The sequence below is a fragment of the Pomacea canaliculata genome, linkage group LG13 (genome assembly GCF_003073045.1).
Source record: "Pomacea canaliculata isolate SZHN2017 linkage group LG13, ASM307304v1, whole genome shotgun sequence".
NCBI lineage: Eukaryota > Metazoa > Mollusca > Gastropoda > Architaenioglossa > Ampullariidae > Pomacea > Pomacea canaliculata.
This window is the reverse complement of record NC_037602.1, coordinates 3,801,280-3,945,458: the sequence shown is the minus strand read 5'-3', so window position 1 is coordinate 3,945,458 and position 144,179 is coordinate 3,801,280. Positions and strand designations below refer to the sequence as shown.

The 144,179-nt window shown below is 40.8% G+C and overlaps 4 protein-coding genes and 1 long non-coding RNA gene across 11 annotated transcripts; 2 read left to right on the top strand and 3 right to left on the bottom strand.

Annotated features, from left to right (window-relative positions):
• Positions 1-29,828: 29,828 nt before the first annotated feature.
• On the top strand, positions 29,829-59,990 carry LOC112554624 (lachesin-like). Of its 2 annotated transcripts, XM_025222531.1 has the most exons (7): positions 29,829-31,929; positions 53,781-53,910; positions 54,859-55,072; positions 56,112-56,135; positions 56,636-56,941; positions 57,457-57,477; positions 58,040-59,990. In XM_025222531.1, the coding sequence occupies exons 2-7, from the start codon at positions 53,833-53,835 to the stop codon at positions 58,159-58,161; spliced, it is 765 nt and encodes a 254-aa protein (XP_025078316.1). In that variant the 5' UTR covers positions 29,829-31,929; positions 53,781-53,832; the 3' UTR covers positions 58,162-59,990. The 2 variants fall into 2 exon arrangements, with proteins under 2 accessions (XP_025078316.1, XP_025078317.1); XM_025222532.1 differs by lacking the exons at positions 29,829-31,929; positions 53,781-53,910 and having other exon boundaries at positions 54,882-55,020.
• Positions 59,991-63,372: 3,382 nt separating this feature from the next.
• LOC112554365 (beta-lactamase-like protein 3) lies at positions 63,373-71,379 on the bottom strand. Its single transcript, XM_025222121.1, has 7 exons — positions 71,155-71,379; positions 66,235-66,562; positions 65,815-65,985; positions 65,213-65,455; positions 64,823-65,076; positions 64,144-64,447; positions 63,373-63,826 (listed from the first exon to the last, which is right to left on the bottom strand). The coding sequence occupies exons 2-7, from the start codon at positions 66,537-66,539 to the stop codon at positions 63,412-63,414; spliced, it is 1,692 nt and encodes a 563-aa protein (XP_025077906.1). The 5' UTR covers positions 66,540-66,562; positions 71,155-71,379; the 3' UTR covers positions 63,373-63,411.
• Positions 71,380-83,884: 12,505 nt separating this feature from the next.
• Positions 83,885-94,668, top strand: LOC112554600 (penicillin-binding protein 4-like). 2 transcript variants are annotated; one of them, XM_025222472.1, is made up of 6 exons: positions 83,885-84,231; positions 87,243-87,565; positions 90,415-90,585; positions 90,816-91,076; positions 91,748-91,995; positions 92,169-94,668. In XM_025222472.1, the coding sequence occupies exons 2-6, from the start codon at positions 87,249-87,251 to the stop codon at positions 92,915-92,917; spliced, it is 1,746 nt and encodes a 581-aa protein (XP_025078257.1). In that variant the 5' UTR covers positions 83,885-84,231; positions 87,243-87,248; the 3' UTR covers positions 92,918-94,668. The 2 variants fall into 2 exon arrangements, with proteins under 2 accessions (XP_025078257.1, XP_025078255.1); XM_025222470.1 differs by having other exon boundaries at positions 83,888-84,227.
• Positions 94,669-95,926: 1,258 nt separating this feature from the next.
• Positions 95,927-97,734, bottom strand: LOC112554520. Its single transcript, XR_003097242.1, has 3 exons — positions 97,619-97,734; positions 96,833-96,895; positions 95,927-96,145 (listed from the first exon to the last, which is right to left on the bottom strand). It is a non-coding gene; the product is annotated as an uncharacterized LOC112554520 (long non-coding RNA).
• Positions 97,735-102,510: 4,776 nt separating this feature from the next.
• Positions 102,511-125,314, bottom strand: LOC112554424. Of its 5 annotated transcripts, none has more exons than XM_025222196.1 (10): positions 125,061-125,314; positions 119,647-119,881; positions 116,558-116,735; positions 115,728-115,855; positions 114,848-114,921; positions 112,226-112,256; positions 110,743-110,912; positions 105,200-105,298; positions 104,993-105,103; positions 102,511-104,047 (listed from the first exon to the last, which is right to left on the bottom strand). In XM_025222196.1, the coding sequence occupies exons 2-10, from the start codon at positions 119,834-119,836 to the stop codon at positions 104,033-104,035; spliced, it is 996 nt and encodes a 331-aa protein (XP_025077981.1). In that variant the 5' UTR covers positions 119,837-119,881; positions 125,061-125,314; the 3' UTR covers positions 102,511-104,032. The 5 variants fall into 5 exon arrangements, with proteins under 5 accessions (XP_025077981.1, XP_025077984.1, XP_025077982.1 ...); XM_025222199.1 differs by lacking the exon at positions 125,061-125,314 and adding an exon at positions 123,783-124,230; XM_025222197.1 differs by lacking the exon at positions 125,061-125,314 and adding an exon at positions 120,717-120,882.
• Positions 125,315-144,179: the final 18,865 nt, after the last annotated feature.

Genomic DNA, 144,179 nt, shown 5'->3' with positions numbered 1-144,179 from the left:
AGAAAGTAAAAAAATACTGCCAAGCCTTACTTGATTTGTCATTCGTCACTCTTGTCACCTTCATCTTCAGACGAAATCGCATTACGACGACCTGGCCACAAACAGCACTTTGGTCTCCAGGAGGAGCTGGCATAAAAAAGCTTGGCTGGGGAGAGAAAGCTTTTCTTGACAAAAATGTGTCTAAAACAAGAACGTGATGTTGCTTAAGATTGGCTTCTTAAGCTCCAGTCTTCTTTTCTTTATTTAAGAAATCCATTACTTAATTAGATGCATTAAAGATGGTTGGGCTCTTGATCACAAGCTGTAAAGAATGGAGGAAGAAAGAACTAAAAAAAACAAATTAAGCATGAAAAGCTGACCTCCTTATCAGGTTGTGATAAATGAGGGACTGGAGATGAAGGAGTGCACTATATTTGCCTGTCATAAAGAGATGAATGTAAATGCGGATAGCTCATTGATACAGTTAAGTGTGGAAAAGGAATAAACAAATTTCAACGTAAAATTCTTTCATGACTATACTGTCTAATATTTTATGGAAAATCTTATCTTTATAGCCATAGCTTCGAGAACAAACAATCACATCATTGCAGACATTATAGAGACTCAGACATTGGTCTCTGGCTTCACTTCAGCTATTGTTGAGAACAACCAGGTCCTTGATGCATTTTTTTCTGTTTGCAATATGGTTTTGCCACTGAAGTTAGAAACTTCCCATTAACATGTTATTGTTTTACATTTCCCAGGTTTGTCATCGGGATGTGTTTCTAGTTTTGTTTTGTTGTTATTGTTTTTGTTGTGCTTTTTACCGATCTGGCTTGCTTTCCTCTCATTTTTATACCAAATGACTGCAGCAGCACTCAACATGTTTACACCTGAGAGCTTCATCCACCTGAAACGATCTGCTCGTAGCTCCTCTCACGCAATGTTGACCTTTCACCTTTTATGTCTGACAATAACAGATCAGGTTACACGGAAGCTTGGCTGTCTCTCTTCACTCCAAGGAGAGGGTCAGGGATGTAGGAGATGTGGTGATGCTGTTTCTGGCATGTCTCTGATTAATTCCGATCAACTTCTTTGACATCCAAGGAAGAAATGAGCAACCATGGGGGCACGAGAGTGATGTCTCATTAAGTTAATTAACTACATGGCCATCTATCCGGTGCCATTTAATTACGGTTATTAAGTTAATTGAAATACGTAATTTAATTACTTTCTTAGAAAAACATTATCCTAATTTAACTTTTACAGATGTTGGGAATGCGACCTTCCCTCAAAATGAAAGAATGAGTAAAAAATGTCATTTTGTTAATATCAAGTTTTTAAAAAAAACAACATTAATTACAGTTGTAAACAAAGTAAAACAACAACAAAGCTACACACACAACGAACGAACCAATGAAAGCACATCAGAAACACACATGCATGCTCTCCCCACAAACACACACGCACACCTGTATACACATACTTTTGCCTTCTCTGTTTCTTCTCTCTTTCCCCATCCCACCTTGTTTACTCATATATCTCTCTTTTCCGTTTATCATGACCTTCTGCTACGCTTTGCGTCCAGATGTGAAACAATGATTAAGGATACCAAGGCTTGGTAATTGCAGACCTAATATTTCCGCTCAGGTAGCTGCTTCCTTCCCTTCCCCACCTCCTGTCTATTAGAACTCCACGTGTGTCAGAGTATCAAAGTAAAACTAGGTTCCCGCGTAATGAACATCCACCTTTACCTGTGCCTGGAATTACCTGCATGCTACAGACCTCAGCTCTCGTCGTGCGCGTGCCAAAGGTGTGCAGATTCTCATTAACATCTGTGACGATGCCTCATAAGAAAGCCACACAGAAGCATGTCAACTGAAACAACTTGAAAGTAACCGTCACATTACAACAAAACACTGTTTTGGCGTTTGGACCAAACAACTTACCTGTAAAATGTTCACCTGCTGATTGCAGCAAGTCTCGTCTACCTGCAGCGTATCTCGGACTGAGGTGAGCTGATGGGACTTGATCCCCGGTGTTCTGAGGTCTTCAAAGAACTTTCATTGCAAGTCTTCCCAAAACAGCTCCGACATGTTTCAGGTCTCAACATTTGCTGCCAATACCTGCACATTAACTGGCAATGTAAATGCCATTGTTTGTGGTTGGTCTTCTTCACATCCTTTGTCATTTGCATGTTGTTTTTATGTGTACCTGTTTGTGGCAGTCTATCTGTAAGCAACTGTGTGTTTGTTCGTGCTTACGAGTGTGTTTATCGGCGATTTGATTCATCCTCGTAGTGTTTGTAAATTGCAAGAAATTCTGTTGGCATGAACTCAGCATAGCGGCAAATCTTATCCTTGCAGGCTCCGTCATTAACCGAGTTAATTATCCGTTTTATGGAAGTTCGCAAAACAATCACGATTTGTGCATTCCAGAATTTTCTTTTAGTATTTCTTGCTTCAGGCCTATCTTCAAACGACAGACTAGAATACTAGGCAGATTCCTCACAAAAGGACATAAACTAATGAAGATATAAAACAAAAAGAATTTTATAAGAGACAAAAGTAATACAAAGCAAACATCAAACAATTGTTTCTTTGCGTTGTCATCCTGATGGCGCAGTAATGAGATCGACCTGGATGTGAGATTAATAAACAGTTGCCGACACAGAAAGAATAAACATTGTCTAACTGCGAGACTTTTAATCTTCAAACGCGCACTGAATGACCCCCAACGGTCACTGAACTCTGAAAGACAAGCCTTTAAAAGTGCATTCTTCTCAAATTTATTCGAGGTGAAGGGGAATGGTAACACATGTGCTTTGATCATTGACAGCGGTTCAAGTCCTGATCCTTGCTAGAACTGTATTTTGTATTCCACAGGAACTTTTTCTCTTTGTGCAGTCATTGCAATTCTTTTGCTTTCTTTCCTTTTCCCAAGATTTATTATCTCTCTCTCTCTCGTTCTTCTATTAATGTCCCTAGACCCAGGCCATTACAGTCACATACTAGGTAGTTCCACGAACATCGTGTGGTCCTCAACTGAAAGTAGCTCTGGCTGCGGTAATATATTGGAGGTAACTCTGGGGTCAACATATCTCTTCGTCTACTGCTATGGAAACGAGCTCATCTGTTATCGTAAGTATGAAAAACAAAAACATGAACGGTCATGGTGTCAGCTGTATGTCTATCATAGCGCAATAATATTTTAGTGCAAGTGAGCTAACACACACACACACATTTTTATGATTAATTTTTTTCAGTCTCTCTTCTTCCTAGTGTATGTGTTTGTTTAGCTGTCAGAATTATCTGAGCCCCCATGCTGTATGTCTGTATGTATATCTAATTAAAAGGAAGACAGAATAAGTTAGTCTCTATTGATAACTGTGTAATATTATGCTCAATCTTTCTATTTATAAACACTAGACCTGCATAACTACCCATTTCCTGTCTCTGCATCACATCGCGTTTCGAGAAAGAGAGAAAGAAAAAGAAAGAAGGAACAGAACAATGTAGGACAAAAATAAAGAAAAGACAGCAGAGGATTATTCTCGCCAAGTATCGCATAGGGTGCATGCCAAAATTCCTTTCCAGCATTCCCCACTTCTTGACATGGACACCATCGCGGTGGAAGGGAATTAACTCAAGCTGATGACTTCCACCGACCTGAGACGTGAAAGTGATGACAGATGCATGCATGCATAACCGACAAATAAACCGTTGACACAGATTCAGTTCAACTGCACCTGCAGTTGGTCTTAGTGATATTATCTCATTGGAAAACTTAGAATATATTTTATTGTAATATTATTAACGTCTCATAGTATTTTTATTATTTCTCTGACATTCGCCCAACATTTGGAGTCGACTGCGTGTCCACACAATAATGTCCATATAAACCCCGGAAGAAAGGTCCAGAAAGGTCGAACGCGTGTACTTAATTATTTAATTGAAGTGAAAACTAGTGATTGGAAAGTGCACGCGCACTCAGTCATACATTCTCAATCACGCGCCAGCACGCTGACATGCCGCGCCCACATGCAAGCACTTACATGAAGAAAAAAGTCCAACTACAGCAGCCAAAATACATCCGCCACGTCTAATATTTCTGTTTGTCTGTCGAAATTTTTTTTTTTCATGTTGGTGCATGCAAGCGCGCGTGTTTTCTCACTCCCAGTGAGGCACGTGATCATCGTTCAAGGGAGAGAATGTTGTTACAACGCGTGCCACTGGCTTCTCAGGAGTTATCTAACCTGCACCGTGTACATGCCAACCCACAGACCTCTGCCGACATAATAGATGTTCCCGAAGCAACCTTGCTCATTAATTGCTCTTTAACAACCGTGTATGGATTAATTAACACTCTTATGTCTTATCTATACATTAAATGCCCATAAATGTCATAGGTTCTCTGAGGGAAGTTATGGGAAAGCAGATTCGAGAATATTCACACACACACACACACTAACTATGCAACCTGTAACATTTTTTTCTGAACATAGTTATTATATCAATTCTCATTGTTGTTTTCATTGCGCCAAACTGAACATAACACTTGGTTCAATAGACATTCGAGGTTGCTGTGGATTAAAGGTATCTTGTAAGTAATTATGAGGTAATTATCATCTGACATTAAGGTTTCTTAAAGCTTGCTCACACCTTTAATCTGATATGATCCTTGGTTTGTTTGTTTTGGTTTTTTTTTTTTTTTTTTGTCTGTTCTTATTATGCCCAGAAGCACTGTCTTGCATTTGCCTTTAAAATTTAAGTAGCTTCTAAAGTTAGTATAATTTGCTTTCTTTTTTAAATTGTCGCTTCTGTGTAATTACCCGCTCAATGAGATAAGCTCTAATTCCATTACTATTTCCACCGGGGTTTAGAGAAACAAAACAGAAGAAAGACAAAATCCATGACCCTAGGTTTGATATTCCTCAGAACTTGTAAAAGCCCTCGACATGACATCAGCTTAATCTACTTGCGAGGTTTGATGGCACCGAGGCAGGTGCTGGGAGCTGGCGACCGCACGCTACACGCAGTTAATTAGCATCACACATGCGACGATGAGCAGAGAGGCTGGCAGCCCGGGGTCAAGCCGATTACGGAGTCTGGCCGGGGTCAGTCGGGCTTGCGTGCAAAGTTTGGTGCCAACAGGCCGAGCAATTTGTGGGAGATTGCTGTCAGGCTAGCAACAGAAAAATAAAAGTGTTGTCGAGCATTTGACCGACTTACCGCCAGCTGTGTAATCACAAAGACGGTAATGCGGCAACACGCACGCGCACGCATGCGCACTCGTATAAACAGTCAGCAGGTAGACAAGGAAAGAAAAGATAACTCTTCACCTGTGATTTTTTTTTAAATCAAGGAAACCAAGCAGACGTGCCATTGTTTTCTTCTTCGTAAAAGAAAACAGGAGTGATAGAAGAGCGAGAGAGAAAAAAAAAAAAAGAAAAAAAGAATAAGGTATAGAAAAATATGCGAAAAGAAAGAAAATTTGCACGAAGCTCGTTTCTGCAACAGTGTATAGTTAAAAGGTTGTTTACCTGCATGTCATAGAGAGTTTGTTTTTTTTATTCCAACACAGCAGGTGACTATGTGGGTGTTCTTCATTAGCAAATCCGTGCATGTTCCTTGGGCATTAACTGCTTTTTCTTTGTTTGTTTAATCTTTCGTTCTTGTGCTTTCTACTTCTGACTCTAAGGATTTTATTCACAAAATCTTTATATATACATAGTTTACGTTTGTGTGTGTGCGCTCGCGCGTCTGTAGCAGCAGTTTCAGAAACTATGAACGTGCTAGCTTTTGAGGACGAACACTTTTTAACGAAAGATTTTAAGATTTTTGAGGAAAGATTTATGTATAAGTAGGTAGGACGAACTCTCATGTCTCAATAATTTTAAGAGAGTTCATTCTTCCTACTTATATACTTACATTACTCATCTTCAAATCGCAAACACGTTGCTAGTTCAGCAGGCTAAAGTTATGAAAGTAGTTTAAAAGACTTGTTATAAAAAACAAGTTTCTTCCTTATAAAATTCATTCAAGCTTATTGGTGATTTCAAACAAAACATTTGTTGATGTTTTTCCACCCACCCCACCAATCCCCACACATATCCCAGACCTGATTTCACAGACGCTGTTTAATTAAAAATAATTCGACAGCCGCCTGTACTTGCAGTCCTTGTGTACTACCGCCGCACGAATGTCATCTATTATTGACATCACCATTGAATCTACAACGACCCTCTCCTCCACTTTTTCTTGTGCATGTCTAGAGTGCCATGCCACTCACTGCCATGGTCTCGCCAGTTCTTTTCAATTAATTAAACATTTTGGCTAATTTTCTCCTCTGTTGTAACCAGCTGACAATAGTACACTGTAGGGACAGCGCCCTCCACTCTCTCATTGGTTCAATTAGAAGGGTGATGGAATTTTTTTTAACAACTTTTTACCATCGTGAAAGTTTCTGGAATGTTAAATTATACGCAGCTGAGGCACCTGTTAGTAAATGTTGCTGTTTGATGAGCTTGCATTAAGGTGAAACTTATTTTATGAAAATAATATCAGTTTTTGACACTAGCATTAGAACGAACTAAGTTCGAAAACTTTCTGTTTTTTTTTTTTTTTTTTTTCGCAGGCAGAGAACAGTTAACTACATGTTTTGGTATTCATAGGTTGAGAAAAGGATTTTAGTTTACAGATGTTGTGTGCACCACGTTTTGCCTGTAATAAGTTGAGGAAGGAGACTTTATCTACTTCTCTGATGCTGTTGAGATCAGCAAAGCTATTCATTTTTGTTTACCCTAAAAGTCTTTCAGTTCAAAGTTCTTATTCATGAAGGATAATTTACTATGTCATTCCCAGTCTCAAGTTTGAAGAGTGTTTTGCACTCCTACAAAAATTGGAATCGTATTTTTTAAGTTGGTTTAGCCTGCCAAGTTATTTCTAAAGCAAACAATGAAGCGATAAGATTTTCTGAAACAAAAAAGAAACTTAATGAATAAATAGTGTTTGTATTTTACGAGACAGGGAGGGCTTGGTTCATCAATCCCTCATTCTTGACTAATTTCAAGAGGAAAACGTGCCCACCATACTTCACCGGAAATTACGTAGAGAAAGACACGTGATCAATCAGAGACTCTGTAGATACCCGAATCCTCAGACCCACACATCATTTGAACAGGTCACACATCTTACATCAGCTGCACTCGTGTCAATGGGTTGTAAACAGCGATTGCACAAGTCCAGAAAGAACTTTGACATTTCATTTTCCTTCAGAGTACGCCATGGCAGCGACGGGGATCGATCCCAGTTCCTTTGGTACATTCCCTAATAATGTTATTGCTGGGAACAATTTTGTTACTATAGGAATGCTGGCGTGGACACATCTTACACCAAAAAACATCTTTATAATACTATTGCACACACACACACACACTTTCTCCTCTTTTCTTCAATCACAAAAAAAAAAAGAAATCAGAGAAATTTCATTTCTGCTCAATCATAGTTTGACTACAGAAAATTCAGCATCTGAAGTCCCAGAAGACCGTAGTCATACGGCCGGGATTCGGAGAAATTCTTGGAGATAGAAAAAGCAATTTGAAGCCAAAGACGAGTTTGACAGAGTTAATAATGTGCTATCAGACACAGGCGACAGGAAGGGAACTGTTGTTGAAGAGTTCCTGGTAATTCTTAAACAAAGTGTCTTTCTCTCTCATACTTTCTCATCATGAGCATTGTCAAGTGTCAAAAGGAAGAAGAATAGTGTATTATTCATTCAGGCTTTTGTTTCTTTTGAGGTATTGTTGTCGGTACTTTTACCCTCATCCTAAATTGACCAACACTGGCATACGTCAATACGTGGGTAATTATTAATTTTCATTCACTCTCTCTTTCTCTCATCTCTATTTCTGTCTGCCTGTCTCAGAATTCTTTATTAATGTGAATAGGATGAACATAACCGTATGCTTCTTTACTTTTCCTAATGTAAGTTCTTGTACCCTATGGTAGATAAGGCATCGTAGTTCCAAGTTTGTTTTCATTGCTGGAGAAAAAAACCTAAGACAGATAATGCTTCATGAGCTTGAGTTTGTTATAATAGTCTGAAACAAAGAGAAAGAAAGCGAAAAATTGGGAAAATGAGGACATGGGGAGAGGTCTTCTATCGCAGCAACCGCCTCACGTTTGCGAACAAATGCTTGTTTGTGAGAAATTCTAATGACTTCAACAGAAATCGGTTGTGAATACCACCCTGACAATAAAAAGCAAACCTTGCAGTCTGGAAACCATTGATTCTTATCGGAAATGGGATCTTTCCTGACTTCCGCTTCCAAAAGAGACGAGAGCAATTTCTTCGGAAGGTGCCAATCAGAAGACAATTTCCAAACAACATGACCTTAAGAGCAGGATGATTTCTGGAAAACACGGAAAAATGTCTCAGCTAATTTTATGCTTATACCCACCACTGTCGTAAGAACACAAAAATAGTAGATTTATCTGCACAGCTGATAGATGGATGGGGAAGACAGTAATGAAGCAAGAAGGAATGATGCGATCTAGACTTTAAAGCAATATGACTTGGTGAAAGTCGGAGTAACTGAGTGACTAGAAACCATTCGAGAATGGCTTTTAGAAAGTTCTGAGATTTTAAAAAAGTGTATCTAAATGAAAATGTCGTTTGAAGTTAGTGTGGATCCACACGTTTGTTCATCTATAAATATTTTTAAAAGATGACAAAGATTAAAATGTCACGGCTTTTCTTAGATGTATCGCCAAAAAATAGCCCTGCTACGAAGTCCTTTCAACTTCGGATATTTGTATAGTTAATGAAGGCTCAGCCCTTGTGGCATAACAAATAAGTTGGCTTAAAGAAATGAACTCCAAACAAACTCCTTTTTCTCAAACTCTTGGTTGCCAGTTTAACTGCCTCTCCACACGTGGCACTCAGACCATCAATAGGTTAACTGGAGAGGACTTTACTCAAGTTTGAAGGCAGGACGTAGCCCAGATGGCAATTTAGAAGCGCGTGTACAGAAATAGGCAATAACTCTAGTTGACTATCCCGCCTCTAATATCAGGGACGTCTCAGACGCCCTCTAGAGACAACACAGACTATTGCTAAGGCAACGGGAGACAAATCGAAATGGTGCTAAGGGAGGCCACCGCTTTGTTCCTAATCTAACCTTGGACCAGAGGAGAGATCGTCTTGGCCAGAGGTAAGGTGGCGCGTGCACCATGGAGTCAGGAGCCAGTTACACAAATAGGAGATTATTTTCTGAGTCTCTGCGTTGGACAATTTACGATTCCAGAAGTACGTATATCAGATTAACAAAGCATTAACAAAGGTTAAGGGTAACAACCTGTCCACCAGCCAAAGACGCCTAAAAGATAGGGGTTCAAAGAAAACCAATTACCTCCCACCACCACCACCACCAAAACACACACACTGAGTTGCATTCCACAAACTCAGAAAAAAACTCTACGCATAAAAAAAGAAAAGTAGCCTATAATCATGATAAATAAATTCGGCAAACATTTATATGAAATATGGGTTTTTAATAATTACAATTATAAATTTAAAAAAAGAGATGATTCTCCGTCTCTCATTTTTTTTTCTATTTTATACTTTTGCACACTGATGAGCTATGAGAATCATGGCTTCAATTCAAGCAATATCCACTCCAGGTTTTCTTTTTTTGAAACTGTATAGATTTTCTGATTTACATGATCCAAGTTATCCTCTTTGCTAATAATTTAAGTTATAGGTCTGCTGAGACCAACTTGAGCATCGTCAGACTTCTAAAATCACATTCCCTGATGATTAAACTGTCACGGCTGAAACAAAATCCAAAAAAAATGCAAATATTAGTATCATTCTATTACATGAACACTGCGAAAGTATTAAACAGGAATAAAGGGCAATCTCGTGTATCAATGCCCCAAAAGCCTAGTTAATAAAACAGTGAATGTAAATGATGTCTAGGTATTCATTCCTGCTAATTTTTTCTATCACAAACCTACACAAGCCTGTAACCTACGGTATTATATAAAACAGTCAGACTTATTACTTCTAGCCTATCAAAGATAAAGATTTGAAGGTACAAACTAAGAAACTAAGAATTAACAACAACCTTTAATATGAGTTCTGTATTTTAGTATGTGCGTGTGATGGACGCAATATTTGAACTGGTTCTCTATCTCTCTTACACATCTTACACATTCACGCATGGTTGAACACATAATCCTTCAAATGCTCGCGCGTGCAGGCGCATGCACAAAAAATTCTCCTCGTCCAGCTCCTTTAAACCCCCAGATATGGTCTCCCACCTCGCCTCTCCCCCTAGTAATCCAGTTTCTCTTTTCCAGACACACGGTCTCCTGTGTGATGCGATGTCATTCGTTCAATCGTTCGTTAGTTCACTTACCTAAGCTAACAGCTTTTTTTCTTTTTTTCTTAAAAAAGTGTAATCTAGCCCTTCACAAATGAAATCAAAACAAGCAATAAACCCACGGAACCTTGCAAGATGCTATTCGAATTATTTTCACAAAATAATATTATAATAATAATCGATAATAATGATACTAGAAGATATTTCATTTATTAAAGCGCCCTACCCGCCAATAAAGTCCAGCTCCAGGCGCTTTAGTTGTGCGACAACTGGTGAAAAGAACTTGTAAATATAAAAGATGAAACTATAAAGCCGAATAAATAACTCAAAACTCTTAATAAATACTATGGTCTATGTATTTGAAAGCTCCTTTGTAATAGACTGTATAAAAAGGAACATTATGGGATACATATGTCTGAAAACTCCTTTGTGAATATATTTTACCCGTATCTCTAAAATTTCGGTCAGTAGCTAACAGTTTATTTAAAAAAACACTAGAAAACCGAGTTATTTTGAGAATGTAGGTTCCTGCAAACATCTATCATGTACGTCAGTCAAGACAACCAGGTGCGCTGCATAAGAAAAGTAAAAATCTTTTCCACCTCGGTATGAGACAACTAACAAAAACATTCCACAAGGAAAGCTTTAACTGAAACAGTAATTAAGTTATTTCAACAAAAGTAAAAGTTTCATTGTGAGGACAGAACCAGGAAATATTTTGATAACCTTTACACTCTAAACACTTTTGGACCGCGCAGACTATCAGAAACAGAAGATTGGCGACTGGTTCTTTTACAAAACATTGCATCTGTATGTGACATTTAAACAAAGGAAGAAAAAAAGAAGAAAGTCTTTATGCAGTGTCAGCTAAAAAAACAGATGACAAAGAGAAAAAAATAAAGAACTGGTGTTCAATACATGTTGGAACTCAAGGTATTGATTGCAGTGGGTGTCGAACACGGGTACAGAGCCAGGCACTTTCTGTAGTCAAAGATGCTCACAAAGGAGCGGTCCCTTACTGTCATGTTGATTTACTGGGCGCCAGGCTCATTAGGCAGCAAGGCACCTATCTGACCTCCCCAAATAAACATTCATGCCCACGCAGTCGAGTAAGCAATACACAAAAACCACGACTGACTTATGATTTTCTGCGCTTTTTTGCGCTTCCTTACATCCCTTGACAGAGCTTGTTGTCATCCCTGAGATTTGCTTCTCCGTGCACGGAGTAGTTACTCGGACATCAAAGAAAGAACATCCCCTCCCACAAGCAAATAAGGGGATCAGGAAATGAAACTTATTTTTCTTGCGTCTCCGGGTTTTTTTTCCCAGCGGCCCTTGCATGAAAACGATCTCTTTGCTTCTTGCTCAACGTTCATACTTCTTTTTTGTCTTCGATTTTCTTTACTGTTTCTGTCTTTGTCTTTGTGCCTGCCTGTCTGTGACTCTCAATCTTTTCTCATTTTCTATGTTACCCTTTCATCACACTGTTGGAATCAACAGTAAACACATTTCATGATTTATTCATATGCAAAGATCAAAAGATACTTGTATCGGTCGACCATCGTAACCATGACTGCAAAGGTCAGAGGACACAAATTAAGCCCAGCATACCACTTTAAAACAGTATAAACAGTTTTATCCTAGGAACAGTGCTTTTAATCATACAAATTTTATATTGTCTTAATTGCGAACTCATTGACCTCTGTACGGCAAAGGAAGCGTGGAAGTGTATTGACTTCTGTCGGCTCTGCTCCAGGCAGACGAGCACGCAGACCGGCGATCGTACTTGCGCATGCGCAGTGCTTGTAGAGTGACAGGAAGTCGCCATCTACAGATAAGTAAAAACGCACAGAAGCCCTTTAAGAGGTGGGATGCACAATGTGCTATGTTTTTATGTGAACACAAAAGAATTACTTTTGCTCGTCATTTAAAAATTTAAAGGCGTAGTGGAGTAAAATTTGTTTGACTGTGCGATGCAGACTGACTAGTTCTCCCGATATCCGTCTACATGAGTGATTATGAACAGAAAGAGAACAACATCACAGTTTAACTTTTCCTTATTTCCGGCAGTCCTGTTTAGTTCTGAAACCTATTCTTACAAGAATATCAACAAATCACATAGACTCCACTGTAGATATGTGAGTCGTTACTGCCCTTTAAAAGCAAAAAAAAAAAAAAAAACGAAACAAAACAAAAATATATAAAAAAACAAAATAAAGAATAAAATAAAAACAAAAACAACAACAACAAAAAGAGTAAAATCTCAAAACCCCATTGACAAAACATTAACAAGAGAACGCCGCTGTTTGATTGTCTTGAGACCTCTCTTTTCAAATACTTTTGCAGACCATTCTCATCTTGTCTTTTAGAGAAAAAATATGTTAACTGAATTGTACTTTGGATGATGAGTGTCAGTGTACAAACCAACTGTTATTTACATTTAGTGTTTGATTTGAACTCCCTACAGGCCGGAAAAAAGATTTGCTTGTCAGCCTTGGAACCGCCGAAAGTATTTGATTAGGATTGCATGTCAAGGGTTTATTTATTTTTAAGCACGTATTTGATTTTTCAGTTTAATGTCGTCAACTAATGTTCCAGTAGGCAATAAAATATATTTAGCTAAGATCAAGTTTTTATTTCTATTTCACCGGAAGTTAACAGAAATGATTCTTGTTTGTGCCCTCCCCATCACACAAACACAGTTTGTCTTCTCCATGGTACAAAACAATATCTTATTGTCGATTGTTGTGCAACTTTATTTAAGTTTACAGCCTGGTCTGTGGGGTCTTCTAATGGATCATCAGAATGGAGCTACACAAGGCGTGAGGTCCCCGGGGTGCCTGGGTTTGAGGTGAAGTACCTCAGACTGCACTTCTGGCGAGAAATGGACCTTTCTGTACTCACTGACTGACTTCTTTAGACGTATGTTGGGGTGGGTGGGGTATGTATGTGCGGACGTGTGTGTCTGTTCGTGTGAGTGCATTCATATATGCTTGTATGTGTGTATACATATGTAGTTGTCTTTTCATACATCCATTTGTTTCTTTCATGCTTGTGCGCGTGGATTCGGTCACACCTACACCAATCCCCACCAACCCTCGACACACGTTGATGTCAGTGTGTATGTGCATATATGTGACTATGATAATAAAGGCCACCAAACAATTTCTGTGTCTCTTCAGAGTCTGTGACAGTCTTTAGTTCGCCGGTGGTCGTCGCAGTTGGTGGCTATGCTATCTACCACTGTTGCTGGTGAGGAAGTTAAACTGCTCAGCATTAATCTCGTGTGATAGAAGGCTGACCTGACCTCATCCTTCACGCGCTGTCCCCAGACTCCCTACACGCCCACTCTCTTACTCTCGCCGATTCATTAGTCTGTCGACACCAGTGGAGGGCTGGGCAAATTTTATCATTGTGCCAAGTTGTCAGTGTTACCATCTATAAACAGTCATTGACTGCCATCCTTAACTTTCATTTCATCATCATCTCTCCTCTCTCTCTCCTCTCTCTCACACACAAACACTCCGGAACATACGACACCATAAAATGAATCTTAACTTGCACAGAACAGTTGGATACCACATGTCCAGAAAGGTGATAAGGTTAAAGGGTGAACTTTGTAAAATTTCTCTTTTCTGTGAAATATGATACCTTGGTCATTAAGCTAAAAGCCAAATTGTGTTAAAACTGAAAAATGATCTCGAAATGCATTTTAATCGAGGTAACCCGCGGCGATCGTTCCAGATTGCTGCATAAAAATGATGGACATGGTCAGAGTTCGAATTTTGTTTTGGTAAGGCGGTCGGTATACAGCCCTCTCATATTTTACCATGCAAGAGAGCTAAGACTCTGTACCTTGAACCCCTGTCATAACTGATTTGACCAATCAGAATTAGAAACGTTTATTAAGGTTAGAGGAAATTTTGTTGATTCAGATGCTGTCCAGCTCAAAAGTAAAGCAGAAAGTGAAAGAATCTTGGTATCAGAGAAAGATACAATGCACAACATTACTTTTTTAATGTATGGCTGATATAAAACAAATGTACCATCCTCTGATAATTGTTGTTAGGAGGGAAATGAATTTTCAATATAGTAATAGTATGAGTGTGTGGGATGCAGCTGTAAATTAATTTAGTTTTTACAAGCTTCACACAAAGACGAATTTCTGTATCTCTTGCAAACAGACATCGACAATAAATATGGATGGTATTGTAAAGTTTTCTTGTCACACGCATCTGGTCAAACGCCTTGGCAAAATCCTAAATTTTCTCCTTGTTATGAATCATGCACTCTAAATTTGTAACTGTACTCGACTCTTGCCTGGCATTTGCGTTTCACAGGTGATCGAATTTATTCTGTGTTGGACTTTTTTAAAATTCAAGAGACATTGCTCAAGGACCGGTTTTTTTTTCCCCTTTCTTATTTTTGCACCTTGAGGTCATTGTAACCAATATCTCGTTTTCAAAAGTAAAATTACATATCACACACATTATATATCCGCAGTTCACGCCTTCCGATGAATAAATTATGTTTATGAGATTGCTCAGATATTTCTCAAGAATCAATTTCAGAACGCTGTACGATAACATGTTCTCAATATCTGAAAGCGCAGTCCAGAACACGCAAGGAAACTAGAGCAGACTAGTAAATTAAAGCCACTCTCTCGGCGATAACAGTTTCCCAAGCCTCAAAAAGAGCAAACATTTCTAGTCTTGCCCACCAGTCACCTAGCGAATGTCTCCGACACAAAACGAAGATGAGGATGGCTCTGGACGCTAGAGAGTTCCTCGGTAAATATCAAAGAATGAACGATCGAAAAGTATTTGCCAGAAGTAAAGTTTTCCTGCCGCCTGAATGATCCAGCACAAGTCAATAAAAGTTTGAAACTGCGGTGTCAGGCCGGAAACATGGTGTGGTTCTTGCTACCCAAGCATTCGATGTCTGACATCCTGATTTATTCATTATTGACGCCCAGCTTCGCAGTGTCTTGGGGTAGTCAGGGGAGGTAACTCTCCTATCCAAAAATTGCCTTGGCGTTCTGGTTTACACCACATGGAAGTTGATGGGAGGTCGGGGGAGAAGACGAAAGCATGCAATTTACTTAAAAAATCAAGACTTCAGGATGAAGAAACTGTCATCTTAAGATTTTCGTTGTTTATTGTGTAATTGTTTCGATTTTATTAAAGGGAGGTAAACTTTTGTGTTCGGATTTTTAATGGCTTATCAAAAAATATAACACACTTTTCAAAAATAGTTTACGTGTGAAGTTGTTTATTTATTCTTTTCCTCTTGATCGATACACATTGTATTCTCTTATACATTGTATTATTATAATAATAGTATATCGTGAAAGGGAGGTAAGCTCAAAGCTTTTTGCAAGATGCGAAGGGCAGGAGGTAGTAATACTATTTGAAAACGAAAACCCTCACAATCATGTAGTCATATAAAAACATGCACAATGAAGTTCTATTTGTGTTTCAGTCCGATTTCTAATTGTACTGCTTAAGACAGTATTATGATAAACAATATGGAATCTTTTCTCGGATGATGATTTTTCCTTGTTTGCTTTTTTCACCTGTAGCCTACAGCAAAATATACTTGGATGTCCGACCTGATGCCTTCAGTGTGTCACATTCCAAATAATCTAAAATGAAAATATTGCCATTCAAACTGCCCCTCGCTCACTCAAATAAAGAAAACATTGTTAACATGTTTGCTAGTGTCCACAAGGCAAACAGGTTGGATTAAAATAAGAACTTAAAGCCTCGGCATCTCCCAATGGTATATTTGCTAATGAATATGCGTTTTGGCTGTGTCAACGGTGTTTTGCTGCTAGTAATTAACACAGGTTCCAAACATATCAGGTCCCGGCCATTAGGGAGAGGCAAGGCAAGTAGGAGGATGGACGTGCAAACAAAACTCATGCGACGGCAGCTTCCTACTTACATCGACTATCGGGTAGAAAGCACACACCCCGTCGATATCAGCCCTACCCGTCCATACTCCTCGCCCCATCACCTCTCAATGGTCGTCGTCATGCACCGCGAGGCGGTGTTTACACTCCAAGCCTTTCAGGCGCAGAGGATGCTGGGTAGCACAGCAAGTGGTAGATTGTGGGGCGAGTTGCACTTCCACTCGCCACTACGGCCACTGGTCAAACAGTTCACAACAAGCGGCTCAAAGGGGTGTCTCGACAAACTGCCACAAAAAATGTTTAGAGTCGGGTATGTGTAGGTGCGCTAGTGTGTTGGTTCTCTCGTACGAGTAGTTTATGTAATTCGGTTTATGTATGTTGCTAATCGAAAAACGGCTATTTTTTTAATCTTATAAAACATAGGTTTATTCAACAACAGTATAATTATGTTAATCATGATTAATTGTTTCTCTCAGCCTGCTTTGGGAGACAATATCTCGTGCATTTTTGCAGTTAAGAGAGTGAACTTTTCGATTGTGCAATCCTAATAAAAAGAACGGTATCGGGGACAGCTATAAATTCCCCGGGTGGCAGGTATGTCAATTATGCAATTGCATTGACAAAATTCCCCCTTTAAATGTAAACCTTACCCTTTAAGTTATTGATAAATCTTAATAAATGATATTGAATTCAAGAGACATTTGTAGCTCGTTATAAGAATGATAACGACAAAGCTCTTCAGCTATTTTGAGAATTTCTTTCTTTCCTGGGAAAAAAGAACAGCTGAATGGGATGGTGTTGCAATTTGTTTGTCGTGCAAGCTGTGTCTAATCACACTGTCTTTATGAGACGCAGTCACGTGATTTCTAAGGGAAAATGAAGGTAGGAGGACAGGTACAGAACCAGGGTGCACGAACAAGAAACGATAGCAAGTGTCTAAACCACACACAGGTGTGCCCAGCAGGTGCAAAGACAGAGCAACTGTAGCACAGGTAGGCAAAGGAACACACAACCAATCGCCTTTCACCGCTACTCCTGTGCCGGGGTCCTTTTCATTCAGGTAACCACGGGTTTCAATTTCCCGGCAAGCAATGCAAATGATCAAAGCCTATTGATTTCTCGTGATTTTCGCGTGATACGGAAAATTAACCGAGCGCTGATCTGCAGGTCCGAAAAAGATCATTCCGATTAGTGGGAAGGGGGAATGGGGAATGGGGAATGGCACGGCACGGGGAGGGATTGTGAGAAAAAAAGTCTATAAAGCTAAAGCTTGCTGCATGGGAGAGGTTATTTGTGTTTAGTAGCTTCTGTTCTTCTAAGTTGGTTTTTTTTTCTTCTCCTATCGAATCATCATGGTGGCGACGATGATGGAAGAGCAAACTTTTTTTCTTTCTTTTTTTTTTTTCGATCATCAACTGTGCAGGTTGGCTGATTGCAAAACATTCCGTGCTACCATGAGCTAACATCATTCTTTCGTTCATCAACTTTCTGTAGGTCTTAAAACTCACCTTAGGCTTTTATTATTGTTGCAAACACACACGCAATATTCTTTTTATATTATTTTTTACCGACCGTCAGAGATTTTCTCTCATCATCTCCTTACAGACGGGTTTTGGTTGATTAACGAGATCGTTTGTTTACTGGTTTGATTTTAGTTTTGAGGAAAAATATTGTTTCAGGAATAATAAAGATATCCAAAAAGATGACAAAATTTGTCGTTTTGTTTCAGTGAACTCAATATTGTCAGGTAAACAACTTCTGTTTCGCCATGCAAACTGCTACGTGTCGACCACAGTGGCCGGGTCTACAAAATAGAAACTAAATGTAATTCTTGTTTGTGATGGATTGTGATGGTGTTCCATTAACTGTTTGGATCCATAAAGCAAGAGAACGATAGCCGTGCGATAATATCTTGGCGACCTTTATTGAGTGTGAGGACAAAATACCCCACTCTACTCTCTGGTAAGGACCGGTTTGTAGCTTGGGGGGACAATGGATCGTGTGATGTTTGGCGGTGCGGAGGTGAATGACAATGTCGTATTATTTGATGCTGTGGGGGAGATGAAGGACAAACTAATGACATTTAGTGTAATAAAGTCCAATGCAATTTCATTTAGAGTAATATTGGCGAAAAACATGAAATGCTATTCACCCTAATGGGTGAAACGGACAATCGGCTCCGGATTTGATGACAATGCCTTTCGTAACCCTGATGGAGAACGATGACCCTGTTAGTCTTTTTGCCTGATCGGGAAATATATATTTGATATTTTTTTCTCTAATCAATGTCAAGACAGTTTTTTTATTGTTTTATTGAATCCTGTCAAAGGGCCTCGTAGGTCGTGCCTCTGTAACGTGTCAGGCACAGCCTCCTGGGATGCATGCATCTCCTCCAGAGTGTGAGTCCTATTGCGTTTGTTCCCATCGACCCGTTGTTTTCATGGGTCCCTCTTGTGGTGATGCTGGGTTTATCGTTACAGACATCACCTGGAATCGTCAGAGTACATTTGGAAGAAAATGAACTACCAGCAGCTGCAACATCCACCTAGCAATACGTCTCCTGTCTATTAGCACATAGCCAGCCGTAACAACAAGTTATTCTGATGGAAAATGTCGCAGCTGGGTGTTTGGTGGCGCGGTTTAGCTGTCGACTTGATAAGTGTCTGGGAGCATCAGACTATTCTTCTGGGATTTGTCTGTGGACTAGAAGACCTGACTACCTTCGAGATTCCATTATTTTTGTGGTCTGGACCAATGGCGGGAGGGCTTACTCATCTCTTTCTTTCTCCATCCTCTGTCTAACTCATATACAAGTATATTCACGCACAAACACTTATGTTCCATGGACTGGCTAAGCCAAATAGACGGTACCGCTTAGGGGTGGACAGATACCCTAAAAATCCATGTTTTGCAGGCCCCTCTTCTCTCATCGATACTAGCACCTCGTGGCAAAGAATTGCGGCAAATTACAGGAAATGAACATCGCATCCGCGGAGATTCAGGACATTAAAGAAGAGCAGTTCTAATCCCTGCGTCCGCATCGAATCCTGGACGGGATCACTGGAGCGGACCGGTTAATATTTTATAACCACTGCCCCGGCCTTCTGTCGTTGTAATGTAAGACGAGTTGGGCTCCACGTTGAAGAATTCAGGTCATCGACCTTGGTTCCGGTAAATGCCGGGTCTGCTCTTGGCTGCTAGCAGAACTGATTTTCTCTTCACTGTTATCTACTCTCCCCACGCCCACTACGTTAATGCACGTTCTTGTAAAGGCGTTGGTCTCTTTCCTTGGTTGTTTTCGATATGTCCGAATTGGTCTACTGACCATTAGGACTCTTTAAGATGGCTTCATGTCCCGACAGTCGCAGAGACGATCATCTTGGATTGACCGTCGTCAAAATCCATTGGGGTGCATTTTTTTTTCTAATGACTGGGTATCGGTTAGCAAAATATACTTTTCCGAATCTGTTGAATAAACTCAATCCGTTCTCGATATACAAACATCACCACTGGTTTCAGAAGCTCAAATCAAATATTTTGACAATTTTTCAAAGTCTTGATTGATGAAGAAGCCACATCCCGCTGAAGAATCTGACACTTAGCATGGTACAACATGGTCCTAATGGTTATAAAATACTCATCGCCTGGGCGGTGTGATACAAACAATTATTTACCATTTGTGTTCTTGTATTGACCAACCTCGAGACAAATAATCTTAAGTAAACATCGCACCATTTTCGTTTATGTATATTGGTGCTGCAGTTTTTTCTTCCTATTGTAAATTATCTGTGATATCTTAATTTGATTACAAAGGTTTAATCTAAACGTTCTTGGGTTACACTGTACCCAACTAAAATGGAACAAAATCCATGTATTTAGACTTTAAGATAATAAACACAAGAGCTCCAATTAATATTATCGAGTTCAGAGTTTTGAATAGTCTTCCTTAAAATTATAAAAGTAGGATTAAAAGTACAGCGAGGTAAGTGATTACGTGACTAATACGTGATTATTACGCCACCATCACGTTGTGGACCAGCGTGACCTCCTTATTGATATATACGCTATTGACGTTATTGACCTGCCATCGCAGGTCGTTGAGGAGTCAGATATAATGTCATCATTTCTATGGCAATATTGGGGATTAATTCAATATCCACATTACATCACAATCGACTAATACGCTTCGCAAGTTACGCCACCGCTTCACCGGACATACATAACGGCCAGGCGTTCATATACATGCATGCACCACACTTGGCAGAGGTTCCCAATTTTCTTTTATATGCATGTAATCACCATATTTTCTGAGCTAAGGAACCACTGGTCACATTATTCTTCGTACCCATGACAGTACCTTTTCCAACGCAGCAGAAAAGAAAACATTTTTTTGGCAAAAAAACATGCTTCAGAGGAAAGTACAAACTTAATCTCACTCAGTAATAATTTCAATCGTAAATATCTTCCCAACAAGGGCCTGACTTTAATCAGTCAAAGTAAACTCGAATAATGTTTAAAGAAGTCTTAACACGAGGATGTGCAGACTCCTGGATGTTGAGAGCTACAAGTGAACGGTTGAAGTTTATTGTTCGTCAACGCCCCCTGTGCAGCCAGGGGCAACTGTAATTTCTCGTAAATATTGGAGAAAAACGATACACTCAGAAAAATAAAACATCAAGGAAGAGGCGTTTGTCGGAGAGAGCCGGACAATGACCTGTCACTGATAACAAGATTGAAAAGTTTGGTAAACAGGTTTGTTGCCTGCCGCTGATGGAGTCTGCAAAACAATAATAAACAAAAACAAAAATGTCAGTCTTATGTGGGGTGTATGTGTGTAGATTGGTGTGTGTGTGAGAGAGAGAGAGACAGGGGAGATATGGAGCAAACAAACAAACAAAAAAAACAGTCGATAGAAGAATTAATAAGAGTTATTGACTGCCTTTCTCTAATATCTGACTCAGTTGATACTCAGTCAATCTGTAGTCAATATTTTGTTAGACCAGGCTCCATGTGAAAATTTAATTATATTTATATCTTGCAGTTTTGCAACGAACAATTAAATCATTAGCATTCTGAACGAATATAACACGAAGAAAATAAGTAAAATATATACAGACAAGATACAAAAGTGTCAGTGAACGAATGACAAAGAATACGAAGACGGTAAAGAATGATACAAAAATTAGGTAAGCTGAAACTAAAATATGTGGAAGGTAAGATGGGATGGATATATAAAAAGATCAGGAACCAAAAAAATATACAAATATAAAAAGACAGAAGGAGGAAAAAATAAGTACTAACGGTGAAAAAAGAGAGGTGGCGTTACTAAAATTAATAAATTAGTGAATAGACAATGGAGTCGAGTTCTACCTTGTATACCTCCCTGCACAAAGTCTGTGGAACATAACACAATACCTCCACATTTCTTGGCATGGTGTGGGCAATGAGGGGTGCAGTCAAGAGGGCCTTGCAGATGATTGAGCGGCTCTACAGCCATGTAACTACTCTCCTCAGGCCGGGAACCGATTGGGTTAATTAAGGGGAGGAACCTCGGTGCTGCCACAACATGACTGTTGAGTTAGGGCTGGAGAGGTAGAACGGATAAATTGTTCCCCACCTCAGTCACCTCTCTTAGGAAAGGCGCTGAGAAGTGGTTAGAGACAAATTGGTGCGGACAGCCTGACTGACAGACAGAAGTGCATGCAGAGGACAGGTAGACAGACATATTGACAGATATTCAAGGTGGGTAGTCAAGACCCACAACGTAGATAAATAACGTTGATAGACAACACGAACATAAATAAACAATACAAATAGACAACACTGACCACTTACATGTATGCAAAATGGCGGGCAGGCACACAAGCGAACAAAACAGAGAATACAAACACTGCAACTGTAATAACACCTTTATATGAACTCAATCCAAACGACTATTACCAATGTGGATAGTCCTTCAACATACTGAACAGACAAGAACATAACTAACAGTCTGAAGTGCACAGGAATGTTTGTCAACCTGCTGAAACGGTAGGAAAAATAAAAACAAAGCTAAGCCAACAAGCTGACCTCATCAAGTGAAAAATCAGATTGGAAGGAAGTGACCCGCTTGGCTTTAAACCACTCCAGGGACGAAAATGGAGTTTTGCTTTCGCTGCAGGACGTGGGACACAATCGTCTTCTGCATCCATTGATGGTGATTAGTTCACAGGGCGGTGTGACTCGTGTGAACGATCTTCACATGATGTTTGGAAGGATGTGTGATTTCCTTCCACACCTCATCGTTAATGTTAAAACACCGTTAAGTCAAATCATATGCAAATCATGTATGAACAATTATAATTATTTTAAAATTCAATAGTTTAAGGTGTTAGACGATTTTCAGTTTTAATTAATTTGTGATCGATAAACACATGCACGTGAAAGGTAGGCCATGGCCATGGATGAAAGAACTTGTCATTTGTCGGCCAATTACCTCTCGATCCAACCACTTCCTACTTCCAGCCAAGCGTCGAAATGAGAAATGGAAACTGAAGAGTTCAAAAGGTCAGTTGACAGTATCAACAAGTGGAAGTAAAAGAAGGGTCACAAGTGACCTGTTCCACAGAGTTGTTCGTTGCAGTAACCGATGATGGAAATATTTTGACCTACGACCTGCAAGCTCGAGAATTATCGATGGCTGGAGATAACCGCTGTCTGGTGTAGGATCTGAATTCTCGTCACACGAGGTCTTCGTGCTGCCCCAGGTCGGTGGACAGGGACTGTAAATCTTGCGGGGCACAGCCTGCCCCCTGTCAGACAAGAGCTTGCTCGTGCTGGAACTAGTGGCTGGCTTATCGTCGAGGCTTTCTGTATTTCAACACAGTGATCAACGATGGCTATGACCCGCACGTGGCCGGTATAAATATTACTTCTCCAGCCACGAGCCCCAGGAATCCGGTCAACAAACAAACAAGGAAAAGGAGATAAAGGGTGGGATAGAGAGAGGGAAAACAAAACAGTCACTCCTGCTGACACACACACAAACACCCGCTCGCAAACACACTGATTGCCCTCATATATTTTATTTAACATATTAATTCCCGCGGTCAACATTAGTCGACTACTGTGTTATTATTATTTTTATGAATGCTTATTTGGTCTAAGATGCATTGACCAACACTGCTTCAAATTTCAATAAGAACACTAAAATAAATATTTTTCACTCTGGATCATCTTTGAAGCTTCCTTTAATGGTTCACACAGGAAAAATTAAAATCTTGGGTGTTAATGGGTTAATCTCACATTCGATAAACTAGCTTTTGCTGATAGTTACTTGAACCCCAAAAAATCACATCTAGTCTGGAAGCTCAAAATAACTGGATGGTGAAGAAAAAAAATACCATCAACGTCAAAAGCAAACCCAAGATTCTATCCATCGATAAGCCGAGAGGCATTCCGAACGACCAGAAAATCCGACAGAAAATACTCCAACCCTTCCCCTACCAACCTTCAATGTTGATCGATGCTCTTTCCTAAGAAATAAAAAAGAATTTCCACATACAATCGTTTACAGCTGTCTGCTAGGTGAAAAGAATCATTACAGGTCCTTATAGTAATGTGATTGGTTGTGAGGAAGACCTGTGAAGATGAACAGTCAGCCAGATGCCATAAAGGAGGCGAATGTGCTTTTCTGTTAGAAATAAAAACATGAATATGCTGAGTCGGTTCAGCTAGCAAACTGCTTTCAATGTTAGCCTTCATTATCTCCTCTTTTATGTTTGATAACAACCTTGGAGAAATATTTTCCAGGATAACAAATGGTTGCTTTTCTGTAAAAAGATAAACTATCGAACAATGGAGCAGAAAGGACACAAGTCCGGTTGTTATTTTGGCATCTATGATATACACTGAATGAAGTTTAGTTGATTCCTAATTTATAGGTTAAACATGTGTCTTTTCAAGTCAAGGTTTTCAATTATAAAGTAAGTTCTGCTCTCTGAAAGTTTACACAGATAATAGTATTGAAAAAAAATTAAAGCTTATCTAAGAGTACCTTTCGTTCTTAGTTTCTGGAACAGAAATAGGGTAACGCCTCTAGACAGGAAGTTGCAAAATACAAAAAAACTCTCACAGGATGCCATGAAAAGAGCAAAATACCGAACGGGATATAATTCTGAAATGTCAGATGTAAAGTTATGGAGTCTAACATTTGACAAACCCAGAGGCAGTCGCGACGACCAGGAAAATCCAGCAAAAAAATATCCCCCGATTTTCATGGTGTGCAAAGGGAAGAGCTTAACAGTTAAAAAACAAATAAGGTTAATGAAGTCAAAGCAAAAAAATAAAAAGTTGCTGAACAGTTGGCAATGTCGTAGTCTCATTGTCCTCTTCTTCCTCTGAGTTCGTACTTAAAGGGTAAGACAAGTGGAACAATAATCTTTATGATCGGGTTGAGTTCATTTGAAGACAATAGTTCTCCAAATACGACTAAATAATTATGCTTTATTTTCATGATATAAATCTTGAAACATCGGCATTCTCACCTGCCAATAGAAAAGCAGAAGAAAGCCGCTCTCCTATACTGTAAAGTTCCTTAGTGTACAACTAGTATTTGTAACAGGGTCCAACAAGTCTGTGCATGTCTTCTAGTCAGATAAAGCACTTTTTTATTTTGGAATGTTGCCGGACAGATTTAAAATTTATGTAAAAGCTTTAACTGAAATTTAACAATTTTAAAGGTCTAAGCGGAGCTCCCTCTACACACTGGTAAGTAAATCTCCTAATCAACATTTAATGGGCAACAATCAGAGACATTGCAGTCTACATCGTATTATTATTATTATTGTCTGTTACTAAGTAGGCGCATGTTACTTATTGTTTCCATGTTTATATTGTTAATAAAATTTAACACATTTCAAATTTGCGTTTTTCTAAGATAAACTTTTCTAATATTTTCGTGAGATGGTTAATTTCCATTATTTTAGTTTATTTTATAGTTACGACTACTACTGTTAATGATTTTTCAACATTTACAGATACAATAACATCATACAAAATTTCGTTTTCATGTAGTTGCATTTAAAAATTTACTGTTTACATATTGGTATGTGTTTCCTTTTCAGTTCCTCATACATTTGTCTCCATCATTTCTGTTTTAGCTGTTCGTAGCACGCACAACAATGGTGCCTCACACTGTCACTTCTTTATATCATTCTGAAGGATAAGCATGCCACTGATTATGTTGCTTTTGTGATTGTATCATGATGTTACTTGTGGACCAGAGCTGTGTAAAAAGTGTCAATGTTGCATATCTGTTGCTTGGTCTTTCTTCAAGCTTATTACCAGCAGTCGTAGTTGGCACAATTATACAATTCCTTGGACAAGATGAATGCACTGACGTTTGCAGCCATTATCTCTAGGAGCTGTCCAAGAGAGGATTCAGCATTAAAACATTGTATCCTGGTCTGTTTCCTTATACCGAGGATTACTTCTTTCCTATTCGAAATCAATGCAGACGGCACTGTTTTCATCAGTACTTTCCTTTTGTCCTTTGCAGTTTTGTCGACAAACCTAGGTGCGATAACAAAAAATCATTGGTACAATAGTTCTCTTGCCTTTTCGTCATGAAATACCACCAGAATATGTTTTGTGTGATCTTCATTGCCAGCGATTTTCCCTGAGCGCTCGTAATGCTATTTACAAAATCATTCTAAAGGTTCTTCTTCAACAAATGTCACCAAACGCTCGCTTGACAAAGGTTGCCCAAGTTGTAAATGAAAGAAGGAAAAACTATTGTTTTAGGGAAAAAAGTTAGAACATTAAAACCCAAGTCAGTAAAGTTTAACTACAACAGGACTTTGACATAGTTTGATGGTTGAATGCCCGGCATTTTGCTGACATAGAAACGGTCTTTAAATGGACAAACGTAGACAAAGGTTTGATCAACTTTGACAAAGTTTTTATATGACGATTACACAAAACTTTACCAGACTTGATCGAACGTTCGTCCACATTTTTACGGTCTTTAGCTTTGACAATATTGTGAATTGATATGAATTAACAAAACATGATGTGAGTGAATTGTGATTGCAGGGATTTAGGTTGTTGTGTGAGTACGAGTTGTGGGAGTGAAAAGCTTTGAAGGAAAGAGAGTGAGTGGTCAGATGGGATAGAATCACCTCGCGTGTCAGCTACTGATCTGTAATTATCGATTTTCGAAGGTAGCTGTGAACAGTGGGCAGGTCATCAATAAAACACAGAGCAGCACAAGGTCATAGTGTTTATTACCACCGTGAGCTTGCTGAGGCTACAGATTCAGAACCCGGGATTACCTGGCAAGGTAGCCGCTATGAAAAAGTGTAAACAACGTAGCAAAGCTTGCATTAATTTGAAAAAAAAACCACACACACAGAGGATGAAAAAGAATGATAAATATTACAATGAAGGGTCAGTAGTGCCGTCAAGGGCTGAAAAACAACAACACTTTACAATTGGCACAAACAGATTGAGGGCAAATGTATTAATCTTTGATGATTAGATAATGCGATAATCAGCACACAAGAAAGTAGATAAAATTGTTTCTTGTTGACAGACGCAATCGTCCATGTAGTTCCATTCCTTGCACTCTTTTCTCTTTGTTTCTTTTTTTTTAAATTATTTTTATATTTTTATTTGTTTGTTCTATTTTTGCTTCTTTTTTTCTTTTTCTTTTTATTCTTGGCGTTCCATTTCTCTTCCCTTTTTCAGAAACGTGATATACCTTTGCAATAAAAACTCCATCTCGCTGACATTTGTCATCCATTACGTGTAAATCCCGTTGCCTTTCGTTGAAATCACGGTCAGCTCATGGCACTGATAGTGTCTACTTGCAGGCAGGCCTGGAATCAATATCTAAAATTTGACAGACGTGTGAAGCAAGGAGATTTCCTTGCGTGAGTAAACACCAGCACATCATGACACTGACCTCCCTGACCCGCAGACATTGACCTTTAGACTCCGCAAGCTCCTGGGCTACGGTGCCCCAGCGTTCACATCTCTTTTGGTCGTGAACATGTTCACAAACTCTCGCACGGAAACGGATCCTACGGGGCACAAATGAGACGAGAAATAGTTGTACAATATCAGTCTGAATTTGCTTTAGGAAATCCAGAACGTTTTGCGCGATCTTGAAGAATGTCTTGCCTGTAGGCATGGAATAGGGCTACAACAGCTTTGGTTAGAGGTGAACAAAGATGATTAAACAAGATATACATATATGTCGTTTTATCTAGAACACGTTCGGGGATAGAATATAGCTGAAGGCATCAGTATAATTTTATTTTTTTTATTGTCAAGATGCAGAGAGAGTTTAAGACCTACTCAACTATTTCCATGGGAAAGTTATTTCTTCTCGGTAAACATATGGAAAAAATAACTGAAATGAAGAAGGCAAAACATTTCTATTTTTTCTTTTTTTTTTCTCTTCCAAATGGAGGAAATAAGCCAAGCACCCTGCAAGAAAATTGTGACAAAATAGTTAATGTACATAACCAGCAGGATTGTCTGTATCTGAAAACAACAATTTCAGAGAAAAAAAAGTATTAAACCCTGCATAATTGCACACTACAAATTTTGCATAATAAAGAGTCCCGATGAGATACAATAGAATATATTATACTGTTCTATTATTTTCTATTGTTCACTACGTATTTAAAAGCCACTAAAAAATACTGGTATAAAAGGTAAAATAGCTCCTGTACACTGTAACAAAAAAACAAAAAAAACCCAAATTGCGAACACAATAAAATTAGAATCATTTTGTAAGCTGTAATATCCTAGTCTCTGTTCGGATCAAGTAACATCCTACATCGTTCAGTCGTAAAACACGCAAGAGGCGGGCACCTGGGAGACTGCGGAGGGCTCCAGGCCGTCTCACTGCCGCCAACGGATTTTCAGCCAAACGATTGAGAGCTGGAAACGCTCGGCGTAACTCTTCTGAGGCTCCACTGAAGTCCTGTCGCCTTTCACGCCAGTCTTACATCCACTCCATGGCCAGCTGAGCTTTAATCAACCGCTGACTCGATAGGAAATCTCTCAGGGCTGAAGCCTAGGGATAAATGTGGCTATGATGATCTCCACCGTCTCTTTGGAAGCTGACTGCAATTTTTTTTTTCTAGGGACTTCACAGAACATAGAGGTTATCACCCTCGACTCTTTGCTTGCGACTCAGTTATTCTGTAATCTGTAGACACTTGAGAGCTGAAATCGTCTACCCTTTGTGTAGAAAAGGACCCGAATATTCTCGTCGCTAGATCTTGAGCGAAAATTTTTAATAAAATGTTATCAAAGATGTGAAGAAAGACAATCTTTTTAAAACCCAAGACAAATAAATATCCAAAAGGTTTTATAACTAATTCTTGACCAAACCGTATTTGAATATTATTTTAATATGAAGCTATAGTCACGTGGTTAAAAATGTATTTCTAATATTTAGAGAGATGAACGAAAATTTTTTTTTAATTTTCACAAACGATAGAAGTATTTTTCTTTCTCTGATGAGCCCTTTAAAAACCCTTTAAAACAGACAATAATTTAATTATACTTTACAGAATAAGAACAACATGACTCATACAGCAACACCAGTAAATATTAAAAGTAGCACTTCAATGGATACCCTCACACTGAGGTGTAGTAGGCAATGAGCAGGCTGACAGAATAGCATGTTGAGGCTGAAGAGCTGAAAACAAGATCCGTTCAAGAGAGACAAAAGCTTTTGTTATAGTTCTGCTCAGACCATCCCAGATATTTGATAGCTACCATCATTTACCCCGATTAGTCTAGCTAATTTTTTGCCTCAGCACAAAGCACTATCGTACAAAACCTACAGAAGTGAAGATTCCTCCAAGAACTGAGGGCGATAATGCAGGACTTCTGCTTACTCAAAAAATTGCGTACAGTACGCATTAAAAGTTCGGAGGACCCCTTCAATTTTCATCAATGGGGTCCCATTCAAATTTAGGCGAAGAACAGGGACCCCTTAAAAATCTGAAGAAGGGGTCCCTGGGACCCCAAAGAATTTAGCCTTAGCAGAAGCCCTGAATGTGTTCGTCACCAATGCCCCTCAAAATCAGGCTGAAAGGACCTTGAGGAGGCTTTGCAGATGACTCTCAGTTTCATCTTGATACCAGGCCTCCAGCTGTAATCAAGAAGAACTACAATAACAACATTAGTCAAAACCCGAAAAATAGAAAGAAAAAAAACTGAACGCGCACAGCAGCATATTAGAACAATTAATAGTGAGAAAAAAACACTAAGAATTTAATCTCAGTTATTCTATCAGCAGCCTAGAGTGTTCAGCATGCAACTTTTATTCTGGAAATACACAAAACAAGACGCAAAAACGCTACCTAAAAATGTTTACCTCCTCACGTGCTAAAGTAGTCATTAAAAAAAGTCGAATGCGTCATGGTAGCAGAGAGGCTACTCCCCTCGTTTCATGCGCACCGTGTGCAGCAGCAAACTAGACAGCACGCGTGCACTCAGCCATGCAGCCTCCCCCTCCCTGTTTATCACTAGGTGCAAAAAAAAAAAAAAAAAATACTAAAAATAAAAACACCCCCCCCCCTTTCAAAAAAACCACCTTCTTGCATCTCTTGCTAGAGGCGGCGGCGGCAGTGAGTTTTTCGATGACAGCGAGGATTCCCATCGCTATAACAGCGTCCGTGGCGGTCGATGCAGCCCCGAGTGCGCCTTCCGAGCAGCCATCGAACATTTATTTCCCAGAGTTCAGTGCCACTCGCTTTTCCGCTCGTTGAAGGTGGCGCAACCCTCGGCGCACTTTCCTTGCTTGGGGTCTGTGTGTCTGTGAATCTGGAAGTAGCAGAACGGAACGTGCGTACGTGTGTATGCGTGTCCGTTCGTGCCGGCGTTCACTTCTTGGTCAGGAACTCTTCGCCTGAAAACAGGACGGTGTTGTATACATCATCTGATCGAACTTGTAGTTTCTTACAAACACTTTGGGTGAAGTACACTCTTTTCTACGATATGCAGCAAGAGTTTGAAATAATGTTTCTGTTCATGCCAATGGCTACTGACATGCGAGATAACTTGGGGAAAATATAGGATATACATGGGAGCAGAATGTTTTGCTCGGACTTACCAAACACTATTTCCTCTCCAGTTCCTCTCACAGCTCCTACCTTGCGCAGGTCGATGGCTCATGAGTGAATATTATGTTTCAAGGTGAGTTGGAGTTCGTCGTTCATTAATACACAGATTCATTGGATTCTTTGCGGATTTCAGCTTTTACTATGCAAAGTAACCATTCGGGAAGTCGGTGCGCAGACAATGGACCTGAAAAAAACGATATAAAAATGGAGAGATACATATCATTGTTTACTGTAAGAGATCAGCAGGTGTGATAACATTATGGAGTCTTATTCTTATAAAAGAATAAGCTTTTTCCTAGCATTCTCTCTTGTGGAAATCCTTCAAAGTGGTGCAAGGACTTTATTTTCACCTCTTTCTTGGACATGAGAATGCTTGCTCGAAGTGCATGTCATTTAGGACTGGTTCACACCGACTTGTTGGATGCTGGACCATGTGATATGAGGACCTTAAGCTGGACTGTCTCTGATCTGGAAATACAATAAGCATTCTGGACCTTTTCTTTGGAATCACGTCTGCTTCTTTGTTGTTCTTCATGTTGTGAAGTGCTCAGCAAATGGATTTAACAAGCCAATGCGTTATTAGAGTGTCAGTTAAACAGATTCAGGAAGTCGAGAAGTAGCTAGCCAGAAAGTGTTTTAGTCATCAAACTGAGTTGGGTCATTGCCGAACAGATTATCTTCTCTCTCTCTCTCTCACACAGGGGCACGTGACTGGCGCAATAAACAAGTTCTTCTTTCTGAACTGACAACTATAACCACCCTCACCGTGAGTAATTTCCATGGCAGGAGTCCAGAACCAGGCAATGGCTAAAAGAACTCTTTCTGTTTCATCCAGGACCGACGAAAGTTTCAAAGAATTAATGCTGTAGTTACTTAAGTGTCTGTTTTTGAGGCGATACTCACCCGTCTGCGCTATCACTGATGAATTTACGATGACTGAACACGTGCCAGGGAGGAGTAACTGCGCCGGCAACTTTCACACGAAGATGGAGTTGCTATGATGCTGGCTCGCCGATGTGAAGGGCATACTGGCTTCGTTGAAGTATGAGTTTGATATGTGTTCATATATTCGTGACTAGAGACTGTCCTCCGAAGGGACCAATCTTCTAAATAAAAATGTACCCGTGCGTTATATCATCGAAAGAATTCTTGGAAAGAATATTTTCAGAGCTGTAATTTCAGCTTCTGCATCACATTTTTTTATCTGCACAGGACTTCTCGTCGACTCTGTTTTGAAATTCTAAACATGCAGATGTGAATTGTATCAGTTTGTCTGAGAGGCTATCGAGGGAGTTGCATGAGAGAAAACCAAGATTTAATTGCTGACAGAGAACTTAAGAAAAAACGTTTCTTTTATTTCTTCGACGAATGGGACAAACCTTTACCCCATTGGAAAGTTCACTACAAGCTTGATATTGTCATCAAACTGTTCAACAACAAAAAGGAATGTAGGGACTGCCCTGCAAAAACAAAGCCACAGATAATGTGGCGGATCTCTCTTCTACACATCTTGTGGCTAGGTAAGTTCTCCACTTACTTTCTCACCATATTAAATCTGACTTGTAAATACAAAATAATGCTTTTTTGGTTCCGTTCCCCAATTATTTTTGTCTACAGCAAAAATGTTTCATTCATTCTACAATTTACAAAATATCTATGTGAGTGATTGTTACCTATTTATCCGTCCTTTACATGATATCTGCTTAACAATTCTTCACCTCACCTCTCCTTCTTTTTTTTTGATCCCTCTTGTGTTATTGTCTGTTTTCCTGTAGTCTCTTTTGTGGTCATTTTTGTCTTACGGTTTTTTCTTTCTTAATTTAGTTAAGTGTCTTCTTAACGTGTTTCTGCTTGTACCAACAGCCCTTAATTAGCTACGGAATCCCAATTGTGTTTTTTCTTTTCTTCTTAATGATTATTGGCGAATGAATTCTTTTGTCAAGCTTCTTTGTAATCTGATGCGTGCTTTTAACTCTTTGTCTCACCTTTCTGTCGTCGCTGTCTCATTCTCCATCTTAATCTTTCTCTTTTTCTTCTGCAGTCTTACTACTTACTAATGCCACTCTATTATATATATATCTTTCTTCCGTCTCTTCCTTAAGATGTGTCCATGACCACAGTTTCAATGGCTTCTAAAGCTGTCAACATTTCGGTTAGACCTGATGGTCTGATAGGGAGGTAGAAGAGATGGGCATCGCCCTCCTGTAAAGATGACCCCGAGAAAAGGGAGGTCTTAAACACCTCACCCCTTCCCCAAATACATTAAAATGTCAATTCATGCGCAGTGGGGGTGAGAGAGAGAGGGAGAGAGAAATCGATGAATGGTGGGAGTTAAAAGATGAAAAAGTGAGTATGTTTGTCTTATTTTTCTTGTCATGCATGTCAATGTTTTGACTTTGATCGCTTAAAATGAAACTGTATTTCTCATACTACTTTGAGAGAGGCATTGACCAATCAAACAAACCTTTTAATTCAGGTCAGCTCCTTGTAAGCCTTGATGGTGAAAAGAATAATCCAAACTAAGCATGCTCTCTCTCCCCCCAACGCCCACGCACATTTATTTTCTCCTTCTTTGTCTTTCTACCTGTCTTTCTCCTCTCTCTCTCTCTATCTTTCTATCTCTACCTCAACATTGTCAGAAGTCTTGCGCATCGTCTAATGGTTCTGGACCGTCCTGATCGACCAACATGTTGTCGTGTATTCTGCATCAAGCAAAGTCCATTAACGTGGGAACAGTGAAAGGAAGTCTTGAAAAGTGTCCCGGCCATCCGCCCTTTGTTATCCTGTGTTCTTTTGTCACAGGCATCACAGAAAGATTCTGTTCCTTAAAAGGATTCCCCTTGTTGTGAGTTTAAAAACCTAACTGTGTTGATCCACGTCTGAGAGCCTTTACATTCACCTGTACAAAGAGAAGGAAAAAAGCAAAAAAAGCAAAAACAAAAGTATAGCTTATTGCAGGAAGAGCAGGAGAATGTAGAAAAGACTGAATACACACTGACAGGCAGACAAACGTACTTTTGTTCACTTAAATTCTTTTCAAAATTCAAAGACTCTTTGTCTACGCAGATGATAATCTGATGAAAGAAGAATAGGCATTGTTCTTGAACAGAAAATCTGACTGACTTTCTACAATACAAATCATCAATGGATATAAAAGATTTTTTGTAGATGTTTTGTTAAAAATACAATCTTATATTTAGTCTGTAATTAATTTTCTCTTGTAGGGAAATATCAACGTTTATTACTGTTTTAAAGCGTTGAGTGCAGGTTAAAATAATTTTGTGGTAATATCAAACAATAGTAAAGTAACACAGTTTATTCTAGGAGAGATACCTGCAGAAAAAAAAACAGTTTGTACAGTGTTAGCAGCCTCTCTATGACAACTAGTTGTAAGCTGCGATAGAAATGAATCGTGCTTATGAGCGTGCGTTTTGTGTGTGTGTGCGTGCGTGGGCATACACATTTATATATATATATGTGTGTGTGTGTGACTGTTCTTCTCTCACGTCTGCTGATAAACAATCACACATACAAATATACACACAGATACATGTACATGCATGAATAAAGTCACAGAATGTTCTTCTCATGTTCCGCTTAGTCCAGAATCTTCATCTTATCATTTTTTTTAAAATTTGATATCACACGACTGAAAGCCGAGCTGCACTTCAGCCATGAGAGATCGGACATCTAGTCTCAGAGATTGTTACTGGCAAGTGACGGATGTTGGTTCTGCCTAACCACTAGACAAGCTGGATGGAGTCCAGCCATCGATTGCCACGCTGACCCTTACGTTCCCTATCGCCAGCCGCGGCCAATGGCGTGAAGCGACGCAGCGGGGAGAGTGTGTCTCGGCCAAACAAACCAAATTTATGTATTGATTGAGTCACGTGACCGGGCCCTTGCCAATCCATTCCAGGAGAAAGCTGTTCTTGAATGTTATCCTTCGGAAGGACATGAATGGGACACCTCTACTCCGTGTCCAAAGCCATCTCATCTTCACTGGCAACTTGAAATGAAATCGAATTTAATATCAAAAGTATCTATTCAGAACTGATGATAAAGTGTTGGCAAGCTTGTCTTGCTAAAATCACTCTCTTTCGGTTTCTCCCTCTCTCTCTCGCACTATGAACTGCTTTATATCCTGACTTGAATTTAACAGTTGAATAAGTTTTAAAAGTTTATCGCTTCTAGCCGCTGACGGAAAAGTTACAGAGGGTAAAATCAAATAAAGTAAAATTACTGCAATTTTTTTCTCTTGCCTGCACTTTCTTTTCTATAGTCTTCACCGTTCTGTCACTTCTCCATAACCCTTCTCTATCTTTCTTCCCTTTCTCTCATTCTATTATTCATGTATGTTAGTCCCTACGTGACCCATAATGTTTTATCTTCTACTTTGTATGTTTGTATGTATGCTTGGATGGATGGATGGATGTGTCTGAGTATTAGTCTATTGGCGTACATTTAGTAGTAAGAGTTGAATCCCTGTGTAGAAGGGAGCATCTCTTGTCCAAAACATTAAAGTATAACAACCCTTCATGCCTGCTGTACACCAGATGATTGTTTACAAATGTAGTGAAATGAAAGCTTTCTCCTAAAACTATGGTGTGAAAATATATCCAGACGTCCTGACCGGAAAATTTTTTAGCAATGCCAACCTCTTTCCTGCTGTCTGTGTGTATGAAGAACACAACATCCGGTACAAACTCACATTTTTGTGGCAGCAGCTTTTACATAAGATTTAAATAAAGCTTTCTTCACCCCTAACACTTTGGTTTAGTGAAAGCAACCGAGATGGCCAATGATAAGATTATGAAAGAATCCTAATTTATCATTAGCAAAACAGATAAATTTAAACTACAAAGACCAAGTTTTTTCAATATGGTGGACACAAACCGACCATAGGAGTTCTTTCATGTATGGCTTGAGTAAAAGGATGGAGGAGAATTAGAAGGTAAAAATAGTACTAGTTTTTCTTCTTTTTTTTTCTTTCATGTCGACATCAAAGGAGAAAGTACGGTGCCCCTGCAAGACACGCAGGAGAATACAACAATTTCTGTGAAAGCCGCTCTCACGGTTCTGGCATGGAAACTGCCGATGGCATGAGGTTGGACTCGATTGGCGAGACCCGCAATTTTGTAGATGGTCGGACCAGATTTTTCTGATTTGGCCCCTGCGTTCTAGTAATTCTCTCTACAGAAATTTCCTGCTTTGGGGGGATTTTCTGCCGTGTTTCTTCCTATGAGTAAGATTCACTTCTCTACGATATATATTTTTTCGCATGTTGGTGATGCAAAATGAATGTGCCCTTTAGGCTTTTCTTTCTTGTGTTGCTTTGTGGACTTCTGGCCAGTAAGACAAGTCTTCTAAGACTGAAAGGTAGCATGAGATAAGTTAACTCTCTCAAGTTCGCGCGTGGGCTCTTGTAGATGTTTATATTGGCTACTAAATGCAGCATACAAAAGAGAGACAGTGAGATTTAAAAAAATAATCCCTGAAGAAAATAGTTGAATCCTACCTCAATGATTTTTAAACAAATCATCATCATCATCATCATCATCATCATCATCATCATCATCATCATCATCATCATCATCATCATCATCAGCAGCAGCAGCATCAGCGTTTCCTCCGTAGATTGCTCTATACAATCAAGCCCACTAGCAGTTTACAATGTGGCTTCTTCTTTTTACACTCTATTTCATATAAATATTCATGTTATCTGTATGCGTCTGAAGAATCATAGTTACAAATTTTATTTGTATTTATATCAACACTGCTTGAACCAACAATCGCTTTTAAAATCAGTAATAAAATTACAGTTTTACTTGTGCAACAATCAGAAGTGATTCTGCTAATGACGGATTAAAACTTAAAATTTAAAGAGCGACGAATGTCATTTACAGCATCTCACAGATGACCCTTTCTTCTGGCATTCTCTTTAACTACAGCTTCATCCTTCAAAAAACATGTTTTTACCACGATTCCTTGACTTTTTCCCAAGACAGGAGTAATAGGAGTGACCAATTTACCAAATCAATTCAGGCAGATAACTCTCTAGGCTTGTCCTCGGCGATGGATTGCTCTCATCTTGGCGGAAGAATGCTGCAAAGAGCTCTGGACTATCAGGCCAGACTTAGGAGATAAGGAAGGATAAATGCACGGGGCAATGATACCTCCTAGGAAAAAAATCTTCCTAGCTTTTCTTTTCTTTTTTTGGGCTCAGTGTCTGTCCGGTCTAACCCTTATCTTGTGGCTCTGTAACACAATAAATCCATAAAGGTAAGTAAGAAGACCTATGGTTTTTCAGGGAGACACTCATGTCCATTTAGAATTAGTCTTTAGGTTCCATTCATGAGATATTTTCTGACTTGATAGATGTCTTTTTGAGATAATATGTGAATGGATGAACTACAAAGAATTTTACATGCTTGAGATGTTGCAGATGTAAATGTGATGTTACCTCTAAGGAATATGCTTATCGGTATGAATGAAAAAATCCTCGAGCCAGGGAGGAAAATGAGTGACGATCACCTTCAACCCAAAATTTCCACAGATCGGCTTATTTACTGCAGGTCTCTCTGTAGATGCTTTTAAATTAACCTTAAAACAAATTAATAATATAGTTGCTTGTAACTGTACCCCTTCTATAGCTGCGTACACTCTATGCTTTGTCTTTAGGGTTGTGATGATAATGCAGTTTTCCAATTTTAAAGACTGGCCAAAGATGTGTGAATCTTGAGAACAAGCTGGACTGCAAAGCTCCAAAATTCCTTTTGCCGGCACAGTCAGAGAACAAAAAATGGAATAAAAAAGTCTAAAAATAAATAATGAACAAACTCTAACTTTTGTTATTTAACTTAAAGACACTTGGTCAAGTGTCTGAAGACATCTAACGGTTAAGAAAAGTAGATATTTAAGAAAGAGTTAAGGTAAATCCTTCAAATATACAAATAGCTGGTTTAGGACAATTTTCTTGAAGATGGAAGAAGAAAGCTAAGATAATGCGTTTCGATGTCATTTTACAAATGAGTCTGTTAATATCATACATGGACATTGTAAAGACACAAGAAAATCGCAAGGAGAAAACATACAATTTTCTTGAAGGTTGGTTGTTGTTTTTTTCTTTGGGTTTTAAAGGGGGAAAGGGTAATCGAAGAAATGAAAAAGTGGGTCGGCATAAAAATCAAGACTGACCACGCTCAAACGTGCAATAAACCTTGGTTGGGTTCGTGTTGACTGCCTTGATGGACATGAAACACCCACCGGAGTTCGATCCGGCAATCGCTATAAAACTTTGGACTCTCGTTCACTCTCTCGTGTCTCTTCCGCCAGGACCTAAAGACGCCATGGACTACATGCATAGACCCTCATAAACATTTCTCTCCCTCTCTCCATCACACAAACACACATGCACACACACACACACACACACACACACACACACACACACACACACACACATGAACACACGCATACACACACATACACATACGCGCGCATACTTTGTAGAATAACAAATTATTCGATTGTTCAGTCTAATTTATATTTATTCGCAGTATTCTGCAATGTGTAGTCTCCTACACCACAGTTACTATTTTTTAGTCCTGTTTTAACCAATTCACACTACTTTATTCAAATACAATCTTAGTCTTTAATAGAACAACAACCTTCTGTGTTATTTTCGGCTAAATTCCTTATAACCGATCTCTGTAGCCCGACATTTCTCAATGAACAACAATAACAAATCATATATATTACTGGGAAAAATTTTCTTGCATCAGAGTTCTACAATAGTCGGCCTCTGATTTTCAAAGAAAAGCTGGATGCCTTCCAGAATTGTTTGTAGCTGACAGTTTTAACACCGAGGGCGATCGCCATTTCTTCAAGTCCTTGGCTGAGCAACAAAGCAGCTGTGTGAAAGCACCTTAAAGTTGCTGGAGCCTGCAGGCTCAATTTCTCCCGTTGCCCTGATCGAAATTGTGGTATAACCAGCAGAAATGAGTAAGACCGTTGCAACTGTCCATGGCAAGTAATGAGAGAAGCAAAAGAGCTATTGAGGAAGAAGGCAGACGATCGGTTCCTAGTCTTGGAAGAGCTTATGATGTCTGATTCCCGTTTTGTTTGCCCAGAGACACATGTTCTCAATGGCCGTCTTAGCTGCTGGAGAGTTGGGGAGAAGGTGGACGGGCCTTCAAGACCTCAGACCAGCAAGACTGGCACGAAGTGGAGAAGTAACCTGCCAAGGGCATAAAGGTGGAGAGAAAATAAATACAAGAAAGCAAAATGCTGACAATAATGATATTTTTAAATGTGCTTGATTTTTTCTTCATCCTCATCTTCATCCTTGTCCTCATCCTCATCCTCACCCTCATCCTCATCCTCCTCATCATCATGGTTATTATTATACTGTTCGGGAAAAGGGAAAAGACGTTCACTCATTCATAAAGATCATTCCTCTCAGGTCAGTTCCAATCCATCATCGTAGGCAGATGTTTGCCGGTCTGACATGATAAATACAATGGCCTCTTGGTTCGCTTATCATTTTCCCGACCACCACTTGCGATCTGTGGCAACTCTTCTCACAAAGAGGATAGTTCTGTGATTTCTGAGTTCGTGCATCTTCTCTTTTCTTGCAAGTGACTACACGAGCTGCTGTACAGGAGGTATAGTCCATGATTTTTGTCTCGGATATCTTGAGGGTAAATCTCAGAGTTGTTTTTAAACCAATTGAAAGTAAAACATCAAATAATAAGATTAAAGGTAAAAATCGATGAACGAATGCTAGAATTTCTTCAGGAAGTAGAATCGCACTTTAGAAAATAATTTGTGATTAATAATCCTGTCTGTCTGTCTGTCTGTCTGTCTGTCTGTCTGTCTGTCTGAAGATTATTCCTCAGCAGCAAGTATAAACAGATTTAATTTTAGCACATCAGATAATACAACTACGACTAGTCTTTTACGCATTCGTTCGCTCTTTAATCTTCCTTTCTTCGGTCTTTATTTCTTTCTTTCCATCTTTTCTGTTTTTGACGCTATTCTCATGAGTTTTCAGTTTGTGTCAAAAAAAAAACAAAAAAAAAAAACCCGAAGATTTCTAAAAAGACATTAAAGACACGAGAGACGGATGGCTTAAAAAAAAGTAGTGTGATTTATTGAAAGGGCGGTGCAGATCATAGGAAGCTAAGGAAAGAAGACAGATAAGGTTTCTAAGACTCTTAGAACCAAAAAAACCTCCACTAAATATTCAGAAAAAATATTTTTTTTACAAATAAAATGTCCCAGTTGAACTTTCTGATTAAGCAAAATATTGCGTATTAGACATTTTCTATGTTCATTGATAAGAAGAAAGATTTAAAGAAAGGAAACCCATGAGAGGTTGTTCCCTGTTATTACCGTTATTTCGAGTTGTCTTAATGCTACAACATCCCTGATTGTTATATTGTCGTGAAATTATACATCACCAACTTCCCCCAACCAGACAAAAGTACTCCATTATCTACTTGACCGGCTGAAACTACAATAAAATTATCTTGTGGATTATTTTCTATACCTTATCTCGTAAAAAACTGTGAGTGGGGGACAAGGACTACTTTGGATGAGACAAATTGTTAGAAAAAAAAATGGGTAAGAAGGTCAGGTTTTATAAATCTCAAGGAAACTTGAGTGTGGTCATCTGAAATGTAAGGAGTCCACACTTATTTGTGTTCGTAAGAGACAGGATAATAACTCAATGATCAAATGAATAAATAAATACATTCAAGCTTTAACTTCCACGCTGTGCTGTTCCACTGAACCCGCTGGTCGATGTCTTTATTAGATTTTCAAACCCAGAACTGCATCTTTGTGGAGTGGAGAGACAAGGAAGACAAGCCAGTACTACAATCTTCACGTAAGAGTTCTCGGTAATTGTTGAGAAGTCAGTGACGGTACAGACACGACCAAGATTTACATGAGAGGGGTAGACAGGAAAGAAGAAAATGAGATTAAAAAACCAGCTAAGAAACAAGAACGAGAATAGCTTGGATAGAGGGACAGAGGCTATGTGTAAAGAGCAATGGGGAAAAAAAAGAGAGAAAAGTATGAAGGAATAAAAATCAAGAAAGGTGACAGACAGAAATGAAAGAGGTTAAAATCTTAAGCTAATGAGGAAGAAAGGAAGGGAGAAAAAAATGTGGAAAGAAAAGGCAAGGGAATTAGAGAAAGGCATGGCTGGCGGTAAAAACACATGAAGAGATTGACTAAAACCATGAATCTTGGAGGGGAGGAGAGGTAAAGGACCTTTTGTTGGCAGCTAACTATTCATGGACAGTCCCACTCTCGCATGATCATTACACGAAATTTCCTGTTGAGGCGGGTAAACACTTGACCTGTCTGTCAAGTTTGAAGCACTGCACCGGTTAATGACAGTATTTGATGGATATTATAGACAGTTTGGTTCTCCTGTACGATATTTTGGAAACCAGTGAGGTTACTATTGGCCAATGTTAAAACTGCGAAGGGGGAAAAACTCAGTCTGCATGAATATACTTATACACTCCATCCACGCCTGCAAAGGGAGTTGAGCGAATCCCCTAGACACACTTAACAATTAATTTGGGGTCCCACGCTTTCAGCGGGCTTTCCGTCCATTGATTTCTGTCAGCGTGACCTCCCCTTGCTGGCTTCAATACCCAAGGGAGGTCATTCTCGTGGTGGTACTGGTAGGGAAAGCGGTAGTTATCGTTACTTGCGCCTCACGGAGCAGCATAAAAGGTCAAAGCTCTGGATGTAGAGATAAAGTGCAAACTTGAACAATATCGCTCGTTTTTGTATACATTGGATCAGACTTTTACCATTGTTTCCATTTTTTTCTTCCGAAACTGCAATGCAAATGAAGACAATAAACAGGTTGGGCTTAGAAAAACAAATTCAGCGACCTAGAGGATAGTCGGAAGTCATGTCAAATAGTAGCCATGGGACTTTGATGGCAAACAAACCGCAGACATTATGCTTCGATCGAACATGGAAAAGGCCCCGTAGATGCCTATCTCATTGAGGCTTTTGTTCCTCTTCTCTTTGATCTCCTCTCCACGTTTATGACTGACTAATGCGATGGTAATGTTAGTCCTGGCAGTAAAGTTACCAACACTGCATCTCAGACAGTGTGCATCTCACATTAGTCTCATGCTCCTCAGAGGTAGAGGGATTGTCTGCGAGCTGGAAGAGCAACACTCAGAAGGACAGCAGGACTTAGGGTGACTCAACCAGACCCCATGTCTTCTCGTCAGGTCCAGACAGCACAATGAAAGACTCTTCTCGAGAGACAGGAAGTGATGTAGACATCTTGTCCAATAAGTCAAAGTTTATGGTGTACAGCTGTTGAAGTCTCTTTTTAAGATTTCTTGCACTCAAAAGAGTCTTTCTCAAATACTTCACCTTGCCTGATTATTGTGAAAGTTGCGATGATTAACGTTTTCAAGATGAGCTGCATTCGGTCTTTAAATTGCAGTTAATTTTGTGTGTGAGTGTGTGTGTGTGTTTTCGCGTTTGTCCTTGTTTTTAGGCTGGCAAAGTCCATCTTACCCGGACACAAATGATGAAATCAGTGACCGTGCTCGGCAAATCTCTACTTCAGAGTTATCTAAAACATTTGCCCAACATAGTCGCTTGACTGCCAGTTCTGATCCGTTGAGCAGATCTTTAAGAAACATCGAAGATTGGTGAGGTCTCGATGAAAAACAGACAGGCAGAGAAAAGCAAAAGATTGCATAATGTAAACAGTAATAATCACACATACTCTACATATCAAGCAAAACAAATATAGAAATGACGAAAGACAAGAACCTGATTGATGTGTTTTGCAGTGTGAATGTACCTTTAACTAAGCTAATTGCCGTAGGATTGCATTCGTGTGGTGGAACATTTCAGTCTCTGGTTCCCTACAATGCAAAAAGGTGTAATAGTGGTACCTGTCCGACTAAAAGTTTGAGCGGTTCGAGATCCTATCGGGTTGAACTAGAGATTTATGCATTCAATGTACAGAGACTTTTTAAACATGTTTTAAACCTTATTGAACCGCTTATTAAAGATTTTTTTTTTTTTGCTATGTAAGTGGGATTTATTCATCGTGGTCAACTTTTGTGGAGTTTTGCAAAGCATTTATTTATCTGCCATAGACAGTTAAAACTGCATTTTTAAAAATGATGGAAAGCATGTAGCTCCTGTGTTAATTATAATGACAGAACCATGTGAGTTTTCGTGAAATCAGTCTGGCAGAACCGTGTCCAGAGCCTGCAACTCTATCTGTGTACCCGTACTAACGAATTCAGGAAGCAGACCCAGTCGATTCTCGCCCTGCTCCTGTGAAGTTGATTATCAATGTGCCGATGTGTTTCGGCGAGTCTGAAGTACACCTGAAAGAGTCACATCTTCCTCGTAACTGCACTTCTGGGAGCCAGTCGGCGTGCCTGTGCATATTAACCAGACCCGTTAAGTCTACCTGGTAATGATTGCTCCCCCCGTAAATTAAGCCACTCCTAAGAGTTGAAATGAGCTCGCTTTTCTTCGGGGTGGAGGGAGGAGGGAAAGAGGGTGAGAGAGAAGGGAGATCAGAGAGGTATTATTGCTCACGCCGGTCGAACACCTGGAACCAAAAAAAAAAAAAAATTCTGGGAGGAGAGAGTGAAAGAGGGGAAGGAAGAACGTTTGTGCAGCGAGTACAAGGTAACTGAAACCGCTTCCGTACAGGGTGGGAGAGGGAATACAAAACAGAGAGTAAAAAAAAAAAATACGTGAAGAGAGAGAAAGAGAAGGAGATATAGGAATAGAGAGGAACCCTGTCTCCGCCACCAATTTGAACATACATTGTCAATATTGTAGTGTTCTGATCATAGCCAGACACATTCACATGTTCAGGAAGGTATATCCTATTTACAGCTATTCTTTGATACCAGCACTTGCTAATTAAAGCTTTTTGTAATATCGATGTATTGAATAAATTTTCTGTGGAACGGATATTTTTATCAAAATTTGTGAAAGGTTATGTTTGCAAATACATAATTTGATGAAATCGGAGCGGAGAAGGGGTGGGTTCACCTTAGTTTCTGAAAGTGTCCTCAGGGGCAACTTAATTATATGAGAAAAATTGTGTGATTTTGCATGTTTTAAAGGGCACCAGTCCTCTTATTATTTACAATGACCAAGCTTAGCTCAAGCATGTCTTACATTCATACCAAAATCTTATATCTACAGTCGATGTCCCGGCTTCTCCGTTCTGTCGATATAACCCGAGGCAATCTGATTCACATCATGTTATCTTATCCATTTAGAAATGAAAGTCCTGACATATCTTTAGAAATAAAAGCACTTACTAAATTAACAGGCAATTAATCCCTGGAAGCGGATCATGTCATGGGGTGTGTTGCAGGACAGGTTGGTCCCAATGGCACAGTAAAAATCCATGAATGGATGGCTTTACACGCCGACAAAATGACTGGCAGTCGACTTTTCCCAAACTCCGACAAAGTTTGCGCCTAACGGTTGCTTTTAACCTCGCATAAATATGGCGGATGTTTAACCAAGTTTGGCAAAACTTTTCTGTAAAAACCTTGTGAAAACTTGTTCTAAAGTTTGATCGTTTGTCCAGTTAAGAATGGTCTAGACGATAGACTTTATGAAACCTGCCTGTTATGCATTGTCCCTAGATGCTACGAACTTTGACACCTGACTGCAGGACGACGATTGTGTGTTAAAAAAACTGGCGTCTTAATTACCCAATCAATTATTGGAGAAATATTTCTTTTGTTTCGTTGGGTTCTTTTTTTTTTTCATCTGCAGTCGCGATTTACAAACGAAAAAGTAGGTGTGATTTCAATTCATTTCTGTCGAACGTAAAAGTTCTTTGTCGATTGAACTCATTTCCTGTTTAAAGAGCTGGATAAATTGAATATTTACATATAATAACGAGTGCCACGAAGCTCGTGAGAATAACAAAAAGTGTCGCAATTTCCCTTACTTCCCTTGCTACAGATATAAGACCAACTTCCACTAAAAATTGGCAGTTTGAAAGGTATTGATATGCAGAAGACAGTTTGGGGTAGACAGGCATGATTTTTGCTGCTAAGGAGACTGGGTTATGCGCCACGAGTGCGTCACTCCATCTCCCTTGTGGCGGGTGGCTATAAAAATAAAAAAAAAAAAAACCCTAATACACTTTTTTAAACTCCGCCGTGAGATTTGTTTTAGGTTTTCAAGAAAGGAAAATGCCGTCCTGTGGATGTATGTTCTCTTGAACTTGTTCATGATCTTTCCATAAAAAGCCGACCTGTGTAGCTGCATTTGAGGTCGTAGGTCATTGCACACGTCCCAAATCTGTCCTAACATCCAGCAGTTGAAGTGTACAATCAGTCTGCTGCAGTACCACGATTCTAGTGATGTCTGCTTCAAACCACGCAACAAAGCCAAGGCAATATTGATAATATTGATCTTTATTGTCCATCCTTTGCCGCAGACTAATATTGTGAGGCATGTCAAAGATCCACCCTGAACGGCGGGCAGATCGTTATGATTAGGGTGATGGGAAGAGAGGGAGAAGGAATCAATCCACAGAATAAAGAGACACAGATAACTGTAAGCGCAACGATCTTCCAAAGCTCTACAACGCATGCGCGAAAATACGGAAGTGGGTCCCAGACTGGATTGTTTTCAAAGAGCGATTAAGGACAAGAAAGGGAAGGCAATGGGCCTGCTCCCCATAAAAACATTAATATTAATACATAGACTACAGAATTCACTTTGTGATCATAAGGCTACAACTACAAAGGTCCATGTAATTTCTTTATCCTCTGCTAATAAAATTCTCTTGGTTTTCCGTATACAAATGTAAATAAATTAGTCTGTTTGATGACTGGAGTTAGAGGTGTAGGAAAGGAGCTGTGTTTGCTCGTCTAAAATCACCAGGGACGCTGTTTGCCCCCATAAGGTCATTACTCGGCATAAAATAACAATAACATTTACATATTTACAACCATATAACAACAAGAGTGTTGTCTGATAACATCACTGAGCCAAAAGAATTTCTATTTCCTTCCCCGTGAAGGAGAGAGGACAGTTTGAAAAGTTTCAATCAAGTATTGGTCTCCGCTTTTTGGCGAAATACACTGTTTGATATCCACACAATGAAAACAGTAGATTTTGCTAAAGGAATAGAAAGATTTTTTCTTTCGTTAATTTTACTGTAATCCTTCTATCACATATATATATAAATAAAATATAGAAATGATATCCAATTTAAAAAAAAAAGACATTTTCTGAGACTCAGAAATTATGTCCGTGATATTAAATACCCTGAATTATCCAAAACGTAACGATGCTTACATACTAAAAGAAATTTAATGATTATCATTTATGTGGACTGGAAATCAATGTTCTCATCCATTATCGTTCATCTGCTGTCTGTCGCTTCTAAAACTGATGCGAGAATAAAAAGATTTATGGATTTGATTCCTTTTTAACATTTCAAACAACTTTTTTTTTCTTTCCATCGATTTGAATAACACCTGGAAAATCTTATCCTGGGGTAAATTTACTTTAAAAATGTGAGATATTGTGGTAGACAAGCAAACCAGACTCAGCAGACGAATTATAGCTCACTTTTGCATCAGTAATGAGGATGATTGTGTTTAATTGAAGAAGGACATTTGTAAGTTCGTTACTACAACCATCCTTCCATCCTTGTGAAGAACTTAAGTTTCGCAGAGAGCTTAATGCGTTGTTAAAACAAAAGCTGAATGGGTCGAAGGAGAAGAAAATGGGTCGACTTTTTTAAAGACCCGAGTGCTTTTAAAAGCCAAACTTTGTTTTATGAGGATAACAAAGTTAAGAAAGTTGGAGCTGAGGAGGAGAGGAGGAGGAACTGAGGAAGGTAGGGACTCTCAACTGACCAGGTTTCCAGACTGGTCTGTCCTGATTTCACTGGAGAATGCAGTTACCAAAGCATGTCCCTCTTGAGACACCTTTCACATATTTACTCATTTTTAAATTGATTGGCAGATAATTACATTTATCGTGCACGGAAAATTACATTCGTGTAGAGCGGAACAAATTTCCATCAGCCTAGTGGAAAGCATGAACTCACTAATTTGTACTTTTTAATTTTTTGTATGTTGTTTTGTTTATTTTGTTGGGATGTTTTTGTTTCTTTTGTTTAAAAATTGAAAGTTAGCTTAAGGGAAGCTTTTGACTTTAAGGAATGTCTAGTATTTTAATCTCTGTCTCTTTCTCTCAAGTCTATCTGTATTGTACACTTTTCGTTCTTTCTCGTATTTCTAACTTTTGTCTTGTCTGTCCTCATTCTTTTTTTTTCTATCTACTCTGTTTTATTTATCTTTTTTCCGTTTTCTTTGTTACCTCTACCTATTGCCCTCTTTTCTCTTTTTATCTTCTCTCTCATTTACTTCTCCCCTCTTTTTCCCCTCCCCTCTCTTTTGATTCTTTTTTTTTATCTGTTCTTCCCTCCTTTCCCCGCGAATCTGATCTTCTCTGTCTTGGTCTACCTCCCATGACTTGACACATCGTGTGAACATCCAAGAAGTATTTCGCCTTAAAATACAGTTGGTGATGGCCTCTATCCCGGGTTGAAGGGGCATTGATCGTGTCTCCTTAGCAGGTAGCATCCTAGACACGAGTCCATAATACGTGCTAATGATCTCATAACCACTCGCGAGAATTCCCTTTGAACATCGCGTGCTTTCACAGCCACAGATCGCACGATCTTGCCACTCTGGGCCGGTGTGCATGGCAGGTCGTAAGTCGGACTTGACCTTAGGCTTAAGTTTTTTTTTATTTTTAGCTCCCGAACATCGCACCGTTGGTTGTGGGTGTTGTGTGTGAGAGAGAGAGGGTCGGTGGGTGGATGTGGGTGTGATCTTAAGTCAGTACTAACTATCGGTCTCAAATAAGTAAGTCTACTATTCAGGACAGACTTACCAAAGCAGTCTTACTTTTCATGACCACATATTTTCACACCAGCTCAATTTTTTTTTTAAATCGTGGATACAATTAAAGATATTAATATTCTTTTCATTAACAAACACAGTTTCTATCAGCAGACGGCATTAAAAAATATCTCAGACGTCTCAAAAGAACGATTTTCTTAACCGTTTGTTGTTGTCAATATGTGGATGAATTAATTATACTACCCTAAATTGAAATGGTTTCGTTGATTCTTTGCTGACTAGCAGCTATAACTTATCCACCCAGTGAAATGTATCTGTGTTTGTCACGCGAGAAAATGTAAATTAATTACAATGTGCTTGATACTTTTCCGGAAGAAGGGGAACATATTTCTGTCTGGGTATATGCAAAACATTATCTCTTCTTTAAGGGTGGTGTCCATTCGCAGGCTTTTTTTAAAAATGTCATAAATTTGAGATGTCGATTATTTAACACAAAAATCAGGAATAGTGATCTGCGGGTTTGTTTTTTTTTTTTTAAATATCTTATGCCTCCATCCATCCGATACCACTCTACGGTTCAGAAATCTGGGATCTGAGTGTAGATAATAGTCAAAAATGTACATCTTTATTCTTTATAAAGAAATTCCTCAATGTTTCAAGAACTCTCAAGTCTATGGTTTATGATGAATGTGGGTTTTATAAGTACCAATGAACTTACCCATTGTGTGATACAAACATTCTTGGCTTTTGTGCGCTGTTTTATATTATGTTCCTAGTGTTTACATCCCTTTACTATCCTTTATACCTAGCTATTTTTTTTTGTGCGAGCATAAAATGTAAATATTTGTTTGTGATGTGTTTCCTCTCTCTTTAGTCATGGCCGCGAGCATACCGAATACAGTTTCTCTTTCTCTTTCTCTTTCTCTTTCTCTTTCTCTTTCTCTTTCTCTTTCTCTTTCTCTTTCTCTTTCTCTTTCTCTTTCTCTTTCTCTTTCTCTTTCTCTTTCTCTTTCTCTATGGGTAACAATGACCTAAGGTTAGATATCAACAAAGAATCAAAATCAAAAATTCTCTATGATATTTATTTGTGTGTCTGTATTTGTAATTATCCATCGGTATGTGTGTGTCCGCTCACGCTGCCTGAACTATTTTTTTATCAAGATTTTCGACATAATCCGTCAATCTGCATTCTGCCATACTTCTGGCATTTCCAGTTGTGTGACGAGCTTCTGCCAACATAACAGATATTCTTCCATTAGTCGTATTGGCTGCCGACTGTTGTATATTCCATGGGCGAAAAAAAATATGTCCGACACTTCGCTCCAGACTGAGGGTCGATCGCTCATCCAGTGCGAGGCTGACATCCGTAACCATTTGTCATGCGCAGTGAAGCTTATTGAGGACTTCAGCAGGTCTGCTGCATTGGTGTCGTCTGCGTCTGGGATGGTGCCAGAACCTGGAGTGGCAGACAGGCGGAACTGGTCTAATACACTTGTTAAAGCTGCTTTTATTTCTAAGTTAAAGGAACCTTTTGATGTGGTTGCGGAGGATGCACGACGGCCAGGAGGGATCCAAGGAAATCATATTTTATGGAGAGAAGTTGAAGATTGTGATGATTTATTAGTTAAGAATTGTCTCTTGATATAGAGGTCTGTTTTTAACATGCACAACCCTAAAATATGCACAATGTTGCCATCAAAATAAAACCCCATCTACTAGCCCTCCCTCGCACACCCACGCACGCACGCACACAAACTAACAAGCAATCTAGCTAGATAGCCTAGATAGCTAACTATATTTGTTATCAATATCTTCATGTCTTTAAAGACCACGAAAAATAGTGTGACTCGTCAGTCGTTCCGAGCATCCACTTCCCCACAACGACCGGTACCGGCTGACTAGTACAACTGCTTGTCATCTGGTATCAGTCAAGGGATGGCACTGTTGTCTTGAGAAAATGCAAGCAGTACAAAGTAAATCGCTTAAAGGTTCTTTTCCCTTCATGTAAAAGGTTTTAGCAATGACACGCTTTTAGACGGTAAAAGGACCCACCCATGTTATAATCATTAAGTTCTCTACAGTCTCCTCCACTTTCCTCCCAACTATGTCACAAGGAAAAAGGGAAAAACCAAAGGAGATGGGGAGACTACTCTTCAGCCCTTTTCCTTATCCTCTGTATTTTGTTTTATTTGCTGTCATCTTTTTTTCGCCATTGTTTCATTATTTTATTGTTTATCTCACCTGTCGCCTTTCCACTTTCCTGCATGGTCCTTAGTATCGGCACTTGCTACAATTTAAAGAAGAGAATTTTTTTGCAAGGACAAATCCCACACACACACACACTTTTCTACTGGATTCAGTATCGAGGTTTTAACATACTCACCAAGTTTTACTCTAGCAAGCGATACATTCTACAACCATCATCACAGTAGAAACTCTCGCTCTCGGTGCGATCTGTACCTACGTTGCGGCGAAATCAGCTTATGTCATTACCCGATAATTCCCGGTAATTTTGATACTGAGGGAATGAAATGTATGGCTGCTGTGGCAACGAGCAATACTCATTTCGTATAAACCTGTTGTAATCAACCACACGACTGTTTCCATTTGTGAGATTTTGTTTTGTTTTGTTTTGTTTTGTTTTGTTTTGTTTTGTTTTGTTTTGTTTTGTTTTGTTTTGTTTTGTTTTGTTTTGTTTTGTTTTGTTTTGTTTTGTTTTGTTTTTGTTTTGTTTTGGTGGTGGGGTTTGTCCGCCTCATAACACAGTGTCCTAACACACTGCAAATGAGTCCTACAACCGTTTGCTCATGTATCATGGCAGTTGATGCAGAAGGTGGACTGTCAGCATGACACAGAAGGTGGGGAGACTGTCAGCATGATACAGACGGTACGACTGGTCTGCCAACCAGCATCAATGACGCCGGTGGATCATGTTCTGCCCAAAGGACTTTCTTGTCGGATGAATTTCGAGATGTAAAAAGTGCAAGGCGACGAAACATAGACGACCCTCCCTTTTCCAACACTTTCCCTTCTGCGTCAGTGTACCAACCACCACCACCACCACCACCACCACCATGGATTCGACACCTTAGCATCTCGAGACTGAACATACACTCACGCACGAACGCTTTCTGATGTCGGAAAATGTTTCCTCGTCCAACAACAGTCAGTCGCTGTCCCTCCCTTTGACGAGGGGAAGATGTCATAGGAGCGTGGAGTGAGATGCTCTTCCTCTTCTATCTCATTCAAACTGGCGAGTCGCTATCAGATTGAAACTCCCGCGTACAAACAGTCTTGAAATAGAACAAAACTCGGCAGTTTAGCCTCGGGCAGTGAAATGCGACTCACGAAAAGCTTTCTGGATTTGTTCGATGCCAGGGATCCAAGCAAGTGTGCTGATGCTATCGCTAGGAACGGTGAGCCTCGGAAAATTGAAGTCAGCGGTTGCTGAACCAGCGAAGAGCGGAGGGGGAGTTGGGGATGTCTGATGTTGGAGCACGGCAGCTTGTGTACACACCCGACCAGAGCAGAATCCGGGGCCTTTAATGGTAGGCAGAACGTGACACCAGCAAAGAGAGTCAAGTGAATACACGCAGACAGCAAAATGACGGAGACATTAAAGCCTCCAGAGGTTGAGAACGAGAAGAACGACTTCGAGAAAGTGGTTCTCTGAATAAGAAACGAGCTTGACCACCTACTACTGATAAAAATGGCCGTAAGGCTATAATATTACAGTTCTTTAATGCAAATATCGATGCTGGAAATTTATTATTATTATTATGCCTGACAACATAGGGTCTGAGAAAGAGAAAAAATAAAATTGTTGTCCGTTTTAACTGCGGAATCCAAATGCAGTCTGAGTACTGGATGTGTACAGCAGGTCCCCTTCCACTCGTTGCATGTCAAAACGCCGTTAGACACCCAGGGTAGGTAAGGACCGAGTCACTTGATGCACTGTGCAGATAGACTGATGTCTAATTCTCTCCCCTCTCACCAACTTCTCTTGATTGCTGTTGGATGGTGTCATTCTGGGCCCAGGGCTCGACACCAGTCGATCAACCCTTTGGGTATAATTGTCCTAACTTGGGGACCTGGGATCCTCGCAAAACCTCAGACCCTAAGGAAGAATACTAACGCTTCTTCCAATAAACTACAGTCTCGATAAAAGATTTAGTTCTCCCTACTCTGATGTGATAAAAACTACACTTTATCTGATGGTAGCATATATACCTCTCCTGGATTGCTAACCCGCTGGGTAAACTTCCTTCATGAATGCTAACACAGGAGTTTGAGGTCCACAGACATCCCTTCCCGCATTCTCGCAATTCACTGCTGCAGGAATTATAATAATATTTTCTCTCATTCGATTATTTCCCAGTTGCAAGTCTGCGATGACGTGTGGATGGTAGAAAGAAAGAAAGAAGAAAAATAAGAATAGCTTTGTGTTTACCGATCGTCTGTCACTGTCACAAGTATAAGAACAGAAGACAAACACGTTCTAGTTGATGGGTCTTATGAACTTGTATGAATCGACTTGTACCCACTTTTTTGAGAGGAGCCAACAGCCCTTAGTGTAATAACCATACATTTGCTACAAAACATCGTTATCAAATGAATGCAAAAATGTTCATCTATGAAAATCAGAGTGCGGTTGTCTTCCTGAAGAGATGACGATGAGGATGATAGTAATAATAATAATTTCGTAGGCTATAACAGTAGATGGCACTGATGTCTCTAATAATGTCTACAATAATGCTTTTTGCATGTCTACCACCACCACTGCCACCACCACAACTACCACCTTGATGCTTTATCATACACGCATGGCCCGTGGTGGCATTATCACTATGAGAGACCATCCCTCCCTTCTCCGCCCCAAACATTCTCTGACCATTGGAGCCTTGATGTAGGGCCATTGCGAGGGATTGAGCTACGGGTGCAGAAGGAACTGGGGCGTGGGTGGGGCACAGGATGTAGCCGTGGGTTTTTTTTTTGCCCCACGTCACGCACTGTTGCGCGTGTGCTCGCTCATGCGTTGCCTTGGAAGACGGTTCTCGCTGGTTACTCACGCAAGCATGCTATCAGAACAAAAATAAACAAGAATAATGTCACCAGAAACTCTACCAAGACATTCTATTTGGTCTAATCTACTTCTTTTAGTTTTCTTGTAAAGAAAAGAGAGAAAAGATGTTAAAATGCGGATAACATAATTTAAGGATATTTTTGTTTCAATTCTTCAATTTTCCTATCATCCCATTATTGTCGTCGTCGTCGTCGTCGTCATCATCTTCATCATCATCATGATGTATTCTCTCCCATGTGAGACCTGATATGTTCTGCTCATTTCTTCTTTTGGCAACATTTCTCTTACCTCCCTTTACTGCTCTCTGCTGCATCGTCTTTACAAGCTCATCATCACGTGATGCGTCCACACCATTTCAGCGTTTGTCTTTTCACTGTAAAAATGGCTTTATACGGTTCAAGCTATTTGAGTAATTCTCTTTCACGCTAATCATTAGTGCTATTACCTTTGTAGGACACACGAACGGTCCTTCCGTACCATTTCATCTTCATGAACTGCTTTGTCCTTTTCAAGTAATCCTCCCAAGGTCTGACTCACATTGGAAAGATGGAGATGTCCAGAGACAGTAATAGCCTGATGTTGGTTGACGAGAATACCGAGTTGGTGTGGTGTTTCATTGTGGCTATTATCGCCGTAGTCTGTGCTAATTTGTAGAGGACCTTTGTGTTAGATAATCAATCACAACTACGTGGAACTGTGGGCTTTCTCTCCCTTGTCACCCTTGACTATAATGTCCAGTCTGATGTCTCTGGTGTTGTTAATGGTAAGGCGCGATCCTTGTTCACCCAAACGACTATGAATGATGGACGAGTGTGGAAGTAGACAAACTCAATTGTGTTCGTTGGATAATTTGAAACTCCGCTCTCCAATACTTTCTACAGTTACGAAGCCTTTTAGTGATGAAGGAGCTGAGGGACAAATATACTTTCACTGTTAGAAGACTGTTGTATTGCGGCTGTGTTGAACTGTTTACCTGGACTGGTCTCGTGATTTGTCTCCCACCGTAAGATGGATAGACCTTGGTCAACAGTTTCAAATTAGTTATATAACTCCTGGTGTGTTTGTTTATTTGTTTGTTTTGGCTTAGTCCCAAAATAGACGATGAGCTTAATAATACTTGTCTGAAACTGTTTTCTGTATGTAGGTAATAATATGATGCTGCATCAATAAAATAATAATATTATTATATTGCAGCACTGCTAAAATTTTATGTTATAATATTTTCTTGTACAACCTTACTTCATACTTACAAGCGACGATGCTCTGTTCTATAACAAATTCATAGTGTGAATAATGATGACATATATTATACTTCTGCATACTTTCAATGGAAGGTTGTTTTCTTTCACAGTAACACGAGCAGACACGGACCGGGCAGCGGGACAGCGCGAGGAAGACGAGAAATGTCCGCGACAGTCACCTACGACAAGGGACAGACCGCCGAACTCTTCTGCTCAGTGACCGATCTCGGGGACCGCACGGTATGTTGTCGACTACCAGCAAAGAAAAAAATGTTTCGTTTTGTTCATACCCGACTTTACCCTGCAAACAATTAAAGGTCACCTGCATGCATTGAGCTACGTGGAAATCACGTAAAGCTGCCGTATTGCCTCATTGATATGCAAGACGGTCGAAATAAGGAAAGATTGATGAACGAGCTCATCGACGTAGACTGCTGTACTGAAGCATTAGGGGAGGGAGGCCAACAGAAAAAAATTCAGGCACAATTATTGAAAAGCTATTCTTTCGTCAAGCTGACAATAGTAGATTAGATTAAGTGTGAAACAGAGCTTGACTCAGAAGGTGGCACAACACAGCAAGTTGCCAAGTTGGAGCACACACACACACACAAACACATGTACGCACGCACACACACTTTCAAATATAGTGTATACACAGTCATGCACGCACTGACAGATATAAATAGCTCTATAAGAATTCTGCCATTGTTATTTATAAAATTGCTTGACACCTGAAGCCACCTAGCTGTACTGAGATGACCTAGAAACTGTAAGCAGGTGAAGAAGCAAAACATATTTACAGCGACCCTCTTCACAAAAATGAGCGGGGAAAAGAGTGATTGAACTGTTTTGACAGGAAAACCAGAGAAAAGCAAATTAGTTTTAGCAGTTAGAACGCTTTACTCGTGATTCTCATTTCGTCCCGCTTTGCCCCTTTGTCAAAACCGTCGAGTACATTAGTCTAATGCATTGGATGTGATGACCTGTAGATATGCACACAGGGTGGCGGACAGGGTGAGTGTCCTATCTCCCTTACTTTATTCTCCTACAATTCATGCTAAATATTCGCATATATGTCCACATCGATAAAGCATTCTCTTGTTATAACTCATGCGTGATCAAGAGATTAAATAAATAATTTTAAAAAAATTCTACGTTGTTTTTTTTATTTTTTTTTTTTTACTACAGGTCACGTGGAGAAAGTTGCCCAATCGGAACCCTCTTACGATCGGTCCGACGACGTGGGTCAAAGACAAGCGCGTGCATATCGAGCACGTGCCCAACAGCAGCCAATGGAATTTGATTATCGAGAACGTCAACGCCAGTGATGCGGGCACGTACGAATGCAAGGTTAGCGCGCGGGGCACGCCGTTCGTACAGAAGGTCATCTTGGAGGTCAAAGGTTTGACTTGTTGTGTCGTTAAGCCCCATACAGTGCATGAAGTACATCATCATAGCCCTTGTCGTCTTCGTCTTCTTTTTTTCCTCCTCCTCCTCCTCCTCCTCATCATCATCATCATCATCATCATCATCATCATCATCCCCACCACCAGCAGCAGCATTCCCTTTACCGTGAATGGCCGTAAGGAGACGTCTTCATGTTACCACCAATCGCTGCTACTGGTTCCCTGATATTCTCGTAGAAGCGCCAGAGGCGATCCCAGTACAGCTTTTGAAGTTGTCTGCCCATTTCTTCTTCTAGTTATCTTTCCTACCTCCATTGACTTGCTCCCTGCTCGAATCCCCTATGAAAGTCCTAATGATTGCGAGCTGTGCCCATGCCTCTTAATATTATGTTTTCTGTGGTTTGGTAATACATGTCTCTTGGTGATAAGGCTTCGCATAGAATTTCCATTGACAGGTTTTCTGTATCAAGTCTGCTGTCAGAGTCCAGGTCTCGCTTGCATCTAGAAAAGTGAAATCATCAGGGAGAAACTTTGTAGTAGATGATGTCATTCATCTTGAATTTGAATTTGGTGAACACAGTACTTTGCACTGTTCGAGAGGACAAAGGCAAAGCTTCTGGAAGTGACCACTGACTGCAAAAAGAAAAATTATTCATTTCACACCACTGTAAAATTAAAGGATGTAATTAGTAGGTTATACACATGAGAGTTCAACAAATAGTTTGACTTTTCCCTTTAGTTTCACTTAGATTGAGTCTTTAAAGCCACTTTGGTATAATATATTTCTTAGCCCCCAACGACGTATCACGTGTATAAAACTTATGTCAAAAATGTTAATGGAATTATGAATATAATAAAAATCTTTAGTCTTAAACGACAATTAATATTAGATTACATTAAACAAGCTAAATTTCTACTGTTTTCTGCGTATATTTGTTGTACTTCTATGCTCTAAAATGTGCATATCTATATCACACTATTATAATTCTTGCGTACTAAGCGTTGCTTACCATCGGTGTTTTTCTTATCTAACAGATATACCTGTCAAACGCTATCCACGTAAGTATATTTTTGATTTGTAAATTTTTCGTGTCAAGCGTTGAAAGTTGCTGTCTGAAATACAGTTACATAGATGACATTTGATGAATGTTTTGGGTACAATGCATACGCAAAATACAAAGCCGTGACTTTTAGTCCTTGTGTTTCTGGTTTTGTTTGTTTGTTTGCTTGTTTCAATATGTTTTTGTTTGTTTTGCTCGTTTGTTTTAATTTATGCTTTATTTTAATGTTTTTGGTTTTATTTTGATGTTCCATATTATGTTCGATTAATTTTTATTTTTACCTTTTGTTTATATGTTTTATGTTTTGCTTTCGTGATTGTTAGGTTGCATTGTTTTCATTTATCTCTTAAATCTTTGCTCTGTCACATAAAAGAAAACACACACGGGGTTAATATCGAACAAAGCAAGAAAATCATGAAGAAAGGAAGAAATTTTTGGATGCAATGGCCTTCAATAAACTTATTGATCTACCTATACCTTCATTTTTTTCCTCTACAGGTATAGAAATTAGCGGCCGAAATTTCCTGAAGCAAGGTGAAGACGTGCACCTGCAGTGTAACGCCACCATGGTGGACGTCAACGTGGACAACCTAGAGTGGCTGAAGGACGGCAAACCCATCGCCGACATCGTCAAGCAGAAGCGCGTGCGAGTGTTCACCGCCGTGTCGCTGTCGCCGCAGTTGACCGGCAGCATCAGCAGCTCGCTGGAGATCGACAATGCCCGCGTCAACGACAGCGGCGTGTACGTCTGCAGGTCAACGGGCAGGTCACAGCTTGCAGGAGTCAAATTGGAAATTAAACCAGGTCAGCCAGCGCCCCCTTTAACACATCTTTCACGCCACCTAGCATGTTATTTTTAAAGTAGGAGTATATTAGAGTCATCGTGGGGAAAAAAAGACAAATATAAAACTTCTTTAGCAATGTTTAATGCCCTCGATAGTGCTGATTGAAGCTGTATTAAAAAATCTGTAAAATATGTAATATATATGAAATATGTAATTATTTGAATAAAAAAACATCTGTACATTTTCCTTTTTTTCACAAACATTGTGTACGGTCCAGTAAAAATATATAGTCCTCAGAGAAGTATGTCTTTTCTTGTAAATAAGATTATCCGAACACAGCACTTGCAGGATGCAGAATCTTTAGTTTCCTTCCTAGCTCGCTGTAATGTTGTTTTACATAATTTGATAAAATGAAAAAAAACAAGAATAGAAAGGAAAAATAAAGAAATGACAGACATTTTGATAAGTAGATCGATAAGAAAGGAAATACAAACAAAAGTAAGAGATTAAATGGTTAAATTGTTTTTGTTTCAGACACAAACAATTCCAAAAGAGGTAAGTTCACTAAACTGAATTAGATTGTTAAAAATCTCTTTTGCCATACAGTATTCCCTTAAGTTAGGTCCTTCTTCGTGGTTAATTAGTTGTCCCATTTGCCTACAATTGTTTACTTTACAGCACACAGATGTTAGTTAATCCCTACAAAACCTGTTCGTACCATCTCTAGCGATGAGAAGGTAATTTCCAGCTGCACACAATTGTATTAGCTACTGGTTTGGTGTGTTCATGCAGTTTTTACAATTTACCCTTACAAAGTTCTCATGAACTCACTTTTTTACATTCCTATTAAACAAAGTTTCAGACTTATTCCTTAAAATATCTTATTCGAAATTGTCTAGACTTTTTCTAGATGTTTTCGGATGACGTTTAAAAAAAATGTTCTTAGGAAACTTTTAGATATATATACTTCATTTATTTTTCTAACGTAATGTCATTTCTGAACCTTCTGAAGTTTACAAACTTATCAACTTTGTTCATATATTTATCCATTAGTTCGTGGAATGATGACAATAACAAATGGGAAGCAGGGAAACGTAAAACTTTTTGTTTGTTTCAGCGGAAAACATTCAAGAGTACACAGGGCCTGCCACCGGGCCCTCGGTTCATCTACAACCCGAATATTGGATTATTGCACTTTTGTCAACAATTTCTTCCATTTTTATACCAAGCGTGCGCTGATGAGATTCTCAAAGGAAAGACAAAAATAAAATATACTGAGATAACAAGTCACGCTGATATCGAAGCCTCTTGCTTCAAATAATAAGGGCGAGAGAGGTTACTGACAGACGAAACTTAAAAAAAATACTTTTCAAGAAGAAAGCTAAATTTGTGGGTCTGGAAATAGCTCGACCTGGATTTTTTTTTTTTCATTTCTTTTTGGCTAATTTGATACTTCAGAATCAAACCTATGCATGCGAAAGTTTCAACTGAGATACAATCTAAACTACAGCAACTGGAATCGTGACTCATAATTACGGTCCCTGTCAGAAAGGAAGCTAGTTTCCAGCCTCGGGTGGTTTTTATATTTTGGGGATACGACATTCATAACAGGAGCGGTAAGCTTCCAAAGACATGGTTGTTGAATGGTTCTCTCCGCTTCAGCAAAGTTCAGGATTTACAGAAACCAAAAAAGATGGTCTTCATCGAGGCCCGACTATCACTAGATGCTTCATCATCTGACAAGACCCGGTGGGTCACTGGCCAAAGCGCACAAACTAAAAGACTCAGTCATCATCGTTCAAAGGATTGAAGATAACTTCTCAAACTGACATCGCTGCAGAAATCAGAAATGACTCCTGGTCCAATCTTTTATCCTCCCACGCCCCTTTAAAAATATAAATTAAAAAAAAAAAGAATTCCGCACGCAATACAGTGCGATTCCCAACATGATTAAAAAATACAAAAATGTAAGCCTGACCCCTGACCTCACCACTCCTTCCAGACCCTTCCTCTCGATCAATTCATCGGCTGAGTTCTCGTTTCATCTGCAGACCCTTCGTCTGACGTCTGCGCTCAGTGATCATCGACTATCGCCGGCTTCTTTGCCGGAAGTAAGAGTGACCCCGGCAACTTCACTCGGAAGGGATACGTAGGACACGGTGCTGGACTGAATGGTCTATTTACCATCCTCTATTTCCCACAGGGACAACCTATTGATCACACCGTCTTTCAAAACAGAAAAAAGTCCGTAGACTGGGTTTGATTTTTCATTCGTTAGCGAGCAATTATGTGATAGTATCTGCCTATTTCCTTTTTTTGCTTTTGAGCTCAAACCTCCTTCTTGGGAAACACTTCAGCCGACGATTTCTGCTTCTTGTGTATTCAGTAGAGAGGATAGTTGTGATGTTGCAGCCAGAAGGTTTGAAAGAAAGAGTGTGTGTGTTCTGGTTTTTTGTTTTTTCGATATTATTTTGTGTGCTTCTGATATGCTAAACAAGTTCGTTAAAATTTTAAAATTCAGTTTGATTTTCCTCCTATGCAACACCTTACCTCTTCAAAGTAGTATTAGTACAAAACATAGAGCAAAGATTGTTTTTATTAAATCTTTTTTCTTCACGGTCATTTCCACGGTTTTCATTCTCGTTTCACTTTCTGTACGATTATTTAAAGCTTAAATTACCAGAAAGATTACATTTCTATTTAATGTCATTTACTAGAGTTGTCCTCATTTAATCTTTCATCTTTTTCCATTTTTTTTCCTCAGACCTCGTGTGCTCTGTTCGTCTGCGGTGGTCTGTATCACAATTCACCTTTATTTTGAAGTCGTGCTTTCTTGCTGGACTGAGTACAAGATGATTTGTGTGATAATATCGAATGTTGTGCTTACAGCCTGCGATGACTAAAGTATTCTGTTCACTATTACACTTTGCTACAATTCTTTTTAGCAGATATAAATTATCGTGGAGCAGTCATATTGCGACTACAAGCCTCATCTCAGTTTTTCAGACAACAATTGTTGGGTCTATTGTTTTGTTTTCATGAAAATATTATGATATATATGAAAAAAATCGGTTGTTCGAACTTCTGGCTTAGCACGAAAGGAAAGAACATGAGATGGATGTATGGGTGTTGTTTCACATTGGTCAGCAGCTAAGAATTAAGAAAAAAAAATTTTTTTCAATATCATGGAAATGTGTGCAGGATATCTGCGAGGTCCCATCTGAAAAATTCAAGTGTCTCTGCACTTTGCTACTTTTTAATTTTTTTTTTTTTACTTTGCGTACATTATAGTGATTTGAAGTTTAAAATCTCCGTTAAATGAGACCTTTAATTGCCATGCTTCTGTTTCACTTTCTACTTAATCATAAGTCAGGTTCTAATATCAAATACTTGGGTACTGAGGAGAGGAAGTGATACTAATGATTGGTAAAAAAAAAGACAACCCGACGATAAATTACAGAAGCCTACTCGCGATACAGAAGAATTAACGAAAGTTTAAGAACTAAGTGAATGAGTGACAGATCAACTAGCATTACTTAAATTGTTATTGGGATTAATATTCCTGGGACAGTTTTTTTTGTTTTTGTTTTTGTAAAAAATGCAAATATAAAATAGGAAAAGCAGACAGTGGTCTCTGAGCAGTCAACGTGGAATTTAGAACACATTTCTTGGAGTTCTTGGCTGTCATCGTTATTTCAGTACAAACTGGTTCCACCAGACACAGTTCTTGTATTTCTCAGTAACTGGGGAGACAGAAGTTGTAGGAAGGGGTGAACAAGCGAGCACAGACTTGTGGTGGAGAGTTACACTATTGACAATTCCTCTGATATCCTCAATGTCAGCGTCTTCGTCCGCGATCTGAGGAATTTGATTATCATCGCGAATGCTTTTTTTGTTGTTGTTTTGTCTGATTTATGTTCTGTTTTCCCAGGCGCAAAATTGAAGGCTTGTTGTGTTTAGCTGTTTACCTCTGGCTAGCCCCCAAGAACAGTTTTATCTTGGTGCCCTTGTAGAATAATACTGTTTCACAATGTAGTTTACTACTATCTATCTTTTCACTTGGAGTATATTTTATAAGAGCATTATGAGGAATCAAATTTCTCGTTGAATGAAATTTTAAGGAAAATCCTTTTCTTCCCTCTTTTAACTTGTTTTTGAAAAAGAAGCAACAAAAGCAAAAAAACTGCAATTATTTGAATATAAATTTGTAAAATAAATTGACATTTGCCTGAATGTAACTATAGTTGCTGAAGTCAAAATGGAAAAGGTAAACTGGTTTTATGAGTTACATGCCAACGACACTTCTGTGTCACTAAGTTCTGTCTTTTAATTACTCCAGATAAAGATTTCACATTTTCTTTGATTTGGATCTTTTCTTATTTCTCTATGCAAAATTTGTAATTACATCTGTAGGTTATTCCCACTTTTCTTTGCGCATCTTTAAACTACATCTACATATCTCTACGTAGGTTTTTGTAAATTGTTTTCATTTCCTTGCAGCTTTAAACGGTTATGTTGCACAGCTTTGCTTTTAATTAATTCGTGTATCTTACAGAAATACAGTGACAGGCATTGTTTACCATAAACTTTTTCTGCAAGTCTCTAATGATGATATGAAAGGAGAAAAAAATATTGTCTAAACGTTTGTCCCCGTCATGACAGCGACGATCGTTAGAAAAAACCAGTACAATTCAATTTAATATTTGCCAGAGAGCAATTAGGTTTGATTATGTGATTACACATCAATAATCAAATACCGCCTAACACAACATCAACACCACCATCACACTCATTCTGCCATTCTCCATACGAACATAGACCCAACTACAATTACAATTCATCTACGCATCCTAGCGGTCCCTGTGGCTAAAAGAACAAACGAAAGTTTTCTTTTGTTCGTCCTTCTCTCGGGCAATGATGGCAGATCTTATTTTCGTATTTGCGTCTTGCTGAATGTCACTTTGCTTATAAAATCGATGACATTAATAAACGACCGACTTTTTCACAGGAAAATATTATTCATGATTTAGAGATTGAAATATTTCGGCTAAGGCCCAATCGCCAAGTAAAATTCTTTTTTACCATTTAGCACAAACGGAAATGCCTTTAAATGACCTGCCAAAACTAGATAAACAGTAATCAACATTTTGATCGAATGAGTGACAAAAAGAAAGAAAGAAGAAAAAAAAAGCAGGCACATAACTGAAATGTTTAGGCACAATAGCACTCGTACATATGAAATTGTTTTTAGTCCATGAGTACATCTAAAAATCCAGTGCCTAGTGGGAGTGGGTGCGAATACAAAACGCCATCCAGCCAATCTTCGGTTTATCTCGGAAATGCCGCAAGACCTGAACACCGAGAAAACCTTAGTTTCAAGCTTGGAGCAAACTTTCCGTCCTGAAGGTGGCATACTGTGATGTAGACACACTCGCTACAAACATCAAAGAGATGCTACTTTCACCAGCCAAATGGGTTCTAGGAAGGCAAAGGAAGAAGACAAACTCTATCTGAAGACAGATTCCAACGCCCTTCAAAGCATCGAGGCGAGAATCAGCGAACCTCAGACCTACCACCAAGTAAAACTTCAAAATTGAAGAAGGTAATGTTCAAAGCATATAAGCGCTCCACGAAAACTCAATGAACGCAGTACTACTCAACAAATAGGAGCTTTCTTTTATACAATAGTTAATACACCAAATATCATATACAAAATTAAAAACCAATGCGTTTGTATTCAGTCTTGTAGGACATAGTAACCCTTCCCGCAACAGTCAAGCGGAGGATGGTGGTGTGGTTGGACATTGTGAACTGCTCGACATTCTAAGGCCTGTCTTAACGGTAACTCGACTCCGAGGTAGTTAACAGAAGAACTGGATTGCTAGTGAAAATGTGTGGACTGATCGTTCCATGCAGGACCTGCTCACCACCGCTCAAAGCAGGTCTAAGTGGAGAGCTGTGTCAGCCACTGCGTCTACCCAGTTGTTATTCACGACGACCAGCACTGGTTGACCAGCTAAACCGTTCATAAACGGGTGTCAGCCAACGAATTAATTAAATGATTGATTAATATTCAGCTGAAAGGCACTCTGAGATTAGCTTTCACGCTGCAGTGAACATAACTTTGCGTATTTCTTCCAGGTCCAAGGGAGGTAATATTTTCTGCTTTTACCTAACTTCTGAAGTGGTCTCCCCTTTTAATTCTTTGCCGCCTTCGATGCACAATTTATATCAGAGAAATGTTTTGGGTGATATATTGCTTTACTGTATAGTGTATGCTGTTACAAAACTAGATAGGAGCATATATTCTGGAATCGTCTTTTCTTTAGTACATCACGTGCGTGTACTAGACGACAGTAATTTCCACATGCTTCATAATTCCGATAATTTGTACACCATTTTCTTTATGAGAAAAAATCTCTTACCAGGCAAAAGCAGAAACGAGACAGGTAAGAAGTGTTGGTTATTTTATTCAAGACGATCACATGATCAAGCCGCCAAAAACAAAATGAATATAACAAACACAATACAACAAACAAAATATGAACTGCTTAAGGTGTTCCCTGAGGATTCCACAGTATGATGTATCCTGACAAACATCGGAGGTACTTGGGAGTCAAAAGCTGGGATGCTAAGATATTCCACCATTGCTGTTTCCTGGGACGGAGGATGAAAAACAAAGGGAGAGTAATCTAACCAGTTGTTGATATTACGTCCCTTTCCAAAGAAAAACTCCGACCCTGGAGGGAATTTGCTGGACACGGGACGTATAGGGAACATGTCCCAGACACCTAAACCATACTGGACAGTCAGTCGGTTTGTTGTGTAATTTTCATTCCCTGACTGTTCCTGACTGTCGACCGGCGTCCACTTCTTTACTTCTACCACACCATATGCAGGGTTACTGTAAAATTATAATCACAAATATTAGCTAAGGGACAATATAATTTATTTAAGAGAATATTTGCTAATAATATAAACGTTGAAAAAGTAAATTTTGAAGTTTTTTCTGTGCTACTTAATTATCGTCGTCATCGTTATCAGTCGTCGTTGTTTTTTACTATTATGTTTTCGTTTAGATATACAACTGGGAAAATTTTAAACTAAATTCCTCGTCTTTACAGTATTTTAAAGAGGGTAGATATATGATTCATTTATCTTGAAAAATAAATGCTGAAATGTTAATTAGCATAGTTTGTGATTAATTTTCGACGGCTGTACCTGTAGTATCCAGTGTAAGACGAGAGGCTGTGGGCCAGTGGAAGCGAGTGGTTATAGACGGGTTCCGACTTCGTTTCATTGACGGGATACCACGGGGCTGGAAACGTGCACATGGTGGTCACGTTCAGCCATGACGTCACGTTGAGCACGTGATCCAGCAGGAAGCTGTGGAGAGTTCCGCGGAAGGCGATCTCTGGGTCTTTGCCCGTCATGGCAGTGAACACCCCGACCTTTAGCGAGGGTATTAATGTCAGAAGACTGCGATACCCGTGTGTTGACCCGCTGTGACCCAGCGTTGGGTAACCTGTACAAATGCAGAAAAGGTTGGGAATAATTTCTTATTCTGATGAAATGGAAGTAGTGAAAATTAAGAGCAAGGAAAACAAAAATCAATCTAAAATTTCTAGTTTGTGGAAATATGTGGAAAACAGGAGCGAGTGGCATCACCCGGCAGTCATCAAGGCACACAACTCTGCAAAGGTATATGCTTCCTTCAAGGGGGAAAGTTATCTTTCTTGCTACAGATATTTGATTCATGCCCGACCTGCACTGCTTGCTGGGAAGAAAATGATGCCATAAAGGCAGCCGTGATGCACGGTCTAAAGCATATCCACTACCTTTATTTCGTTCGTTATCTTCTCGAATTAATCAGGATTAGCATTTGTTGAGGTAGCTGTACCTCTGTAGTAACCAAGCCGCCAGCCCAACCCATAGGCATCGTAGGAATGTGTGACAGGGACAGTCGGCTGCTGAAAGAGAGGCAAAGGGTTCGGTGTAATGGCTGCGCGCGGCTTGTACGTCTCCTCCAGAACTTTCTCCTCCATCACACGCTTCCCGTCAACCAGTCCTCTGTAAAGGTGAAAGTTCATCCATTTCGCCATGTCGTTCGCTGTTGACAATATGGACCCTGAACCGCCCAACTCAGCGAACACCCTGTGGATAAGTCAGGTGACGTATCATGTGATGAACAAAAGAAACGTTTGATGACTAACGGCTAACCATACTTAAAGTATATGTATCCAGAGAAGCACTCGTGTTATCACAAGAATCAGAAACATGATTGTCTTACTTGTTCAGCTGGACAGACATGTACTTCAGTTCTCCGTAGTAGTCCTCCACAGGCGGGGCAAAGTTCACTTCGCCGGGGTCAAGGGCCTTGCTGAAGGTTGTTCGTGCCATGCCCAGAGGTCCTAGGATGTGACGAATCATGAGGTTTTCCCACGTGTCCTGCCCGATAATTTCCGTGATGTGAGTGGCCAACCCGTACATCAGGTTGTTGTACAGGTATCTGCTCCGGAAAACTAGAGACAGGCTTCAGGAACTGCAGACGACTGGCGAGAAAAAAAAAGCAGTCAATCACTCCTTTCTTACTGTATGTCTATATAAATATATGTTTGTTTTCATATTTTTGCTTATCTTTATTACAAATGTTTTTATCTTATGATTGTATGGTTTATTATAGGATTAAGATTTTAATTTTGCTCGTATGTACATGCGTGTACCTATGTTTGTGCGTGTTTGTATGAGTATGTTTTTTCTCTCTCTCTTTTCACTGTGTGTTTATTTCTTTTAAAGAGGAGAGGATGATTCGACAGAGAACCTTAGAAGACAATAGATAGTGCCGGAATCATACAGAAATTGTGTTATTTAGACATATCCTGCAATACAAACTTTTGAAGATTGCTGCGAGTGAGTGTGCTGTCGAATCGAATCAAGTTGTTGGGAGGAATCGCCATTCTATGCGAAAGCAGGTCTTCCACTGTGGCTTCCTGTGTACGAAAGTCGTCTGCAAACCGGAAGTCTTGGCCCAGGATGTGACGCAAAGGAGTTGATATATTGTATCTGCGAGAAGCCCCAGAAAAATGTATGTCCGGTAGACCGATAAATAATACCTAACAGTCTCATTTGAATAAATACATATTTACATACAGACATATATTCGCTCATTCGTGCACATGCCCACCAAAACAGCCACATACTTATATACATATATCACATATTGCTTATGATTTATATCGCAATTCTAATCCCAATAAAGAGCGATCGACAAAAAGAAGGAACTGGGTTTACACGAACATGAAGAACGCATACCTTCCATCGTCATCCATCGCCTTCAGGAGGAGAGCTGCAGCGAAGGCTTTGGTGAGAGAAGCAAGGCCTATCAGAGTGTTCTCATCCACCTTGGGGTTGCCTTGGATACGTGTGGAGCCGTAGCCACGTGACAGCAAGATCTGACCCTCCTTGACGACGCTGACCGTCAGACCCGGGTTAGTGTGAGCTCGGCAGGCGTGAGCTGCAGTCAGCATCTCGTCAACCTCAGCGATGTCTAACGCCTGTGTCGTCAGAAGGCACATCATTGATGCAACGAGTGGGAAGATGAGCAGCAGTCCTGGCATTGTTAATCCCACGTGGATATTGTCTATAAACACAAAAACGCCAAAATGTTAAAATTGCTCAGTTTAAAGAACGACCGAATTAATAATAATAGTAATAATATCATCGTCATCATCTTCTTTATTGTTCTCATCGTCATCGTCATTGTCATTGCGATGGCATCATAGCACTGTCATCACGTATATAATTATATATAGAGAGAGGAATGACTATAGAGGACAGTTCGTGTGATCTGTTGCATTAGAAAGAAGAAAGACGAGAAAATAGAAGAGGACTAAGAGAAGACATGCCGTAACTCCACTCTTCAAGTTTCAATGCTTCCTGACATGTCCATTCACTAGTTACTTTTCATTTATGTGCTGACAATCGGTCACGTGACATGTCCAGCATTCCTAAGTGTGTGTTATCATGATCGGGACTCAGCAAATTTATTTCCTTCAGAAAATGCACCTGATAAAGCCATGCTAATAAGTAAAAAAGATCTGTGGTTCCCTCCACCACAACCATCACTACTTTTATTTTCTTCTTCTTATCTTTGTTCGTCGCCAAGCTATCTTTCCTATTCCTTCTTTTCTTTCTTTTGCCTACACGTTTACATTATTTCTTACTCGCCTCCTTTCGCCCTTTCCTAGTCCCGTACTCCCAGTCATGTGCGAATTACAAGGCTACTACACTGAAACATTTTCCATTAGTTGTGTGGAAAGGCTGGATATGCCGAGGACTGGGGAATGGCAGACCTAATTGAGATCCCAGCAACTAGTTTCAGCACGTGAATGTCATAAATACCCGGGGAAATACACCCGTGTGGAGCTCCATAAGTTCTTCTGGCATGATTTTCTTGTCCTACTTTACTGCCATGCTCTCAATCCCTAAAACAGATTCCTCACCCAACCCAGTCCTTAACCCTTTCCCTACCCTCTCCCATCCCTTAACCCTTTCTAAAACTAAACTTACCGGAAGTTCACCTCTAATCTTTACCTTGCATTTTTATTTTGGTTTTCTCAAAATTTCTTGAACATTTGATAGAGATTTTGTACACTTTACCCTGTCATCATCGACATGGCCCAGATATTTGTTGATTATTAAATTAGGTTGTGTTGAAAAGTCCCAAAGTTTGTAATCGCAACTCAATTACCAGCTCTGCTTATTCGGTCATTAGCATGAGATGAGCACGAGACAACAGGGTGGGCGTGTTTAATAAAGCCGCGTGTGAGTCCAGGAACATCACAGGAGCAGGTGCACAGCACTACACGTGTGTTGCCGGGTGCTCTACCCGGCCTATCATGGTTATTTATGCCAAGTTTACTGCTTGCAGAGCGGCAACTTTGATGTTGCTATTTACCAGATCGGCAGTTTGGAAGTCTTACAAACCGCGGGACTGACACACAACAGCCGCACCAGCCTTCATTAGCGAATCATTAACGGCCACAGGAAATGAGCAATCGCAAGAGGATTTGAGCCCGTGCTAAATGAGCTTTGGAGTTGATAAAAACATATTCACATCACAGGATGAACAGGAAAATGAAGAAGAATGAGATAATGGCTGTGGTCTTCAGAAAGAAAACAAAAAACATGAGGAGGAGATAACAACGATTGAAAAGAAGTGACGACACCTTCTGTTCTTGTCTTTCTTCTCGTCCTGCTCCACTACTTTTTTTCTGTTTACGTCATCATCATTATCATCATCGTCATTGTTATCCCTACTATATGATCTTTATCGTCATCAACACTTCCTCACTATCACTAGTAAGGACGAGCGAAGTTTCATGATACAGACCTACTGTTACTATCTTGCCATATGTGTGATAGACGAGAGAGTGAGAGGGAAGGAAAAAATTAAATTTATGGCACGTGTAGCTTTATGTTGTGAAACAGCACTTCCTGTACCCCGAACATTTGCTCTCCAGGTTCCTAGCCTCCTCCACTCCGATATCAGCACGCACGCGCACACAGAAACACTGTTCTGTCTATCTTTTTATACCTCCACATCCCTTTCCCTCCTGAAAACCTTCTAGGAATGGGTCCTTCAAACCAAATCACATTTCTGCTCAAAAAGCATCTTCAAACTTAAGATGAAAGGGCGTTGACAATCCTTCACCCACCCACACACCCCCTACCTCAAGTGTTGTTTTTTTTATTTCTTTTTTGTTTGTGAATGCGGTATCACAACGAAATCCTCCGCCATCTTTAGGGAATCAGACATGTGGATGAGGGATGAAATGGCTGATGAACACACAGTCATAGCTCCCTTACCACACTCAACCCTGACCTACGAGCTGCCGGCAAAGGTAGGCAAGTGAACGACGTGCTCGACATCACTGTAGTCCCAGTTATCTCCCCTCCGCCCTCAGTGGTTTCCTCCTGTCCTTATCTCAATCGTAAAGATGATTCTATTTTAGAGGCTCTCTGTGAGGTCGTCTGAAGCTAGCTGGTGATAAGCTGCTGTTCTTTATTATTCTCTGGCTAGTAAAGGTGATGGCGGTAGGTGATACAATTAAATATATTTCTTTCTACTTTCTCTCCTTTTTCTTTCTAGTTCGTCCATGCATGCACGAACACAGTTATAGAGACTGAGAAAAGGTGTCGAGAGTAAAACACTGACAGATTGACATGGACAGAGAGACAGTGACAGTGACAATGGTTGTTTATTGCGAGCTGGAAAGAGAGAAGAAGAAAGAAAACAAAAACAAGAAAAGAAAGCAATAAAAGGAACAAAGCCCCCCCACCTCCACACACACAAACACAAAACAACCACACATATCGACACACCCCTACACACATGTCAAAAGAGAAAAAGAAAGAATAAAGAAAGAAAAAAGAGAGAAAAAGAAAGACACAGGGGAAAGAAAGAGGCAAATTATTCAGGTTAAAAACTATCACACACCTTACACACAAAGGTACGAGTGCACCTATAGAAACGTGCGTGTGCATCAACAGACAGCCACAGGCAATCTCTCTCTCCATCTTGTCTGTACAGAGGCAACCGTGTAATCGCATGGATCCGATGCACCGCGTTCGAAATAGCCTCTCCGCATCAACAAACACTTAGCAGCCAAGAAAAAAACAAGAAAGGCTATCGTGGTGACCCTTGCGTCAGAGTTTGCACGTGCAATCGTGACGAGAGTCCACCCGTGACACCTGCTCCGTGCAAAGTCCGTTCTGCTCACAGGTAATTCCGAGAGGTACTTATGTTCTTGAGATCACAAAATTCGTTCTGTTAAATTCCTTTCTAACCCAGGGATGAAAGCAAGAAAAGTTCTTTTGGTGGAATCCCTTCAACACCTATAGTTGACAGTCTACTCTTCCTGATTACATCATGGTGATGACGGCGATGACTTTGACAAAGACAGTGGGACTCGATAAGAAAATCGTATTTTGTGTGGGTTACGTGTGTATCTAAGAAGTTTGTAACTAGGACGAAAACATATTTTAGAACATCGTTCGCTAAAGAAAGAGAAAGAAAAAGCAGCTTATAAATTACTGTGAAGGGAAATAGTTATCCTGTCTAAATAGAAGTTTAAAAAAGCAATGGTTGTTTGTTTTAAAATAGACCTCTTGCCCAGACCGCACAATGATTGCCAACACATGGTGAGGCTCAGGCCAGGAAGGGTACAGCTGCCTCCAATCATGCAACGTGAACCTTAATCGACCTTTGACGAAGCAGTGAATGGGCTTCCCTCCCCAAAACGGCTTTTTAAGTGGCAGCAGTAAGCTGACATGTATACTCGGCAAGTACCTCCTATGGCTGCCTCTACCTCCGATTATGTTTGCTTTAAAGACCAATAACAAGAAATCGCAGCCCCTCCTTGACATCTCTAACCAATGCGAGTCTTGTTTTCATTTACTTTTTTTTTAAACTTTTTATATTTTGCTTTCTTTTTCTTTCGCTGCTTGCTTTTTTTCCCTCCAGACCATTTTGAAGGACTCTTGGCAGCAACAAGAAGGTAAAGTTTGTCGTGATAAGACTAAGATACCTTCACGAAGAACCACTGCTGGATACAGGACAGACGATAACGCCTTCCCTTTATGTGCAACGAGTTTTGAAGAGTGTCAGAAGGCTAGACCTGAAAGCTATCTTGAGAGACAAAAACAAAAAAAGGTGATAGCGTGGCATTCATGAAAACAAACAGCCGAAAGTATCAGGACTGGCTTCTCAAGTGTACCATCTTCTGACAGCCTGTGACTGTAAACGATACATCCCTGGTCCTAACCCGTCCGAACAAATTTACTGTTTTTTTTCAAATTTTAGATACCTTCTGTTTATTCGCTTTTAATTTGAGTATTTAGATATAAATGTTAGATAATTATAGTATTTTCTTTGATTGATATCTTGTCAGGTTCACACAGGTATCGTACGGTTTAAACGTGTATCGTTGAATATCAACACGTGTAGACATCCTAACACAACCTGTCTAGAATTTCACGAAGCTTGTCTGAGATTTTCTTAAGAAGAGGGTGGAGCCCGAGTAAACCGACCTTGGTAAAACTATTCCACAGATTCCGATGACTGGAATTTTGTAAAGTGTTGCTCTACGGTTATCTGCTTCAAATACCCATGTCCTCCCCTACGACCTCTTCCCTCCCTTGCTGGCCTCTGGAAATAATATCTTTACTCACCGAATATCCACAGTTCTCTCAGTTCTTACTTGCAGTCTTACTTCTTCCACCGACCTCTTTAGTGGTGTGTGGGGGCGAACAAGGGACAGGCATCAGACATGGCCACTGGATGGAGGCTGTGGCCTGATTTTGGCAGCCAACTGTTGAGGTTATTTACCCAGTGAACCATCTGGGTTGGCAGCCTGGCATCTGGCAGGAGACTCGGCTACACAAACCTTGAGTTGACAAGGGTTTCGTGTTGCTTCCCATTCATCCACCACGCCCTCCATCCTTCTGCGCTAATAACCCTAGTGTCATGTGTTCGACTCCCTAGCGAGATAAAATAATGCGACCTTTAGTTAAAGTAACTGTTTGGCGATGATGGGGATGGGAAGTATTTTGACATATTCATGTTTACTTTTCAAGGTTCTTGAGAGAAACTACAGGAGTTATTACATCCTACGAAATGTAAACTGAAAGCTACCAAATAACTGATGTCACTAATATTGGGATACAGTCCAGTGAACATCAGAAGTTGTTACTAACTGGTCAAAATCTGAAGCCCTCCACAAATCATCATTGAGTCCCAACACCAAACAGTCCCTATCAGACTTCGATATGGCTACTGAAAACATTCGGAAACATTCACAAACACCCAATCTACCCGAGTATCTCCGCGTACCTACAGTTCCGAATACCTCTCACCAAGCACCGGCCAGGGCCCATCACGTGATGAGGAGGAGGCGTTAGTGATGTGTACTGCAGTGTCAGAGGGAGATGAACGAAACATGTCAGACTTGTTGACATCTTTGCAAACAGTTCGCCGAGCGGCCCTCGAAAGCAGTTTTTCCTTAAGTGCCTTATTTTCTCTGCTTAGTGGGGCGATAAATCTCTCGTCATCGCCTCCCTTGCCAACCTGTCTGTCTGAGCAAGGTTGACCCTCGGGTATGCTAACTCTCATCTTTGCTGAAGCAAGTTTGCTAACCCTGGTTTATCACTTTAAACGAATAATATATTCCTTAAAATCTAGTTCTTAGAAGATACTGCTCACCTGCCGGGCATAATTCACGCGTTTTAAGAACGGAAAAGGAAGGATAAAGGAGACAAAAAGAAAATGTTATCGACTATTTTAAAACTACTTCGATTTATTAGACCATGATACACTTATCTTATATAAAATTCTGCGTTCTTCAGCAGAATATAAATTTGGCAAACACACATATCTATCGGCTCTGATTCTCGACTTTGTCCATAATACTATATTATTTTGTCTTGTTTTCCAGTGATGCTAGCCTTCTCTGTTGATGTCAACAGGTAAACATAGTTATGACCAGAGCTCAGTGTACACTAGCAGCTGCGTGGAGTGAACAGTACTCTGCCTGCAAGAAACGAGCCCTACAAACAGGCCTTCCTGTAGAGCCAGACTAATGAGTAAGACTAGGTATGCAATTTCAAGAAATATGATATAACTTTTTTCCAAGAGGGCAAATGTATCGATGGCATTGTATTACAGGTCTTGTCACATTCCACGTTCGTAGTTACACATTATACTTTGATGCCTTCTTTCTTCATCTTGTATCTTCTTCTTTTTATATCTTTTCTCTCTCATCAGTTTTTTTTCTCTCTCTCTCTCTTACGCTCTATCTCCCTACCTCTCGGAGACAGTTTATTCAAGTAACACAAACTTCCTTGCCTCCTGTGGTGGGAATGGGTGAGGTGATAAACAAGCTTTTCATCATTATTTGTAGCGATTACGATCAGTGATCACACACAGGATTGGAGGGAGCTACAGACCACCAGCCCGCACTTGACTCGGCCTCGTGCACCTCAGTTCACCAACATTTCGTCAGGCGCGATTTACCCCACCTGTACTCACAACCTCGCTGTTGTTATTTCTTTTTTTCTTTTCTTGTAGTATGGCCATCAGTCATCGCATATATCGTCTTACTCTCGCTTGATACATGTGTGTGTGGAAAGAACGAAGATGTTCTTCTTTCTCTCTCATACATGAGCACGCGCATATATATTACAATTATATTCTAGTTACTGTGTGTTTATCAGTGTGTGTGTGTGTTTGTGCATACGGACCCAGTGTGTACACGCCTGCGATACACTTGCTCATTCACCTGTAAGCACCTGTCTGGATGCCCGGTATCTGCCATATGTCTGGCAGCCTCCCTCTCCTCCCTCACCTGCGGCGCTGGCATGGGCGCACCTGGATAAATGCCGGCCCCTCGCGGTGAGTAGCGCTTCCCCTCGACAAGAGCTCTCCCTTTGAGGAGACGAGAAAAGCTGAGAGGAATTCAATCTTTGTCATTTCCCCTGTCGACAGTCACTGCTACTAGTCCACGAAGCCCAGTGTTCTCACACAATGTGGGTGTAACGAGCAAAGTTGAAATATTTTGTTTTTACATACACCTCTGATCAGGAAAACTCATAATTTACTTTGTTGTGCTCTCATTCTGTAAAATAAACTTAAAAATAAATAATCAAAACGGAAAGGTTTTTTTTTTTTTTACAAAATGGAGACACCGGTAGTATTATCATGATACAGGATAGAATCGATCGTATCATTTTGTTGCTTTTCAATTTTCAGTTTTATGACTTTTGTGATGGTTTGTTTGTTTGTTTGTTTGTTTGTTTGTTTGTTTGTTTGTTTGTTTGTTGGCAGGGAGTTCGGGAGGGAAAACAACAATGTGAATGCAAGTTATGCAAGTTGGTAAAGAGTGTAAGTAAAGCGGGACAGAGATGTACACGTCACATTGACAAATGAATAAACATGTGTACACGCATACAAACATACCTTCTGTTACGATACACAGAAAACAGAAATCATGTACAAACAAGAGTCAGACCCTTGAGTCCCAGTTATCACGAGAGAATCCAGACAGGAAGACAGGGACAAGTCTCTCTCACACGGCCACTTCAGACCCGACTGATTCCATCCCTACTTTCTCCATCCCTTTCCCCCGCGGCAGCAAAAGACAAGTGTGGGTATCTACAAGAGTTCTCTGATGGCAGGCAGGACATACACCTGTGCGAGGAAGGAGGAATAAAGGTCTTACCTTGCTCCTCCTGCTGGTGTAGACCTACTGACTCATGGCCCACACACCCAACAACAGCATTGGGAAAGGACATGAGCATAGCAATGTAATTACCATTTGATTTCTTTTAAATCGTGATGAATAGTCAGGCTGAAATGTCTCTGACATTCGTGGGAAATGCACGCTGCAAGGTTAACTCCGAGGAGTTAATTTTCTCCATGAAGGCTCGTTCATTGACGACACATCGTAAACATTCAACCTTTCTGTTCCTTGCTAAGTGATTCGGTTCATTCGTTTAATGTTTCATTTCGGGATATTTTAAAATCAGGTGATTAGGTGTGTTGAAAAATTCATTAGCTGTTGCTACTCATTATTTATGTGGGGTGGCATGAGAGTGAACACCAGTCGGGGGGTTACAGGGGTGGAAGGGTTTCGATAGCTCCGTGAACGAACGTCATGTGGAAAGGAAATAAAAATAAAAAGAACAACTCGGGATAGATTGTACCTGCTTCTTGAGATGTAGTAATGCAAGTATCGGGTGCCTACCAGGGTGTCTGGTACACCTTTCACGCAGGGCATGTGAGCAATTTGCTGTCGATGTAAAACTCATCAGCTGCAGTCGGCGGTACTTAGCAACCCTCGATACAAGTGTGTCTCAACCTCACTTGGCGCTGGTCTTGTCCGATGCCTTTACAGTCTGTCTGTTTAATCATCTTACTTAAATTATCCATGTCCTCCACTAAATTCCACCCCAACATCCCTCGATCCTCATCTTCTTGTCCTTCCGTCATCGGAATCATTAATGATCACCATCATCACCATCATCACCCTCATCACCCTCATCACCATCAAAAGGAGGAGCAGCTGCATTGTCATCTTCACCATCTTTTATTTCAAAAATCTTTTTTCTGACCTCACTTAATGTACTCATGGATGAAAACACCGGCGTATGCGAGCAGGTGATACCGGAAGCAGAAGCTCCAGCCAATCTCGCGGGATTAAGACTAAAACGTCTTCAAACTACGTGCGACGTAGTTCACACGTTTCCGCTCCACTATCTGTAGCCGCAGCTTTGACTTGGTGCAAACTGCACACCTGGGGAGCATTTGGCCGTTGAACTTGTTTGTGTGGTAAGGGAGTCCTTGTGAAAGCCTGAACATTGGTATGAACTCACTAACGTACAAAAGCAGACATGCGCACACACACACACACACAAACACACGCACACATAAAAGCAGGAGTACAAACACTCATTCTCTTTTCTGTATGATGGTATCCGGACGGAAAAGAAGTTAGATGAGCAAAATTTAGTTTCGTATGAAAATTGCCTTTAAGGAACTTTTGTTACTGGAGACAGCCTGCACATGTCTGGGCCTTGTGCTAAAGTAATTCAGAGCTGTGCCTCTCTTTTTGTTTTTGAGCATTTTCTATTAACGTGTTTGTCTACAGGCAACTTCACAGGACATTAGAGTTAATAGGAAGACACACAGAAAAACAAACAAATAAAAAACCTCGAAGACCTGTCTGCCTACCTCGCTAAGCAAAAAGCATGAGAATACAGTTAACAAGACCTCCGGAGGTGGAGATGTCAAAGGGGAAGATTGATACCTCAGTCCGGTGGCGCCTCGATCAAGGAGATGAACGATGACCTTAAGAGCCTCTTGCGATTTGCTTAATGTTTGCTTGTGTGGATCCTTCCACACTGAGGAATGTCGGGTAAAGGGTGTCACAGCACAAATGCTTCGACCAACACATTCACACCTGACAATTGCGAGGTCTTTCAACAAATAACACAACGATTGCCTCAAGCTTCCCAGATCATGTTACTTTCTTGTAGTTGAGGCCCAGGACTTCAGAAGATACATGAGCTATAACTGTAGACATGCAGCATGTAAGCTCAAAAATCAACTGGACATACACAAAGCACACTATCAACACAGAAAGGTTAATCACACGCCCCACTCGCACATTCTTACTGTCAAACAATCTAGAAGGACCTCATTGTTTCTCATCATAAACCTCTGTCCTCGATGGTCATACAAAAAGTTTTGGATCATCTTCCACCTGCACTGTCACTTTTTATCAGGTCGTAGAAACTCAAATAACATACACTACTTGTTTAGAATCCAAAAGTTCTTGCTCGATGGAGATTCTCTCTGCTGGTCATGTGACCAAATGGTTGGTGGTTTTCTTGATGTCGGCAAAGTCGTCGCACTGTGGGAGTCACATTCGGGTGCCGGCCGCAGTGACCTCCATGGATGGATGACAAGCAATCTGTCCACCTGTATGGTCGACTCACCCTCGTCCCTGTCAGCTTTGTACCTCGTCAGAAGCCTACCTCGTGGTGCAGACCCCAAGTCTTACTGCTTTGGAGGATCAAGAGGTGAGCTGGTGGCGAAGACCCTGGGAGGCAATTTCTCCGAACAAACAATCGCTCCTGATAAACATAAAAACCTTCTTGAATTTACAATATACTTTCTATACTTAGCCCTGTTTATCCATACATATACGTCTTTCACTTTATGCCTCCGGGGCGGCCTGAGGATTGTGCAAACTGTGTACAGGCCCGCCAAATCCCAGGAGCCACCACGCCAATATATATTGAATATAAGACAGAAGGAGAAAATAAACACATTTTAATCAGTTGACAGTATTGTGTAACAGGATATGTTAGCTGCGAGGATCTCTCACGATGCCTCTTTTTGTTTTGGAAGAAAAAAGCAATAGATAGACCTTTGAAGAAGCCTGGGTAAATGGAGAAAGGAATTTATTAAAACTAAGAAGATGCCACACAGAAAGAGAACGAAAGAGAGAGAGAGAGAGGGACAGGGGTTTCTCAGTAATATCGAGAAGAAATAATGCAAAGCCTCTAGTTGCCCACATCTCACCATTTGCTGACAGGCTTCAGAAGGGCAAAGACAAGACAGGGAAAAGCTGTTTGCTCATTCTGAATGGTATGCACCCGCGCACTTCTCACCCGGGGTACGTGTATAGGGGTGGGACGCATAAAGCATGGGGAGGAGTGCTTTTGACACTCATCAACTTGATTTCTGACAGCTAACATCTCCCTAAACAACTAGAACAATATAAAAGTCAGATGGTTGTGTCTTCAGCATCGCAAATACAGCGACCGTCTGAGTCTTTTATTTTTTTCTCTCTGTCCGTGTTTCTGAACTTTTGCTTCCTCTGAGAATTTCCTCCTTTCTAGCGGCAACTCTCCTTCATCGCTCTGTGTGTGTGTTTTATAAGAATATTTAGTATAACCTGATTGACCTGGTATTGAAAAAAGCTGAGATAATAATGTTTCTTTTTCTCTTTATTCGTTTCTCTCTGCCTTTCTCTCTCTCTCTCTCTGTTATTAGTTGCTGGCATGGTGTAGAACACAAACAAGCAAACTCTTTCTGTCTTCTCTCTCCCCTCCCTCTCCTTCTCTCTCTTTCTCTGTTAAGACATTTTTAACCCCATTACATCCAAGCACAGATAACTGAAACGGTAACTAATCTCTCTGTCTCTCTGTCTTTCTTTATCTATCTCACAACACCATTAAATACATTATCACTCCTTTGTTGTCATGACAGAGATGCCGGAGGTAATTATTTACCAGAGTTTGGCAACAGAGATTAGCGACTGACTCCTGGTACTATGTCCAAACTTTCTTTTTTTTTCCGAAGATTGCAGGTCCTTTCAGCTATGACACGTGACTTCTTCCTGCACCCGACCTCATTAGCAGACCCTCATACATCAGCCATTGTCACTGTACATGCTGTAACCCCGGGGTACAAGGTGCATGGTGCCAGGGTGTGGCTGAGGAGAGATCGGGGTATATACGCATCCAGTTAATGTGATTTTAATCCAAGATGAGCTTAACAACGCTTTTAGAGGACGTGCCACCGCATTGCTTGTCGCCATTAAGTGCTGCAGCCTCCTTCATGATGGAGATAGGAATATGCAGACAGGAAAGAAAACACACACACAAGAGAGGCAGACAAAAAAGTAGATGCTTATTCAAGTATACACTCGAGCGTGTGTCAGAATTCACATTAGCCTGGCAGTAAAACTGGAGTCACATTACTAATCGCCATGATGCTAATGTTCTTCATACACGCCTGGAGACTTTGACATTTGGATGGAATGATAATGCATTTTTGTGGACGATGCTTCCCTCACTCTCTCACACACTCTCTCATCTACATCCTCTCTGTGCTAGATAAATCGTTTCGTGTTGTTTCTCTGGGTGCCTTTAAGATCTCAGCAGTCGAAATATCGTTAAACAAAGTCCATGAAACAACATCAATCGAGCCAAGTGGATGGTAAGACTAATGTATCATCCTCTCCGTTGACTGCGATAACAGAAGCGTTATTAACGATAGTGTTATCTGCCGAAGATATGACCAAGGTGAAAGAAAACCTTGCCCAGAAGGCAAAGGCCATGAAGACACGTGCAGCAAGTCAGTAAAAATAAATTGCTACAGAACAAACATCCACTGGACATCGAGGCTTGAATCTTGGCTAGCCAGAGCTCTGCCACAGTTGACGTCACGATTAGGTCATAGGTCAGGAACCTGCGTTAGTAACCGGAAGGAGGAAGAGTTCTGCAAAGTTTCTTGGATGTTGGTGCCTCGCTGTTAAAGATCCTTTCGAATCTTGTATTTGTCAAAGCGAACGTGATGTATCACCCGGCATCAAGGAACGTCTCATAAATTTGTGACATATAAAAGATTAGGGAGAGATCGTTTCCTCCCAGATTAAGGACCTATCAAATGCCAAAACAGCTCCCCACCCTCTCGAACTATCTCTCTTCCTGTGCCGTCGTTGTTGCTGGAAGCTGGCCGATAAAGCCACCTGGCCAGAGCTCGGCCGCTCGTGGGTAACACTAATTTTATGGTCTCTGGGGGCAGAGACCTTGCTGGGTGGGACATAAAGGTGGTCTGGGCGAGAGGAAACCGTATCAACTGCTTACTTCAGAGACCCTATTTAGCAAGGGAATATATAAAGATGCTTTTTGACAGTGGTCTGGGTGGTCTTAAAGTGCAGAGGGAGCTAATTGCATCTTTTTTGTTAATTACCTGCTCACTTACCTCCTTGCCTCAGTATTAGGCGTAAGCTTATTCGTAGACGCAGTCGTAGGATTGTTATTATCTTTTATTTGTAAGATACAAATATTTCCATATGTTTTCCATCTTCTGCGTTTTATTTATTCCCTAGTTTTTTGGGTTTTTTTTTTATATTTTATTTACTCATTCTTCGTGCAGGCTTGAGCGTGTTCGAGTGTGTGTATGTGTGTGTGTGTGTGTGCGTGCGCTATTTTGCCTCAGTACAAAAGTAAAAGAGGAAGAGCGAGAGACAGAGAAAAAGATCGTTGCTACCCGCTGCCCTATAATCATTTCTTTTTGCCCTGATTAGCTGATAACCTCTCCTCCATGTGCGGAATCCACCTCACGTGCTTCGCGCGCTCGCAAATGAAGGTCCAGGCATGTAACCACACAGCATGCAGCAGACGTCAGCTGACAAAAGACAGGCTCCCTGCTGCCTCCCCTGCCCCTCCCACTCAAGCCCTCGCCATCCACCTCTACAACCCACGTGATCAGTCATCTGACCTCCCCTTCCCTCCTCCCATCCCCTCCCTGCCGCTGGGAGCCGGAATCTGTAGCGGATGTGACGTACGTCTGGTGTTGCCGCGTGTTAACCAATCTGTGACCGGGCATGACTACTTCTGTGTCGACAGATACATGGGAGGATCATACGTATCTCTCTCTTGCAATATGCTGATGTTGAAAAATGTGAGAGGAGTGCGAGGCGGTCAACTTTAAATAGAAAACACGTGAGAGGGACGCGGGCTGCTGTGAAGTAAAGAAAGCGAAAGCAATTTAACAATATTACAAAAATAAAAGTTGCATTCATCATGCTTGTCTCCTCTCCTTGGGTTACTGGGATGGGGAGGAGAAAGTCAGCACCTCTCTCTCCAGGGGTTAGAAAATCCTCCCCTCCCCCCTTACCCTCTTTTTCCTGAAAGCTTAGGGAGGAACCCGAGTCTGTTTGAGTTACCTCTCCCCACGGCCTCCGTCTCATCGTGTGTGAAGGGCTGACAACAGTTTTCTACTTAATGGTCAGCAATTAAAAACTAACTACAGCCAATTATGAAAGGAAAGTTGTTTTTGGCATTTAACGGAACGCTGAGCTTAGCTTGTTAGAAAAAGGAGATGATATTTTAAATTTGACTTTTAGTGTGACATTTTGAATTTTTTTTTTCGTAAAGCTCACTTAGTAGATGTAAATGTTTAATAAGTATAGACATCGCCTACCAGACTGAGGGTATAGGTTCTCTTTGATGTTCTTTCTGCCTTGTGTTATGATATAATTTGGATTAAAATGTTAGACATTGTTTACACCTGCTTTTGATGAGTTTGCTCCACTCCTCTTCTTTTCAACTGGATTGTTTACAACAGTCTTTTCAAGTGTAAACTGGAGTGGTTCACTCGCTTCAGCAGCGGCCTTGAGTGGCAGTTTTATATAACAACATGTCTTCAAGATGTGTTGATACTCTCCTGATCTCACTACTCCTTGTTTCTTGGAGTCGTCACCATTAAATCTTCAGTGATAAATCTTTACTGGAGGAAAGCAGCGAGTCTTCGCATTGTTCTTTATTCTACATCTTTGTGACTACTTCGTGATATTGCTAAGCTCAGTTAGCTCGCATTTTGTCTGAGATATTGCGCTATCATCATCATCATCATCATCAGCAGCAGCAGCAGCAGCAGCAGCAGCATCTGAACGAGGTATCTGATCCACATGGGTATCGAACCGGCTGTATGCGAGTCTCCATAATCATCAGATTGGCATGACTCCCAGCGACTCTCTCGGCCTTCGTCTCCAACTGTATCCCCCTCCCCATCCATGAAAAAACAAGCTAAGAGATAGGCGCCAACATGCTCGAGTTAAAAAGTATTTTATTTTAAACAAATGCATGGTTCCTTGATATTAAGGGTGGAACACCTTGCTAGACTGCCATATGTGAGAGGAGAGTACTGGCAGCTTCACTAGCCGAGAGATTTTACCTGGCAGGAGGAAGAGGAGAGGAAACGGAGGAAATGGGAGTAACTATAGAGAAGCCCTCGACACTTAGTCGCAGGACGAGGTACCAGTCAAGAAAACTAGCATCTGAACCTAGAATGTATGATGTCCGTCAACCCTCGTACCCATCCATCCACCCACAATATATCTATGTAATACAGTTCACCATATTTCTCACTATCTTCACACACACACACACACTTCTACATCACATTTTACTGTTCACCATCTACACACCTCGTCAGCATGAACTGTCTGAACTCAGTGGAGCAGGAAATGTAGTCAGTTATGGTAGCTGATCATTGGCTTTCATTCATCATCACCCGAGTGCAAGGCAAACGTGGGCTATTATCGAGTAAATTTTCCTGTGAAAAGAACCACATTGCGAAGAAGACTGGTCACGTGACTGAGAATCGGTGCGGCGCACTCTGGGAGTTTGATGTTGGTGATAAGCCTGACGTTCCGCGATATTGGCGAAGCTTCCAGAGTTTTACACACCTTTGGACCTCGTGGATCGAGGTTAAGGACACGTTTACTAACGGATGCTTCAACCATGTGTTCGCCCCTTCTTTTTACATCCGTGCACATCCGTGATGGGGCCTTCCGCTTTCATGAGCTGACTGAAGATCAGATGATTTGTTTTAATCGGGTGCGAAAATGCACACGGGACTAGCACATGCCCATGCTGGACTGGTTGCTTGGGTTTTAAGCTTTTTTTTTTAATTCATGGTTGCACGTAAGGATATGGGTGGTCCGAATATGGCAAAGGAAAAGCGTTTGTCGAGGGTTCAGATCTCTGATCCAGTCCAAGAAATTTTTTTTTACCGATATTGCACTTGTTTCTAATAAAAGTTGAAGGGTGAGTAGGCAGACCTTTCTGAGTCGTTCATCGTGTCTAGGACATGAGCTGTAAATGTTTTACCCCAACCTCTGCTTCAGTGAACTTTGATTTTGAATTAAAAAAAGATACAACACTCGAGTATTGACTTCCAGAAATAAGTATATCCAAAAAAACTCAAACCCTACGGTATAGCCAGAGAGGGTTAGTTGTTCCTTTCCTGGAGTTTCTCGAAAAGAGATATTTTTTCACCCGATTCAAACACCCTAACTACGTGTAAAACACCATGCACACTTTAACAGAAACAAGTAAGGGAATGAAAGAATCAAACAAAAGAAGGTTGGGTTACAGACAAGCTTGGTGCTTTTTGTAACGTGGAAAGAAAGCAGAAAAAAATAATAAAAAATGGAAGAAAAGGAAGGAAAGAAAATATTAAAGAATGAATAAATGATTAACGAGCTGTAGAAAAACAGAAGTTAAAAAACAGAACAGCACGTGGAAACTCCACGGAAAAGAAAAGAAGGACAAGAACGAGCAAGAAAAATCCCGGACCACAATTGCAGCAACAAAGACGATAGGTTGCCGACAGCCGGAGTTGCGATTGGTGACTTCTGTCAGCCGCAGCCCCGAGTTGCGGGCCGACGAGGACTGAACAGTGTTGAGAGAGATACAACCCTCGTCTTGCCCAGAAGCCGCTGAGCGCCTATTCACCTGCCTCGGACTTGCCCGAGTCCCTGGTGAAGGCGTGTTGCGAGACACGCGGGCACAGATGCTGGAATTGTCATGGCTCCCATGAACCACTCAAGCGCCGCTGGCAGCACGCGCCCAAGGTGCAAGGTACAGCACACCACGGCCAAACTTACCTCCCTTTTGATCGGAGTTAATTGCCCCTACCGCCGCCACGCTGGTGAGTGATATGTAGACAAGGGACGTAAGTCGCCAGATGGGGACTGGTGGCCAGATCCGGCTATTGAAATACAAAACAGGTGATACAGATGCTTGCATGGGAGGAGAGAGGATGAGATAGCTTGCCAGCTTCTCTCTTGGATTATAAATAGACCAATACAAAGTTATTGTTATAAGAAAAAGAAAGCAAGCTTGTCCAAAGTTCCTGCCTTTTTTTTTTTTTTCCAAAAATACCTTGAAGATTGCTCAGAGAAAATGATAAAGAAATATCTAGAAAAAAGGAAAAGTCGAAACTACAAGTTAAATGAGGACGATCTATTTTTTTCTAAATTGAAGTAAAAGCAATTTCTTGATTGAATATTTTTCACATACACAGACATATACCCAAACTCAAAAAGACCGACAGAAAGCAAGCTACAATCGCACGGGCAACATAAGAAAAGGAGGGACAGATAGCAAAACCAAACACCAAAAACAACTCCTCAACATCTCAGACCTTGTAGGACCCTAGGGAGACTGTAAAATATTATGTATGATCTGACTTTGAAGGAGGAAGAGAAAGTCTGTAAGTGTGATAACCGCAGCTCTTTTTTACCCCTCCATCGTGTGGTTTTCTCATTTCGAAACAGAGTCACACAGGAAAGTAACCTTATATACCAGAAAAGGTAAATAAAAAAAATCCGCAGTAAACACCAAAATTTAACTGCGCATGCGCTCAAATTTGTTAGACCGTGGAGAGGCGAAAATGGGGGCCTGACACTTTACTGGCCTGACGTGAATTTAAGGTTCACAAGCAAACCTCAGGACAAAACAAACAGATCGTCTTTCGTGTAAGGAAGACAGCATTTCCAGACTCGCCTTTATTTTATAACATTTTTTTTTTTTTACATCCCGTCGGCAGTGCCAATGGAAGGATTTTCCCCTATCTTAAAAGAAACCATTTGTAGGCTGGAAAGAGAGAGAGAAGGGAGGAGGACAGAAGTGTGCCATGCACGGGCCAATGGGAGGCCTGCGTGTAGAATGCAGTTATTGCGCCGGTGAGTGTAAGTAGACACGTGATGTGCACAGCCTTGTATTCTTCCTCAAGGTGCTGCTGCCGTCGGGCCTGGAGGAGGAGATGCATCGCTGTCATGGTCCCTGCTAACAAGCTGGGCTGAGTGACAAGGGCTTGAACCGGAGGTACCACTGCCACACCTCGCACTCGTCTACACGGAGGAACATTCATTTCCTGGCTTGTGAGTATGTTGGGACATTTTTATTCTTTCTTTATTCCTGTGTCTCGTTCCGGTATGGAGGTTGTTTTCCAAGAGAGTTTCTGGCAAGAGCGTAGTGTGACTGGCATCTTTGATGATACCTGCTTACCTGGTTAACGACTAAAGATAAATCTTTCCAGAACCGTCTCCTGGCATCCTCTTCCCCTTCCTTAAGATATTTTATAAAATGTTTAGTTTAGTTTTACTTGATAAAGCTCTGTTTTATATTTGTCGGGTTCTCCTTTGTTAGCTTTCTATTGATTTATTGATTTATTTGGCGATCGATGTCTTACATTGTAGGCGATTATGACAAAACTTTCTATTCTGTTCTTTTCTCAAATTTATCAGTGGTTTTGTTTGTGTATAGAATAATACTAGTTAGTATTTCGAAGAGGTTTTATCTGTTTGTGGGTACATAGATTTTGATATATTATCAGTTGAAGGTTTGCCGAGGGTTGGTTAGTGTTTGTTAAAAGTTCATTTCACTGCATGATAGACATAGTATCTGTTTTCATTTATATTTCTCCTTTCTCTGTGTCCACCACTTTTTTTCTCTCGTCTGTCTGTCTCTGTGTCTCTCTGTATTTCCCTCTTTACTTCGCCTATCAACAGTACACTAAGCATTGGCTGTTCAGGGTTCGGATCCCGTCTCGGGCACGCTGTTCTTTCTTTGTATGTAGCATTTGTTTACAGTTGTGGCAGCTTTGCTGTGATATAGCCTTAGTTACGGGGTAAAAAATCTAATATCCACCCACTTTACCTCTTTATCTCTCAGCTCCCTGTCTCTCTTTCTATGTATATATTTCTCTGTCTTGCTCTCTTCCTTTTCCCTCTTCACCTTCCCCTCTATCTGTTCTTCTTGCCCATTTCTTTATCTTTCTCATGCATGCGTTCGTGCTCTCACTAACACAAGTATACATCATTTGCTCGCCGACAATCACAAAGCAGATAGATAGATGAAACATTCACACACACACACTCCCTCACACACATACACACACATATGATTTTGTGCAGACCGTCACACTAATCGCGAGTCTCTGTTTGATATTCAACCTCACGAGCGCCGATGAAAAACGTGGCGGCGCGCGGTTCAGGGTGTGTGAAAGGTCAGGGTGTCAGGCCGTCCAAGGCTGCAGCGCCAGACTTCAGTGTGATAAATCGAAAATTTCTGAAGTGATAATTATTTAAAACCCTTGTATCTGCGTCTGCAATAAATCAGAAAATAAATCTCCTCTGCACGTGCACGAAAAAGAAAGTTTGAATGCCCTAACTCACAAAATGTTGATGGACCAGGAGTGAACGTTATCATCACTTTATACAAGGTATACAGAAACTTGTCTTACATTGTTTTAATTTTCTTGAGAATTTTTTATTTCTATGGACTGTTTCTCTCTAAGTCAGCACTCCTGTCTGTCTGTCTGTTTGTCTGTCTGTCTGTCCTTCCATCTAACGTGGAGAATGTTGAGAGGCGTATCCTGCTAATGAATCCACATCCAGTATCTGGTGCAGCTTAAGACTGATTTTCTTTCATAAACGGTCATTTAGGGAGGTCTTTTGAATGGGAGAAAAAAAAAACTGAAAATGGATGACAGACAAAGAAAACGACGAATTTAAAGAAATGTATATGAACTTCTCCCCTCTCTTTTTTTCTTAGAAATAAAGAGAGAAAGAGAGAGAGAGAAAGAAAAAGGGTGAAGGTGAAGAACTGAGTTTTGTTCTTTCCTAAAACTGTATTTTAACTGCACGACTCTCTAAACCGTTGCTGAGTGAAGAGGGGGTGGGAGTAACTGCGAGATGAGCGAGTCACCTTCATTTGCACCTCGTAAGTCACCTTCCTCACAGCCCACCCTGACACACCCTTTCACCGCCCCGAGCCGTGCACCCCTCCAACAAAACGCTCGGAACGTTTTGTCTTACCCTGGAGTTCAACATCTCTTCCCCACCTCACCGCCCGCACTTCTCCTCCCACTCCTTCTTCTCTCTTTCTCTTGGTTTATTCTCTTCTCTCCATCTCCCTCTTCCCGTCTTTGTCTCGTATCCTTTTTACTCCATCCTCTCTTTAATTTTCACTCATTCTCTACCTTATTGTTTCTCCTATTTTCTTTTTTTTTTCTCATTCACTTCTACTCTCTCACTCCATGACTTTTGTCTCTCAGTCTCTGATTCTTTATTTTTCCATCCTTGTTTTTTCTTTCTCTCTCATTTTTCCCCAATGGATCTCCTTTATTTCTTTTTCTCTCATATCTTTATAATTTACCCCTGCTTTCCTCTCTTTGTACCTTTAATCTTCTCTCTCTCCTTTCTCGCATACTTTTATTCTCTTCTTTTCGTTCCCTCATTCTCTCTAGTATAATCACTCGTTTACTCATTCCCTCTATCCTTCTCGTCTCTCCATCTCCGTTTCCTTTTCTCTTTCTCATGCATGAATACAGACAGGCACCGGAACAGACGCTGAAGGTCCCGGGTTCTGTTCCCGCAATGTATCATTTGCTCTAACGCTCTAAAGGGCAAAGGGTGGGACAATAAAGCATCATGAATTTTTTCCTCTTCCTTTTTTCGGACCGCCTGTGGTACATCTTGACAAAGTTAACAACCGTTCACAAGGCTGAAAGGCAGCCCGGGATGGGGCCAAAAAGGTCGTCGTATACTAGTGAACAGAAAAGATATCTTTTAGCCGATTTTTTGGTGGGTTGTTCTTTTGCCTGGCTTCTTCTCTACCTCTTTTTTTTAAATACCGTGCTCTTGTGTTTGTTTTACGCGTTCTTCACCTTGCGATGCTGTTCTCCTTTTTCCAGCATGGCTGTCTCCCTTTCTATCTCGACTTCTTATCTCCCCTTTACCCCATCTCCCTACCTCTCTTACTCCCTTTATTGTGTTTTTCGATGTTTTATTCATTACTTTATTCATATATTTATTATCAGTAACTCCGTTCCTTTTACATTGAATCAAATGTTCAACACATCGTTTTTATTTCTTAATTTTCTTTCATTCCAGACTGACATGGATCTGACAAAAGTATCCGTCCTTCAAGTCCTCGTCCTGGTCCCGACGCTCGTCATCGTGTCGTCACAAGACGACAGCATGCAGGCTATCAGTGACATCATCGCCGCCAGTCACGCCGACTGCCGACGAGAGCTGAACCCGGGTATGGCCATCGCCATCGTCAAGGGTGGGCGCACCCTGCTGTCACGTGGCTTCGGCGTCACCAGTCTCCATGGCAACATACCAGTGACCAGCAGCACCCGCTTCAATGTGGCGTCGTTGACCAAAGCCTTGACGGCGGCGCTCCTGCTAAAAGTTATGGAGGAGAGCGGCAGGTGGGCTACCGGAGGTTTATTGTATTTTTCTGTATTCCCTCCGTTTGTCCACTTTGTGTGTGATTCGAGTTTCGTGTCTGACTTTAGCAGCGGCAGACAGGAAAATACAGACGGAAACGTAGACAAAAAGAGTGGAAGTTAGGGGATAGTGCAGATGGAGAAGGGAAAGAACTAAGGGTAGGGGTGGGAGGAAGTGCAGAATGAAGAGGCAAAGAAATAAAAAACGGAAGGAGGACGGTCAGAAAATAACAACAATAAGATGATGTTGATAGACAAGAAGAAGATAAATAAAAAGATCAAGAAGGAGAAGCCATCCGCAAGTTTGCTGCTTGGAGTGCTTCCAGCTGCTCCATCTCTACTCTTTGTCTTGTTTAAGTATCATTTCTAGCCGCACGAGATGGAAGGGACACGAGGTTGATAGAAAGAGTGCGCGCGCGCGGTGCATGCTCCTCATAGCTGGCTGCCAATATTTCCGCTACCAGCCTCGGCCCGTTTGTGAAAACACACAAGAATCACTCAAGGCGACTAAAAAGTGCGGGTAAACAATGGAGGGACCGGGGCAGATGCTCGTGTGCGCCGCATCCACATGGTAGAGAGCTGCGGGGCCCGACTGTTCCTCATCACCAAGCACTCGGCGAGAAATGCGACCAAGATAATCACGGGAGCGTGGTCCGGGGCTCTGAGTATGTGTGTTTGCTTGCGTGTGCGTGCGAGCATGTCTGAGTGTATTTACTTTTAATGAGTAAGACTGTTAGTATATGCATCCATGGGATAGTTCGTCTGTAATACGTGTGTGCTTGTATGACTGTGTGCTCGATCGCTTCTGATTGGACAGGTAGGTCAGAAAGAGAGGAAGAGACAGAAAAAGTGGACAAAAATTATTTCAAAGATTAAAATTAAATATTCAAGTAAAGGTAAGAATGAACCTGCGAACTAAGCTAAGCACACAAACTGTCAAGGATAATTTAGCTTTGACTGAAAACGTAATCACTCTGAAGAAACTCGAACCTTTCCGTAAACACAAAAATAGTCTTTCGTGTAAAAGAGGGGAAAAAAAAGCTCTGAAAGATGTATGTAAAAGTTCAGCATGCCTGTATGAAAGCTAAAGACATTAATGGCTAGAAACCAAGCCCAGAATGTTCCCGTGTGGAGAGCAAGTTTGCTTGAGAGCAGCACAAACTGATGGGGAAGACCTAAAACTAAGAACAAAACCTCACGTGGAACGAAGACGGGAATCGCAAAGCAGTAGTATGGAAGACAAATGATGTTCGCGGCTATAAACATTAGCCTAAAGACTTCTCTTTTTTTCCCCTAACGAGTCGATCACGTGATCTTATGCTGACAGAGTCGAATGCAGACCAAAAAAAACAAAAACAAAAAACCAAAAACATAAGAATTTCAAAATTTGCTGGAAAGAAAAAATACACCTATTCATAAAAGCAAAGGTGAGATTATGTGACCATAAGTCAGACCTAGCACATTAATTTTATTTTATTTATAAGCATTCTTAATCAGCATCTCGATACATCGTCTAATTTCCCCGGGTATCGGCAAGGGGAGCTAACGCTGTGTTTATATATTATTATCTTCAACGTAAACAATAAACAATCCCAACACCGTGGCTCTTATACGTTCAGACCTTCAGGTCACAAGTGTTTGGTAGCTGCCCAGGTCCAGACCAAAATAAATTTAACCCGAGCTGACGGAAGTGCCAGCAAATTTCCAAAAGAAGAATGCGCCGCTTTTTCTTCGTTATCTCCCCTGGCTGGGTAAAAACGAGTGACGGGTGGTTTGGGGTGTCTTGGCGAGGGTAAAAGCACTTTAATGTTCGTCGGCGTCACATTTCCGAGCTGTCAGCGCCGAATGTCGTTGGTGGAGTTCCAGTTACACTCGTCGGTGAGTGACATGAAGTAGAAAAACACACCGAGTCTGTTAGGTAGTTTTTTTTTTTTTTTAGAGAAACGAAGAATCTTCTCGAGAAGTCTTGGGGGTTTTTTTCCCTCCCCTCCTCAGTCGTGCATCTTCGTACCTCCACCCTAACTCCGCCACCTCTTTCCTTGCAAAGAAATGGTTTCCTTTTTTTTTTCTTTTTTTTTTTTTTGTATCTTCCACGCTTTTCAGCTATTTCATTATTCAGCAAAACATTTAAAAGCTCTATTTGTGTTAGTAATGAGTTTGGTTTGTGAAAACCACACAAAAAGCGGCAAAGGTTAAGTAAACAATTATCTTTGCAAAAATACTATAGAAGATCTTACTGTGAGAATCAAAATAAATGAGCCTGCTAAACGCATCCATCTTGAATTTTTTCCTTGTTTGATGGCATTTTAGATAATGTTGGTTAAAAAAAAATCTTCATCCCTTGTGACATCTGCTCTTAACCAGCAGATTATAGTTAACATTGTCAGTGTGACTTGGCACAATAATGAAGACACCAGTGTTTATATATAATGATGAAAAGGTAAAATCATATTTCCTACCTTTTGCCTAAAACTGAGATATAATTAAAAAAATTGCATGTAGCACAGATTTATATGAGAGAATCAAGAGCCATGTTTAGTCTACTTAAAAGTTGTACACAACAACCACTAGACATACAAACTGAGTTGGTTGCAATAACTGTTCCTCCAATATTTACGTATTGTTGTGAAATAAGGACTTTAGTGATTTTGTATTAAACTATAATAAAAATTCCACAGAATAGTTTACAAATTCAATTATATTTACAAAGCTTCCTCGGAACTTTTTTTTCAAATTAGTTCTATGGATGAGAGAAATACTCAACGTTTTAATAATGTTATTAGAATCTATGCAACAGACTTAAACAATGATTTCTTTGTTCTTGTTTGCAGATATAACATCTCAACTCCTGTCCGAGAGATAATGGGCCGGTACTTTCGGTTTGCAGATGACCTGCGCACCCAGCATGCAACAGCTGAAGACGTTCTTTCCCACAAAATGGCCGTCCCTGCCAACAACAAGATCCGGTTCGACTCCACACTCTCGCGAAGGACCTTGCCAGGGTATCATCATATTAACAGTATTATCATCATCATCAGCAGCGGTCCCTTAGTCTGGTTGACCGAACTATCGATCAAAATATTTCTCAGTTCCCTGTCATTGACAGGCCGGTCCTCTCTAGGATGTTGTATATATACAACTATATATATATAACTATTTGGGATTTTTTCTGCCTTGAAAGATTTAGTGTAAGTTTTTTTTTTTCAGTGACATACACATTTTTTATTTACAGACGACTGCGGTTTCTGAATTCTTTGGACACTTTCCGGAGTACCTACATGTACAGCAATCTGATGTATGGCCTGGCCTCGCGCATGACGGAAGTTATCGCTGGCGAACGATGGGAAGACCTCGCGGAGCGCTATTTCTTCCGACCTTTGGATATGCACAGGTCAACTTTCGTCACTCAGCTCGACCTGTCTGAGCTCAACACGGCAAAGCCCTACCAAAACTACTTCGGAGTTTTGAAACCTATTAGCAGTGAGCTGCTCAGGTACAGACTTCTGTTCTTTGTCAGACTTTCAGTTAGCGGAAATGGTGGGTAAGCGGATTGAGTCTGGAATGGATTTTGTTAAATTGACAAATATGGCAACATGGACACCATTTTGTCCATGTTATAGCGATCAAAAGCTTTGCTAAACTGTCTTCAAATGTTTGTCCAGGTTTTTTAGGCTAAAAAGGGTTTTCAATAGTTTGTTTTTACAGAAAAGCATTACGGACAATTGTATTTATTAATTTAAAAATTTTGGACTGACCAAAACCGCACTCCTGGTGATACTCATGGTCAATCCAAAACTTTCAAGATGTCTTTAAGCGGGCCGGAAGTCGTAGTCTTTGACCTTTTCCCAAAATCCAGGTGAAGATTGCAATTCTCAAAGATTTATATCTGTGAGCCTGAGATTTGGGGAAGTAGGAAGTGAGTTGAGCCACTCATTTAAAAATAATTTTGCTCTTGGGTTAGCCTTAGCACCGCTTACAAAAGCCACACCTGCAAACTCGCAATGTTAGCCCCAGGTAGAACCGAGCTTATCGAAGCTAACACTTACATCCCAGGCCAGCTGTAGTCTTTGTGGAATATTGTGTTTTGCTGGTAGGACACGTCGATGGTGGCTATTGAAGGAAGTGACGTTTCTAATCACGTGACACTTGTTTTTTTTTTTACAGGCAATATGGAGAACTGGTGGGTTCTGGTGGCTTAGTCAGCACGGCAGACGACATGGCGCAGTGGATGAACTTCTTCCTCACTGGCGGCTTCAGTGCCAGAGGTCAGAGGGTCATGTCGGAGGAGAGTTTGCGCGAGCTGCAAAAGCCCAGAACAGCCATGCCCATGGTGCTGTTCAGTCAACCGGACTTTCCCGTCACGGCCAGCTTTGACATTTATGGCATGGGATGGTGGTTAGGGTACTACCGGGGTACGTGACATCCCATGCAATTTTTTGTCTTCCTAAATTTCTGCAGTTAATATTCTGATGATCTAGTCGTAGAAGTCAAACTCCATAGTTTTTGGAAAGAGTTGGAAGACGACGACGACGATGAAGATGATGATGATTGATGATTGATGATGATAATGATGATTATCTTGCAGGCTTTCCGGTTCTGGGACACTCGGGTGCTTCTTACGGGTATCGCGCCTTCGTGGTACTCGTGCCCTCGCTCAAAGCCGGTATTTTCGTCGTCATGACAGGAGATGACACCGGCTACCTGTACCGAGGACCGCTCATCAGCCTCCTGCTGGACCACGTGATGGGGGTCACGCCTTGGGTCAATGCTTCTGTCCTGTGTTCTTTCCCGCAGCCGTGGCAGCCGTCACGTAACCAACCCACCGTCCCTCCCTACGACACCAGCCGGGCTCTGGCCCACAACCTCACCGCCTACGTGGGAACCTACGTCAACCCGGGCTACGGCAGGCTGGACATCCGTCTCCGGCACAACGGCAAGGCTCACGGAGCCAGGCTCGGGCGATCGCCGCGCCGCGTGCAGCTGGAGCTGGTCTACGGCTACGGGACGTGGGATCTGATTCCGATGGCGCCGCACGCTACGTCGCCCAGTCGTCAGACTGCTGACGCCGATCCGTCGGACCTGCTGGAGTACTTCTACGGCAAGGGCAGCAACGTGACGCAGTTCATTGACACCTCACCCATCATAGTTCACCCGCCGCCCACAGGTAGCGCAGTGATCGTCAGAATCACGGTGCCTGGATTCGAAACCCGGATACCGCCTGTGTTCTGGAGGTATGAAGCCACTTCCGGTGGAATTTCGTGGCGCGGGAGAGACAGGACAGTTTTAGTTTACATTATGTTTTGGATGCTGCTGTGTTGTGGATTACGTCGGTGATGCTGATAACATCTCCATCCTCTCTTCGCCTTCACCTTCACCCCTTCATTCTTCGTATTTACACAGCGTGTAGTTGGTCGTGCGACATTTTGACTCATCTCCTCCTAAGAACGAGAACATGAAGAAAAGGGTCTCGAAACAACAGGATCATATTTTCATCTGGCGCTCTCCTGTCTCCTGACTTCTTGCATTCAAAGCAAAATTCACAAGAATGACCACACATACACACACGGGGGATTTAAGTACTAAAAATGTGTAAATTATCGACATCGTACTCACACGTGCTAAACTCTGTATTTCGCAAACACGTGTTTGTTCTTTCAAACTTTATCCCAAAAGACCATTTTCTTCACCTTCTCCCCGTTACATAGTATCAGCGCTGTGTCATGTGACTTAATCTGAGGTATTTTTTATGTAAGTTAAGTTCTGGGATATTCTACTTTTTTATTTGTCTGTTTTTGTTTTGCATAAAAGCGTGTCCTCTGTGTTATTCACTACTCACATTTTCTATTATGAAAATGCATACAATCAGGTATATCCACAAAGCACCCAAAAAAGCAATTTTTGGATGATGGTCTTCACTCACTCACACACAGAGTAACACTTGCGGGAAAGAACTAAATCCATCTTTTGTCCTCTTCTCTTCATTCCACTCAAAGCATACTACCTTTTTTTTCTAGATTGCCAATCACTCATGCATTATTTTTTCATATAAGCTTTTAATTCAAGTCTGTTACGACTACACGGTAACAAGAAAGCTAGGTTTAGAGACCAATAGAAGACCAACCGTGCTGGCAAACAAAGCTGGAGTTATTAGCAATCGTGTTACAGTATGGTGAATATTTGGTGTACCCCGTATACACACATAAACCATTTCTCTCTCATACATATATATATATAACGAAATAGACAAAACCAAAGACACCACACAGACACTAACATACAGACCCATGAATGTGATGTTATTACCTCCTGTCTGTGATTGTCTCATTTTGTTTACTTTTGTGAAATGTTTTGGTCCAAGGAAAGGTTTTGTATTTCATGTTTGTGTGTAAAAGCTATGTTTTGACTTCGCTCATTTTCTCAAGTTTAGAGTCACACATATTTATAAATAAGAGATACAAACTGTTAATCACTGTCGCCTTGTATAGTCATATGTAGATATTTCCTATTGAAAGTGCTGAATAAGTGAACGAGGGAGCAAATGAAACAATGAGTGAAGATGTGATAAGTAAAGGCATAGAATGAATGAAGTAAGATTTATATTTTTTTTTTAATGGGTGTGCTGCTTACTCGTTGAGCTGAAAACAAGTATTTAATGGCATTGTAAATGTAGAAAGATAGGAGTAATTTCTAAGAGGTTCTATTTTTCTAGTCGTTAGTGATTACCTTCCACCTTCCATCTGTTTCTTTCTCTCAGTCCATAAACCGTGTCCTTAACATACCCCTTCACGTACCCACTTTTCTTTCTTCCTTTCTGTCTGATCTCTTTTTCCCCCTTCCTTCACTCTCTCTGCTTTCCCCTATCTTTTAGCAAAGAATCAAACTGAATTCCTCGTTTAGTTGTCTTTCTATTCTTTGCTATCTTACTTTTTATTTCTTTCTGTCAGTCCTAATTTGAGTTTAACAATATAGTGAAATGGATGTGGATAATTAGACTGCAATATACTATTTAGGGGCATCATCAGTTACTAGGTATTATAGGTCTGTGAAGTGACAAAATGTGTTGAATAAAGCAGCATACAAAATTTCGTTTTCATCCAAATTACTTCATGTTTGTTTTGGTAATCTGCGTGTGTGCACGCGCATGTACGTGTGTTTGGAGTAAAGTGCACAAATTATGGAGAGTAAAGCAATTAATTACTTTTGCACAAGATGTCTGTGTGTGTTAGTGTATACATGCACAGACAGCATGGAGCTTTTACTTCTAAAAAGCCCAGAGAAGGATTGGAGTTAGAGTGTCATGTAGAACTTTCTCGAAGTTCAGTGATGACTGAATGCAGCCACTGGACTAAAAAATGTCAATGTACAAGAGTGGATGAAAACTCAACAAGCACAACAATAGACGGGAATAATTTTTTTGTTTATTTTTCTTTTCATGATGAAGGGTGAGAGGTGAGTTGGTGCTTTTCGCCGAGCCAGCAGCCACCGTGTAAACAGTTTCCGCGTGGATGTGGTCCAGACGGGATTTGACCCCGGGACAACCAGTTTCCACTGTGCTAGTGACAGGTGTTCACTGCGATGATTCACTGGACCCTCTCCCCTTCACGACCGAAGAAGTTATATGATTCATTCAGTAAATTTATGTTTCTGCGATTTCTTTTTTATCTGCCATGAAAGTTTGGAAAACAATTTGTGTATTTTTTAGGCAATCTTTATTTCTACACTAAGATATTTTATTGTTCTCTCATATGCTGTAGTCGAAGGCTATTATCAAACGGAAAAATCCAGAGAGTAAGGCAAGCAAAGTTGAATGTTTAGAGATGATAAGACATCATGACACGTTTCTGATTAAAAACAAGGTTGGTGTACAACAGTTATATGAGTTCGATCACACAAAACTGAGTGGTTCTTCCAGGCATTATTGTACTAGTGAGAGAACAAAGCAGTGACTACGACACAAATACTCAGGGTGGGGAGGAGGAGACTGGGGAATGGGAAATGGGGAAAGATTTAAGCATGGTTTGTATGTTTTTTAAGCGACAAATGATGTTAGGTTATTTTTGTATATGATGGGTGTTCATGATTCATACAAATTACAGTTGCGATAAGATCGCTTTTAATTTCTAATTTTGCAAAAACAAAGCATCGTTTAATCATGAAGACAGATTTCCTAATGACGGGAAAATGTCGCTCCGTTCAATCAACAGTCCGTCGTGTTCACACACATTTCCGCGGTAAGACAACAATAATTCACACAAAACAATAAAACAGCCAACCCAGACAGACTAGACATGGACATTCGACCTTTCATATCTCACAAACAAATATAGGATGCAAGCAGTAACGAGATATTAACGGTTTTTAATGTTTATGTTCGGAAAGCTGTTCACTGCATCTTGAAAAGCAATAGCTGGAGTGTTTCAAACCCCAACATCATCTTCGCCATTCATTAAGGTTTCAAAGACATTTTTTCTTTTTTATTTCTCCGTCGGGGACCACACACTCTGTTGGGGCACAGCAAATGCTGTCATCATAGCATGATTCATACTTTTGAGTGCATTTCACCTGAAATAGAAAATAAATACAAACACACAATAATGCGCTTTGTCAATATATTGGTGTTGTTCTTTTACCTACAGAATACGACAAGCAGCCCACCTGAACGGAGTTTCCCTTAGGACTCACTTCTGTTTGACCACCGAACCTCATCACTGTGTTCCATACCCCTGGGGGTCTGACTAAGGGGATGCTACTCTACTATTCACGGTTACCTGCCTTTCTCTTCTCTTGTTGATCTCCCTTCACTATTCCCAGCACAGGCATCTTTGAAAGTCTTTATTTTCTTAAGATGTCCCTCCATGATTGATCATTCATCATTTTGAGGTCGACAGAGGCAGTTGATCTGAACTAGTACATATGCCGCCATAACAGAAGATTAGATTAAATGTTGTGGGGAAGGGCAGACAACTCCCATCCATCTGTAGGTCTTTTGACCAAAGCTGTAAGTAAATCTTCCAGTTGTGGGCAATGCCTGACCACAAACATGTCAGCCTGCTGTCCCTCCCGGCTCATTTCATTGCCCAGTATTGTTTTAGCACAAGGATTTTTTTTTTCACGCGTTTGCCTCTTGAACTTTTTTGACAAAGATTATTCTTAAAGCAGAAAGGTTTCTAAAATGTGGCCAAAAAAAAGAGGGTTTAAGCCGTCTAATTAATTTCTAATCACGTGTCATCACGCGCTAAATCTACTTACGGACTTTGGGATCGGCTCAGCCGCCACCATCACAGCAACCAACAACAGCAGGAGTGTTGTCACCTGTGAACAACAGACACTACTCGTTATATTTACACCTGTGAACAACAGACACTACTGATGATAATGTTTACACCAGTGAACAACAGACACTACTGATGATAATGTTTACACCCGTGAACAACAGACACTACTCATGATGTTTACATCTGTTAATAGCAGACCGCACTGATGATGATGTTTACACCTGTGAACAACAGACACTACTCATGATGTTTACATCTGTTAATAGCAGACCGCACTGATGATGATGTTTACACCTGTGAACAACAGACACTACTCATGATGTTTACATCTGTTAATAGCAGACAGCACTGATGATAATGTTTACACCCGTGAACAACAAGCTCTACTCATGGTGTTTACAACTGTTAAAAGCAGACCCCACTGATGATGATGTTTACACCTGTAAACAACAGAAAATTGTTCGCTTAGGTCGGTTACCTACCATAATCTCATGTTTCTTGAAAATTAATCAGCCTTATTTAACTTGGTCGAAAATGTATTAGTGGTTATTACAGATTTTATTACCAGTTGGTTGATTTTTGATTGAAGGTGTCTGTTGGAGTTTGAATTAGCGTCGATAAGATTCATAAGAAAGAAATGTGATGAAGTAGAAGACAGATCGTTCGTTCAGCGACACATATACATGTAGCTCCGATGTTCATCTGGACTTGCCATGATGTAAACAATACATTCTAGTCACAGACATTACAGGATACATACCTTTACAGCTGTTGTCATGGTCAGTCTCTTGCAGTTGAGTATCTGAGCCCTTGAAAATCAAGACGGAGTGTTCCCTCCCTTCAGGCTTTTTATTTACAAAATACGGCGTAAGCCATCACGTGATCTCTTCGTTTGAATCATTGCAGTTCTGGAACAGTGGAACTAAATGACCTTACTGAATATGCCACAGGTGTCTTTAAAAAAATAAAATCTGAATTTCTGGATGAACACATGCTGCATATTGCAGGGAGGTATGAATCAGAGAATCACATATGGTGGAAAAATAAATATTTTTTGACTGGTCACGAAGGGGTGGTGTATGGATGGTGTGTGTGAGGTAAAGAACGTTAAAAACAGTTTTCTCTGCAGACTGAAAAAGGAAATTATTGTCGACTTTTTCTTCTGGTGTTTAAACTGCTGCAGGAACTTTTGAACTTTGTTTGTGTAACATAAACCAATATGTCGTCGCCGAGTACAAAGTTTTATTTGTCCATGCTGTGTGATTCTCCTTTTCATGAACCTCTACATGCTTCATAAGTATATTTTTAATATCGAAAGTGACTGGGAGCCTGAGCGCAGGCTACGTGACGGCTGGTACGGAGGAACTATCTCTTGCAAATAGTCAGGAGCAGTTTTAGACATGCAGGACTGTGCGATAGAAAGTACTTTGTGGTCAATACGCTTGTTCATTGGGAGCCAATGAAGGCTCTGTAGGATCCGGGTGATGTGCTCAGTGGACGACTTTGCACGGGTGACAATCCTGGCAGCTGTGTTTTGAACTCTTTGGAGTCGATCCAACTGAGTAGCAGGTATACCCCACAATGCACTGTTACAATAGTCCAATCGTGATATGATGGTAGCCACAGCTAGTGAGTTGGCAGCAGCTTGAGTCAGCATGGGCCGTAGTCTACCTAAAGTCCTCAAAAAGTAGTAGGACTTAGCCACAACAGAACTAACATGGTTGCACATGGAGAGCTGTGCATCAATAAACAGCCCTAGGTCCCGTACACAGTCAGCAAAGGCTATGGAGGCATCACCGACCTGCACGGCACTAATGCCAATCTGCTCCCGTCTGGCCCTGGGGCCACACAGTAACGCTTCTGTCTTGTCGTCATTGAGTTTAAGACGATTCCTGGTCATCCACGCCTTCACCGCAACACAACAAGATTCAAGTCGTTGAAGCGCATTCCTAGCCACTGCCGGGTCTGGGGAAAACTGTTCAGAATCTGTGTATCGTCCGCAAAGAACTGACGTCCCATCTGAAAGCGCTCAATTACCTGTCCAAGCTGTGAAACATATAGCGAAAATAATAATGGACCCAAAATGGAGCCCTGTGGTACGCCACACACCAGAGGAACTGCCTCAGAGCTTGCAGAGCCGACAATCACTATCTGAGATCTCTCGGCAAGATAGGAGGCAATCCACTGCAGTGCAGCGCCCTGGATTCCAGCCTCTGACGACAGTCTCTGGAGCAGCAGGCGGTGGTTGATGGTGTCAAACGCACTACTCAGGTCGAGTAATACTAACAGCTTTAAGTTGCCAGAGTTGACACTACAAAGAATGTCATTTGTCACACGAAGAAGAGCAGTTTCTGTGCTGAAGCCAGGACGATACGCTGACTGAAATTTATCTAGGCAGCCATAATTAATAAAATGGGTCATAAGCTGCTCTGCAACCACCCTCTCCAGTAGCTTGGAAATATATGATAAATTTGACACTGGACGATAGTTTTTACAGTCGGAGGGATCCAGGTTCGTTTTTTTCAACAAGGTCTTCACAACAGCCTGTTTAAAACACCATGGAACACAGCCTGCTCTCAAACTGGCATTAATAATGTCCAAGATGACAGGAAATAGAATGTCCAGAAGTTGAATGATAAATTTAGTTGGTACAGGATCCACGGCACATGAAGTTTTAGTTGATCTCGCTACAAGTTTCCTCAAGTAACTCTCATCAATACACGTAAAAGAAGTCAGCGGAACACCAGCAAATGGCACAGAATAATCTTCCTCACACTCTGGCAACTCACAAGCTGCACTCTCAAGTCCAGCACTAATCTCCTTTATCTTATTAACAAAGAAGGAAGACAGCTGATCAGCAGCTGACTTCACATCCACCTCAGGAAGAACCGGACTAGTTCCGTTCTTACCCAACAAGCTGTTCACAATGTCAAAAGTCTTTCTGGGATGTCCACTCGCAGCCTCCAGCTGCTCCTGCACGAATAGCGATTTAGCCTTTTTTTACAGCACAAACATATTTATTTCTGGCTAACTTATACAGCTGTCTGTCAATCTCAAGTTTGGTCTTCCTCCATTTTTTCTCTGCCAGCCGTCTCTGTTTCTTGGCTTCACTCTCCCCCTAACAAAACCACGCACAATCTGGTCTATCTACAACAATTTTGCTGACTGTTATGTACTCAAAGGACCTATACTGTGTTTGTCTCTTCAACACTGTAAATTTCAAATGTACTTTAAATAAAACTCCAACTCCACCTCCACTCCTACCACTCCTGGGATTTTGTGCAAATGTATAACCATGTGGCGTAAGGTCTTTGATTACTGATTCATCACCTATCTCTTTTAACCATGTCTCTGACAAGAAAAATACATCAAAGTCATTATCCAACACTAAATCATGAATGTCCACAGCCTTGTTGCAGACTGACTGCACATTTAAGTGACCAACACATAGACTTGTCACATTTTTCGTTTCTATTGAAAGTCAGACTTGGATTGTGTGTACAAGCCCTGAACCGACTTGAAGTACCATACTTGTTTGTACTTTTGTTAGCATTGAACCTGTTGAGGTGAGTGTGAATCTTAGTTGATTTTTCGGTGAATGTGTATTTCTGTATTGGATGAGTGTGATCTATTTGTGTATACTTCATGAACATGGTTTGAAATAGCTGAGAGTGAATTTACATTTATCTAAAGAATGGTTTTTCTTGTGGATTTACTTTTGGATTTACTTTTGGATTTACTTTTGGATTTTACTTTTGGATTTACTTTTGGATTTTCTTGTGGATTTTCTTGTGGATTTTCTTGTGGATTTTCTTGTGGATTTACTTGTGGGTTTAACTTCAAGTAGAAGCGGAAACATTGTGCTGTTTCAAGTGAGACTTTGAGAGGAACTGGGCAAGAAGATGGAATACTTTTGAAACTGTTGGAAGAAACGTGTGTTCGAACTGTGGGGTTGGGGAATTAGGAATTGTTTTGTGTTGTGTTTCTCATTTTGATTTTTAAATTATATTATACTTTTAAAATTTAAATTGTTGTCTGTGTTTTGATTTATTTATGTTCCTCATCTGAAAGGCGCTGTAGAGTGCAGGTGACATACACAAATATGTGGAAGGCTGCTAATAGGTGGTGGCCTGCAGACAGTCAACTGTCACTGCTCTCCTCCATCAGCCACTTTGTTCTATTTTCTGCCTTTCGTGTTCGTTGGCGGATGATCCATTGGTCCGTTGATTCATATTTTGATGACGAATCTCTCCCCGTGATGTTACAAGAATGATGTATCAAGCGTTTTATGTGTCTGTCTCTCCCTCACTTCCTCGCTCCTTCGTATGTCGAACCTTATGAAAATGACGAGTGATGTCAAAATGTGGTAAGTAAATTGTGAATAGCATTTGTTTAAAATTCTGCCGCGAACATAAACATCGGGTGATGTCTCCTGACGGGTGGAACAAATCAAAGGGATAGGAGGGGCAAGACTTCCGATCCGTTCTTTCCCTCATTCCGTTTGATGCAGCTGAGGTATTCCCAAGGCAATGATGTTGGTCACCCGGCAATTCTCAGGTTCACTCGATCACTCCATTCCTCCCTTTATATCACAGGGTAACCTCTTAAATTACGATGTCAAAATTGGCTCTGCGAAGTTGAAGCATGCCAAAATGCGTAGCAGATTTTTATCCCCGCCTTGATTCACCATCATCTTATAACTGTTAAAAGAAATATGCTCTGGAACTATAAATCAATTTTTAATTAAAGCCTAGTCTTTATCCTTCTCGGAAGCAAAAAGTATAAACCTTAATAATTTGTGCCAATATCATCCAAAATAACTTAATTTGCATAAATACCATCCATAACCACAAACAAATACACAAGACACACTGTTTTATTTATAATATCCAAACAATCACTGTCTTGCAAGACAGTTTATTTAAACCCATATAACATTCGCATTTTCAGCAAGAAAGATAAAAATTATGAAAATGTGAGAGATAAACAAAATAGCTTGTATGTCATTCGTGTCCGCGTTAGAATTTTGTAAATTCTTAGTGCGTAAAATCCTCAAGGTACAGTCATGTCATGGGAAGCAACTCTTAAAATTCTAAGCACCTAGCAAGCCATAACGTGCTGCTTCCCCTTTTTGTTATTGATTACTGCTGTCATGCCATTAACAAAGAGCTTAGCAAATGATTGTGCATCAGATTATCGTTTATTGTTGATTATTTTTAGTGTACAATTAAAAAAACTTGTATTTAGAAAACTAAAAAGAAAAAAATAACACAAAGAAGGACAAGCATTAATGTCAATCTTGGTAATGATCCAGGATAGGTGAGAACGTTTACAAGTGTAAGTGAACTTGCAATGTTTCTGATGGATGTACTTTGTTCGGAATGTAAGAAAATAGTTCTTTCCATCGGTATTTGTAAAGATATTTTAACGAGTAATTAAAAATTTTGTTCAAGTGTTTTCGTGAGTGTAAACTTGCATAAACTAGTGGCCTATTATAGCTGCTGAACTAGCAGGTTGAAAGAGGAGCAAGTTCCATGACATTGAGTCAAAGCCCACTGTCGCCGCACACTCACGCACCACGAGCTCCAGTCACACGCTCGATCGTAGGCTGGGAACGACCACTAGTGAACAAAGACCAAGTCAAACACGAGATAAAGGATACGAAAAAGCAAATTTATTAATGCAACATGGATTAGAAAGAGAAAAAAATGAACCACACACAGATAATAAAAAAGACATAGACACACGCGCACATCAGTATGCTCGCCCCGCACACTCTGCAGCATGAAACAATTGAGAAACAGAAAAATATACCTCTACTGAGGCCTTCTATCAGGGCGGTTGAAAAGACAAATGGAGATCTTTTTTCTTCTCGCTTTCTACGTACGTGTTTTGATGTAACGATCAGGAGCTGACTGTCACAAGCAAATAATTTGCCGGAGACCACCAGACATCCACACACAATTCAGTTTAGATGGAGAAGATCCAGGAACAACCCGTCAACAAAGAAGAAACAAACGAAAAGGGAAGAAGGACAACGCCCAGATTTCTGTGTGATGGATCCGTCGGTTAGACGCTTATCAAACACTGGCACCAATGACTACGGTCTTGCAGTGCCTTACAGGCCGGGCTTAGAGATGACTGCTCAAGACATGCTAAATGTCAGGGTTTGCAAAATATCTGGCAAGGGTTGGAGCTAATAGCTGGTACCCACACAATCCAACGCTTCCATCCTATTTAGGTCAACAAATGCTGGATCAGTGGATTCCCTAAGCAGCGATGGACATTCAAAAATCATGTGCAGGTGTTAGCACTGTTTTTATTAAATTACATAAAAGGCTAGAAAGTAAACACCAATGCACCTCAGCTGAATCAAACGAGACTATGTATATGTACAGGAGATTATGAAAAAGCTACAAAAGGTCAAGAAAAACACGAAAGACATGTAATACATCAGATGTAATGTAATCACTGAAACAGTGGCAGTGACAAAAAAACAGTTTTCTTCGCCACGAACTCCAGCTTGCAAGTAACTATCTCAATAGTAAACTCCTGACAACAAATGATAATGTCGCTTGCAAACGTTGTTAATTGTTTGATGATCTTCCCGGATTTGTTTTCTTTGTAATGTCATTTTTAATACATGATTTCTTCAAGTTCAAACTTGACATATTTTTATGCAACATTTCAAATCAGTTAATACTTGACATACCACTACTCATAAGAAAATTACAGGAAATGAATATGACGATGACTAAAAATGGAACGAAAGCTATTCCAACAGGCTTTGGGACACATTGAAATTTCATTTTTCTGTGTGATGCACATGTCTTTTCGAAAAAAAAAAGTTTATTATCTATTACCCACAGAGCATTTTTCGCAGACTGGATGTGATGTGATGGCAAAGCAACCTTCGTAAGTCAACAGCGTCAGACTGTATCATAGATACCTCTTCCCTATTTTGCCATGATTACACTGTCTGTTCTCTTCAGCTTTTTCTATATAGTGTATGTGTAGTTGGGAATTGGAGATGTTTGAATTGTAATGAGTGCTTCAAAACGACTGTTTCGCTCAGTAAAGGAAATTCATAAAGAAAATCAAACGAATAAATCCGGTTTCAAGCGTCGGTGTAGTTTGGGGCAGCCATAGACAAAAGTCGAATTTTTTCTTCCTTTTAGCTTTGTTTGATCTGCAATAAAATTATCATCATTGTCATCATCATGAAGGACCATCCTTATGACATTATTATTCTTCTCCTCTCTGATTGTATAAATTTTACGCCTTGCCAGCAACTAATGCTATATCACGGTCCGATCTCACTGAAGAAAAAGCTGAGAAATTTGTTAAACATTTTTCTTTTCTTAAGCAAAGTAGAGCTAAATTTTCTCAGTGTTAAGCTGTTACAACTATTTATGTTCGAGTACCTTTAGTAATAAGAGGAAACATATAATTAAAGACACCCTTTTTAAAGCTTTTCGATAATGGCAGTCAGGTATAAAGGAACTATGAAGAATTTTTCGTCTGTAGACAAAGTATTAGAGATTTGTTTTAAATTTCAGCAAAAAACATTTTCCGGATTCGTACTTCTTCTAATTATGTACTATGCTTCTGGTGCCTTGCATATTAAAGAGTTTTCTTTCCAGATATTATAAGCCCTGGAACTGGATTTTTTTCAAGTCAGCATTTATAATTAGTTCAAGATTGGACGTGCTTTCTATTTGTGAGTTCTTCGATATTCGATATTTTTTAGCATTTTACAAATGGTTTTATTATCTATGATAGTTTTATAAAAGGGGTTAATCTTTATCATGTGCAAAGTAATATCTTAGAAATATCATACATTCTATAACTTCAAAATCATGTAAGATTCACACAACTGCATCTCTTATTGAAACTATGTAATCAACATTATATAATATTAAATAATACAGTTTTATTAGAATGAAATCTGATTGAAGACAAATATAAAAGTTAGTTAGGTTTCGTACTTTAACTTGTGCAAACAATGTACTTATCAAGCTTAAGTCTGTGAATAACTTAAATGTACACTTTCTATGCAAATTTTAGTTTTTAATTTCTATTTTATAAATGATAGAGCTAGAGAGCGGGATTAGACGGAAACAAATAAAAATACATTTACTCCTAATCTTGGTGTTTTCACAGAAGTTTCACAATCATCCCTGGCAGAAGTACCAGGTTCTCCATTACTTTCTTCAGCACTTTGTTGCCGTGCTTGTCTATCAAACTGCAACGAAAAAAAAAACGCAGTCGGTCGAGCAAAAGAAAACAATGAAATAAATCATGGAACTGCGAGAGGTGAAATGAAAATTGATGGGCTTACATCATTAGAAGCGGCATTAATACTGGGAGAAGTGTCAGGTCCCTCGTGTCTTTCTCTTACACTCTGTTGCCCTGTTTGATGTTCAGCGGCTGGATTCAGCTGCAGTATAATAAAACAAACACGTCCTAGTGAACTCGTTTAAAGGGAACAAAAAAATGGGATCAGAGGCTGCAAGTGGTCAGATGAAAATTATTGGCTCTTCATTACTAGAGGTGTACAGAAAGGAGAAACTGCTCACTTATATACTGACTTAGAGATACATTAGTATCCGAAAAAGACAATGTTTGTATGTTTTCTTTATCAAAGGCTTATTTATATTCACCTGCTTAATTCAAAACTGCACTGCATGAAACTACTACATTATTCATGTAAGTAGAGAAACCAATGTTTAGGTACTAAACAACAAGACTCTCGTAGTACCATAGACTGATTACAGGTCGTAACTTCTGTGTACACAAAACAATAAAGTGACACAAAATCTTTCACAAAAGGCACAAGAACAAATTTTAAGAAATCCCAGTAGTTGGCTTCAAAGTTTTGTAAGTGGTTGTTTGAGCAACTTGTTGTCTCCTATACATCCCCCCGAACAGGGATAAGGTACGTCCGGAACGTAAACAATCCGCGAAATCATGTGCGAAATGTTTGGATGATAACATTTTGTTTGAGCATCTGCAAACACGTGTGTGCATGTTTCATTTGTGTAGACACCGTGTAATTGTCATAAACTTCTCCATCGGTAGAAGGATTGTTTGTACAAAATATTTTTATTTTCCATGTTTGTTTTTTTAATTGCTTAACGATAAACAGAAAATTACATGTTAGGAACAAAATGTATTGTTACTATTATATTGATTTTTTCCCACTTTATTTCATATTACATCACAATGACAATACTTCGTTGTACATAAAAATTACAGTGGGTTACATTGTGCAAGTATGAGCGATATAAGGAATTTTTTTTTTTGCCGAAACAATGCATAGAATAGAGAAAAGTGATAATGCGTCCAGAAAAAAAGCGAGTAGTACAATGGAATAATATGACTTGAACGCCTTAATAAAAGGGAACAAAACAGGAGTTAAGGCTATAGATTGTTAGATAAGTACTACTTTATATTTATTTCTGTTCTGTCAGAGATTACATTTACGTTCATCTAGCTCTTTGTACAGATTATCATCATCATCATCATCATCATCATCATCATCATCATCATCATCATCATCATCAAGGACTAGCATTAGGACATTATTACTTCTCTTCGATTGCTTGATTTTTACGCGATGCCAGCAATTAAGCCTGTATAATGATTCCTTCTCCAAAATGAAAAAAGCCTAGAAATCTGCTTCACTCAGGTATTTTTCTCTTCTTAATAAGATTAGTGTTTGAAAATTTCCAAGTGTAAAGCTGTCACACCTATTTCTGTTTTAGTAAGTTTAAAGCATGATTAAACATATAACTAAAGACACCCCTTTAAAGTATTTAGACAATGGCATGTCTAATCAGGTGTAAAAAGTGCTATGAAGCCTGTGGACCAAGAGTTAGTGATTTCTTTAATTTAAGCAAAAATATTTTACCTCTTCTAATCACGTGTTCTTTTTGAGTCCTGTAACAAGACCTTTCCAAGTTGTAACGGATAAGTACTTAGTAGAGGGGGTTAGGAGGGAAGATCGACAACCGTGGTTGATCTGATTTAGCGTAGTGGGCTGGAAGTTGTTTGCCCTTGAGCAAATGACGTAAACTGGGACGTCAAAATAAGGTGACGTAAAAGTTAGAGAAAATAACGGTGGGCAGAGAGCAGACGGCGAAACAAAAGTTGGAGCTGGTGGATTTTTCTCGGGACTTTCTCGCAACTGCTGCGACAGCGGAAAAAGTATTACGGGAAGTAATACCGTGGGTAAACTACAGGTGGATGTACTTCACAGGTCGTGAGTCACTGTAGTCCGTGTTCGCACCGTGGGGGAGCTCTGTGGCTTGGGCATCCCAGTTTCTTGGCGGGGTCAAGAAACTAAACACTGGTATCAGCGAGAAAAGAACAGAAAACTTGGTGCAAGACTGGGGCACCGACTTCCATCTGTCGCCTGGAAGGGGCAGCTCTTCACAGCCTGAGAGTAAGCGCCGGTGGAGGAAAGGTTTCCTCCCGGCCTTCAGCGAATCTAACATCATCCGGCCAAACATCTAGGAGGCGGCCGCATGCGCAAGATCGAGACGTCTGCTTATAAACTGTGGGTACTGTGAAAACCATTTATTTTCAATCATAAATAGACTTCGTGGAAAGAAGATCAGTGGGATTAATTGGAATAGAGGACTTGGGAGGGTCTCAAAGACTTTAAAATAAGAGGTTGATGTTTCATCGGGAGCGAACATTGGGTTCTTCATCAGTGACAATAATTTAGGAGAGTCGATTTTATTGTTACCTTTAATATTATGTGGGATGAATGATAACATATTGGTAATACATCTTGTGTGGCGAATGAAGGAGTGAATCTATGAGTGTGGATTTTGCCTTTGTTTCATTTGACTTTGTATTTGATTTGAATAATTATTTGTGCCTCTAAGAAGGTACGCCCACCCTCAAGCGATCAGGATATTTTGGTTTGTGGAAAGAATGCGCATGTCTGCGGACGGTCCGTGACACAAGTCAAGATGTACAATTAGTTCAAGATAAAGATTGATTTCCATCTGTGAGTGATTTGATATTTGAGATTATTTAGCATATTGCAAACAGTTTATTATCTTTTTAAAGTTAGGTAAAGGGATTAACCTATATAATGTGCAAAGTAATTACCAGAAATATCATTAAATCTATAATTTAAAAATCACGTGAGACACAGCTGCATGTGTTTTTAAAATTATGCAACCAATATTATAATATATCACATTACTACAGTTTTATTAGTGTCACGGATCAGTCCGTGCCTCCCTTGTTTTTTCCCATGATCCCGTCTGAGTTTGGTGGAAGGAAGTGGAGGGGGGAGCGGGGTGGCGTAGCCAGCCCTGTGTGTGTGTTGCCCCTCTGCCATGTGACACCACAACTGCGTAATTGAGGGACGGATGTAGAGGTCGTGAGCACCAAGTGAGTTTCGGACCTCACGTGCGGCTGGAAGAATGATACACCTGGTCTAGTGGACTGGGGGAGAGGATTTAAGCCGGATGGTAGCGGCAGTTGAGCGAGTAACGAGCAGCGGAGTAGAGAGAGAGCCATCAGGCAATCGAGAGGCTGATCCAGCGGCGGCTGTTAATTGTGGTATTGTAGATTGGAGTAGATTTATGACAGACTCGCTGGTGTTGTTGTTGCTGTGGAGCCGCTGCTACTGTGTTTGAGACTGCAACTTCAGTAGAACTGCTGTTGAAAGTTCCTCGCCGAATCTGCTACTGGGAGCGGTGGACATCGCCGAGCTGACGAGAAGTTCCAGAGAAGAACAACCCGAGCCGACGACAATAGGCGGGCAGCATCTCATCACAGCTAGAGACTGTTGAGCAAGTGGGCTCCACTCTCGTATCTGACAACGACGACGACACACCGACCTCATGGAGGGCCGTCGCTGTCGTCTTTAAATTCGTGCAGTGTAGTGTCGAGGACACTGACGATTTGATTGTCCGCTGGTGCCGACAACTCAAAGTAAGACTTTTGCCTTTTGAGTTGACCTGTAGAGAGGGAGAGGGGGGAGGTCGTACCCCCAATGTTAATCTCCACCGTCAACATTAGAGGGAGAATAAGACGGTTTACACGGACTGTGTGTATGTGTGTGTTGAACATTAATGAGCACACTGACATTGCTGGTGGCTAGAAAAGTGCTCGGAGAGACGTATCGTTAGGAGTGGATTGAAAAGGACATGTGTATGTCGTCTTGGTGACATTAAGAGAACTGTTGTAGCAGCCTGCGCGCTGTCGTAGTTTCTGTGTTGAATAATATATGGCGTATACCTTATGATTTAGAACAGACAAGAGTGATAATTGTGCGGTATGGTTTAAATTGATTTGCTTAAAAGTCTTGTACTACAATTTATGGGTTTTTTTCTTAATTTTTCTTTTTGGTGTATAATCTATAACAGAACGTCTCAATCTGAAGTGATCTCGTGTCGTTCTTCGTAAAGAATGCGCAGTCCGACTGCCGGTCGTGACAACATCAGAGGGCCATAGTTGAAACCAAAGAGACAGAAGACAAGCAAATCATTGAACAAAAATACAAAGAAGCATGTATCAAATAATAGGTACCAAACTAACAGCAGGTCATTGCAGACAACAACAAATACAGAGAGTTAGTCCCTCCCATCTCTTGTGTTGATCTATTTTGCTGAGGTCATTCAGTCATCAGTATTTCGTCTTTTGACTTGTTCCTCTCGTTGGGAGGAGCACATGGATAGACGTGACCGCTAACAAGCACGCCCCTATCGTCTATTTTGGGCGATAATGAGCAGGTCTTGCATGCTAAAGAGGACCTGTCCAGTGTTTGAAGTTTGTAAACCAGTTCCTCCTCTGGCTACCGCGGGGTCGACCATCACCCAAAATACCTTACAGAAAAGTCTTCGACAAGATGTCGTACCAGGTCACTTGGCCAAAGTTTACGCAGCCTGACAAATAGAGGTTCCTTGTGTCCTTCAAGTGTTTGTAACCGTGCAATATACAAAAAACAACAAACAAACAAAGGGACCTTCGACTAGCCAATGTCCATTGAATGTGAATACTGTATATTCTAGGCTTTCTATTATAAACGTGTTTAATTCAATATTTAATTCAATATAAAGTAAGAATTAATAATTGATTTTGAAACTGTTACTTTTTATTTTGTTCAGTCTATTATTCGTACAAAGCTATTTATCAACGGGTTTATAGTATATAGGTATGAGTAGAATACACTCAAGTGACATATGTATCAACGCTAAACGATAGTTAACGCTCTCATAAAAAAAATCATTACCTCTAAGTAGCCTAAAATACTTGACATTATCGCAATTGTGAAGTAACATCGCAATATTTCAAAGTTCTTTATTTTTGATTAAAGAAAATCAGTATGGGGACTGAAAAAAATAAAAGAAATCGCTTTCCTAAGAGATGTAAATTATTGGCAAATGTAAATAATCATAGAGAGTTTCTCTTTCATCTGTATTTTTTAAAGGAAACGTTGATAAAACCACAAAATATTTACTTAGTTATAAGTAATATTTTGAATGGCAGTTTAATAGAGTGGTGTCATACGCGGTCGTAAATTTTAGTGAAACTATACCTCAGACATTGAAAGACAAATGTATTTTTTCAGTCGTGTCCTTCAACATGCAATAACGATGCTCCCTGTACTGCAATTGTATCAAAATATTTGTAAAGTTCTAAAATATTATTAAAATAAAGAAATGTAGTTTGATAAATACCACAGTATTACTTGTGATCTCGGGTAATGGGCTGTCACTTTCTAGGGTAGTAGTTTTGAGTGGTCATATTTTTCCTAAATTTCCGGGGATTGTTTCATTGGTGATATTTCTTCCTTCTGTTCTTTACATGAGGAACAAAACCTTTCTTATATTTATAATGAGTTCATGCACTGCTTACCATTTCGCAAATTTTTCTCAGTGTGTTTCGCTGACCCATGTTTAACCTGTCCTCAAGCTTTTTAAAATCATTTTTTTGAAGTTCCTTGAGTAGTTTAACACCCACGAGATCTTCTTCCACAATTAATGACAAGATCTTCCAATCCACTCCTTTCAGGTACCCCGTTACTACTGCAATTGAGATCAGATTGAAATCATTTACACGTAGCAGCTAAGAGAAATGAAGTGACAGTTTTGCCATACAAAATGGCTTTGTCATTGGAACAATTTTGTTATTTAATATGTAAGTGTTCATGTGGTAATTGGTACGTACTAAAAATTAACAAGAATCGTAATTGCGAAATCAGTTCAAGACACAAATTCCTATTGATGACTCCTAATAGAGTTCATACGTCTTGTGATCTTACTAGTAAAGTTTTGATGGGTAAACTTTAGTTAGCGTCCGGTCCACCTGATCATTACTTATATTAGCTTTTTAGGCCAATGCCAAAATAAGCTTCAGAAAATGGAATCTTGAACTCAGTTTTATCATGGCCTTTGCTGCTACTTAAATTTTATCTTATAGAGCTACAGAAAAGCATCATGGGACGAGCTAACGACATCTTGTCAGAGCAAACAGTGGGTGTGTTGTAAATATAAATATAGACAAAAGTAAAATAGAGGAAAGAGGCAATTTTTAGTGCCGTAATGGTGAACGACTCTGTCTTGATTATAACGCTTCGAAATGTATAGAGAAAACCAGACATATCAACTAGAAACTAAACTACGAATAAATTAAATAGAAATCCTGCTTTTCTTTTGAAGTGTCTTTTATTATTAATTAATAATATTGTTTTACTTAGTGGGAAAATAAGACCATTAAAACATGCTAGGTTTTAGTAGACATGCCGATTTTTACCAGCCAGAGTAGTGGCTGCCAGTTCCTTCTGTGTTACTCAATTAAAGTAAATAGTTAAAACCTTACTTTCTACGAAAGTTTTAAGCTTTTTGCCAGAAATTAATAATGGCAATGTGATATTCGGATTTTTGAGGGTTTCTTTGCTAAGAAATTTTTATTTCAAATCCAGGTGTCATCATAAATTCTAAGACATCTCTTATCTTGATATCGTATTTTCTTTTACGTTTTAGGTAAAGCGATGTGAAGTTGCCTGTTACTGTCATTTATTTTACCCAGGAACCCATTATCTACCTTTTCAGGTATGTAGTAGTTTTTATTATCTTCGTTCTTGCGTTTCTGAATAAGAATACTTGATTATTATTTACGATTCTCACCAAATTATCAAAATATGTTTACGCACACTCACAAACAGTTACACAAACACTCCCAAGCACTTACATACACAAACACACTAATAACAAACAAACAGAAGGAGAGAGAGAGATCGGAAATAAAAAAATTATGTCGATAACAAACGAATCACGAACAGATTATACACTGAATAAGCCAACAATTTTTTTTCACACAAGTCACGTATTATACTTACCTTCTTCTTCTGAGTCTTCTGTCCCACGATTCTGCGATAAACGGGAAAACATGTTTTACAAAAATATAACTCTTTCGGCAAACTATTTAACTTCTATCCAGACCAAACGCTGTATCATCTGAAAACCGGGACATTAATTAAAAATTCCTTATCTCATATTCTTACCTGCCTTTTACACTTTCATTTTCATGGAACATAAGAGACAAAACTTCTGTACACTGGAAAACAAATAAGGTGACTAGGCAATTCTTGTCTCACTCCTTTATATATATATACACTCCACCACGAATTGACAATTATGCACGTGAATATGCTAAGTGTCCACTGTGACTTGCTTCACAGTAGCTTCAGTAGGGTGACTTGTGGGAGTTTTCTAAAAGAACAAAACATGCAAAAAAAAACCCAGGTAAAAACAATTAATTTCTGCTTAATTCAATTATTAAAAATCATTAAAAATTATAGTTTTTATGATTGTTACTTTCCTGTTTTTAAATGATCACAATGCGGATACATAAGAAGAGATTTGCTTAAAAGATAGGTGAGTTATATAGAAATTGTCTCTTTAGATTTAAAAATAGAAAAATGGATGGCTTTAGTAAAAATTTCATTTCTATTTTTCCTGCTTAATTCAAAACTTCATGAAACTACTACAACATTATTAGTGTAAGAAGAGAAAACAATGGCTCAAATCATAACCAGCAGGATTGACAAATTGCTGTAGGCTGATTACATATTCCTAATTTCTTTACCGAGAAAAATATCGCGAAAGAAAATATTCCCAAAAAGCACAGGGACAAGTAATAAATACAAAATTTAGCAATTGTTAGGTTCCCAGCCTTGTAATTCAAAATTCAAAAGTATTGCACTCGAGCTATTATACAACGCTGGTATGAGTTGGTCATGTTCTTTTTCGCATTTGATTCCATAGGCCCTCGTGTCAGACTGTTTTTTCAATCAACTTTTTATAGGCGCCCTGCTGATGCTGTAGATGCATTTTTATCAGGTTGCACTAGTTGATAATCTGTCCAACTGTTGTTCTGCTTTCTTCGATTACTGAGGTCTAATTTACTGAGGTCATTTGGTCATCAATAATTCGTCTTTTGTCTGGTTTCTCTCGTGGGAGGCCGCTGACAAGCACGCTCCTATCGTCTAGATTGGGCGATAGTGAGCAGGTATTGCAAGCTCAGGAGGACCAGTCCAGTGTTTCCTGTTGGTAATCCATCGCGGCGTCTACCATCCCCCAAAATACCTTAAAGAAAAGTCTTCGACAAGATGTCATACCAGGTCACCTGACCAAAGACGACAAGTTTACGTCGCTTGACTGTTGCAAGTAGAGGTTCCTTGTGTTCTTCAAGTGTAGCAACCGTTCATTAGGAAAAAAACAACAGAGGGACCTTCGGTGAAACTGTATACACCATGGCTTTTTATTATAAAAGGCTTGATTCAACATCATTTAAATTAAGAATAAATTAACTAGATGTGAAACTATTAATACTTATTTTTTTAACCTATTATATGTGCAAAGCAAAATATTTATCTATGGGTGTATAGAATACAGAAACGAGTAGAATATCAATGCCAAACAATCGTTAAGGCTTTCAAAGAATAGAAAATGTGTAACAAAATGTTAAAATTCAGTACCTATTCCAAAATATTGTAAATAAAAGTAATAGTAAGCTAGGTATTTTTTTTTTTTAGTAGTGTACACGAGAATGTAATATATTAGACTATATTTAATCTGCTTCGTGAACCCTTTTTTATCTGTGTGAATTATTTTGGGCAATACCTTTTTTTACTTGCAATTCGTGAGAATTAAATGTTGTATGTCACACTAAGTAATGAAATGGGTCTACAGCTTTTCATCTACTGTTCATATTTTCCCATTTTCTAAATACAGGAAATGTCACCTCATCTTTCAGTTGCCGACAAGCAGCCTTTTCAATAGCCCTGGCTAAGTGAACATATATAAAAAGACACTAACTCTATTAAAGAAGAACTTTTAAAAAATTCATATGTAAATCCGTTACTCCCAGGGCTTTTGTTATATCTTTATTAACCGCAGGGCTCCATGTGCTTTCTTGGTAGTGATATGTTCTTCTAATAAACTAGTTTCCTTTTGTTTAATTAATAATCAAAAATTAGGTGATTGCCTTAGCTTTTATAGATTGATCTGATCTGTGTTTACTCTGGCAGCTTAACACGAAAAGTTGCACATTTTTTAAGTTATCTATTTCTATTGAATACACCTCCTATTACTCCTTTTCAGCAGGTTTGATGGTATATGAGCAAAGAAAACTGCCAGATGGTATGTGAAATATTGAGTACCAAACTGGCAAAACGAGTATTGAGATGAAAAGAAAACAGGCAAAAGCTATGCTATAAATACAAAACTAAGCCCAATCGCACACACACGCGCGGAAAAACGAATTCTGAAATATATATGTTTATAAAATGTTTTGTTATAGAAAAATCTAACAAGTGACGTTCCATGTTTCATGTTTCGCAGGAAGATCACAAGGCCTCATGGTATCGAAGCTTTCAATCATAGACGGGTTTAATATACCTTGGTAACAAGGTACAAATATATTGCATATAACAAGGTACAGCATATTCTGCACTTACCTCTGAGATGTTGGTCTGCTGATATTGCGGAGACAAGATTGTCTTTGAACAACAGCGTGCATAGTACAAGAAACCTGTAAAATGAGGACAATAGCAGCACTTCATAATCACCTTCATTCCATGCAATCTTTAAAAGATCATCTGTGTTTTCAACTGAAGAGAATTGTTACTTGTAGAGGGAAAAATTAACCATTAAAATTACTTTCTAGTAAAATGTGAAACCTTTCATCATGAGCCAGTTTACATCGTCTAAAGGTGTGTTCAAGGTATTATTCATGATTGTAACAACGACAGCAGCAATGGCCATTAAGGACAGGCTCTAGTGTAGCAACATTGACAGGTTTGCAACTAAGTACAGACTGCAAAAGCCCATCGTACTTTGCATTTGCTTTATGTATGTAGACGTTTACTCCGCGAATAATGTGGAAAGGAAAATCCAGATCATTCAGACCAAGGGATTGAGAAGATTGGTTCGAATCCCCTCCGTACAACGCGAAACATTGAGCATAGTCGCCACAGTCATGGGCAAGCAGAAAGCTTTAAGAGTTCAGTGTAGCGATGGGGTCGTGAACAAAGTGAACTGGGGAAGAACTGGTCGGCAAAGGTGAACGAGTGGACTGGTAATTTCATGTAAGACCTGCATATATCATCTCAAGGCAGGTCGAAGAAGCGAGACTTTTTTGCCACTCCGTAGCTTAAATCAACGACCAGTACAGGCATACCCACATTACCGTTTGTCACATTATAAAGCAGTGTACCTGTGCACATAATCAACCATTATCAATTAATTGTGCTTGATCATCATTTAACCTGAAGATATGAATCGGGACAGAATATGTGCAACAACAAAAGAAAGAAAGAAAAATGAATCGTTACTTACAACCAATCAGCGCGCAAAGACTAAGGCCAAGAACGCTTCCTGCTAGCGCTGTCGTTATCAAACTTTTGCGATTGTTTTCATTTTTTCCCTCATCGCATGTATGTGTTCCTGTAATGCAGCTTGTAAACCTACGGATAATACCGCGCAGGTGTTACGACAGTTACTACAGTTATATTAAAAAGTAACAAAAGTACAAAAAATAGCAACATTTGTAAAAGATTTTCAAGCTGCTATGCTTAGGTCATAAGCTACAAATTCACCAAATCTGAGCAAATGATTCTGTTTATTGGCAAAATATCAGCTTACAAACATCAAAAAATTTGCCTGCTCTCATAATGAAGTAAAACACTATTTCTTTGATCCCAAGTATCACTTCGAGTACTTGACATCATAAGTTTATCATACATTTTAATAACATAATGCATTGCACTGTTTTTGGACTTACACCTGGAGTTTAGGTATTCTAGTAAAACTCAAGCAAGCTACTTTGAGTAAGTCTGTTTAGACATATGTAACAGTATCTTGTCACCTCAGTAACTGTCCAAGTCCATTAGATTCAGAAATTATATTTTACCCACACTAGCAATGCTGTATTATGTAAAATGTTAAATAATGTACTTCATAATCTTTCATATTAAAATTTCCAAATATGGAAGTATAAAACTTAGTTTCTTTTCGTGCTTTTTTTCTTTTTTTAAGCTTTTATTTCTTTGTAATTCTAATAGCAAAGTGATTTAATTTTGCACATTGGACCTTTTCATAAATAAATTTTTATTTGAAGTTATATTTTTTTCCAGATAGAAGGAAAAGGCAGATTAAAGGGCACTTACTTTGGCTCTACCAAGCAGTAGATTATCCACCCTATTGAAAGCATTATGGGACGCCTAAATGGAACACATGATGAACAGGATGAACAGCATGAACAGCATGGACAGCATGAACAGCATGAACGGCATAAACAACAACCATTAAACACTCGTGAAACACGCGCAGACTTCCAGGGTGCATCTGCAAATAAGCGCAAAAAGGGAAAAAATACAGGCAAGGTTCGAATGCAATACATATCAAACGAAACTCACTACGTGTAACAAGTACGCCACGGAAACCTGCTCGGTAGTTATTCTAATATAACCTCCTTAACCATTTTACATTCTGTCAGTTGTTCTGAGCTATAATTTATTTTACCTTTACCTGTCATAAGATTTGGGCTTTGAGTTATTTTGCATGTCGCAATAAACTTTATGCAGCCCTTCATAGTGTTTGAAAGTTGTTGAACATAGCGCCAAAGCAAGTTTCATAACTGGCAAAGATTGAAACGGAGGTTTGCATAGCGGGGACTGTCAGGGTAGCTGAGAACACTTTCCCGAAGGCTCCCAAAATTTTTCTCTTCACTGAGACGTTACACACACACACACAATCGACGGGTCGCCCCCACGAAAGTTTACAAAGAGCAGTTTATTTTCGTATCTATAACATTTGTCTGCTATTATTACATAAAAAAGACGACAGGAAGAATGCGAGAGGACAGAAAAAAACGAGACAGGTTGAGCGCACAAAGATGGGTGTGTTGGAGAGAGAAGGGGAGATAGGCCGAGCTGAGAACCCTATTTCAAACCCTAAAAAGGGCGGTGAATTTTTTTAAAATCTAACAACTTTAGCCAGAAATAAACCTAACTTCATTAAGCGTTATCCTGCACTTAAAGCGGCTGAAAACTGTCCTTTTCATTTTCTCTTTTTCCTTTTTTGTTCTGCTCTATTATTATTTTATATTTTATATATTGTGCAAAATCAGCATTTCTAAAAAACAAATCTGTTACATTTTACAGTGTCGTTATTGCAAGCCGTTATACATCTTGGACACCGTCGCACTGATGCTTACTAACACGTAACCCCAGACTAAAATTTGATGATGATCCTTTAATTCCTCTCTCAACAAATCATTGCATATTTGACTCCTTAAATTATCTTTTCTATGTGCGTAGTTACCTGGGTGTGTTGCCTATTAGTTCATTTAACATTGTGATTGTAAGATTGGTACCAGAATACAAAGAACTAGCTTTATCCACAGAGAAAAAAAAAACAGAACAGACGCAGCGGCTGACAAGACTCGTCACTTAGCCTTGTCCAAAGCTGTAGTGATAGGTCCTGCATAGTGAGACCAGTCCATTCTCTTATCGTAGCCAATTAATTTATTTGTCCTCTCCAAAGATCATTCGTGAAGCAGAGCTCTTTCTTCTTCTTTTGTCTCTTTATGATCTGTTATGCTATTGAATGTAGTACTTACATAATATTTTCTGTGAGAGTATCTTCCATATTTAAATACCATTTTACTTCCAGCTCTGATCTTTATGATTTCTGCAACCTTTGAGTGTTGCAGTTTCTGGAAAATTCATTGGTTTCCACTTGGCCAAACTTGCCAACCGATTCTGTTCATTAATGGTGGGTATCTAGGCCTATCCCGGTGTGATATATCACGCTGCTTTGCTTCCCTTACTTGGATTGGGTGTCTTTTCCAGTTTTATCAAACCTGTATGTGTGTGTGAGACAGACAGATTGATTTTTACATACCTGACTATTATCTAAAAATAAGTTAACTGCTACACATTTCGTGGTAAGCTTGACTGACGATGGTGTGTGCACTTTTTTATTGGACATCTTTGCAAAGTGCGTAAAATCTTCTTTTCAACACAGTGCTTCTAAAACTGTCACCGAAGCAGTTGTGTTATGATGCTTTTATTATACTAGCCTTTCTACCGTTTCCTATTAAAATTAGTTTTCAGATTTTGCAGAATACCTATACAGAAACATAAAGGTATATAATATATGGCGTCCAGTCACTTAATCCCCAGACACTTCACCCCCGACACTTCATCCCCGACACTTCATCCCCTAGACTTTTAATCCCTAAGCACTTCATCCCCGACACTTAAACCCCAGACACTTAATCCTTATAAATCAAGTGCAACCTATAATAGATTGTTGGATGCAGTTAGAGAGCTCATGCCTAATGCAGCTCCAGAGACTATAGTAACAGACTTTGAGAAAGCTGCGATGACCGCTTTTCGAGAGAAGTTTCAGTCATGTAGAATAACGGGATGTTACTGTCACTGAAGTCAGGCAGTATTATGCAAAGTCACTGAACTGGGGATGAGAAGTGACGATGAAGACGACGAGTGACGTGGAATGGTCAGATGCCTCCCAGCACTTGTCTATGTACGTGAAGAAGACATCGTTGATTCCTTCGAATTGCTTGCAGAGTCAATGCCACAACATGATCGCATGCCGGAACTTCTATCCTACTTCAAGCATACGTATATACTGTATATATTGTTAAGAACATTAAATGTACTAGCTTATATGAACTTTAACTAATGTTGTAGATGTTCAAATGACGTTGAAGTTAAAAGCATGATTTGAATTTGAATTTTAATTAAATTTTTCGCTGACTTCATAATTTTTTTAGTTAAGGATTTAGTTTAGGGATTAAGTGTCTGGGGATTAAGTGCTTAGGGATTAAAAGTCTAGGGGATGAAGTGTCGGGGATTAAGTGTCGGAGATGAAGTGTCTGGGGATTAAGTGACTGGGAACCTAATATATATAATTATATAGTCGCATTTATTCCCATACAATGGTCTTCTTCACAAAAACTTTCCTCAAACTCTCTTGACTTGAAAATGAATGGATGACACTAATAACATAAGCGACGTTATATAAAATGAGTATTGCTAACAAATAGTAAATAAATCATGCCATTATCAAATGACAATTTTTTTTTTTTTTTTGCAAGATAGTCTCTGTTCAGTTATATAATTTGTTAAGAGTTGAAAGGAAGAAAGTCGATATGTTCTGAGTTGTATAGTTAAATTTGGAAAGATATTAAAACTTTCGCCATTTAAACAGCAGTTTGTAGTGAACTTACCAAGTACAAAAAGAAGAACAGCTGGAGTAAATGCTAACGAAAATGTATACCCTGCTCGCAGACTGTCATCCCCGCATGGACAGCAAAACAGATCATCGCTTACTAAGTGGTTTCCGATACCAAGAATCACCAGACTAATGATGGAAATGTGTCCCTTGAGCCAGGTAACGATGTCGTTAAACTGTTTCATTATCTCTGTCTTTAGTGACTGTGTCTAGTGGTAATAATGGCAAACCTGAAAGAACAAGCAAAACCGACCTTTTTAATACAATTTTCAAGCTTTGTTATGGTTTCATTCCTGCTTTCTTAAAACATTATTTACAATCATATAAAATAGCTACAAAAAGTAAAACTATACTGCAAATTATGTATTCGTAAGTAATAATATTATCTGCAGAAAGCTTACTGTATTCTACAAATATAATTTCCGGTAAAACTTTTAAATAATACGCATTAAATCATAGTGGGCTTAAAAGATAACGCGTTCTAAATATACCATTTGTAGCACTAAAAGTGTCAAGATCAAAATTGAAAAATAAACCAGTTTATGAGACATTTTTTAATAAAAAGGCGTGAGCTACTCTGTTTGGAAGCCGTATGCGTAATAGAGCGTCTCTCCGGGTATATAATTATGTTCTAGCTTTATTGAGAAGTACCTGTTTGACAAACAAGGCACACACCATTTCAGCTACTGAATGCAGGTGAACTAAGCTTTAAAAGACTATTTTCTACTGATTTGAGTAAGCTCAGTGCACAATTAAAATATGCGCAGCTCGTATTTGGACATCATGATGTAAAATTTCAAACCACACCACGAATCTTTGCCAATCACAATGTTAAATCCTCATTTACGAGGATCATCCTCTCTCATGATCGATTAAACATACTACACATTTGCTTCAAACTATTCTGCTACTTAGCTACATCCAATCACAGCTAAGCTAGCACATGACGGTAGATGGTCACTTTGACTTACCACTGCCCACACTGCACCCCCTTCTCTCCCCCCTTCTCACTAGTTACCCGGTCTGCGACTGTGGCGCCATCCCGTCTGGCTTCCTATTCACTACCTGTGTCCAGTCGGTGGTAAGAACAACCGGAGCTGTTGTCCTGCTCTAGGTTTACCGCGGCCTTAATATTAACGGACGTGATCAGACCGCTGCTCTCCCCTCTTTGACAGATCTTCTGTAGCGACAACTACCGTCCGGCATTCCGTCGTGACAGGCTAAGCGGACTTACACGCTTACGGGAACGAAGAGCAGGCGAATTATGTTCCGTATTCTACTAACGCAGAGTAGAGAGGGTGAGCCAAGGTCTCTACAAAGACGGATAGCCCGAGCCTGTCGCCTGCTTAGCTAAAGTTAATAGCCGGATGTGGTGGGGTGGGGATGATAAAGCTGAGCTGTACACAAGGCCATGACGATGGTCGCCCAGCAATTCTCAGGTTCACTCGCTCGCTCCATTCCTCCCTTTCTATCATAGGGCAACCTCTCAAATTACTATGCTGTCAAAATTGGCTTTGCGAAGTGTAAGCATGCTGAGATGAGTAGCAAATATGATTCACCAGCAACATCTTACAATTGGTAAAAGAAACATGCTCTGGAAAAAAAAAACAAGAAAGTAGTCTGCATCATTCTAGGAAATAAAAGGTGTACCCTTCATAATTTTTTTTATATCATCAAAAAAAGCTTAATCTGCAAAAATAGCATCCATAACCAAAAACTATACACACGACATACTGCACTGCTTTATTTATAATATTCAAACAAATACTATTTTGCAAGACAGCTCAGAGAAGACAAATAATATTTGAACTTGCAGCAAGAAAATAATAATGATAAATCTGAGGTAAACAAACTAGCTTGTATAAAGTTTGTGTCCGCGTTAGACTTTTGTAAATTCTTAGCAAAATTGTCAATGGACAGTCGTCATGGGAAGTAGCTCTCCAATTCATAGCACAGAGCACGCCTTAACGTGCTGCTAACCCTTTTAATTATTGATTAATACAGTCAATTTTAAGGCACACGTCAAAGTACATTAATTTTAAGAAACAAGTGTTTACAAAACAGAACACCTTGCTTCTAGGGAAAACATACAAATTACGTCCAGGTTTGTAGACTATGTTGTACTTTTTATTTCTCTAAAGTTTTTATGTCTGACTTTTTTAAAAATACTCCCGCGTGATGGTGGTTTGTTATAATTTTAATGGATTTTTATTTAATTTTTATATAAGGAAGTCCAATCTCTGTGACACTACCGGTTTTACAATATTGTGGTTTACTTCTTTTTATTTTCAAAATGTGCACTTCTTAGGTTTGACTGATGAACACATTAGAAAAACCAGTTGTGTCTCTTTTCTCTTCTCATATTTCCCTAAATATACTCATGGTCGAGCCTACATAAGTATTTTCTCCTGTTTGCTTCTGTGTTGAAGTTCTATTTCTCACAGGTATAGTTGTATGGTACTCGGAGTTTTCATGTCGACAGCTAGCAGTCCTAACACTCCGCTGTCGCTACCTGGCCTGTTGATTCAAGGTTATTCAAAGTCTATTTGTTCGATTTTCTCCTGAGACCTTACTCTCCTCTTTCAAGAAGATCCCCTGGTATTGAAAGTAGCCCCGCGGTATCGACCTCCGCCTTAGAGATTTCCGACCAAGTGCTCCGTTTCCACTGGCGCTGTGGCCAGAAGACTTCAAAAGTTCTCGCTCCTCAAAGCTTCACATATTATTTTGTACACATGCAAGTGGTGGAGCAGACAAAAATGACTTTTTTTCCTCACCGAGCCATGCGATTAGGTCTTGTGGTCAAGATGTGCCGTCGCTAGGTGCTGGTGTAAACAAGACTCACGTGACACTGTTAGAGAGTAGCAACAGAGTATACCAGACGATATTTCTGTGTCCACTTTGTGGCTTTATTTTCTAGCTTAGCAAGGATAATTAAGGGCCTGCACACAACAAACCAGCAGTAACAAGGTGTTGTGTATTGACTGCCTTAAAAGTTTACAGCTTTTCCGACGTGCTCACAACATAAAGTTGAAAAATGTGCTACATTTCAATATTAATTTAAATTACAGTATTCACGCTTTCCTTTCACATCCTGTGTATATGTATCTTAACCCTATTTTGCCTTCTTGCTCAATTTCCTCACATAAAAGAGTATAGCATAATTTGTAAGATATCGAGTAATAGCACAAAGTAGAGAATTCCGCTAAATCAGTTTTGCCTTCAGTGGCATTCGAGTTCTGCTAGCTCAAGGCAGTGTAAAAGAAAACTGAAATTTTCTCTTAAATTTAAGTAATGTGAAGGTTAAATAAGTGTTCACTCTGTAGACACGCCATCACTCGCTCTGACACAAGTATATGTGTTACCCCCGAGCAAAAAAGGATTAGCTCAAACACAACAGGTTGGTAGTAGAGGCCCGGAAAAGTGAGAAGGATCCACCATTGTACGGTTTCATGCTTTTGTGAAAAGGTACATTGTCATTAAAGTAGCAGGAGATGCAATATCATGCTAGATGTGGGAAATGATCTTAAATAAACTGTAATCGGAGTACCCCGTGACAAAAAGTCCTATTTTCTGCAGGCAACTGCTAAAAGTAAAAGGGTTTAGTTAAAGATTCCTGTAGGAAACCCATTGTTTTAGAGAAAGCAGCCGAGCGGTTAGAGCGCTGGCGTTCCAACTGAAATCGCGCTGGTTCATTTCTCAATCAGGGCAGTAAATTTCGACACAGATGGCGGGAATAGGTCCTTGATTTCATAGAGGGTTGGTGAAGGTAAGGCAGCGAGGGAGAGGAGTGGGCAATACCCTCACTTAAAGCTTGCCCCGAGAACGGTAAATTTTATAACACCTCACCTCCAAAGCCATGAAAACGTTAGAGGAAGAACTTTGCCTTTTTTAATCATTATTTTATATAGGGTAGGCTACTTATGCAACAGACTGACCGTTAAAAGCAGCGATTATAATTCACGATAGGGTTTTTTTTTAATTTTTTCTGGCTTTTAAGAGTCAAGAATGTTCGTTTTACGATTTGCATTTGTTCTACTATAAAATCTCAAACGATTACGATATCTTTGCATATAAAAAACGAAAGGGGAAAAGCAGAATAAATACATCATAGCAGAAAATGCTCCTCCTTACCTGTCGCGGCAATGAACTGAAACTAAAGGTAAACGCTGTGTACCAGCTCCTCTACTCACCACTATGGGGATCTATATTGCATGCTTTGTAAGCTGTTCTGAGTAACGGGGAGGATCACGTGTCCCGCTTGCCTGCAGTGAAAGGAATAGTTGAACATGCGTGACATAGAGGGACCTATACCTAATGTCTGTCAATAGTGTGCAGGAGGGGAAGCTCCATCCTAAGAAAACTCGACCCAAACAATTGCCGTGACACACGGCGTGGAAGCATGGACGTGTAAAGAAACCATGTCAAGCAGGCAATTCACTTAAGAGAAAAGTCTCCACCATTCAGGACAAATTGGGAAATTACGGACTATCCTGACACCAGTAACGTATTATTCAAATAATATACCTAACGTTTACATCATAATGACGGTTAGAAGAGTTTGTGGCACACCCTACCAAACGGGAGCTGAGGTCGTCCCCCTGTTGTTGCGACGTGCAACCATGCAATAAGGGTGGATGTGCTGCGGACATGGAACAAAGCTCTGCCATCGTTATATCTGTTCTAGACAGAAGACTTTTGACTCTTTGTTATGTTAAGGAGTAGGAACAGAGCATCACGAGCGCCAATGTTGCTTTGTGTCGATCTAGTTTCAGCTTCTGGCTGGGTGCAATGTAGTCTAAAGCATAAAGGCGTGCACACAGCTGTCAAGCAGCAAGCTGTTGTGTGTTAACTGAATCAAATGTGTAAAATTGATTCTTGCCTCAGAGCACTTTCTAGTGAACTCAATACATGGTGTGCAACACATGGCCTTCAACATTGACTTGATTTACCTGGTTCCGGTTCACTACCTACGTATGGTTCACCTAAGCCCTGTCTTGCCTGTTGCTCAATATTCTCACATTAAAAGGCACTTCATAACATTTACGATATCACCAAAGGAACAGAAATTTGAAAACGCCTCCAAAAATAGCTTCTAAACTTAAGAAGCAAGTACCATTCGATTCCTACAAGCTTAAAGCAGTACAACAAAAGTAAACTGGCTGAAATGAAATTCATTGAAATGAACATTATAACGGTTTTACTCTCTTGTAGCTTCTTGAATCATTGTAATATAGATCTTTTTTTTCATAAACATGTACACCTATTCTCTGCAAACTTTGACTGCAATTCTGCAGATGCGACTGATAATAATCGTATGAGTACAAACACACTACTAACAGAACTTTTCTAAACGACCATAACCAGAGTGTCGCAAGAGATCGACGATGGTAGCTGAATAGATCATCTTACCTTCCGCAGGTGCAAGCGTAGAGGGAGACAGCCGTCGTCTTCTTTAGTCCATGAACAGAACTGTGATCACCAGTGCTTACCAGAACGCTGTATCCATCACGTGATTTAGAGGAAACAAGATCCACTTTTCTTCCAAGCTGTAGGACTTAGCGCCTGTGGGTCTGTGGCGGTTGTTCTACGCATCTTTACTTGTAGCTAAACTTGCTGCAACAGCACATGAAGTCGTTGGTATTGCTTGACGTTAGTAGTTTCTCCTGTCATCAGAGACATATTCGTCTTTTGAGCCTGGATCAATTCAACCCCCGATGTAGGGACGACATGGACATTACTGGGGCCGATTTGTCCCATGTAGACAGTAGATTTGACTATAGGAAAGTAATGATTTTGGTCAAAATGACCAGTGACCCAGTGACCAAGCGGTCTTTTTCAAACTTATCTTACATTTTTGCAGAATATCGTAATATAAGTATTATTTGAAACAATCGACTTTTGCAACAAAAAAGTTCTAATAGAGAACAAATTGTCAGTCGTAAGTCAGGGAGGCATTCGTAATAAAAGTGATATTTGTATCGAAGTTTGTCAAGAAACAATCCGAATAGGAAAAGTAACAGAGAAGATCTTGACAAGTGGGTTTTACTGTGCTTGTTATGTATGGCAAGAATATTCACATTTCACAAGTGTCCATATCTTCAGGCCCGGTTCTACCTATTAGGCGAACTAGGCAACTGCCTAGGGCGCAGAGACCGAGGGGGGCGGAAAAAATGGCCTGCTGTTGTTTTTTTTTTTTTGTTTTTTTTTTAAGATGAATAATTTTATGGAAAAATATAATTTTCACAAAATGATATTAGCAGGACACTTTTCCTCTGCTTGTAGACTGACCACCACGCTAGTTTCTCAGTACATGTATGACAGGAAAACCCCATTATCGCATTATCCCAGGGCGCACTTACAGTGACCACAGCTAACCGGCAGGCAAGTAGAGGGCGGCAGAGGGGCGCTGAGAGGGGCGGCGTTGGTGGAAGGCAAAGGAAGGCAAAGGACCAAAGGTGAAAGGCAACTTTTCCTCAGCTTGTAGGTTGACTTCACCACCGAGTTTTTCAGTTCGTGTAGTGATGTAGTACAGCAAAACCCATTATTACAGGCGCACTTGAAGTGACCAGCTAACCAGCGGGAAGAAAGGAGCGGAGGGCGCGGAGGATAGACAGCCGAGGGGCGGGTTGGTGGATGGGACTCAGTGCGGACCCTACGATGGAGTGGACCACATTCCACTAATACCAAGCTCACCTTTCTTTCTTCTATCTTACTTTAGAAGAGGTTCCACACTTATGCATTGAAAACACTGCAGGTGAGATCAGGGACAGCAACACTGACTTGAATTTGCTACGCGAGTTTCTCTGTGTTTATGACAACAGTTTTATGCTCAGTATTGTTTACACTTACGAACTTTCAACCCGAAGGAACTTAGCTAATGTCACGAACGCGTTCTTAGTTAATAAGAGTATTAAAGTCTTTAGCAGACAAACATCAAGGTAGAGCCATTTGAAGTTTATAGCATATCTATTTACTGACACTGATGGCCTATAGTCTTGTACTTACTGTTGTGACTCATGGTCATGAATATTTAACTTTCTTATTAATCATTAAATTTCTGTTTGATTGGTGTTTTAGGCTTAATTTAGTTGTCAATTTGTAATGTTTATTTTAATTATCTAAGAGTGCATCTGTTTGTCTACAGTTTGAATTGATAGCTTGTTGTTATGCTCCATTGACAGAATATTTGAAATTGGTTATTAAGAGATAATGCGTATTAAGACCTACAGTCTATACACTGTATACTTCTCTTGTTTTCAACAAACCCTGTGCTGGACACCACGCAGTGTTGATCCCTGGACTGTGTTTGGGGAGCTGCCCTGACACCTGATTTACAACTTTGCATTGTTAGTGTCCAGAAGACTCTCTCTTGACAGACTCTCTCATTGCCCTCCTGTGACTCGCTGTGAGGTGTGACTTTGGATGGGAACAAAGTAGCTGCTATCAGGGTGGTCTAGATGCTGGAAGCTGTGATAGCTTGAGTTTTACACCACACAGCAAAATAAGACCAGAGCAAGGTGCTACACATTTCTTGTCTCCATCAGTGTGCACTCCATAAAATCTTTTACACGAGTGTTTGAAATCCCCTACTCATAAGTGTAGGTGTGATTTGGGAGGCATGCAAGCATCCATATGTGTATGATGCTAGCCTGCAATTGAAAAATAGACGTACTTTTTCTTGACAAAAAGTAGTTCTTACTTATAAGTTATTAATCAAATCTGACGGAAAATTCTCGAAAAAGATTTAATTTTAATAAGCCATTCTTTGACACTTCTGGGTTCTAACGCCTCTGGTCGTAATGAGTTCTTGTAGAAAACCACTTTTCTACTATTTTTAAGCAGCAAGCATGTAGTCAGTTCGGTTTTACTTGTTAGTTTGTCTGTAAGATGAGAAAGAAGAGAACGATTGAAAGGACTTGCCGATGGAGGTGATGGGTGGACAGGCCCACAGGGTAGCGATAAATCTGTCACAGTTAATGACCAGTCGGATCAGACTAGAAGACTGGACAAAGAAGGTGGTGCGATGCTACTTGATAGTTGTCCGTGAGACGAGAAAGAGAGAAGAGAGAAAGATTGAAAGGACCTCAGTGGGGTGGCTTAGTGGAGAAGGTAGTACTAGAGATAAATCTCTACCACTTTAAAGAAAGTCAGATCACATTACCAGGGCTGGACAGCCGAGACTGAGGGAAGAGGTAGTTTGAACTTTTAACTTAAAACCCACAGGACGATGTACAAACCTCACTTTTCTGAGCGGCTGCAGACATCTCGTGCTGCTGTTTGAATTGACTTTGTAATCGTCTGTTTGGGTGCTTGGAGCTATCATCCTTCCACAGCTGAATCAGTAAAAGTTGTGAACTGCATTTAGCCGTGCCAGACTGAACAGTGCTACTGTCCTACAGCCACTTCATGAGAGTTTGTACAGATAAGTTCGCATGAATTTTATACACTGTGACATTGCTGTATATATTTCATTAACACGATTTATGTCTTTCTTTACATTAATTTCATTTCCTTATTTCTTATAGTGCTTATTTTGATTGTGTGGATGCAACAGGTTGCGATAGTGGTGGTGTCACTTTTTGCAAAACTTTTCATTGTACAAACGGGTCCGTTACAGTCTTGAGGTCTTTAGCACATCACAAGCGAGTTGAGTTCTGAGACAGACCGCAGCAATCATTACTGGTGATAATTAAGCCTAGCTTTCCTTGAAATTTCTGATAAAAATAGAATTAAACGTATATTTATTCCAATACGAGTACGAGATCTGTAATGTCAGTGACTCTTAGAGTCATTTGACATGGGGGGGGGGGATAATATACATAGCAGTAAATAAATGATATAACATGGTTCACTTTTTGTGAGGTGGGGGAGGTTGGGGGCGCAGAATTTTTCTTTCGCCTAGGGCGCAACACAGCCTAGCGCCGGCACTGCATATCTTAGAAAAGCAGGCGGTATCATGGACTCCTCATGCGTGGAAAAGGGAAGAGAGAATGAGGTTAAGATGACCAACTCGACGCCTGTATCAAGAGTTAAAAGATCATCTGCAGGAAGGAAGCAAACCGGATGTAAACAAGGGCGTGCGGCTGTCATGAACCAGTCTGGTTCAAGGCCAGAACAACAGCCGAAGCGGGGTGGAAGTAATTATAGGTAGGCGGGGATCAGTAACAGCGGACAGTGGGGGAAACCTTTCTGTTCGTTTTTACGACCTGACAGGGCGCAGTGACTTAGAAGGGGAGCGAGAACTAGAGCCGGGGGTGGCAGATGTAGTAGGTACGGGAATAGCGCAGTAGGCAGTAGTAGCGTTAGTATTAGAGCGATAGCGTTAGGCACAGGTAGATTAGGTGACGAGTAGTCACGTGTTTGATTAGTATATAGTTAGGGGTAGATGGTTAGTCGGGGCTTTTTCCCTTGTGTTCAGCGGAGACGTAGTCTCTGAGTGTTATTCAGACGCAGGCAGCAGGTCTGACATAGGAAAGCCCGTTCAGTCAGGACGTATCACTCACTACCTGCTGGCACTTGCGATCTGGTGATAGAAGAGAGGGATGTGTGTGCTGTAACCAGGAGGCTGATTCTCCCAAACCTCAAGTGAGGGAGTTAACTGTGTCCGGCAGCAAGACGTGCGAGGCAGCGGTTGGCAGACCCCAACGTGCCACCGGTCCAGTGTGGTTACTTACAGAATAGCATATTGTTACGAAATTGAGTATTTTTAGTTTGACGAGGCCTTGGCGGAAGTGGCGATGTCAAGGCCAGGGCGTACTGCGTCTTAATTTTTTTAATATTTTTTTTATTTTGCATTTTAGCATTTTGAAGGGAGCTAATAAAAAGCTGGGTAGACCTAGGTGTCGTTAGTCGATTTTTCTGAGTTGTAGTAGTACTCTGTGTGAGTGGAAGTAGTACTCTGTGTGAGTTGAAAGTAAGAGGATGCGAGTAGCCTGTGTGGCAGTCCGCTGATTATGTGGTTATAACGTTGTTTTGTGAAACATTGAAATAATACTGAGAAATATTACAGTGTGAGCCGCTGTATACGTGTTCTATCATTCTGTTCAACGGATGACTGAAGTGACTTTGACGGGAAAGTGTGACACCGCAGATTTTCAATCTTTAAACGAGCCAAGTTACGCTACGGTCGTAACATCTGGGGGCCTGTCCGGGATCTGCACCGTCATCGTTTCGTGCAAAGAAGCTGCTGTGAAAGGACAAGAGAACTGTGAGTGAATCTTTGAGTTGAGTGTACAGCCATGGAAGTCACGAAGGACTAGTGAAGTTAGGCAAAGAATTAGGCCTGGAGAGAGAAGAGTTAAAAGTGTTGTAAAACAGATGGAGAGAGAACAAAGAGAAGAGGGAGAGAGAAGAAAGAGCTGCAGAGCGAGAACTGCGGAAATTACAACCTGAACATGAAGAGAGAGAAAGACAACGCGTGCATGAATTAGAGATGGCGCGTCTGAGGAACCAGCAGTCACCATGTCGGAGGTGTCTGTGAAGTGTGAGAGGCCAAAGTTGCCGAAATTTGCTAGACGGTAAAGACAGTATGGACAGTTATTTACAAAGGTTCGAGCGCCATGCTGAGCTGTCTAGTTGGCCACGAGGTGAGTGGCGGTGTCGCTCAGTGCGTTACTGTCGGGGCATGCACTGGACATTTATTCACGCATGCCGACAGAAGCAGTTCAAGACTATTATCGAGTTGAAGCAAGCGTTGTTGAAGTGGATATGACTTCACGGAGAACGGCTTTAGGCGACGTTTCCGTGCAAGTAAACCAGAGAAAGGGGAGAGCCGAGCAGTTTACAGAAAGTTAAGAGCATACCTTTATAGAATGGATTGAGGCAGCGGGGCAAAAAGACGACTTCGACGGTCTGTTTGATATATAGTACTCAAAGAGCAGTTCATCGAGCCTGCCCCAAAGACTTGCAGTCTTCTTACAGCAGCAAGAAGACCAAAGCCTGAAAGCATTGTCGAATGCTGCGACAAGAAACCTGCAGTCGCAAGGCAGAGAGTTCACAGCCAGGTTAGAGGTCCCTGTCTGCAGCCGACACGGCCCAGAACACCACATCTGCCCAGCGCAGCCAAGGTTACGATCGCATCAAGGCAACGAGCTGCGGTGTTATTCCTGCGTGGAAAGGGTCACAAAGGCCATGGTGTGCCCGAGCAACTCGATGAGACATTCAACCAGCCGCCAAACACTGGAGGGAAACACACGAGGACTCCGCAACCGTCGAATCGTCGTCCTGTGATGTCAGCAAACGTGGCCATTTGTGAGGGAGATAGCCAAGGGCCAAGCTATAAAGGCCGACGACAACACACGATCGCTACTGACAGCACGACCCAGAAACGAGCGCACACTCCAGTGGTAGACTGCGCGTTTTACCATGAGAACGACCGGCGACATTGGTAATATGCCGGTGTCACGCGGACAGGTGGGGGGTAACAACGTCACCGTGCTGAGGACACTGGGTGTTCTGGAGTCGTCATCCGGAAAGACCTTGTGTATAGAAGGCCAGTTTCACCGGTAACAGCTCGAGGCTCAGATGCTGCCACGGGCATAGTCAGGATGTGCCGACTGCTGATGTTGAAATATCATCGCCGTATTTCAGTGGCCAGGTGAATGCAGTATGCCTCGATAACCGCCATATGATCTGATCATCGGCAACATTGAAGGCGCTAGAGCCGCTGATGACCCTGACCCAGAGTGGGAACACACATGTGCTGTAATAAACTAGAGCACAGGCGGCCCAAGAAAAAGTAAAAACCCAAGCTTTAGCTGTCATACCGAACGTGAGAATGCCTGACATTGATAAAGAAGAACTCATTCGGATGCAGCGAGATGACCCGACACTGGATCAATGTCGCAAGCAGGTAGCCAAGTACACAGAAGATGACGAAAAGATCAGGTTTGAGAGAAAGGAGGGGTGTTGTACCGCATATTTCCGCCAGCGAACTTCCATAATGGGCAGCCGGTCCGCCAAGTGCTAGTCCCAGCTCCCTTACGGCGGTCAGTGATGGACGTCGCACATTCATCCATCATGGGTGTCATTTAGGTGTCAGGAAGACTTTGGACAAAGTCACTGCAGCCTTTTACTGGCCTGGCATCTCCGGGGATGTAACCCGCTTTTGCCAGTCTTGCGATGCCTGTCAGAAAACGGTGCATAAAGGCAAGGTGGCTAAAGTACCTTTACAGAAGATGCCGCTGATTGATGTGCCTTTTAAGCGGGTAGCGGTAGACCTCATAGGTGAGATTAAGCCCGCCAGCGAGTCAGGACATAGGTATATCCTGACGCTAGTTGACTACGCAACCAGGTACCCAGAAGCGGTCCCTCTGAAGAAGATCGATACTGAGACCGTCGCTGAAGCCTTGATTGGAATATTCAGCCGCCTTGAGTGCCAGAAGAAATACTTAGCGATTTGGGACCGCAGTTTGTGTCTGAATGCATGAAAGAGGTCTCCAGGCTCCTCAGCATTCGCCAGATTACCACTACCCCATACCACCGATGTGTAATGGACTTGTCGAGAGATTCAACGGTACCCTTAAGGCCATGCTAAGAAAACTGTTGCCGCGACCAGCCTAGACAGTGGACCGATACGTCAACGCACTGCTGTTCGCTTATCGGGAGGTCACCCAAGAGGCTACGGGTTTTCACCTTTTGAACTGTTATTTGGACGAACCATACGAGGTCCCATGCACATTTTGAAGGAGCTATGGACCAAGGAGGTCAACGAACTCGAAATTCGGAACAGCTATCAGTATGTATTTCGAGCTGCGGGAAAGGTTGGAAGAAACCTTACAGCTAGCGATGACTGAACTAGAGAAGGCTCAAGGAAAGGCCAAGCATTTCATGATCGGAAGACGAAGAACAGAACGTTCAAGCCCGGCGACAGAGTCCTAGTGCTACTACCCTCAGACCACAATAAACTGTTAATGCACTGGAAAGGTCCGTTTGCAAGTGCGAGACGTCAAGGGTCTGAACGACTTGTCGTGTTTATAAAGGAAAGGAGAAGGTGTTTTCCACGCCAATCTGCTCAAGCGGTACATAGAGAGAGATCCAGATAGAGCGGCTGAAAACATTACCGAGATAGCAATCGCTTCGATTGCTAATGGGCCGCCAAGCTTGAGCAACTCGCATCATGTCAAGTGGCCACCATCACGAGTGATGAAGATGGGTGTGTCGAGGACGGGGTGAGGACCTCCTCGAACTGGGAGACATACACCATGGTGAGTCGGTGGACAACCTGGTTTACGGGCTCAATCTGTCCAGCCAACAACGGGCAGAGCTACAAGAACTAGTGAGACAACATAGCTGTATCTTTACGGACGTACCGGGAAAAACTAACCTCATCCAGCACGAGATACGATTAACGTCAGACGTGCCGGTCAGATGTAAGCCTTACCCGATACCATATGCTACCAGGGAGTCTTTGAAGAAGGATATCGAGGAAATGCTGCGTTTGGGAATTATTCGGGAGTCCAAGTCACCCTACGCGTCGCCAGTTGTGGTAGTGAGAAAGAAAGATGGAAGCAACAGGGTGTGCGTCGACTTCAGGAAACTTAATAAACTTACCCACTTGGACCCAGAGCCCATGCCGACGCCGGCTGATCTGTTCCGACAGCTGAGCGGTGACAGATTCTTTACGAAAATCGATTTAAGCAAGGGTTATTGGCAAGTGACCATACCGAAGGGACATCCAGAAAACAGCGTTCGTGACACCCGATGGTGTATACGAATTTTTGAGAATGCCGTTTGGAATGAAAAATTCAGCGTGCACATTGAGGAGAGTTTTAAAGAAGATATTAGACGACTTGGAGGGTATCGTGCACTACTCCGACGATATACTGGTTCACAACTCAGACTTGGGAAGATCATCTCCGGTGATCCGCGTGCTGCTTTGATCGCATCGTCGAGAACAACCTGACTGCCAGGCCTAGTAAGTGTATACTCGCACTGATGACGTAGACTTCATAGGCATCGTCTTAAGAGCGAGTGAAAGGAGTGCACGAGAAATGTCAAGAAGGTGAGAGATGCACCAAGGCAAAAATAAGAAGCAGTTACGTTCTTTCCTTGGCCTGGCATCCTTTTATCGGGAGTACATGCCTCACTTCGCAGCGTAACGGCACTCTCACGGATCTTCTAAAGAAAGGACAGCCAAATTCATCGAGTGGGGTGAAGCGCAAGAGCGGGCATTTGTTACAGTCAAAACATTCTGACCAGTGACCCGGTGCTGCAGCTCCCAGATCTCTAAGATGTACGTTTTAAGCACAGATGCATCAGATACAGGGATTGGGGCGTTCGATGCAGGAACACGAAGGAAAGTTATTCCCTGTTTGCTACGCAAGCAGAAAAGCTGAATGGGGCCGAGAGAGATACTCTACTATCGAAAAGGAGTGTTTAGCCATCGTATGGCGGTGAGGAAATTCCGGTTATACCTAGAAGGAGTTAGGTTACCATACGACAGACCACAACCCTACTCACCTATTTGAACACTGCACGATTTGAGAACAATAGGGTGATGAGGTGGACCTGTTTTTGCAGAACTTTGACGTGCATTTTGACTCTGTAAAGATCGGACAATGTTGGTGCTGATTTCTTGAGCCGGGTGGCTCAAGAACTGAACTGAGCTGATATAACTACAATCCGATGAAGGATACTGTGATTAGCAATTACATGTGTGAAGTTTGTTAAGTAGCTTTATTGTTAAGGACTGGTTAGTTTTGATGTGAGGAGAGATCATGCTTTAATTTGGTTTTGGTTGAGAAGATGGATGATACCTTAAAATGTTTGTTTCATTTCGTATGTTTGTAGAAGAAAGTCCTGCGGAGTTTCTTCTTGAAGTGGGAGGGTATGTTACGAAATTGAGTATTTTTAGTTTGACGAGGCTTGGCGGAAGTGGCGATGTCAAGCAGGGCGTACTGAGTCTAATTTTTTTAATATTTTTTTTTATTTTGCATTTTTAGCATTTTTGAAGGGAGCTATAAAAGCTGGGGTAGACCTAGGTGGTCGTTATTCGATTTTTCTGAGTTGTTAGTAGTACTCTGTGTGAGTTGGAAGTAGTACTCTGTGTGAGTTGAAAGTAAGAGGATGCGAGTAGCCTGTGTGGCAGTCCGCTGATTATGTGGTTATAACGTTGAGTTGTTGAACATTGAAATAATACTGAGAAATATTACAGTGTGAGCCGCTGTATACGTGTTCTATCTTCTGTTCAACGGATGACTGAAGTGACTTTGTACGGGAAAGTGTGACACCGCAGATTTTCAGATCTTTAAACGAGCCAAGTTACCGCTACGGTCGTAACACATATAAGGCATCTCTACTCCGAGTATCGTCACTGCACCCATTGCCTGGGGCAACTGTGGTGGGACAGTGACAAGAAGTCGTCTAGAAGACCAGGTGCATGCAGGCAGCTGCACCTATCTTCAGGAAGCAACGCCGTTCAGTCAGAAGGTATCTCTACTCCGAGCATGGTCGCTGCACCCATTGCCTGGGGGCAACTGTGGTGGGACAGCGGCAAGAAATCGTCTACATGACAAAGTGAATACAGCCAGCTGCACGGGTGAAAGCGGGCGAAGCGAGCCAGCCAGAGAACCCCTTTCCCCTAAGGGCGAGTGAGGCCCATCCCTCCACAGACGCGCCATCCCCCGTTCCATCACAGAGTGCCGGTTGGTAGTGCGGATCTGCTGCAGGCGGGCGACAGCGGCCATCGTGAGATGCGAGCGCCGTTTGTCGTTAGAGAACCGCTGCAGGTGGGTGACACTGGCAAACTTGAGGAACAAGTGCCAGCTGTCGTTAAAGAACCGCTGCAGACAGGCGACGGTGGTAGTCTTGGAGGTCAAGTGCCAACCGTCGTTAGAGGGCCGCTGCAGGCGGTTGGCAACGGCCATCGTGAGATGCGAGCGCCGTTTGTCGTCAGAGAACCGCTGCAGACGGATGTCACTGGCATTCTTGAGGAACAAGTGCCAGCTGTCAGTGAAGTGCAGTTGCAGGCAGGAGACAGTGACAGCCCGGAGGGACGAGTGCCAGCTGTCAGGGAAGTACTGTTGCAGCCAGGTGACAGCGATAGTCCAGAGAGACTGGTGCCAACTGTTGAGAGAGGTACAGACCGGCACCGACTGGTACAAACCAAAGACGGCGATGATCCTGGAGGCCAGGATCCAAAGGTCTTTGAGGTGCCAGTGCAGGCAGGAGACACTAGCGATCCCGAGTGGGGGTGCTAGCTGTCCGTTGCGTCCCAGTGATCGCAGATGGCGAGCCGGGCCTAGGTGTGAGACCGGCAGTATCGCCAGCGAAGAGGGACGGGGAGGTGTGGGTGACTATACAGACAGTGGTTGTCAAAGTAAGCCCCACACTCGCAGAATGTGTGGAAACTTCCAGAAGTGACCGCACGGCTGGAGCCGTACAGATGAAGAGGCATGACGAGATGCAACTGGAAGCGCAGCGGCTGGAGGAAGCCATTCGTCGCAGCAATACAACATATGAAGCGGCGAAGAGACTGGAGCAAGCAAAGCAGGAAGAGTTGCAAGATTTGCTTCGAGCGATTGCAGAGAGCGGGAACATAAAGACGCCCGAAAGGCTCTGAATCGTGTGCGGAAGAAAATTAGAAAAGAGGAAAACAAACTCAACAAGTTAGTGTCTAATACAAACGCCAACCTGAGTCGGATCCGGTCCGATCCGTGCAGGAAGCAAGAGCTGGACAAAACAAGTCAGTCACTTCTACAGCGCAGGAAGGAGGCCAGCGAAATGCATGCAAATGAGAAGTTTAGTGACATGCAGAACCCCATTCAAAGACAAGAGAAGAAGATGGGGAAACGCAACAAGAAGAAGAATGAAATGGCCAAGGCTGCATCAGCGTTATTAGAGGGAGTACAGAGGCTCCACACAGACTCAGCAGAGGGTCAGGAACTCTTAAAGGAAGAGCAAGCCCGGTACGAAAACACGCTGACTGCCATTCAGCAACAGAGGGAGCGGAGAAACCAGCTGCTACCAGAAAATCAAGAGAAGCGGCAGTTGAAGCTCACCTATGCGATGCAGAAGCTGGAGCAGAGTGAGCTGGAGAGCTTACAGACACAACTTGCAGAGGAAACGAGTGACTCTGAGAGAGTCCGAGTAGGTGTGAAAATGCACTATCAATTGAAGGCAAGGGTAAAATCGCCAACAGGTGCATCAGACTGGCGGCTTGCACGAAGACCTACAGTCGTGTCAGCAAGCCAGCGAACCCAGCGGGGTAAGAGGTCAAGAAGGCGTGACCGGCGAAGGCACGCGTCCTCACGGCTGGGGTCAGATAGGACATCACGTGATGTCAACAAGAAAGGTTGGGTTACATCGGAAGGGATAGGTAAAGCACTTTTCACCTCAAATAGCCATCGCGAAAGGGTGCAGCCACAGAAGTCGGTAGATCTGAAGTAACCTGGAGTTTGGTAAGAGCAGAAATTGCAGGAGGGGGTGCGACAGGGGACACGGACGGGAAAGCCGACCGTATGTCGCACGTAGATGGAAATCGGCCGATTGCGGTGCCGGCGAGAAACAGAAAGACGCGCGGTAACCAAAACAAAGCGGTCAGCGGTCACGGTACGGTTGATTGGCTGTCACCGAACAGCAGTTGGTCCCTGTGGTTAATGAGATTAATAATCTGGTGAAAAATTCAATACTGTGCAATATACTCATAAGCAAAATATATGCAGGTATGTAACAAACAAACGTAAGAGATGTGTACACAATGTGCAGATCAGGATAAGGACGCCACGACCTTTGACCTCACAGGCGGTTTGTGTTGCGGGGTACAGCGAGAAGAACGCCACCTCTGGTGATCACGCAAGCGTGTCAACCTTATTATATACGCGGCACATCACCCCCTAGCGGCACAGAAGACAACTAGTAAAAGATGCTGCTGTTACCAAGAAAGGAAATGGCTGAAAGTATCATAACCCAATTTATGCGCCGAAAAACGACAAAATAGCAAGACACACACACTCTCTCTATCTCTCTCTTTACAAACAAAAGAAATAGAACAATACATTAGAACATTCTTTCCTTAGACAATAAAAAGTGAAAACGCGTAAGTATGCAAATACAAATCACATTGACATATATATATATAAATCCATATGTTTCCCTTGCCATGGGTATAGAACATAAATTTACCGGGTTTGTCAAAGCTAGTAGTAACGGATGATATCGCTTCAGCAAGCCATGTTAACACACTATACTGTGAGTCTCCATGAAGAGGAAATTCTTCTTCGGGTGTTATAACAATAAACAAAAGTACAACTGTTTTTGACAGACACTTTGGTACCACTGCGCCACTTGGGATCCTTCACATCGGAAATCACATTCTCTTGATGTTTTGTCGAGAAGAATAAAAGGAGATCTGCTTATTTGGGAAGGAGAGGAGTTTTTTCACCCATTTGCCTTTCTGGCACCTGAAAAAAGATAATAGTGTCAATAACAGCAATAGTAAATGCAACAATTAGTAAAATTGCTCTTCCTATTAAAAGAGTTTGAAGGTTAAGTGTCTATCAAGGTTTGTATTACTTTTTTAAGTAAACAATATGCTTAACGTTGCTTTGACAAACAAAAGAGCATGTCGATATGATTGGTAGCGAGTAGTTGTATGACTGACTGTATTTGTAATACTTGCAATTTATTGATTCTAAGGTATATATCTAAGGGTCTAATGTTATTTTTCTGATGTTTTATAATTTAGTCCGTGTATCGTGTAAAAAGTCTAAACGGTCAAATTAATAAAGGAACTCAAATGGAGTTGAGAAAAAATTCCGTTATTTGCTGCCAGTTTATAACACTTCCTCCTCTGAATTCGGTTATTTTAATGGTAGGATACTTGCGATCTTATTTGAATTTATTTATGCTGTAGTCATAAAATTTAAGAAAATCTCTACAGAACAACACAACACGAAGCAACAACATGGACAAAATAAATTACTTTAGCATGCTTTGAGGAAAAGTTATTTTATAAACACTTTTCTAAATCTGAAACAAATTAATGAGATTTTTATTATTATTGTAGGCACTTCCCTATCGCCACAAGTAACTCGAATCCAAGGAATCTTTTTATATAGTCTATCTAGCACCAAATGAAACTGAACAAGCGTTTCCTTAATGTTTTGCCTATCATATGCATAGTCTTGTTGTCATACCCAGAGAGACTAATAATAAAGGTCGCTTGTATAGCCCCTTATCCCTAACCCAAGGGCAAGCTCAAAGAATTTTCACAGCACAGTTTACAGAAAAATCCTGAATTGATATTCATTTGCCACATTTGTTATTACAATCAAGGCCAAACAAACCACTACAGCAATTTATTTTACAGAAATGGAATTGTTATTTTGCAGCACACCCTGTCTCACACCTGCCGTCAAAGATGTTACGGACCGTGTTCTGTACAGTTGCTGCACGTGTCGTTGCAACTCATGCCACGTGGATCATCTCTGCATGAGTGATTACAACAGCTTCCCTGATGTGCAGGCAAGCAGTCGATTGGAAATTCTCCTGTTACAATATTGCATGTTGTTCCACTCATAGCAGCTGCCGCATGAGCATACTTTACACTAGGGTGGTTGTATCCTGCAGCACATACTTTGTCGCAGCTGCCGGTAACTAGAGAGATTACACGGACTATTTTCTGTACAGTTGCCGCACGTTTCTCTTGATAAGGTATCGCATGTACATCCTTCGGAACAACTCTCACGTGATAATGTAGCCTACACCTTTCTTGCTTGTTTCTTTACGATACAGTCTGATATCCGAGTACACAACGCGTTGAGCACACCCGATGCACTGACCTACATGCTCTTTTCCATAAACAATACACAAAGCTTCTTGTGCAATGGACACCGTACGACTCGATGCTGCACGTCTCATGTCAGTATTGTAAACAATATGAACTGTACACTGTACAGCCTTGTTCGCACACTCCTGTTACAGAGTGACCAGTTCCCAACGAGCAGTTTCCACATTTTTACGCAGTTTACAATGTAACATGAATTGTTGTATACTCACAATTAAACTGCACACAAAGCTAGAAAGAGTTTTTGTTTTCGTTGCTGTATTTTCACTTTACGATCAACCAACGATGGACTAAAAATGTCAATATTCACACTATATTCCTATAGTGCAATGGAAAATGATAGCATTCCACAACATCGACACTCACTACTGAATTCATCAAGGTATTTCTGTCAACTTCACTGCTAACGACAGTACTGCGACAGGACAACATCGCAGCTTGTGACAACGATTGCAAAAACAGATTCAGAATCTAAACGAACACAACTGATGCACGGAACTGAAATAAGGCAAGATGGCGCCGACGTTCACTCAGAATCACTCCTCAGAAAAATAAGACGATCATCTCACTCACCAACTCACTCACTCACTCATCACTCATCACTATCACCACTCACACTCACTCAATCACTCACCACTAACTCAGTTTCTGCAACTCACTGCTACTCACTTCACACTCACATTAAAGAAGCTTAATCACTCAACTCTCTCATGGCTTAAGATAGACAATCCGGTCCTTTCCAAATTTCATAATTCACTTGTCACTTGAAGTTAGCGCACGAGTGTTCTCATCACTTTTCGACAGTTTATCATCACTCACATAGTGTATCACTCTGTGATTCAACACTTCACTCAATCATCACTCACTCTCTGCCCACTCACTTCTACTCACTCACTTTCACTCATTTACACTCACTTCACTCACTGATGTTCACTACTTACAACTCCTCCTCACCGACTCACCTCACTTCACTTTCACTCACTCCTGACACTTCACTGTCACTCACTCACTCAACTCATCCCGGTACATCACTCACCACTCACTCACTGCACTCAACTCACTTCACTCACTACTCATCACTGCACTTCACTCACTCATTTCACTCACCACTCAACCTCTCACCATCACTCACTCACTCAGCTCAGCTACTCACTCCACTCTCACTCAACTCACTCACTCACTCACCTCACTCCACCAGCTCACTCACCTTCACTCACTCCTCACTCAGAGGGGAAATGTAGGACTCACTCACTCACTCACTCTCACTCACTCACCTCACTCCACTACTCACTCACTTCATCACTCACTCACTCACTCACTCACTCACTCACGTCACTCACTCACTCACTCACTCACTCACTCACTCACTCACTCACCCCTCACTCACCACTCACTCACTCACTCACTCACTCCACTCACTCACTCACTCACTCACTCACTCACTCACCTCACTCACTCACTCACTCACTCACTCACTCACTCACTCACTCACTCACTCACTCAGCTCACTCACTCACTCACTCACGGGTCACTCACTCACCACTCCACTCACTCACCACTCACTCACACTCACTCACTCACTCACTCACTCACTCACTCACTCTCACTCACAGTTCACTACTCATTCTTCACTCACTCACTCACTCACTCCTCATACTCACTCACTCACTCAAATCCACTACTCACTCACTCACTCACGTCACTCACTCACTCACTCACGCACTCTCACTACACTTAACTCACTGTCACTTCACTCACTCTTCACTGCCCTCACTCACGCACTCCTCACTCACCCTCACTCACTCACTCACTCACTCACTCACTTTCACTGCACTCACTCACTCACTCACTCACTCTCACTCCTCTCACTCACTCACTCACTCTCACTCACTCACTCACTTCCTCACTCACTCACTCACACTCACTCACTCACTCACTCAACTCAATCATCCTCACTCACACTCACTCTCACTCACTCACTCACTCACTACACCACTCACTCACTCACTCACTCACTCACTCAGCCCTCACTCACGTCACTCACTCACTCACTCACTCACTCACTCATCCACTCACTCAACTCACTCACCACTCACTCACTCACGTCACTCACTCCCACTTCAACTCTCACTCACTCACTCACTCACTCACTCACTCTCACAGTCACGCCACTCACTCTACTCACTCACCACTCACCACTCACTCACTCATCACTCACTCACTCACTCACTCACTCACTACACTCACTCACTCACTCACTCACTCATCACTCACTCACTCATCACAATCACTCACTCACTCACTCACATCACTCCACTTCACTCACATCACTCACCCAACTCATCACTTCACTCACTCACTCACATCACTCACTTCACTCACTCACTCACTCACTCACTCTCACTCACTCACTCACCTCACTCACTCACTCACTCACTCACTCACTCAGCTCACTCACTCACTCACTTCACTCATCACTCACTCACTCAGCTACTCACATCACTCACTCACTCCACCGCACTCATCACTCAACTCACTCACTCACTCACCTCATCACTCACTCACTCACTCACTCACTCACTCACTCCTGACATCACTCACTCACACTCACTCACTCACTCCACTCACTCACTCACTCACTCCTCTCACTCACTCACTCATCACTCACTCACTCACTCACTCACCTCACTCACGTTCACTCACTCACTCACTCACTCACTACACTCACTCACTCACTCACTCACTCACGCACTCACTACACTCACTCACTCACTCACTCACGCACTTCACAGTCACTCACTCACTCACTCACTCACTCCACTCACTCACTCACTCACTCACTCACATTCACTCAACTCACTTCAGCTCACCGATCACTTCACTCACTCACACTCACTCACTCCACTCACGGCTACTCAGCTCACTCATCTCACTCACTTCATCACTCACTCACCGCTCACTCACTCACTTCACTTCACTCACTCACTCACTCACTCACCTCACTCACTCACCTCACTCACCCTCACTCACTCACTCACTCACCACTCACTCACTCACTCACTCACTCACTCACTCCACTCACTCACTCACGCACTCACTCACTCACTCACTCACTCACTCACTCACTCACTCACTCACTCACTCACTCACTCACTCACTCACTCACTCACTCACTCACTCACTCAACTCACTCACTCACCACTCCCACTCACTCACTCAACTCATCACTCACTCACTCTCCACTCACTCACTCACTCACTCACTCACTCACTTCACTCACTACTCACTCACCTCCTCTGCACTCACTCACTGACTTCATCCACTCACTCACTCACTCACTCACTCAACTCACTCACTCAGTCACTCACCTCACTCTTTTACTCACTCACTCACTCACTCACTCACTTCTCATCACTCACTCACTCTACTCACTCACTCACTCACTCACTCACTCACTCACTCATCACTCACTCACTCACTCACTCACTCACTCACTCACTCACTCACTCACGCACTCACTCACTCACTCACTCACTCACTCACTCACTCACTCACTCACTCACTCACTCACTCACTCACTCACTCACTCACTCACTCACTCACTCACTCACCAACTCACTAACTCACTCACTCACTCACTCACTCACTCACTCAACTCACTCACTCATCACTCACTCACTCACTCACTCACTCACTCACTCACTCACTCACTCACTCACTCATCACTCACTCACTCACTCACTCACTCACTCATCACTCACTCACTCACTCACTCACTCACTCACTCACCACTCACTCACATCACTCACTCACTCACATCACTCACTCACTCACTCACTCACTCACCACTCACTCACTCTACTCACTCACTCACTCACTCACTCACTCACTCACTCACTCACTCACTCACTCACTCACTCACTCACTCACTCACTCACTCACTCACTCACATCACTCACTCACTCACTCACTCACTCACTCACTCACTCACGCACTCACTCACTCACTCACTCACTCACTCACTCAACTCACTCACTCACTCACTCACTCACTCACTCACTCACTCACTCACTCACTCACTCACTCACTCACCACTCACTCACTCACTCACTCACTCACTCACTCACCTCACTCACTCACTCAACTCACACTCACTCACTCACTCACTCACCACCACTCACTCACTCACTCACTCACTCACTCACTCACTCACTCACTCACTCACTCACTTCACTCACTCACTCACTCACTCACTCAACTCCACACTCACACTCACTCACTCACTCACTCACTCACTCACTCACTCACTCACTCACTCACTCACTCTCACTCACTCACTCACTCACTCAGACTCCACTCACTCACTCAGATTTTTTATTTGTCACTGTCAGATTTTGACACACCCACCTTTCAGTCTTCAGACCTCGTCTCTAACCACCAGGCTATTCAGCCGTTACCAACTAACGCGTCTAAAGTTCGTGAAGAAGTCAAAGTTCGCCGTTTGCAACAATGAAACAAATCCGCTGAACCGAGACGCACACGTCCCAGAACCGGTGACGTCATCGACAACGAGGCTGCTGTTAACGAAGATGACTAGTGCACGAACACGACCACAAACACCCTGCTACTGTCCCCCTAGTGTCCCTCCAACTGCCAAACACACACGTCTACTCAATGGAGTGAACAAGATGACGAACGTCAAGAGTGACAGACGGCAACAACCTACCCGATCCTCTCCCCTC

Excerpts from the sequence above, each read along its gene's own strand:
- LOC112554600 (XM_025222472.1), top strand. The coding sequence starts at position 87,249 with ATGGATCTGACAAAAGTATCCGTCCTTCAAGTCCTCGTCCTGGTCCCG. Across the intron at positions 87,566-90,414 it reads GTTATGGAGGAGAGCGGCAG|ATATAACATCTCAACTCCTG; the intron begins GTGGGCTACCGG and ends TCTTGTTTGCAG. Across the intron at positions 91,996-92,168 it reads GTGGTTAGGGTACTACCGGG|GCTTTCCGGTTCTGGGACAC; the intron begins GTACGTGACATC and ends ATTATCTTGCAG.
- LOC112554365 (XM_025222121.1), bottom strand. The coding sequence starts at position 66,539 with ATGCCAGGACTGCTGCTCATCTTCCCACTCGTTGCATCAATGATGTGC. Across the intron at positions 65,077-65,212 it reads ATGTCTGTCCAGCTGAACAA|GGTGTTCGCTGAGTTGGGCG; the intron begins GTAAGACAATCA and ends ACTTATCCACAG. Across the intron at positions 64,448-64,822 it reads GCGGCTTGGTTACTACAGAG|GTTACCCAACGCTGGGTCAC; the intron begins GTACAGCTACCT and ends GCATTTGTACAG.
- LOC112554424 (XM_025222196.1), bottom strand. The coding sequence starts at position 119,836 with ATGAAACAGTTTAACGACATCGTTACCTGGCTCAAGGGACACATTTCC. Across the intron at positions 114,922-115,727 it reads TCTTTGCGCGCTGATTGGTT|GTTTCTTGTACTATGCACGC; the intron begins GTAAGTAACGAT and ends CTCATTTTACAG. Across the intron at positions 112,257-114,847 it reads AGCAGACCAACATCTCAGAG|AATCGTGGGACAGAAGACTC; the intron begins GTAAGTGCAGAA and ends CGTTTATCGCAG.
- LOC112554624 (XM_025222531.1), top strand. The coding sequence starts at position 53,833 with ATGTCCGCGACAGTCACCTACGACAAGGGACAGACCGCCGAACTCTTC. Across the intron at positions 56,942-57,456 it reads CAAATTGGAAATTAAACCAG|ACACAAACAATTCCAAAAGA; the intron begins GTCAGCCAGCGC and ends TTTTTGTTTCAG. Across the intron at positions 57,478-58,039 it reads CACAAACAATTCCAAAAGAG|CGGAAAACATTCAAGAGTAC; the intron begins GTAAGTTCACTA and ends TGTTTGTTTCAG.